We start from the raw sequence: 127,185 nt of genomic DNA, 5'->3' as shown, positions 1-127,185 counted from the left end.
TGCTTGGCATACAGTAGGTAATTGATAAATATCTGATGGATGGAGAATATGCACTCTGGGACCTTCCTTCAATAACCATGCCTCCATTTAGGACACAGCTCCTGAGCATCTCATATTGGACACCTTGGCGAAGGAATTCTGAACTGTCATCTCAGGACAGTTTCGCTTACAAGAGAATTTTATGAGAGTCTTAACCTGGCATAAAATCCTTGAGATTGGACTCATAGACCAAACTTCTGATGAAGTACTTCCAGTAATCAAGAGCTGATCCCCTCAGAAGACAGTGCTTACAATCACATCACAATTATATTATTCCCCGAGTGGACTCAAATAGGTCTCTTTGTGACTGACAACTATTGTCTTGTCTTTGAAACCCTGAACACCTGCATGCAAGCAGCTGAACCTGGCAGAAATGGAATTACCATATTTCAGTGACTCTAAGATGCTATTGATTGAAAGATGCGGTGACTTTATGGACAGCTCAGAAATAACACAGGTAACTAAACTCTAAATCAGTGCCGGGAAACCATGGAACAATACCAGAGGGTATTTCAATTTCAGAAGTGCATGTTAGAATTGGTAAAATACAAAATGTATTTATCACTTTAGAGTAATGTACACAGAATTCCGCAGCCCCTCCAGAGGTTGATCAATTTTTCTATGATTAATCCTGAAACTTAATGATATATATTTGTTCTCTTCAAACCATGGAGGTAACTTCCCCCGCCAGTCCTCACATTACCAACCTCATCTCACATTTTACAGAGAAAGTAAAACCAGGAGATGAGACTCCATCCACCTCTCACTTGCAAACCCTCAAACCCACCATCGCATACCCCCCAGCTGCTCTTCCTTGCCTCCTGTCTTGTTAGAAGAAGCCCCTGTCTTCCTGTCAACACTTGTCTCTTCCCAGGAGCTCTGTCCTGTCTCTTCAGCTCTTCTCCAGGGTGACATTCTGTTAGATTTCCTATTTCCTGCCTCATCAAGCTCTCCCTCTGTGATGGATCATCCCATTAACCTTCACATATAACAAGTCTCTTCTTTCCTAAAAAACCAAAAACTAGTTTCCCATTCTCCTACTCACTCTGCCCCACCACTTCCTTCTTAGCCAAGTTTCTCCTGTGAACTTTCCACAGCTAGCTGTGTCTCCTTCCTCGTACTCAGTTCTCTTTCAGTCCTGTTTGCTCCTTCAGGCCACTGCAGCCAGCTGTACACGGGCCACCAGTGCTTGCTCTCCACCTTCGTGAACCTGCGTGTTAACTCTCTGCTCTCTTCTCGCTTGCTCTCTCGATGCTGCTGCTGCTGCTGCTAAGTCGTTTCAGTTGTGTCCGACTCTGTGCAACCCCACAGACAGCAGCCTACCAGGCTCCTCCATCCCTGGGATTCTCCAGGCAAGAACACTGGAGTGGGTTGCCATTTACTTCTCCAATGCATGAAAGTGAAAAGTGAAAGTGAAGTCACTCAGTTGTGTCTGACTCTCCATGACCCCATGGACTGCAGCCTACCAGGCTCCTCCATCCATGGGAGTTTCCAGGCAAGAGTACTGGAGTGGGGTGCCACTGCCTTCTCCCACTTGCTCTCTTGGTAGCTCTCAACTCAGGGGACCACTTATCCCTTGATAGAAACATCATTTTTTTTTCCTCTTTCTTTTTTACTTTTTAAATTTTGAAAGTATGTTGATGCATTTACAAGAGACTTGGAAAAGACAGAACAGATTTACATAGTTCTACTATATTTTACCCCTTTTTAAGCAAATAAATGAAGATTTTTAGTTGGAGTTTCAATATCAAACTCTCAAAAACCAATAGAATGAATATCAGAAAAGTAGAAGGAAATAGTTGACCTGAACAGTATCATAAACCAATTCAACATAATTAAGATTTACAACTTTCACACAACAGTAGGGTACAAACTATATTCACGTTCCCATAGACTGTAAACTAGGAGACACTGGAAAATATCCAGGGACATAAAACCAGGTGCAAAACCTTCATGATCTAAAGGTATTGAAATCATACAGGGTCTGTTCTCTTATCACTATAGAATTGTTTAGAAATCAATCAAAAAATATTTGAAAATAAGCCACACATTTTTAAGTCCAATGAAACACCATTATTTTTGTTTTGTAGCTAATCTTTATTTTATTTTATTTCATTTGAGTATAGTTGGCGTAACATTGTGTTAGATTCTGGTACACAGCAAAGTGATTCAGTTATTCATTTCTTTGACCATTGTCTCCAAATAAGTCCCTTCATCCTTCCACCTACCAACCCTTTAATCTTAAATTGGTGCACCTTTCTTCTTTCTCTTGGTTCATTTGTTTCAGTGTATAATCATCTGCATGCGTGCCTGCTGTGTGCTCAGTCGTATCAGGTTCTTCGTGACCCCATAGACTGTAGCCTGCCAGGCTCCTCTGTCCGTGGAATTTTCCAGGCATGAATACCAGTCTGGGTAGCCATTGGCTACTCCAGGGGATCTTCCCGACCCAGGGATTGAACTCACATCTCTTGCATCTTCTCGATTGGCAGGCGGATTCTTTACCTGCGTCACCTAGGAAGTCGCATATTTATCTACATATTTATTTATTTGGAAGTTGTCTGTCTTTCCCTCCTCCTCAGGAAAACAAGAGCTGGGCACACACAGTAAGTGTTTGGTTTTGAATACATTTGATAGCCACAGTTACTGCAACCATCCTTGAAAGTACAGGGCTTCACATTCATATCAATCCCTGGGAACTTTCTTCTCCCTTTTGGGGCTGGAAGGAGAGGGAAGAGGGAAGGGGGATAAGAGTTGCCACAGGACTGATACTTGAAGCAAAGCTTCTGAGATTTTTAATTTTTCAAAATGAAAAGAACTTAAGCGTTACTAGATCCAAGATTCTTGGAAAGATAGAAATCTGAAACTCAGGTGGCAGCGGCGGGCCGGCACACTAAGCGCTGCCGAGAGCTACCCCACGTCCGAAGTCAGGGACAGCGGCCCAGAGTGCCAGGCTGTGATGGCACAGGAACGGCCGGAAGGAGCCACCCCGCATCCGAGGTCAGTGGTGCCTGGGAGGAGACACCCTGCGTCCGAGGTCAGGGGCAGCAGAGAGAAGCCACCTCGCGCCCGAGGCCAGGGGCGGTGACCCTGAGGAGCCACCCCGAGCCCGAGGCCAGGGCCTGTGGCCGGGAGGAGCAACCCAAGGAGCGGTGGCTGAGCAGGCACAGGAGGGCCTAGAGGAGCTCTCCCATGTTGAAGGTCAGGAATGGCGGCTGTAAGGAGATACCCCACGCCCAAGGTAAGAGAAACCCAAGTAAGATGGTAGGTGCTGCAAGAGGACATCAGAGGGCAGACACACTGAAACCATACTCACAGAAAACTAGTCAATCTAATCACACTAGGACCACAGCCTTGTCTAACTCAATGAAACCAAGCCATGCCTGCGCTGCAGGGCAACCCAAAACAGGTGGGTCATGGTGGAGAGGTCTGACAGAATGTGGTCCACTGCAGAAGGGAATGGCAAACCACTTCAGTATTCTTGCCTTGAGAACCCCATGAACAGCAGGAAAAGGCAAAATGATAGGATACCAAAAGAGGAACGCCCCAGGTCGTTAGGTGCCCAATATGCTACTGGAGCAAAAACAATACCCAGTTGTGGATGTGACTGGTGATAGAAGCAAGATCCGATGCTGTAAAGAGCAATATTGCATAGGAACCTGGAATGTCAGGTCCATGAATCAAGGCAAATTGGAAGTGGTCAAACAAGAGATGGCAAGGGTTAACGTCGACATTCTAGGAATCAGCTAACTAAAATGGACTGGAAGGGGTGAATTTAACTCAGATGACCATTATATCTACTACTGCGGGCAGGAATCCCTCAGAAGAAATGGAGTAGCCATCATGGTCAACGAAAGAGTCTGAAATGCAGTACTTGGATGCAGTCTCAAAAACGACAGAATGATCTCTGTTCGTCTCCAAGGCAAACCATTCAATATCACAGTAATCCAAGTCTGTGCCCCAGCCAGTAACGCTGAAGAAACTGAAGTTGAACAGTTTTATGAAAACCTACAAGACCTTTTAAAACTAACACCCAAAAAAGATATCCTTTTCATTATAGGGGACTGGAATGCAAAAATAGGAAGTCAAGAAACACCTGGAGTAACAGGGAAATTTGGCCTTGGAATGCAGAATGAAGCAGGGCAAAGACTAATAGAGTTTTGCCAAGAAAATCCACTGGTCATAGCAAACACCCTCTTCCAACAACACAAGACAAGACTCTACACATGGACATCACCAGATGGTCAACACTGAAATCAGATTGATTATATTCTTTGCAGCCAAAGATGGAGAAGCTCTATACAGTCAACAAAAACAAAGCCAGGAGCTGACTGTGGCTCAGATCATGAATTCCTTATTACCAGATTCAGACTCAAATTGAAGAAAATAGGGAAAACCGCTAGACCATTCAGGTATGACCTAAATCAAATCCCTTATGATTATACAGTGGAAGTGAGAAATAGATTTAAGGGCCTAGATCTGATAGATAGAGTGCCTGATGAACTATGGAATGAGGTTCGTGGCATTGTACAGGAGACAGGGATCAAGACCATCCCCATGGAAAAGAAATGCAAAATAGCAAAATGGCTATCTGGGGGAGGCCTTGCAAATAGCTGCGAAAAGAAGAGAGGCAAAAAAGCAAAGGAGACAAGGAAAGATATTCCCATCTGAACACAGAGTTCCAAAGAATAGCAAGAAGAGATAAGAAAGCCTTCTTCATCGATCAATGCAAAGAAATACAGGAAAAAAACAGAATGGGAAGGACTAGAGATCTCTTTAAGAAAATTAGAGATACCAAGGGAACATTTCATGCAAAGATGGGCTTGATATAGGACAGAAACGGTATGGACCTAACAGAAGCAGAAGATATAAGAAGAGGTGGCAAGAATACACAGAAGAACTATACAAAAAAGATCTTCACGACCCAGATAATCATGATGATGTGATCACCAATCTAGAGCCAGACATCTTGGAAAATGAAGTCAAGTGGGCCTTAGAAAGCATCACTACGAACAAAGCTAGTGGAGGTGATGGAATTCCAGTTGAACTATTTCAAATCCTGAAAGATGATGCTGTGAAAGTGCTGCACTCAATATGCCACCAATTTGGAAAACTCAGCAGTGGCCACAGGACTGGAAAAGGTCACTTTTCATTCCAGTTCCAAAGAAAGGCAATGCCAAAGAATGCTCAAACTACCGCACAATTGCACTCATCTCACATGCTAGTAAAGTAATGCTCAAAATTCCCCAAGCCAGGCTTCAGCAATACGTGAACCGTGAACTCCCTGATGTTCAAGCTGGTTTTAGAAAAGGCAGAGGAACCAGAGATCAAATTGCCAACATCCACTGGATCATGGAAAAGGCAAGAGAGTTCCAGAAAAACATCTATTTCTGCTTTATTGACTATGCCAAAGCCTTTGACTGTGTGGATCACAATAAACTGTGGAAAATTCTGAGAGAAATGGGAATACCAGACCACCTGACCTGCCTCTTGAGAAATCTGTATGCAGGTCAGGAAGCAACAGTCAGAACTGGACATGGAACAACAGACTGGTTCCAAATAGGAAAAGGAGTACGTCAAGGCTGCATATTGTCACCCTGCTTATTTAACTTATATGCAGAGTACATCATGAGAAACGCTGGACTGGAAGAAACACAAGCTGGAATCAAGATTGCTCATAACCTCAGATATGCAGATGTCACCACCCTTATGGCAAAAAATGAAGAGGAACTAAAAAGCCTCTTGATGAAAGTGAAAGAGGAGAGCGAAAAAGTTGGCTTAAAGCTCAACATTCAGAAAACTAAGATCATGGCATCCAGTTCCATCACTTCATGGGAAATAGATGGGGAAACAGTGGAAACAGTGTCAGGCTTTATTTTTCTGGGCTCCAAAATCACTGCAGATGGTGACTGCAGCCATGAAATTAAAAGATGCTTACTCCTTGGAAGAAAAGTGATGACCAACCTAGATAGTATATTGAAAAGCAGACTAAGGTCCTTCTAGTCAAGGCTATGGTTTTTCCAGTGGTCATGTATGGATGTGAGAGTTGGACTGTGAAGAAGGCTGAGCACCGAAGAACTGATGCTTTTGCACTGTGGTGTTGGAGAAGACTCTTGGGAGTCCCTCAGACTGCAAGGAGATCCAACCAGTCCATTCTGAAGGAGATCAGCCCTGGGATTTCTTTGGAAGGAATGATGCTAAAGCTGAAACTCCAGTACTTTGGCCACCTCATGCGAAGAGTTGACTCATTGGAAAAGACTCTGATGCTGGGAAGGATTGGGGGCAGGAGGAGAAAGGGACGACCAAGGATGAGATGGATGGCATCACGGACTCAGTGGACGTCAGTCTGAGTGAACTCCGGGAGATGGTGATGGACAGGAAGGCCTGGCGTGCTGCGATTCATGGGGTCACAAAGTGTCAGACACGACTGAGCAACTGAGCTGAACTGAACTGAACTGAACAAAATGTAAAGGTAAATTGGTATGGAAAAGTGGCCTCATTTCTGACATGTTATAATAACACTTTTGTTTCATAGCTTAGAGCAACATTTCACTTTTGACAACTGCTCAAAACACCACTAGAAAAATCCATTGGTCAAGCAACTCTATTACATCTTTTATACATAGTAAGAGTATACCACCGTGATGGCCTTCATAAGTTTCAAAAGAAGGAGTCAGGGGAGAATATGTAAAGGGTTGTTAGGTCTTTAAAAACACTGGGGAACTGGTGGGTTGGGCAGAGTTTGTGTCTCATGGCTTGGCTAGGCGTTTAAGACCAAGGTCTTCAGCAAGTCTCAAAGAGCAAGAGGTTACTGTTGATAATAAGCTCTTTTACATAGTCCAGAGCTTATCTTCCAGGAATTAACATTTCCTGGAGAGCAAGGTCTCAATCTATTTTTGCATATTTTCTGAGTTATTTCACACTGAGACAGGAAAGAATGCTCCTTTCCAGTATTGTTTTACACAGGAAAATACACTGAATTCTCAGCCATCACAAAATCTTACTTGTAAATTTCTAATACCCACCCTCCCACTTTTCACTTACAAGCCCTCTTCTTTGCCCACCCCTCATCTTTCCTCAACTCCATTATTTAAGTAGTCAATATTCTCATTTCCGATCTTAATCATTAAATAGGCTTTTAGGCTCAAATTTGATTGGCAGGCGACCTTGTAGTGCTCTTCCAGTGTTATTCTCTATCCCAGAATTAGCCAGCTGGCTAACCCTAAGAGTCTCGTTGCCGGAACAGACTGTGATGTTGAATGTCTCCCAGGGGCAAAGTGTTTCCTTTTCATTGTATTCATCTATTTACCTCACGCCACTTCCCTGCTTTCTTTTTTGAAGGACTGTCCTTTCAGCTGTGTTCCTGTCTTTGACGAAAATACCTAATAAACAATCTATAATAGGAATAGAAAAGAATTTTATTTGAGCCAAACTGAAGACTATAGTCCAGGAGACACAGATTCAAGAAACACTTGAATTGTGTCCCACTTGAATTGTGTTCCAAAAAAGGTGGCAATGGGGATAGGAGGTATGCATAGGCAAAAAACCCTCAAAGTTATATAAATAGTTTGTCAAGAATTATGATTGGAGCCAGCTAGGTGCTTGTGAATGGTTGCAAAAGACCTTGAGAACCATGAGGCTTCCCTGGTAACTCTGTTGGTAAAGAATCCACGTGCAGTGCAGGAGAGCTGGTTTGATTCCTGGGTTGGGAAGATCCACTGGAGAAGGGATAGGCTACCCACTCCAGTATTCTTGGGCTTCCCTGGTGGTTCAGCTGGTAAAGAATCCACCTGCAAAGGGTTCGATCCCTGGATTAGGAAGATCCCCCAGAGAAGGGAATGGCTACCCACTCCGGTATTCTAGCCTGGAGAATTCCATGGACTGTATAGTTTATGGGGTTGTAAAGAGTCAGACACAACTGAGCAGCTTTCACTTTCACTGCACCTTGAGACCACAAGTTTGCACTGACAGCTGCTAGCGGACATTGTTTTGAAAACGGCTGGTGGTGTCCTTGAGTCTGATACAGTTCAGAAAATTTAAGTTCTCAGTGATGCAGGAATGTGTCTGAAATCATATGTACAATGGCCATGTGGCTCCATTTTGCCTGAACCAGTTAGTCCATTTTGATTTCTCAGTGTGTTCTCTTCTTGACTGGTTAAAGTTGATGTACGATGCATATCTGACAGGCAGTGTGACAGGCTGTTCTACTTAACATAAAATTCAAGTCAAATCATGGCTGAGCCAGAATGACTTCCCCATACCTCAATATGTGAATATTTCTTTCTTCACGTGTGGCTTAATATTTACTGGTCACTCCAGTTCATTTCACTTACAGATGCAGACCCCAGCACTCTTATTCAGTGTGACGCTGTTGTTCTGCTGGGGTTCTGTGGGTTTTGGTCTCAGGTGGAAACTTCTAGACACACCTACTTCCCTGCTTTAAAGAGTTGGTGACCTTGCAGGTGGACACTATTGACTGTGGAAGTCTTCTCCTAGCTTAGACAACAGTAACCCTCTAAAGAGGAGAAATCACCATCTGTTCATGTACGTAGCACCAAGGACAGGAAGGGATAACACCAAATACACATTAGAACAGCTCTTAACATTCATGTTTTTAATTTTTTGTTAAAGAAATAGATCCAAAGATGTGATGACATCTACTTTAAGTTCCTTGAGATGGAGAATGCAAGCTCAGATTAGAATCCAAATTTCAACTCCTATCTCTTCATTCAAGAATGGGGGGCGGGGGGAGGGAGGAACTGGGGGGGGGGGAACTACTCAGTAGTGAATAAAAACACTGAAATGCAACCTTTCCTTTGCTTTTTGTATTGCCTGTAGATGCTTGCTTGCAAGAATTTTACAAGAAAAAGAAGACAGTTCTTACTAAATGTTGTGCCATCAAAGCCCTCAAAAAGCTGTTTTACTCATTCTTTAGGACCTTTGTTTCCATTAAGAATCATAATCGGTAGTTCTTACTTGCTCAAAATAAGCCCTGAGCCTTTCCCAGATGATACCAGCCCATGTGGAAGGCTTTGCTTCTCCCCAGAGTGCCCTGTAGGGCTTTCCTGGAGGCTCAGTGGTAAATAATCCGCTTGCCAGTTCAGGAGACGCAGGTTCGATCCCTGGGTGGGTAAATACCCTCAGTTCAGTTCAGTCACTCAGTCGTGTCCGATTCACTGCAACCCCATGAATTGCAGCATGCCAGGCCTCCCTGTCCATCACCAACCCCTGGAGTCTACTCAAACTCATCGAGTCGGTGATGACATCCAGCCACTTCATCCTCTGTCATCCCCTTCTCCTCCTGCCCCCAATCCCTCCCAGCATCAGAGTCTTTTCCAATGAGTCAACTCTTCGCATGAGGTGGCCAAAGTATTGGAGTTTCAGCTTTAGCTTCAGTCCTTCCAATGAACACCCAAGACTGATCTCCTTTAGAATGGACTGGTTGGATCTCCTTGCAGTCCGAGGGACTCCCAAGAGTCTTCTCCAACACCACAGTGCAAAAGCATCAGTTCTTCGGTGCTCAGCTTTCTTCACAGTCCAACTCTCACATCCATACATGACCACTGGAAAAACCATAGCCTTGCCTAGACGGACCCTTAGTCGGCAAAGTAATGTCTCTGCTTTTGAATATGCTATCTAGATTGGTCATAACTTTCCTTCCAAGGAGTAAGTGTCTTTTAATTTCATGGCTGCAGTCACCATCTGCAGTGATTTCGGAGCCCAAAAAAATAAAGTCTGACACTGTTTCTACTGTTTCCCCATCTATTTTCCATGAAATGATGGGACTGGATGCCATGATCTTCATTTTCTGAATGTTGAGCTTTAAGCCAACTTTTTCACTCTCCACTTTCACTTTCATCAAGAGGCTTTTAGTTCCTCTTCACTTTCTGCCATAAGGGTGGTGTCATCTGCCTCTCTAAGGTTATTGATATTTCTCCTGGCAATCTTGATTCCAGCTTGTGTTTCTTCCAGTCCAGCATTTCTCATGATGTACTCTGCATATAAGTTAAATCAGCAGGGTGACAATATACAGCCTTGACGTACTCCTTTCCTGTTTGGAACCAGTCTGTTGTTCCATGTCCAGTTCTAACTGTTGCTTCCTGACCTGCATACAGATTTCTGAAGAGGCAGGTCAGGTGGTCTGTATTCCCATCTCTCTCAGAATTTCCCACACTTTATTGTGATCCACACAGTCAAAGGCTTTGTCATAGTCAATAAAGCAGAAATAGATGTTTTTCTGGAACTCTCTTGCTTTTTCCATGATCCAGTGGATGTTGGCAATTTGATCTCTGGTTCCTCTGCCTTTTCTAACACCAGCTTGAACATCTGTATGTTCATGGTTCATGTATTGCTGAAGCCTGGCTTGGAGAATTTTGAGCATTACTTTACTAGCGTGGGAGACGAGTGCAATTGTGCAGTAGTTTGAGCATTCTTTGGCATTGCCCTTCTTTGGAACTGGAATGAAAAGTGACCTTTTCCAGTCCTGCGGCCACTGCTGAGTTTTCCAAATTTGCTGGCATATTGAGTGCAACACTTTCATAGCATCGTCTTTCAAGATTTGAAATAGCTCAGCTGGAATTCCATCACCTTGACTGAAGCGACTTAGCAGCAGCAGCAGCAGCCACTAGCTTTGTTCATAGTGATGATTCCTAAGGCCCACTTGACTTCACATTCCAGGATGTCTGGCACTAGGTATGTGATCACATCATCATGATTATCTTGGTCAAGAAGAACTTTTTTGTACAGTTCTTCCGTGTATTCTGCCACCTCTTCTTAATATCTTCTGCTTCGGTTAGGTCCGTACCATTTCTGTCCTTTATTGAGCCCATCTTTGCATGAAGAAATGGAAACCCACTCCAGTATTCTTGCCTGGAAAATCCCATGGACAGAGGAGCCTGGCAGGCTACAGTCTGTAGGATCACAAAGAGTTGGACACTAGTGAGCGTGCACACACACACAACATGCTCACACACAAAGTGTACACAGTGTACACACACAAAGTGCTCACACACAGTGCACACTCACAAAGTGCTCACACACAGTGCACACACAAAGAGCTCATACACAGTGCACACACACAAAGTGCACAAACACAAAGTGCACACACACAGTGCACACACACAAAGTGCTCACACACAAAGTGCACTGCAGGGAGCCTGCCATTGTGTGACTGGTTGGTGGGAAGAGCTGTGTGATCTCCAATTCCCTCCTCCTATAATGCGTGTTCCAAAGCTTCAAGTCCCTCAGATGATCATATTCTTTCTGGGGTAGCATGGTTCTCTGCTTTTGTGATCCTGTAGGCATGTCACCAATCACAAGATGGACATTTTACCCCCCTTGTGGAGAAAAGAGTCATTTTCTGCTTAGAATTTGAGCAGAGTCTGGATTTGTCTTTTCAGGCACGGTTATGGCACCAAGGACTCCCCACTGACCACCTGCTCTAGTGTCAGATCTCAGCTGTATGTGAATTGTACAAAACCCCTGCAGAGAAGACAGGTGGCAAAGTGAGAGATATTTATGAAGCCCACCACATAAGCTTACTATTGTGTGAGGGTGTTATTTACATACGTGACCATGGAAGGATTTGATCTGGTTGATATAGGTACACATTGCAAAGGGGGGAAAAATGGAGAAATGGAGCAGTTCCCAGAGAACCAAGGGCAGGAAATGGCAAATCAGCTTTGATGAAGGGCCGAGGACACTGCAGACACCTGGGGTCAAAGGAATGACCAACAGACCAGAATGGTTTTGTCGCTGCTGTTGCGATGTGATTATTCTGAGAGCAGTATGTGTAAGTATGAAGCACTCTTTTAGGAAGGGCCCTTTTCCTCGCTCTTCTTTGAGTAAATGATCACAGGGAAAGACTTTTATTTTATTGAGAATTTTTGATTAGTTTCAGGTGTACAACTTAGTGATTCAATATTTTTATAGATTACACTCCAGAGTTATAATACAGGCTTTATGCCCTATGCTGTACCATATATCCTCACAGCTTATTTTTTAATTTTTTTTTTAAATTTATTTAATTGAAGGATAATTACTTTACAATATTGTGTTGGTTTCTGCCATGTGTCAACATGAACCAGCCATATTTAAATGTACATCCCCTCCTTCTTTATGTTTTTAAATATTTATTTACTTATTTAATTACTGCATCAGGTCTTAGTTGTGGTATGTGGGCTTTTTTTTGTTGCAGCACCCAGACTCAATTGCTCTGTGGCGTGTGGGATCCTAACTGAACCCACATCCCCTGCATCGCAAGGCAGAGTCTTAACCACGGTACCACCAGGGAAGTCCCAAGGGAAAGGTTTTAAATTGTAGCAATGATTTTTCCCCCCCTAGATCTCTTTTGAATCTAGGGGAAAAGGTTTGAGCGACCTGCCAAGTTCACATGGCTACTACTTGTTAGAGCCAATTTTCAAAGCCAGACCGATAGGATTCCAAAACCTCAACTCTTTGCAGTTGTGTGTCATTTGGAACTTAGCAAGGAGGAGGGCAGGCTAGGAGACGGTAGTGGCTGTGTCCTAGTTCTGGGGGAATTCGGTTGGTTGGAGAAGTCTGTAATATTTACAGCTTCTAGCTGTATTTGTGGTTTTAAGCAAGGCGCCCTTGTGAAGCTGAGCTTTATTTGATTGCCATCTAGTGGTCATTTAATCTCTGTAGGGAAGCTAAGCACTGTAGTTTTTGTTTTTCATGTCTTTGCTGAAAAGCCAATAAAATCATTTAAGTTTACAAAAATGTATATCTAGAAACAAAGAATGTTTCCCCAAATCTTAACTTACACGGGAAATCTAAGCAGAATATGAGATCACTAAAAATGGACCCTGTAAATTATTTTCTCTCTCTTACTGATAGGCAAATTTGATAGAGAAATATAAAAGGTTACAAAGAATGTTCTTTACACATTATGTAGAGCGAGCATATCATCAGGAGCACAGGCTTCGAAATTGGCTTGCCTAGTTTTAGCTCTATCCTTCTATGCCTTGGCCAAGTTGCATAACCTCTCTGAGCCTGTTTCCTCAGATGTAAAAGTGTAACAGAAAACAACCACCTCATATGTGAAAGTGCAACAGAAGAGGTGGCAAGAATACACAGAAGAGCTATGTAAAAAAGATCTTAATGACCCGGATAACCATGATGGTGTGATAACTCACCTACAGCCAGACATCCTGGCGTGCAAAGTCAACTGGGCCTTAGGAAGCATCACAACGAACAAGGCTAGTGGAGGTGATGGAATTTCAGCTGAGCTACTTAAAATCCTAAAAGATGATGCTGTTAAAAGTGCCACACTCAATATGCCAGCAAATTTGGCCACAGGACTGGAAAAGGTCACTTTTCATTCTGATCCCAAAGAAGGGCAATGCCAAAGAATGCTCAAACTACGGCACAATTGCACTCATCTCACACGCCAGCAAAGTAATCATCAAAACCCCTCAAGCCAGGCTTCAACAGTATGTGAACTGAGAACTTCCAAATGTACAAGCTGGATTTAGAAAAAGCAGAGTAACTAGAGATTAAACTGCCAACATCCTGCGGATCATAGAAAAAGCAAAAGAGAATTCCAGAAAAAAACATTTTCTGCCTCATTGGCTATGCTAAAGCCTTTGACCATGTGGATCACAACAAACTGGGTAAATTCTTAAAGAAATGGGAATACCAGACCACCTTACCTGCCTCCTGAGAAACCTGTATGCAGGTCAAGAAGCAACAGTTAGAACCAGACATGGAACAACAGACTGGTTCCAAATTGGGAAAGGAGTATTTCAAGGCTGTATATTGTCACCCTGTTTATTTAACTTATATGCAGAGTACATCATGCGAAATGCCGGGCTGAATGAAGAAGCATAAGCTGGAACCAAAATTGCCAGAAGTATCAAATAACCTCAGATATGCAGATAACACTACCCTAATGGCAGAAAGCAAAGGGGAACTAAAGAGCCTCTTGATGAAAGTGAAAGAGGAGTGAAAAAGCTGGCTTAAAACTCAACATTCAAAAAACGAAGATCATGGCATCTGATCCCATCACTTCACAGCAAATAAAGGAAGAAGTGGAAGCAGTGTCAGACTTTATTTTCTTGGCTCCAAAATCACTGCAGATGGTGACTGCAGCCATGAAATTAAAAGACGTTGGCTCCTTGGAAGAAAAGCTTTGACAAACCTAGACAGCATATTAAAAAGCAGAGACATTATTTTGCTGACAAAGGTTCATATAGTTGAAGCTACGATTTTTCCATATCACATCCAGTTATGTATGGATGTGAGAGTTGGATCATGAAGAGGGCTGAGTGCTGAATTGATGCTTTTGAACTGTGGTGTTGGAGAAGACTCTTGAGAGTCCCTTGGACTGCAAGAGCAAGCCAGCCAATCCTAAAGGAAATCAACCCTGAATATTCATTGGAAGCACTGATGCTGAAGCTGAAGCTCCAATACTTTGGCCACCTGACGCAAAGAGCTGACTCATTGAAAAAGACCCTGATGCTGAGAAGAGTGAAGGCAGGAGGAGAAGGGGACGAGAGAATGAGATGGTTGGATGGAATCACTGGACTCAATGGACATGAGTATGAGCAAACTCCAGGGGATACCTGGTGTGTTGTAGTCCATGGGGCTGCAGAGTCAGAAACCCCTCTAGCTCTAACCTTTGAACTCTGTTGCCTGTGCTTAATCATGTTGGCTTTGCGCCTTTTCTAACAGCATATTGCCTACAGCCTGAATATACAGGATAGCCTATTCTCAAGGCTCTGACCTTTACACTTTTCCATTAAAAATTGTAGAACAGAGAATAACACTTGTCTCGGAGGTTTATAGGCTGATTGCTCACCTTTGAATCGGCCTGTTACTAGCCGATTAGCACAGAGCAGAGCAGCAGGAGATAACTGTACTTTCATACGTTTTCTCAAACACTCCATCAGCAAACCTGCTGTCTTTTCTGGGAGCCCCTAGGTTTCCTGCCTTCGGTTAGTGGGGCTCACAGTGGTTGGCTTTTCAGTTTCACAGCCACTGCCATTTGGCCATAGAGGATTCGCATCTAAGACCATCTGCTGGACATGTCTTTATTTTGTTCCAAATCTCAAAGCACTTGGGAGGTATTTTTACTATAAAATTGTTGTGGTTGTTTCTTTATTTGGGAAGGATGTTTTTACCTTAAGCCTCTTTCAACCTATTAAGTCAATTTTTCATTCTTTTATTGTTTTTGGTCGGTTTCAAGGAAGAGGATAAGAGTGAAAAATGTTATTATTCTATCATATCAGACTATATTTGCATCCTGTTAACATTTAGTAATATTTCTAAAAATACACATGAAATATTAACAAGTGATTTCCCTTATTAAAGAACTAAGTTACTCAATGCACTTAAAATATAGTTTTACTTTTCCTAGCTTATTCACACAATTTTCTAGGGATTGACATATAGCTATTAAAAACCACTTAGAAACAGATATGAAAGAATACCACGCAATAGCTGCAAAATGAAAAACCATACCTGTGATAAAAAATTATTAGCTCTATACAATATTGATACTTATTTCTAAATTTATTTTCCTTTTATGTAAGCATATTCACAATAAAGTTGTAAGTGGTAAAAATAAAGGCTATAATTGTCAGGGTTCAGAAAAAAATTTCACACTCCAACACCACCTAGACTCTTAAACCTTGATTGGGAAATAAAGTCAAATAGAGCCATTTGCGTTAAGCTGCTGCCAGCTTTTACTTCCTAAAATGGGGCTAAATTTGAAAACTTTCCCTTCAACCATCTGCACAGGTGTTAGACAATGCTTAACGTCCTTTCAAACGTTGTAACTCCATAATCCAAAATTTTACCATCATTTACACCTGCAGAGCTTAATTTATCCCATGTTTATAAAGCCCAACAAAAAGCACAAATTATCAAACTAAAAATTTTAAAATGACCTGCTACACTTATTTCCTATATTGCTTCATAGTAGTGTCTTAATCCTTTTCTGATTCAGATCTTTCGGATTTCCACCAAGTCTGGAGTCACAGACGTGCTCAGCAAGAGTAAACGGGTCTTCACGTCTCCTGGACAGTAGTGCCCCCTTATCTGTGGCTTTGCTCTGTGCAGTTTCAGTTACCTGCAGTCAACTGCAGTCCAAAAACCATAATTCCCAGAAAGAATTAATAACCTTTAAAGTGCATGTTGTTCGGAATAGCATGACTAATCTTGCACCATCCTGGTCTGGACATTAGTCACTTAGGAGACACAGGGATGCAGTGCTTACATTAACCAACTCTTTGCTTTATTTAATAATGTCCCCAGAGCACAAGAGTAGTGATGCTGGCAATTTAGAAATGACGAACAGTGCTTCCTTTAAGTAAAACAATGACAGCTCTTGAGAACAAGGGGGAAAAAAAAATCATCTGCTGATGCTGCTAAGATCTATGGCAAAAAGGAATCTTCTATCCACAAAACTGTGAAGCAAGCAAATTCCTGATAGTTTTGCTGTCCCACTTCAAGCTGCAAGTTAGGCCCAGCCACGATGCGTGGTAAGTTCTTAGTTAAGATGAAAAAGGCATTGTATTTGTAAAGTATCTTGAGAGAGAAAGCATATTCATGTGACTTTCATTAGAGTATATTGTTATAATTGTTCCATTATTAGTTCTTAATCTCTTAACTGTGCCTCATTTCTAAACTAAACTTTATCACAGGTGCATATGCATAGGAGAAAACATAGTATAATGTAAGGTCCAATAGAACGTACCTGCTATGTACAAGGACAAGACTGTATTTTGTCTTATTTACCAGGACATCCAGTTGTGAGTTCAGAAACCCAAAAAGTTTATGTTCAAGGTTACACTTAAGCAACCAAGCTATGGGTGGGTAGTTGGGGCTTGGGAAAACTGTAGTCAGTTTTAAAATCCTTCTGTATTCTATTCTCATATCTTTATACTCTACTTTGCTCTTTCAAATCAGCTTTTTCCAGATGACAGAAAAATGTAACTGTGGAGATCTTCCATGCTGAGACTAGCTCTTTGTTTCAAACGTTTAAAATCTCAATCTCTGAGTCAATAAAAGACTTCAATTGGGCAAAGCACTCTCAGCTCCATTTTGAATGGAAGACAAATGAAAGGAGTATTTCCTCCAAAGAAAGGGATGCTGCATTCAAAAACAAGGGGAGAGGATGTACTGTGCCTTTTTCATCTGCCTAATCCGTATCATCTCCATCACTGCAAGATGTTTCTGAGAAGAGGAAATTAACGTCTCCCATTTTTAAAAATCTACCCCATGGCAAACACTCCATAAGGTACTTCATATAAATCATTTCAAATTCTCCCAGTACTATGAGGTAGGAATTATCTCACAGTTCCAACTGAAATAAAAGACTCACAAAGGTTCAGGAAACATCATACAAGTCTAGAACTTTTAATGCCTTTATATCTTCCTGTTTGCACTGCTGTATTTGGATTGCAAAGAGTTGGACACAACTGAGCGACTAAAACGGTTTTATTTGGAAAACTCAAAGTAATATAAAATAATCTTCGTCATACTCTGCAGTAAGCATAAGCTGAAGTTAATGAAAAAATAATAAAGACCGACACAACTGGCAACACTATTCTTTATTTTCTTTTTGAAGGAGAAGCATGCTTTTTACAGCACCTGTAAACAAGTCAGTGAAGTCTACTGTTCTGAGTTTCCCCATAAATATATATTATTATTTTTTTGGAATGTTAGAATACCACAACACCAACTGCATTACATAATAGATACTGAAGGCGAGTTAGGCTATAACAAGGGTAAAATTTTATGGCTAAAAATATTCATAGCAGCAACTTTTAAAAAGATGATTTTATTAAATCAAGTCATTGCACCTGGTCATCTTATTGCTACAGCAATACAAGGCCATTAAATTTTAACACTTCTCATTGTTGATTTGAACTGATTGTCTCATTCTAGTCATACATTTCAAGTTTAAATGCAAGCATAAAATGTTTACCAATACATCTAGAGAGCACTTGGGTTCTTGTTGTTTTTCTCTGTGATCACAGTAAGAAGCATAAAAAGAGAATCCTCTGTTACACCAGGCCCATTCTCTCTTCCTATCTTCAGACTTAGACTTTGTAGAGAGGTAATAGCTTTACAGAATGACCGAAGCCTAGTGGTCGCATACATACACACTGTACATCTAATATTAAAATATAATTCCGAAAATTAGTAATATGACGTATTTCAAAGAACAGCAAACCTGAACAACACATTCACTAACAATTTGGCAATGACAGATGCCAAGCAGTTCACCTCTCCTCTGTCATTTATACTCACTCATTATTTTTAAAAAAGAGAAAAAGATTTATCCCCAAGTAAAAGCTATTATTATTACACAGCATCTTGTGATATGAACTTTACAGGAATTAATACAATTCCTATATCAAGAGCAAATACTGGTGAATTGCTAGATTAAAGTAATCATTTTTCCCTTTGAATTTGTTGGGTTTTCTTTACTATTTGGTCAAGGGCAGGAAAACAGATATGCTACTTTATTATTTTTCAATTCTAACTGAGGCAAACACTTTAAATGTCTTTCTGCATTCATGACCATCTTGATCTTATGCATTGGTGAGAAAATGATCAACAAAAACTTTAAGAACAGCCTCAAATCCTCTGGAAACTTCCCCTACCCTATTATTAGGGTGGGCAGGAGTCCCTTCATAAGACTTTACAGTCATCAAGCTGAAGGATGATTTCCAGGATACACTTTTTATTTCTACCTAAGAACTTTCATATTAAAAGAAAATTAGATGCAATTTATTTAAGAAGAAAGAAATCATTCATTTGACAAGTCATTTAAAAACATTAGATGAGGAATAAACAATTTTGTTCAGTAGTGGCCTCATCAGAAGAGCCCAAGGACTTTAAAAAGTTAAAATGTATTCACTCAATACACAATCAGATTTCCCCCAAAGACGAAAGTTGTGGATCTAACATCAAGTAATTATGTATTGGAGTTTCTATTATTTTCTATTTCACTCTTCTTTTATTGGAAACAACACGACAAAATTTCATTAACACAAGATTTCAGTACTGTAAGACTAAAACTTACAGCAAAAATATCGGTTTGGGGGTTTAAACAATACCAAATAGAAGCATGATAGATGGTACTTAAAATCTGAAAGTCATTTGCTATAATAAAGCTTAAAGTCTAATCTTTTTGCAAAAAAAAAAAATCAAATTTTTACTTTTAATATAAACTCACATATGTTGAGGCATATTATCTGTAGATAACATTTTAAAATGCTCAAGTGTTCGTAAGTGATTCTGAAGAATCTGCTCTTCATCCATTTTGTGAAAATGCATTTTGAAAATGGACAACTATATTTGGTTTTAAATAAGCTTTATAATCTACTAGATACTCTTTTTAAAGTTGGTACCTGAATGATAGCCCAAAACATCTCCACCAGTTAGATTAGTCTAGCAGGTAAATTACACAATGTAAAACCTGAGTATATACATAATGATAGCGCATCAAAGTATGAAAATGGACACTGACGTTCTGAAATTTTGTTTTCTACATTTCCATTATTAAAAATCAGAGGCAGGGGCACGAAGAATTAAATCACAAGAACATGAAATGAGTTAATATTTGAGCCCATAAAATAAGCAGAGAAGTACAGCAATAAGGCTGGTGTTTGCATATTATATGTGCTGTTGTTTGTAGGCACAACAAGTTTAAGGGTTAAATTGACATTTTTCGTTTCTTAGACCTCATGTAAGCTTAAAATATAGCTCACATTTTCCCCAATATATTTAACAATCTGATACATTTTAACTGAATTCCTTTTATGAATCCTATAGTGCAAGCAATATAAAATATTCCCAAAGTTGAAGAAGTTATTTTGATTATTTCATTAATTATTACTATATGCATGGGTGAGTAATCTGATTCATAGCTAGGAAACTCCTATTTCATCACCCAGAGTACAAACAGCACTGCAAACAAACAGGCACAACAGTGTAATCCTGGGTTAAGAAGCTAAACATAAAAAATATATATATACAAAGTTTATATCCCTTATGTTTTATGGGAAAAGTAGTGGCTACATTTACTATAAAGCTAAACTGTCCCTCTCAAATGATATATTTTACAGATTATTTGAAAAGATACCACCATATTTATAGTATAGATCTCTTTAAAAATAATACTACAATTTTGATTTAAAAAAAAACAACTATTGTGAACTTTCTTTCCTTATTATACAGATTCAGTAGTATTTTAAAGCAAACTAAACAAAAAAAGTTTGCAATCCCAGCACATAAGAAATAAGGCCTCTTTTTTTTCCATATTGGCAAAACAAAATATATAAAAAAAAAATTCACCCTCCCGCCTACAACTTTTCTATAGATATAATATACTATATTCATATAGTATATGAGTTCATATACTCATATTCTTTATCACAACATCAGCATTTGTTATTTCAGTTGAAGTTCATAGTGTTGCTTCTGAATCCCTGGAACATTGAGAACACTGGGTGCCCGTCACCTCAGGAAGACAGGAATGCTTTTTTCAGCTTCTCTATTTCCACCTAAAATACAAGACATAAATTGAGCAACAGATAAAAATCTTTACTTTAGTAAGGTGTGTTTATTTTCATCCTAAATCGAGAAGATCTGATCATAATTTCAAGCCTCTAGATTTTGGTTTCCAATCTAAAATCCAATTTCCAATGGTGTGATAAATACTTAAAAAGTTCAACAGAAGAAAATGTCACAATGCAAGTTCCTTAGTGGTAGGTAACAACAACAACAAAAGTACCTATAGCTGCTTTTATAGAGAACAATGTTAAGTAATGTATTTGAAGATCTGTAAGAAAATCTTTAGCCCTGCAAAGAACAAGAGCATCCTTGAAACCAAATTAAGAAATATACTCGTACCTGTACTTACACAAAGTGGGCAGTACAGAATTTTTTTTTTTTTTTTCCAAAAAGCAGGACCAGTTTAGTTCTATGTTTTTCACTTACTGCTTAAATATTGGTAAATCACTTAACCTCACTTGGTCTCAATTTCCTCAACTGTAAACAAGTATGTTCTAGATTAAGTTGCCTTTGAAGCCCAGGAATACATATAAATTTCAGTCAATGGGTTATAAATATTTCCACCATTAGGTAGAAGACATTCTTCACTAATAGAAATTCATAATTTAAGACACTGAAAAGAAAGTTAGAAAAATTCACACAATTTCCACAGTAACTCTAGAGTTGTTTTTAATTTTTACATAATACAAATAACTAAGTTGAGGCTAAAAGAGATTCAATACCACATTTGCGATTCCATGCAGAACTTGTACTGGTAAAGTCTAAGGCTTTAAAAGCCACAGCTTTTGTACTCTCTTCCCAATTGTATCCCCTTCATGGATCACAGCCTTGTCGTGGAGAAGGGACTTGTATAACTCAATGAAGCTATGAGCCATGCCATGCAGGGCCACCCAGGACAGACAGGTCACAGTGGAGATATTTTGATCATCTCTGACCATTCACTGCATGTAGAAACATTTAGGGCCTATCTTCTCCTTACAGCATCATCCTTCTCTCCCATCATCCCTTTCCCCCATAAGGCATAAAAATAATGCATGTTATGGCTAACTTCTGACAAACAGTTCATTACTAAACAATGAGCATTTTGCAACTGTCAGAAAGTATAAATTCAATAAGCTCACCATCTCCTAAGGGATCCTAACCATTCAAGAACGGTTTGTTTATTCCAGGATATTTCCTGGTATTATTCTTTGACTAAGATGATTATTAGCTAAACATGTTAGCAGCACTGGATTGAGACAAAATAGCCTCAATCTTCAGCTAGAGTTTCTCTTTTAGCATGTTTATGTTCATTACTAGATTTTTTTATAACTCCACAGTATCATTTAATACTATCTGATGTTAATGTTAGTGCTTCCCTGGTAGCTCAGTGGTAAAGAATCTGCCTGCCTATCTATGCAGGAGATGTGGGTTCAATCTTTGGGTCTGGAAGATCCCCTGGAGAAGGAAATGGCAACTCACTCCAGTATTCTTGCCTGGGAAATCCCACCAACAGAGGAGCCTGGCGGGCTACAGTCCATGGGGTCACAAAAGAATCAGACATAACTTAGCAACCGAACAACAACAAATGTTAATCCTATAGTAATTCAAAGTATTATTTTTAATTTGGAGGAAAACATAGTTTCTCCTTTAAAACTATGATCCTAAAACTCTATTGCCTTTATTAAAGTACACTTTTGCAAATATAAGGGTCAAATTTTTCCCATTTAAAAAAATTTATAACATGGGTCAGTAAGAAGCTAAGTGACAGCTGATTTTGCTGGGAAACAAAAATTAGATGAAATTCTTCAAAATAAGAAACAAATAATTCATTTGACTTTTCATAATTTTTATGACAAATTAAGTCATAGGTACAAATTTAGCATTATTAGTTCCTCTTGCTAACATTAATACCTTATCTCCATATACAAATATTGTTATGTATAAAAATATAGGAACAACATTCAAGAAACATTAAAAAAATTTTTTTCAATGTCTACCATGCTTTACACTGTAAGACTGTAAATTTAACAGTCTTAAATTTAACTGGGAATTTAACATACATTTAGAAGATATTATGTATCTCCTACCATTCATTAGTATGACAAAAATTTGTCAGCAATCTAATATGTATACAGCACTGTACTAAAAGCTATGGGCAAAGATGAAACAGAAAAAGATCCCATCTTCAACAGTACAGAAACGGGCAAAATAAGTATATAACATAAATAGCAACAAGATAGAAAATTATTACTTATTCATCTCCTATAAAACTAAACAACATGAATTTGAAATAAGAAAAACTGCTTTTAATCAGAGGACTGGTGGCCAACTCAATGAATGTCATTGTTTGAGCAGGGCCTTGAGAATTCTACAGAACTTGGGCATGAGAAGATGAGACAAAAGGGACACCCATGAAAATACAGCAGGAGCAAAAATTCAGACCAGGGAACTTCCTGGCAGTCCAGTGGTTAAGACTCTGCATTTCCACTGCACAGAAGCGAGGGTTCAATCCGTGGTCAGAGAACTAAGATCCCACACACCGCACAGCACAGCCAACAATGATAAATAATAATAATCCAGGCAAATCAACTGTAAGGGACAACTGGGGATAAGAAGCAAGTGAGCAAAGAAAGATAAACTAGGACTGGGACATAAAAGACTTCATGAGAGAAACAAACTAAACAGAAGGTAAGAGCATGAGAAATGGACAGAAATGGTGGGAATAAGGGAGAAGTTTCGGAAGTAAAGCCAGGAGACCTGAAAAGTCAGTGGGATGAGAAAAGACAGAAGTCCCACGTCTGCGTGATTAGAAGGGCAACAAACTTTCGACACAAACAGAAAATCAGAATCTGAATAGAAGGTATCATGGATAATAGGGGACATGCTAAGTGGAACATTCAAGAAGACTACTAGCTGGAAACACAAGAGAGAAGCTGGGAAAAGAAGAACTAGACTTCAGTGGAAGATGTACCACAGCTGATCGCCATACTCCTGGGCACAGGTGAGCACCGTGGATACAGAGAGGAGGGCTGAGGATAGCACTGCAGGAGCACCTCACTTAGGTGAGGGGGGGACGAGAAGTCAGACAGAAGAATGCAGGGTCACAGAACCCAGAACACACTTTGAACAGAAGAAACCTGAAGCGCTGGAGAAACTGAAGAGACACAGGAGCTGCCTTCAGAAACCCAAAATGCAAAGGGTTAAGGACTAAATTAAAAGCGAAGAATCACTGACTACAAATATATGCTTTTCTTGTGCTTTTGCAACAAATGAATCACGAATGAAAAGGGAAAACTACAGACCAAGAGGGTAGCAAGACCTAAAGGGGGCTTTTTATTTTTGGAATAAAGAGGAAAATTGAGTATTTTCAGGCAAAGAAATGAGAGTACCAATAAAGGGTACATGTCAGATAAAAAGAGCAAAAGCAGAGTTTTGATATTCTGCCAAATACCTTCACATATAGTATCTCAACAAGTAAAGCTAAACTAGGTAAGTGACTTCCTCATTCAAGCTGTGTAACTTAATACCTAAGAGCAAAGGTTCTGAAGTCTGGCTGCTTCTGTTAAAAAATGTTAGCTCCACTGCTGACTTAACCATTCTAAACCCTAGTTTCCTCACTCTTAAAATAGGAACAATGATGCTTACAAGTTGTTATGTGTCCAATGAGACAATGTTCAAGAAGTGCTAAGTCTGACATATACACAGTTCTGAACTGAAAGTCACAAGGCTACGTCAGAAGAGGAGCTCAAGTTTTTTTTTTTTTTTAACAAGTTCCATGTTTGCTGTTCCACAGTGAGAACAAAAAGAAACAGGCTAAATGAGAAGGTAAGGTAAAATAGGGAGGAGTATGCAAGACTTAAATACAAAATGGGAAGAGCCTCTTCAGAAAAGGAGGAAACACTGAGATATGCAGAAAAACACTCAAACACAAAAAAATACAAATGAAGACAGAAGTCAGTGAGGATGGAAAAAAGGGAAGATAAATAAGTGAAACTGTCAGTCATCAGCAGAGTGAAGATGATGACATTAGCTATAAAGTAAAATTAATTCAGTGAGAAAGCGAAGTCAGCAAATCTAAAACTGTTTCATTGCCATCACCACTATCCCTGCCCCCAAGCAAAAAAAGGGGAAAAAAGTATAACTGTGAAGAAAACTACAGGTCAAGAGAGAAACAGAGTGCAAAAGATCTAGAACCAGACACTTTCAAAGACAAGAACGGTGTCTGCTTCATTCAAGAGCGCATCCCGTGCGCCTCATGCCTGCAAGAGTGAATGCTCAAAAACATCTGCTGAACGAATGAATGGAATGCGGCAGGGAGTCAGCAAAAGGTTAATTAAATGGTGACCCATGGTAGGGAGTGTCCAACCAAAGCAAGACAGCATAATTTGTGGTGGAACCAATCGCCCAGTTGGGTTGGAAAAAACATGTCTAGTTTATGCTGACTACAATCTCAATGCTGGAAGAAATGAATTACCTCTAGATGACTTCTCATTTCCTTCTCTTCTTCCAAATCTTTTCGTAGTTTATCCAGTTCTTTCCTAAAAACAAAGTTATTTATTGCTGTTAAGTCTTTCAATTAATAAATGTATTTGACTAAGGCAAACAAATCTGTTGGCTGATATCCCAGAACATAGGAAAAATTTTGCAAAGGAAACAACCATGTTGATTAGAAAAACTTCAAATTCTCTAGCTGAAACAATTCGAAATGACAGTTAAAGCAAAAGCAGGGCAAATCTGAGAGAAGGAAATTTTTAAGTGACTACAGGTAATTTTCCATATTCAGTTATCATCCATTTTGAGGCAGGACACACAGCTCACATAAGGTGGTTAAAATGAATGTGAAAATATGTCACGGGGCAAAACAAGCTATAGTTTTTAATATAACAAACCTGAACTTTACATATGTCTTCCTCTCTCTTTTTTAAACTTAAATATTACATTAAACTCCAAAATCCAAACCAATAACAAAAAACTTCAGCCAGCAATTCCTCTCCCTGTAACTCGTGTTTTCATTTTTCTAGACTTCTATCCTTTTATATAGTCATTTTGCCTTCTATTTAATTTTCCAAGAGGAATTCAAGACTTTTAAAGTAGTCTTTGGAAAGACTTCTAAAAGATCTGATATATATGCTTTAAAATATAGGTCATTAATATTTTTATTCATTCTACAGTGTATTTAAGAGCATCTACGGGCAATCTGTACACGTATTTCTTAGTTCTTAACAGCACACGTGGCATCAAAAATGTAAGATGTTCCAACCCATTTATTTTATAAATGACCAACTCAACCCTAGGAAAAGTGATCCAAGTCCTCGGAGAAGAAAACCAAATATACATGCAGACATATCCCAGATCCAAAATGAGATGAATCTTATTTGCTAGCACTTTTAAGACTAATTAACCCTTATGTTTGACATTTCTAGCTTCAAATTATATTTTTCAGGCTTATCTGTGCTATAACATGCATTACCAGCTCACTTCTTCTTCTGGCTGTAGTCAGGCGCCCCACCATATGGATGGACCACACCCTGTTTCTTCATTCCTTAACTGATGGACATTTAGGTTGTTTGCACTTTGGGGCTATTATGAATAACACTATATATGGTTTTTGTTTGAACATTTGTCTTCAATTCTCTTGGACAGCATTATACCTTGGAGAGGAACTGCTGGATCATATGGGAACACGACAGTTAACTTTCTGAGTAACAGTCAGGCTGTTTTCCGGAGTGGCTGTACCATTTTACATGCCACTCGCAACGCATGAGGATTCCAATTTCTCACATCCTTGCAAACACTTGTTATCGCTCATAGTTTTTACTATAGCCATCTGAGTGGGCACGAAATAGTATCTCTCTATGATTTTGACTTGCGCGTGCTAATATGACCAATGGTGTTGAACATCTTTTCATGTGCCTACTGGCCATTTTTCTATAATCAAACTGCTGGAACCTAGTCTATAATCAAGCTACTACTTCCTGTTTTCACTGGTTTTCCTTTTTCATAATCAGGCTAGGTTTTCCTATTCAAGCTCTCCAATTCCTAATCAGAATAATTAGAATAACTGAGTTTCTAATTATTCTGTTTTCTAATTCCAGCTTTTTGCCAAGAGGAGAGAGACACTATCAAAAAATTTCTTTGAAAACAACCTTGCTCATACTACAAACGTCTTTACTTGATATAATTTGGAAGAACTCTTTACAAGTGTGTTAAGTAGTACTCAAAGAACACAAAGGCTACTCACCCATGGTCCTTTTTCAGTGCTTCCACAACATACAGCAATTCAACAATCTGAGCTTTAAGTTCATCCAAGGAATTTTCTGCTTCTACCTTCGCTTTCATTTCTAATGGAGTTAGAAAACTAGCTGTATTTGGTTTAGAGGTACTTGAAGGTGTTGGAAGGTGCACAGGCAGCTGAAAACATAATAAACAGAAATTTTTTATTTTATTTGTATTTATATTTAATAAGGGCAAAAGATATTTTTTACTACAAGGAGATAAATAACTGAAGTAATACTTCCAAGATAAATGATAAACCTGAAATCAAAAAAAGCAGCTTGATGTTCACAACTGGAAAAAACCACTAAATGACCAAAGAATAAACCTATAATTACTAAGGGTTTTTCTGAGAAATGTCAAAGGTTTCATTTAAGAAAAAAATCCATTAGATTTATCTTATGGTTGCCGAGTGGAACACCTAGAAGCAAGAATATAAAAGCATTATTAAGGTACTACTTTGATCTTTCATATTAGTTACTGTTTAGAATATCCAAAGAGCTCCAATGCAAAGCAACTATAAAGAATGCAGTAGTCCAAAGAGGCATTAAAATGAATCCATGGCCTGATACCCTTTTCCTATTTCACTTGCGTAACAGCAGGTATTGATAAAATTTCAACAGACTGCTGTCAGCTGAGAGAATCAGACTAAGTGTATCTGATAATCTGAATGGCAGTCAGATGCCTTGCAATGAATCTGAGGAGCAGGAATAATCTTCTCAAACATAAGTTTTTGCAATACTATCTTAAATTAAATGGCAAGGGTCTAGAAAAGGCCCTCAACACCATGTAACAGATGGAAGAATCCAGGTCATTCCCGTGTTCATTCGGTGTTTATTATGGTGTCAAGCTCACGATGATGTAAGGAGTAAAGAACTGTTGGCTTCTGCCGAATAGCATGGGTTTTAATGGCAAATGAAACAAATGTATAGATCCAAGCCTTAAAAATTATGAAACATGTAGCATTTGTGCTACTCATTTAAAATAATGTAACCCTCCTAAAAAGAGATCTGCAGAGAATAATGCAACATCAATTTAACAGTAATCATTTTATTTTTAGTAGGCATTATTTCTTGGCTTAAGAAATAATCCTTCCTGACAGACACTTTTAAAGCCAGTAATTCTGATGTTCACAAAGAACACTACAAATTATGCAAATCTTAGACCACAATGCACCTCACCTTTGGAGAGTAGCATGAATCCTTCTTGTGTTCAGATGGCTTTAGGTTGGCACTGTCATCTTCTTTTGGTAACTTCAAGGTTTTTTCTGGGCTGTGAGTTGGCTAAATGATTTTATTTTTTAAATCAAGAAACAGAAAACACCAAAGAAAGAAAAGGTAGTAAGCATCTGGCTAATAAAGTAAGCAACTTTTATCACTGGTTTCAGCAGCTACTGTTCCAGATATCCCGTTGTTGTTAATAGGATGTTACATAATTTCATGCTGAATAACATAGTTGCATAACGAAAGCATGGAAAAACAGCTTGTCTATTAGCAGCAAAAAATTTCTCTACTTACATTAACTTAAAAGCATAATAGTGCTTAAGAGGTAATATATGAATACTTAAAGTACTACCAGAATCCCAGGCGATGTACAGAAAGCATAAAAAGAAGTTATAGGGGGTGGGGAATGCTCTCGTTTTTTCCTGAAGTGAACATGTACCACTCAATTCTAATTACTGTTGCTGGACAAGCAGATTACACAGGTCCCCTGTCCCCTTTCTACACTGTGCTCTATGGTTATGGTCTTAGGACAACTCCATTTCTGATTCTGTAATCTTCCATTCCACATTCTGCGGAAATGAACAGGTCTCTTTCCCCATATCTCTTAAATACAACCCTTGGCCACTTATGTATAGCTGTCTTTCTGATTTTTTAAACTTCACTGGAACTATAAATCTCCCCTCTTTCTTATCTTCAGAAGGACTCTGGATTTGCTAAATGGTCTGTGCTTCACAACAGTAAATGTAACTCACAGAATGTCCACCATTGAAGCGGCCAGGCAGTCTTCTTCCAGGCATCTTCGGTCTATTTGCAGTGAGATGTAGTAAGTTCTCTGAGGAAGCTATGTCATCAAAATTTACAAGATCTGGAGAATAAAAGTAAACATATCTATTAAAAGATAACTGCACATTTCAAAAGGTAAAAAAGAATGTCTCTGTATTTTCAACAAACTATAAAATTAGAAAGAGTACCACTAAGACTCACAAGTTGACCTGTGCTTTTCATATGCATTTGGAAAACAACACTCACCCTCAAACACTAACATCCTCTTTACCTGATACATTTTATATATCAACAATATAAAGCTCATGTCTTCAGTAGAGACTTAGACCTCAACAAAGTTCTTACTGAAGGATATAGATCTGTATCATAAGCTGTGTGTGTGTTAGTCGCTCAGTCGTGTCCGACTCTTTGCGACCCTGTGGACTGCAGCCTGGCAGACTCCTCAGCCCACAGAATTTTCCAGGCAAGAATACTGGAGTGGATTGCCATTTCCTCCTCCATGGGATCTTCCTGACCCAGGGGCTGAATCCAGGTCTCCTGCATTGCCAGCAGGTTCTTTACCGTCTGAGCCACCAGGGAAGCCAGTAGTATGAAAAAGCCAATCTTCCCAAGTTCTCACTTACAGAAAAAAAAACCTACTTCAACGCAGAATTAACTACAACATATCAAAAAATTAACTCATGGAATGTGTATTAAAGTTCAAGTAATAGCCTAATATTAAAATTTTAAAAACTCAGTTTTATCTGGAATCCTGCTGCTTTCCAACTACATTTCTTAAGGTAAAGATAAAGTGTAATTTAATGTCTTTATACATGTATGTGCATAGTATACTGTAGCTGGGCCTTGACCTGTTTATACTTCACTGCACTTCTGTTCAGACAGCATCCATGTGTAGGAATCAGACGACAGTCATAAATCTAAGGCAGATTCAGACAGCAAGGGAAAATGCTATATACATCACCCATGTGCTTTCCCATCACCGAAGGCTGGTTGACCTTTCATTCAGTATCTTGAGTTTAAGGACAAATCTAGGTTAATTTGCATCTTTGAAACGATGGTATATAATACCTTCCCTTTTGCTAGATGGTCCAGAAAACCTTGCTTAAGGACCTGATCTTTAATTTCGAAGCCCAGATATCTATAAGTGGTATAAGAACCCTAAGGTTAATTCCCGACACTTCCACTATTATTAAAATCTCCCTCTGGCCCAGATTCCAAACAAAGAATATTAATCGCAGCCAATATGCCATCACTCATTTCGGCAGCAAGGCATCTTTCACCTTGTCTTCCAAGTATGGAATCATTTTTCACGCTGCCATTGCCTGGAAGTTTAAAATGCTTCCTGTCAAATATTTACATGCACAAATTCAAAGAACTGTTATTTCTTAAAAGAAGTCCAAAGACAGTTATCATTATTGCCCTTAAAACTTAATCAATTTTCATATTCTAAATAATTTAGAGAATTTTTTTTAAAAGGGATGGAAGACACAAAGGTAAAACAGGAAGAAGGTTACTACTACTTGGCAATATGCATTCTGTAACAATTGTATTTGTTGACCTCTGTTAACTCTTTTCCATCTTCATGTTCTGGGGTTGCTTTATATGTTCTATCTTGGATCTAGTCACTAGGCTAATATATCACAACAGGCAATCTAATATGCTTGGTTTGATTTCTGACTTGAATTTTTTGGTTTTAAGTGTCCACAAATAATTATAATATACACCAAAGCATAATAAGAAACACAGCGGCTTTAACGGAAAATGCATTATATAATGTGAGAGATCTTGAGTTTAAATATATATCTAAATAATTACTACATAAACGAAGAAAACAGTATTTTAAAAGGTGTTAAAAATATGCTATAGTTTGAAAGGTTAGAAATTGCTTTTTACACTGATACATACATACTGACAACCTACAAAAAAAAATCTTGAAAAGCACAATCCAGTAATTTTTGCCTATGGAGATTATTTTCAAATGCATATTTAAGCAACATGCAAAAAGAAAAAGAAATAAAACACAAGAAGAGATGAAGCTAAATGAAATTAAAAAGATAAATGAAAGGAAGATTTACAAAATTATAGATCATGCTCATGTAAAATGCCTTCTATATGTCCAGTTTTGGGCCACAACACCAAGACAAGTAATTTTACTATTCTAATACTCTCTCAGGTCCTCCATTTAAGTCACTGGGTTAGTAAAATGAAATAGTGCACATTTCTGATTCAGATATGTTTGAATGTTTCTAATTTTGCCTAAGAGTGGTATCAGTGAATCTATATTTTACACATGGCATAAAAGGCATGACAGTCACTTAACTCTTGCCATCACACGGCCACTCTGCAGTCCATGTACACTTCTACACACTGCCGAAGACATGGAATTTTTAAAAATCAAAATGAAATATAAAATTTGGGGAGAAAATAAACTGACTTTTATGGTTGTCAATTAAAAAAAAACTTTTATCGAAAGAATATTTTAAACTAACTAATCAAGAAAAAGTTTCCAATATGAATTTCATTTTATTTTAAAATGGAAAACCAAAAGGGTTAGAATAGACAGACAAACATGTACACTTTAGTAAAATCACAAAGAAAACTCAATGTGCACCACCTATTTATAGTGAATATATTATTTTGATTTCTTTTATAAATTGTCATCTTACCAAAATGGAGAAAGGTAGGATAATTTCCTGACACGTAAGAAGGGAAACATGGCAAACAGGCTAGGAAACAAAATCTGGAAAGAAAAGTCAAGGATAGGAATGTCTAGAAAAAAGACTAAACCAAAAAAATTATTTTACAAAGCAGGAAAAAGGAACAGTCGTAAACGAATAGAACCATTTCATGTTTGGCAGATATTGCAGTTTATCTAAACTTACATTAGGATGTGTATTAGATTTTAGATTTATTCTTTTGTGTTTCATAAAGAAAAACTATGATTAGTGTTAATTTCAACATACATTAAACTAGAAAGAAGCCTTTTTAAAAATTACTCACTTAACACCACGACAATTTCTAAAAGGATGCTTTAGTACTGAAACTAGAGGTCAGAGTAATAAAATCAACATAGTAACAACTCATTGATATATTTGCAACTGAAATTAAACCACCTTATAGTCAAGTTTTAGTCCTCAGCAGATGATAGTAGTTACAATAAGACAGGCAATTTTAATTCTGGTATAATAGGAAAAAAAAAAGCCAAATATTATTTTTAAATATCTCACCATAAAAATATAACTCAATATAACACTTATAATCTCCCACAGAAACAAAGGAAAATTCAATTGTGCCTTATGTGAAACTCTCTATAATGATATTATCAAGGAAATTATTATTAGAAAATAAAAAACTTTAATTACTGCCCTTATTTCGCAGGTAAATTCTACATTTTGGGGTACAGTGTTTTCTTTTGGCTTGAATCCTAGCTTAGATGCAAGTTCACTTTTTAAAGCATCTACCGCTCAATAGGCAGACATCATATTTGAAAAATCTCACCATAATTTGAATATTGAGAAATTAAACAAAATATATCAATTAGTAATTAGAAGTGAAGAACACCATTCTACTTAACAGTGATGACTTTCAGATCAAATAATGTATATATTTCTAATATTTCTTTTAATGCAAGAAGAATTTATCACAGAAAGATAATCAAACAGGATAAAATACTATACTCTAAGAATACTTCATCAATTGTCCTTTCTCAATGAAATAGCTGTTTCCACTAAATTTTCTATCTGGAAGCTTAAAACTATTTATAAACCAATTTTACTTTCTGGAAAACTTACTATTTTAGAAATATTTAGACTATGTGAACTTTATAATTAACCTGTAGAAGCAGTAAGGTTATCCTAAACCAATTTTTGATGAAGTGTTGGAAAAAGAGAAGAAAAAAAAATGAAAACATGCTTTGACAGCTCTGTAATATACAGTGCAATCTTTTATCATATGAGAATATTTACGAAGAAACTTTTTAACAAACTGAAACAAATTTAAGTATTCTAGGAATGTTTTTCTTACATGAATAAGTCAGACTCAATATTTATATACATGAATATATATGTTTATATATGGCTTTATATATAAGGAAATCAAATCAGAGAGTAGGGAAAGGAATTTACATCCTTAACAGACAAGAGTAGGTACATCAGAGATATAAGGGATCATTCAATTGTTAGATAAGTGAGAAAACTGAAGAAACATGTCAATTACCTACCAACTAATAATTTAAAACCCACATTTTTTAACAGCAAATTTTACTATATCATTTCACCTCAAATTATTACTTTACAAAATATCTAAATTCTAAGGAGACTTTCATGTATGTTTTATACTTTCTGGAACTTACACGTTAAAGGGCTAGTTTCATGTCTTTTAAAAAATTTAAAACCTTACACTGCCCCATGTATGTAAACTAAATCATACCTCAATGCAAGGCCAAATTTGAGACTGTATCTGGTAACAAGCACAGTTCTTTTTGTTTTTTAAGGTGCCAACATCTCGAAGAAGAGGTAAAACAAGTACCAGGTTCATTTTATACTACAACTACTAAGAACATAATATTCTAATTAAAAAAAAAAAAAAGGAAATAAGAAGCCTCTGATCTGAGGCTTGAAACACAAGCTACTGGCTGTCAGCAGCAATGCCTTTTATCTTAGCATCCTACTTGTGCCCAAAACACTACTGCAAATACACATCTGTTCAGTAAATATTTGCTACTTAATATGAACTCAATTTCCAAACTTTATATTTTCTGAACTTCACAGCGTGTAAGCGCAACACACCAAAGGCAGTGTGACAGTGGAAGACACAGACTGCAGCTTGGAAATTAACTGTTAGTTTTCTTGACCATGTATAGTCTTCAGTTCAGTTTAGTCGCTCAGTCATGTCTGACTCTTTGCGCCGCCATGAATCGCAGCACGCCAGGCCTCCCTGTCCACCACCAACTTTATTCATTTCAACAAAAAAGCTAACTAGAAATCAGAACATTTCAAACCGTGTTCCACAAAGCCTCTAATTTTTAATGAAGAATAAATAATCGTTATGGATATAAGACAAGAAATAGGACCAAGAAACAAAGGGAAAAAACAGAACTTTCCAATCACCAGTAGGCACATATGTCAAGGAAACAAAGCTTGCTAGTAACCATATATAGATAAGGTTTGGGGAAAAAAGTGAAAAATTTGTTTTAACTTACAAAAAAACTTTTTGGTAATTTCCAAGACTATGAGGAAACTAAATAGAGCAAATGTTAAAGAATGATACAAAGTAACAAAAAATACAGGCAGGAAAAAAAAAAGCTCTAAATATTACACTTTCAGCTACCAAAGAGACTTTCTAATCAAAATCCAGAACTTCTGTGATAAAAGACTGCAGAAAACTGCAGAAATTCAAAAGATGCCAATGGATTTTTTTATATCCAGAGTTTGTGTTAATTTTTTACTGTTGAAAACGTATTTCTAGCTACATTTAAAATCAAACAGAAAATAGTAAGAACTAATAGAATTATATTTTTTACTACTAACCTCAATTTTTAAAAAATTAAAGGATTTTTAAAAGAATATAAAGCTGATTTTTGTTTTTATTTAACTACCAGTAAATCAGAACAATTTTTTCACCAAAAACATACTGAATATACTTCAGTGAACGTCTCTAAAATACAATCAACGTCTCAGTTTCCGGAAATTATTGATAAATATGACTTCATCCAGATTAGGCAGGATCCAAATATATGATGAAAGATCTATAAAACATTCTAATTAAAAAACTACAGGAGGCTATGCTAAAGTGAGAGCTTTTGTACTCCTAAACTAAAGAGAAGGAAGAAAAATACAATCACCTTAAAAATAAGAAAGGAAGCACATTTTACAATACAGTGATAAAAAAAAGTTTAGTGTAACTGGCCTTCAAGTTTAAATGTAAAGAAATGTTAACTTGAAGCTAAAAAATACATTAAGACATTAAAAAAAAAAATTTAAGGAAATACCAGAGAACTTTAAGGGGGTTTAAAGAGTTCTCTTCTGTTTATATGATCTTGAACATTTGCTATAACTGAAACTTACTTTGTTTAGATGCAAAATAGGGGAAAATGCCATCTGCCTCTTAAAGACAGTGTTATAAGAAAATGTGTTTAAAGTGTGAAAAAACTAAAGAACAAATGCCAACTGCTACAAAACAACCATTACCACAAAGTGATGACTGTGTGATGCTTTTAACAGTGAGACCTTTATCTAGACTTTATCTAGACTTCTCTGATGCAAAAAGAAAAAGGAAAATGACCTCTCAGTATTTCATTTTATAACTGAGAAGTATAAAAGACCAGGAGACAAAGCGGATTAATAGGTTAAAAAATCAGTGCTAAAACTGAAGGAATAATATTTAGCTAAAGAAGTAAACCTTGCTGTATATATAGATAGAGAGAGAGTCATGAAAAGTCTATTTTTCAGAACTGGAAATAACAGTATTTGGAGATTTTAGTGGGAGAAGAAAAATATTCTTCTTAAATATAATCTAGCATGGCACTGAAACTCTAGTTCATTTATATCTGCCCAAGTTAGGTGGTACGGTCGTTCCACTATGAAGGGATAGAACAATAAACAGCTGATCTTTTAATATCCATCTCAGTTCTCTGACCAGTGACAAAGCTTATGTGAACCAGAAATATTTTGTCTGTTTATATTCTTTCAGTTTCATTTTCTATTTTGGCTTGAGAGATTTTAAACAAATTTTAATTAAATTCCACTATATCCATTCACAAATCTTATATTCAATAGTTTCTAAACTGTATTTGTACTTTTATTTCTTATGCACCATCTTTCCACATGTTAACTTACCTGTTTCTTTAGAGCTTCTAACTGTAAATGAATCTAGGTCTACTGATTTTGGTCTAAGTGGTAACTGTTCAGAATCTAGCTTTGGTTTTGATACTGGCTCAGCTTCAAATTTTGATGAGCTGGTAGAAACATCTCCATTAATCCTAAAGTGAGAAAAATCAAACACATGTAAAAATCATTTGTATCTGAAGCAAGACCATGTTTTTAACATTGTGATTTAACAATACTATAGATGTTATAGTGTAACACTGATTTTTCTTTTTCATCTATAAAATTATTTCCATAAACATAAACCTCTACCCTAAGACCTATCATAATAAAATAAGAAATGTAAATAAAACAGTTTAACATAAGTGTATCTGCCTACAGTGAACATAAGATTAATAACATTTAACACAGATTACAATCTATACGAAAAAGATGAAAAGCAAGGACTTTAAAAATAACTTTTGAGATTAAAAAGACAATAGAGCCAAAATTATGTCAAAAGCAAGTAAATCAAGAAACTAATTTAAAGATAGATAAAACCTACTTGGCTACAGGAGGAGGTGGAAGAACCGGTTTCTCAGGGCGCTTTGGGTACACTGCTCCAGATCTCAATAAATTACTGGCTTTGGTGGGTGGAACAGGCTTCTTGGGTGGGACTAGTGGAGCAGCTGGTTTAGAAGGTTTCTGTTCCAGCACTGATTTTTCATCCGACTTTTCTATTATTAAAAAATATTTAGAAAGTTACTAACAATCAGAACTATTTTTAAAGCTAATGTCAGACTAGAAAGGTGTGAAACACAAAGAGACACTATTCGTGCATGTGTACACTGTTTCATCTGTTTTAAAGTTATGATTTATTTATGAAGTGTTAGTCGCTCAGTCATGTAGGACTCTTTGCGACCCCATGGCCTGCAGTCCTCCAGGCTCTTCTGTCCATGGGATTCTCCAGGCAAGAACACGAGAGTGGGGAGCCATCCCCTTCCCTTCTCCAGGGCATCTTCCCAATTCAAGGATCGAACCTGGGTAGCCTGCACTGCAGGCAGATTCTTTACTGTCTGAGCCACTTTAAACTTAACTATCATTTTAAAAGACTCTACCCTGGTAGGAAGGGGGACCACTGATAATCTTCTGATTAATAAATAATGCCTGCTTCTTACTGTCTTCCCACCATCCTTTGCTCTTAGGGTTGGTATTCTACTCTAGTATAATCATGTATAATTTACGCTAAGCAGAAAACAACATTATCTGGCCTTAAATCCAGTCCACTTTCTAAAACTGAAGTATAGGGAACTAAAAATGAGTAGAAACTCTAGTGCCATTTATTTATAAATAATCATGATAACAAAAATTTTTTTTGAAAAACTGAGGCTAGATTGATTAGTTGCAGATAAGAAAATGACAGGCTTATATTTATAATTCTTATCATTATAGTAGGAATTTTATTAGTACCATTTCACTTAATAATTTTATGAGATAGTTATGAAAATATGCTGGGGAAAAAAATTAAGAGCAGTACCATGTCATGTTAATAAAAATTTTGTCACCAAAAAGGCATAGTTAATACATAATGACATACTTGTAAGTTCTTGTTCCATATTTTATCAGTGGTCACCTGGAAATGCTTTAGAGAGAAACACAGTACTCCGCAAAAAGTAGTAAGTATATCCTTAATTGATTCTACTTTCCTAACATTTTAGAAAAGTTTAGGACCAAAAAAAAAAAAAAAAACAAACTACCCTTATTTATCTCACTGAAGTGACTCGAACTGGAACGTGATGTATTTTCAGAAGTCTAAGTACAAAGTTCAAGGAGCTATCATCACAGGAACACATCTGAGTAACCACCACTCCACTCCAGCCAAGAACTAAGCCTCAGCCACATTAAGTTCCTTCTCTTCATGCCTCTTTCCAATCACCACCTCAATGCTCCAATCCAAAGGTGTCTTCTAACATGACAGATCACTTCTGAATATTTTAAATTTACACCAATGAGATCATAATATGCTGCTGTGTGAAACTCTATTGTATTCATTTGTTGCTATGCTATATACTCTTGCCTGAAGAATCCCATGGACAGAGGAGCCTGGCCGGATACAGCCCAAGGGGTCGCAGAGTCAGACACGACTGAGTGACTAACACACACACATGCTATACTGTATCCTGGCACCTGAATGTACTTCTATGTATTTATCCATTCAACTACTGATAGACATTTTGTGCTCTTTCCAACTGAGGGTCAATGTAAACGATGTTATGATAAACTTTTAGAGTCTTTTGGTGTACATATGGAACACACATTTCTTGTGAGTATATAATTGGAAATAAAAGTGCTGGGCAACAGGGTCAACTTTAGTTCTCAAGGGTAGACATAACGACTTACATTCCCACCTACAATGTATGAGTGTTTTGATAATCTGGATCCTCACCAACATTTAGTATTGCTGCTGCTGCTGCTGCTGCTGCTGCTAAATCTTTTGTAAAAAAATTCACTCATGTTGGTGAGAATCTTACTTTGGTTTAAATAAAATTACATTTCCTTGCTGAGTAATGAATTTCAGTACCTCTGTCCTACTCTGGTAAGAATGAAGCAGGCTACTGAAAGGTATGTCCAGGAAAGTCTTCCCCCAAAGCAGGAGAAAAGCATGTGCTCCTAAGTGTTGGGATCATTACTATCCTGAGGGACAACATGTATGATGAGCACAGTATCTCTGAGAAAACAGTGAGAATGATGCTGCAAAGCAGGTTTGAGACAACCCGTGTGGAGGCTTGGACAGGGAGGATTTAAACTCCACTCTTATGATCTGGAAAAGGGCCCCGTGAGATAATAGGGAGTCATCTAACAGTCAAAGGTAAGAAGTGATCTGTTTCATGTTTTCTGGGAGCTCCACTTCTATCCTCATCAATAAGGCAGGGTTTTTCACAGGACATGCTCTGTGAAAGGGAGATCAAGAAAGAGATAAAAGGAAGGAACACATGCTGGAGGCACACACTGTATCTCCTGTCAGAAGGCTAAGGTTCCTCCAAGTGGACCTAGCTATGGTTTGAAAAAGCTCTCTGTTGACTCTGGAACAAGAAAGAGAGATAAACTTATGTTTACTTTTTTAAAGAAATAATATAATCTATGTCTATAATGGGCTTCTCTGGTGGCTCAGAGGTTAAAGCATCTGCCTGCAATGCGGGAGACCTGGGTTCGATCCCTGGGTCGGGAAGATCCCCTGGAGAAGGAAATGGCAACCCACTCCAGCATTCTTGCCTGGAGAATCCCATGTCTATAATAGTCAGACCCTCTGAATTGATACTGGCTCTCCCTGAATGCTAGTTAATAGGCAAAGCACTGACATTCTTATTTCTTGCATCAGATTAAAGTCATGCCAGGTTAAGGAGAACATTTTCAAAATATTAAGAATTGCTTTCCTTGTTGTATTTGTCTTATTTCACTTATTTAAAAATTTCTTACATTTGTACACCTAAACTTTGAAATCAACACTTCATAGTAAGCTTTAAAATTTTTTCAATGAAGAGTTTTGGTGGTTTTGGTAACATTTACAGATAAGGGGGGAAAAGGTCTTTTTTATTCATTCACATAATTACCACTTCTGGCATTCATTACTCTGTGTACATCCAAATGCCAACACAGGATCATTTTCCTTCTGCCAAAAAGAACCTCTTTAAACCGTCTCTGTGTGGTACATACAGGTCTACTGGCAAAGCATTCTCTCAGATTTTATCTCCAAGTTTTAATTTTGCCTCCACTGCCTGAAAAGTAATTTTGCTAAGTAGAGAATTCAAGGTTGCCAGTTATTTTCTTTCAGGCCTTATGTTTTTCTCTTTATCACTGCTTTTCACAGAACTTATTATGATGTGCCTTCAGGTGATACGCTTTCTGTTTTTTCTGCGTGGAGTTCACTGAGCAGCTTGGATTTGTGGGCTTCAAGTTTCTCCCAAATCTGAAGATTTCTCAACCATTATTTCTTCACATATTTTTTTTCTGTCCCTTCTCTCTCCCATTTCCTCAGGGACTCCATTCACACATAAGCAAATCCATTTTCCTTCTGCTGCCTGAAAACTGCTTCTAGACAATAAGCTGGGGGTAACTTTAGGGTTTGCCTCATTGGTTTCAGTGATAACTTCTCTCAGTGATAACAGCCCTATGGTACCTGTTGTCCAATGTCTGAAACCACTGTTAAATATATTTTACCCTGCTTCCTAGTTGTCTAACTCAAGAGGGCAAATTCAGTCCTTGTCACTTCCTCATGACAAGGATTTTGAAAAAATAAATGTAATAAAAATGTGTTACCTCCCATTTTGTTTATAAGATCAACTGATTGATTCCAGGAAATACAGAAAGTCACTACCTTATTTTAACAAAACCCTTACCTACTTGATAAAGGGGACTACAAAAGAAATAACAATGAAAATAATTTAGTAACAAACTTCTTACATGTGTATGTATGTGTGTATATATGTATCTCTATGATGGTTCTATGTATCTTTGTATGGTTAGTTTTTCATGTAGGACAGATATGATAACCAAGTACCAAAATAAACTGATCCAAGATGTAGACCTAACAATAGCTATTCAGTTCAGTTCAGTTCAGTCGCTCAGTCGTGTCCGACTCTTTGCGACCCCATGAATCGCAGCACGCCAGGCCTCCCTGTCCATCACCAACTCCCGGAGTTCACTCAGATGCACATCCATCGAGTCAGTGATGCCATCCAGCCATCTCATCCTCTGTCGTCCCCTTCTCCTCCTGCCCCCAATCCCTCCCAACATCAAAGTCTTCTCCAATGAGTCAATTCGCATAAGGTGGCCAAAGTATTGGAGTTTCAGCTTTAGCATCATTCCTTCCAAAGAAATCCCAGGGCTGATCTATCACAAGACTAATCAAGAAATATCTTTGCATCTAAATTTTAAAATCTCAAATGTAAAAACAGGAGAGTTGAGGATATAAAAACTTTCCATGGTGAGCCCAGACAGGGAGAAAGAGATAAAGCTATGAAGGTGTATGACATTCAGAGTCATAGTGTGGTTGCTACATTTAGTGAATAAAGTAGAAGATAATACCAAAAACATAATCTGGGATCATTTCCTAACAACACTAAATGTGGACCAGGATGTGGAGCAACAGGAACTTTCATTCATTGCTGGGGGGAATGCAAAATGGTGCAGACACTACGAAAGACAATTTAACAATTTCTTACAAAACTAAGCATGCTCTTACCGTATTAACAAGCAATTACACCCTGTGGTATTTACCCAAGTGAACTGAAAACTTATGGACACACAAAAAGATTGCACAAGTTTTACAGCAGCATATAACTGCCAAAACCTGAAACCAACTTCAGTAGGTGAATGGATAAACTGTGCTACATCCAGACCCTGGAATATTAATCAACACTGAAAAGAAATGAGCTATTAAGCCATGAAAGGACATCGATAAACCTTAAATGAATAATACAAAGTGAAGACAATGTGAAAAAGCTACGTAGTGTATGAGTCCAATTATATGATATTCTGAAAACCACAAAACTAGGGAGAAAATTAACAGATGGGCAGCTTCAGGGGTTGAGGGAAGGGAGGGATGAAAAGCACAGAACACAGAGGAATTTTAAAGAGGTCAGACTGTCCTGTATGACAGCACAGTCATACATTTGTCCAAACTCATAAGATGCACAATGCCAGAGGTGACCCCCCAGTGTAAACCATGGACTTTGGACGATCCTGCGTCAGTGGAGGTGCACTGACTGTAACAAGGGAACCACTGTGGGGTGCACTGATGGAGGGGAAGGCCGTGCATGCCTAGGGCAGGGACGATACGGGGATGCTGTGCTTTCTGCTCAATTCTGCTGTGATTCTGAAACTTCTAAATAAATTAAAAAAAAAAAAAACTTTAAAAAATTAATCTGGTAACAATGTGAAATAGAAGCCAGACTAGGGACTGAAATAAGAGAAATCATTAAGTTAAGAGAATACATCAACACTTTAAGCAAGAGACAAGAACAGGAAGTAGAAGCAACACTGGCAGTAGACACAAAAGTACTCGGCAACAGTGACAAGTTTTTTGCAAGTGTACATAACCTACTCTGCTAGACACGACCACTGCAGATCTTGTGTACAAGAAGCAGGTACTAACAATAACAAAACATGTGATGTTTTCAAACAAAATACATATCTTGGAATACCTTTCCAAGTTTACATGATAAATATACACAGTGAAAATCAACAATACATGATAAATCACTTCCATGTTTTAGGTAAGACCTTACTCTTATACCTAAGAAAAAAAATTTTTTATATATTTCAACTGGGACACTATGAAAATAATAAGAGTATAACTGTTTAATGTTTGGTTTTCTCACACATTATTAGAAATAACTGATTAAATGCTACATCCTTACTGAAGTGATGGTATAACTTTCTCATGAATGTAAACTGGTATCAGTTTGAGTAAAATCTTAATTTCCTATTGATCTGGACAAACTCCCTCCCAGAAAACCCCAAGAATTTCATAATACATAATGAACACCTGTTAAAAATCAGTGTCAGTGACTCAATGTGGAGATACATTTTTCTCTACACTGATAAAGAATAATTATTTTTCTGATACTGGAAGAAATCACCTCACCTTTTTCCTCAGGCTTTGTAGGAAAATACTTCTTCTCGGTACCTACCAGCTCAGGCTTTGAAACTAAAAGGGGGAATAAAGTTAATACTTTTAAAAAAAGATAGTTTTAGAGCACAAAGATAATTATACTACTAAAAAGCAAAAGTTGAAAAAATAACGTAAGATGAAAACATGGTTTAACAGAATGAACAATAAACTGCAATCACTCTGTGTCTAACCCTGAGCCTGCCACTAACACCTTGAGTGAGGGACAGCACTGTGGACTGAGTTCCTACTCGTTCAAGTGAAGGACTTCACATCCTCTGCAACACCACTGCTCAGAACTTCCTGTAATGATGGAAATACTCTGTTTTTGTATGGTCCAATACTGACCACTGAGACCTGAAATGCTGCTACTACAACCAATTAACTTTTAAATTTTATTTAATTTTAATTAATTTTAAAAGCCCAGTATGACTAGCAGCTAAAAACTCTCCAATGCCAGCTTCTACAAAAATTACCTTTAAGGTATCCTTGCTCTGAGATAAGGTTAGCAAACACAAAGCTGAAACTATGGAGGAGGGAAGGACTTGTGTTACTCAAAAAAAAAAAAAAAGCAAATCTTTCAAGGAAAAAAACTGGATTGCACATTTAAAAATCAGAAATTATGGGTGAGAACTTAAAGAAATAGAGTCAGATTATAAAACATTAACTCTAGAAAATACTTCTAAGTACTCATCTTTTATGCAACTGTTTAAAAAGGAAAAACAAAAACTCTTCCAGTTTGCTTAAGCATTATCATACTCCTTGAAGAATATATAAATAAATCACTACTAGTTTGTGACACTGAAAAATGGATTACATCTGAAAACTTATCAGCTAGGTAAATATTTAAGATTTAAGCTTAGTCAATTTTCTTAACTCAAAATGTCATAAAATATCCAAATTATTTTCAAAATTCTAATTTTATATGGTTTATACTTTAAAAAAATACTGATAGATATTAATACACATGAACACTCAATTTTTATGTATTAAAAAAAAATTATATATAGTGTCATAGCATTTAATTTTTGCTAACAAAAATAAATGATTTACAGAAGACCCAATTTCATCATTTCAGAACTTAAAACTATAAAATACAGAAAACTGAATAATCTGTTTCTTACTTACTTGGACCCTTAGCAGGTGGTGGTGGTTTCTTTGGTTTCTATTAAAATAATAATTGTGAAAACAGTAAAACACTTACATATTAAATATTTATAGTTAAACTCTGATCATAAATAATCTAAGTTACATAAATACCTCTCCTTATCCCATCCCTGCTAGAAATTATAAAATGATAAGATCCAAACAAGATCAAAGACAAAAAATTTATCCTATTAGAACAAATGCCTCTTTGATCAAAATTAAAATATTTCAAAAATTATCACTGACTTAAACTTTAAAAAGCTTAATGATGAGCAGAAACATTCTTCCCTATCTCCCCTATTTTAAGATTTCTATGCACCATTTTTACCTCTCTTTACCTGGCAGGGAAAGAAAGATACTTTATTTTAAAAGAAGAAGAATACCTAATAAATATATAGAGCTTTCACTTTTGATTATTCAGGATTCTCAAAAAGAACATAAAGGCAAAGGTCTATTTTTTAATTTATTAAAATTCTCTTGGGTTTACAAGTATTCATTCATCTTTGCCTTAAAAAACTTGAAACACATTTCTAAGTTTGTGAATTTGGTTTTTCCAAATTAAAAATTATTGATAACCAATACTCCATGAACATCTAATAAAAGTCAAAAAAGAGAAAATGAGTACATTAACAAGGGTACAAAGTGTGTAAAAGTAAAAGTACACCTGAAGCCTGCTGAATTAATAATGAGCGAAATTTAGCAAAGGAAGACTCTCAGACAGTGTAAGCCTTCATGCATTATCCTTTTGTAATTTACTTTAAATGAAAGATTTCAAAGGTTAGAGATTGCTGTACTGGCTTAAATTAAATATGGCAGACTGCCTTGCTGGGGTTTGCCAGCTCTCTGTGTAAATCTTTTCCTCTTGTTTAAAAATTCATTAATCCCTCCATAGGCGGGAAAAAGGGGATCAAACTGTAGAAAAGCAAAAGATCACTGACTCAGTCTCACTTTATTCACTGTGAGAAGTGAGATCGATAAATTAAATCCTGTAAGGAGGCTAAATAAAGCCTTCTCACTGTCCCAAAAATGCAGCGACAGAGTAACAGTAACCAACAGTACCTTAAAATAAAAATTTTCAGCAAAATTAAATATAATGACTTACAGTCAAGTGCTAACTTGTCTGAATAGTACAGCCAGTCTTTTTTCTTTTAATCATAATAAAGTAATAAAGTCTAAGTTAATTTTTAGTCAAAGGAAAAGAAAAACAGGAAGTGATAAACACAGAAGTGATACACTGTTTTATTTTACCATAATTCAAATAATTTTTACCTGATTATATAAATCTGAAATTCCTGGAAAATTTACTCAGTAACTATGTAAAAAACTTGTTTCTTTAAGAAATATTAGCAAAAGGTTTTTTAACTTATCATCATCACTGAAAAAGAAAAGCTTACAGGAAAGTCCTTATCCAGTTCATTTATCTGAATAGCAAAATTGTCTGGAAATACTCCTTCTTTACCATTCAGTTCACCCTTCCACCAGCCAGTTTCTCCAGTCTCCTAAACCGCAAAATGAAGAATAAGGATAATAGTGGTTATATCTAAATAAGAAAAAAAGTTAGCAACAAAATAAGAAAACACTGAATTCCATTATTTTTATAAGGAAAAAATAAAGACCTTAAGCAGACTTTGAGATCCTACTAAAAAAATATATTTCTCCACAACATGAGGGTAAAAATAATTTCCAAAACATCAATTATAACAATAATAGACAATAAACATTTGCTTTAAAAAAATCTTTCTGATCACTTACTATACTCCAGGTTCTGAGGTCACAGCAATAAACATGGCAAAGCCCAGGTCTTTCATAGCTTACCTTCTAGCGTGAATGCAAGACTACTGAAAAAATACTTCTATGAATAAGTTAGGTTATTCACTGAAAAGCCGGAGAAGTATCTTACCTTGCTTATCAACTGTATTATCTCCCCCTCTTTAAAAGTCAGTTCATCTTCATTAGTACCTTCATAGGCAAAAAGCGTTCTACAGTATTCCTTAGCTAAAACGAAAAACATAAATAAAGTTTATATATAAATTACTTCTTTCAACAAATACTTATTAAGCCTCCATTTTGTCTAAAGAAATGAACACTAGCTTTCAGAGATGATTTCAATAATTTAAGCCAATTTACTTCATGCTGAATTAAATAACGAGTTTCATTGATCATTCATTCATTCAAATAGTTACTATGTGCCTACCTGTTCCAGGCACAGTTCTAATTGTACTGGATACATCAAGGAACAAAAAACATCCAAAAATCTATGACCTCATGGTGTTCACATCTAGGAGGATTTAATACTCTGATGAAGTAGTACAATGTAACAAGTGTCTTCAACAAATCTAATAATATATTTGAGCATGCTTCACTCAACATGAACATTTCATTAAAAAACTTACCTTTAATTTTACCTTCAGTGTCTGTTTTTGTTATCTCCACACTCTGAGTTTTGGATCCTAGTGACTGTGTGATTAAAGGCTAGAATAGAAAGGATAGTATCATCTATTTTAAGTCGTAACAAAGCTAATAATGTTAAACAAAATTTCCATTAACAATCATCTAGTTTTCCCTAACAGTACTTATAGCCAGGTTAGTAATATAACTGAAAACTCTGCCATGAAATGATAAATATCTGGAGAGCTATTTAAATGATAGCCTAGAACTTCTGGTTTTAAAACACTCTGTCTTAAGGATAACAAACATACTCTGATACCCAAAATGCTGTGATTTATTTTAGAACCTCCAAAACAAACAAAAATAGCATTTGAAAATGTACCATGTACTAATCTCTGAGCTAATAAGCACTTTGCTGCTGCTGCTAAGTCACTTTAGTCGTGTCTGACTCTGTGCGACCCCATAGACGGCAGCCCACCAGGCTCCCCCGTCCCTGGGATTCTCCAGGCAAGAACACTGGAGTGGGTTGCCATTTCCTTCTCCAACGCGTGAAAGTGAAAAGTGAAAGGGAAGTCGCTCAGTCGTGTCCGACTCTTAGCGACCCCATGGACTGCAGCCTACCAGGCTCCTCCGTCCATGGGATTTTCTAGGCAAGAGTACTGGAGTGGGATGCCATTGCCTTCTCCAATAAGCAGTTTACATGCCATGTAATTTAATCCTCAGAACAATCAGAATAAAGTAGGCACTATCAGTCACTCTTTTTATAAGTTAGAAAGCAGTTAAATAACTTGACCACAATAAAAATAATTTAGCAGTGCAGCCCAGATTTGAACCTTGAAAGTTCGACTCCAGAAGGTGGGCTCTTAAACGACAGAACTGAACTTCCTTACAATGAGACAGAGAAGAAAAGAAAGTTTTTATACTTACTTCAATGCTGCTACCAGAATGAAAGCATTTAGGTAATGCTACAACCCTTGTAACTATATAGTCTAGTGGACAGTTTTCCATTGTAATCAACTACAGTAAGCCTTTCATCATGTCTTAGTGTTTCCTTAAGTTCTCTTCTCTGAAGTAACACAACATTTGACCTTAGATTTCATTAGTTAAAAATCTGAGCATACTGCTAACTGGTAATATCACTGTGCATTCTATTCATCTTTTAAAATACTCACTTTAGTTTCTCCTAACTTTTCTCCACTATATCTTCCAATCTGGTGTTGCCTACAAACACAAGCAAATGTGCTCCCTACTTTATCAATTCCTAGGTCAGTGATCAAATCAAGTCTTGGAAGGCCATCTTACATGGTAATCCTGAGAGTGCTCTCACTTACAACAACTCTTTACTGAACATTATCAATGGCAAAGGAGGGGCTTCCTTGGTGGTTCAGTGTTGAAGAATCTGCCTTCCAATGCAGGGGATACAGGTTCAATCCCTGGTCCGGGAAGATCCCACGTGCCATGGAGCAACTAAGCCCGTGCTCCACAACTACTGAGCCCACGTGTTGTAACTTCTGAAGCCTGCACTCCTCAAGCCTGTGCTCCGCAACAAGAGAAGCCACTACAACGAGAAGCCTGTGCACCACAACTAGAGAGTAGCCCCTGTTCACCCCAAGTAGCGAAAAGCCCACATCAATGAAGGCCTAGCACAGCCAGCCAGAAATTTTTTAAAAAATGGCAAAGGAAAGATTACCAGTGTAATCAATAATCAGATAAAGTTATCAACATAACCATAAGCTTTAGAGTTAGAAAGGGACCCCAGATCCTCTAGCCTAATATCCCTCGTAATGCAGACACTGCTTCTAGACATTCCTAGCTGTTACAGGACTATATAGCACCATCCCAACAAGAATTCTGATCTGTACCTTTAAAACCAAGAACGAATTGGGCCCATAATCCTAATGTCAGATAGTCACACAGCTAGGAGAGGGCAGAAGAGAAAGTGTAAGCTCTCTTCCCCAAACCTAACTTATTATTATATAAGAAAATATGTGACAGGCTGGGAAAGGAAGGAAAAAAAAGTTGAAACTAACCATTTTAGGAGAAAATTTCAGAATATATTTCACCAACCAAAACAGTCTTAATAGTGAAATGTAACTAAAAAGACAAGTAAATACTAAAACATTTTCAAATGTTATGAGTTAAATAAGACATAACAAAGGAGAACCAGAAGGGAAACAATACTTTAAAAGTCAAGGGACAAGCCTCCACAAGTAAGTACTCAAACTAAACTCCAAGGTGTTAACACCAGAAACAAGACCTGAAATGAACATCCTAAAGACTGTAGCTATTTCCCCCCAAAGTAAACATTTAATGATTTATTTTAAAATCTCTTATTAGATGGTACATTCTCTTTATTTCACAATGCCAGTGAAATGCTAATAAAACATAAAGTGCTCCATACACCTAGGGCTAATGATTGGTAGAGTTCACCACTACTAACAATCCAGAGAAAAATTAAGCAAGGCCTAATTTAACTTAATATCCCACTGTGAATTCATTTTAAAATGGCCCATTTTAGCGCTACTTCAAACTGAGAGGCAAAACATAATTTTAGATTTAAAAGGAAGACAAAAATGTATTTGCCTTTTATATTTTCACACTATAATAAAACTTTAAAATTTCCACTAAGAAAAGTTGGTGTTAAATTTACTGGCTCCCCCATCCAATTTTATAAGAATCAAATGTAAACATTAACGGAAGTCACTTAAGCTTAAAAAGTTTCTCACAGTCTTCTCATTCATAACCCATCACCAGCAATCTCAAAAAAAAAAAAAAAAAGGTAGCAGAGTTGCAAACTAATTGTGACATTTTAAAAATTGTTTAATGAGAGAATGAAGGGGGTGAATCTAAGGAGAGCTCATCACTACTACCTTCTCTGGTTTTTTCTCCTCTGTTTCACTACTGGATGTTCTTGTCCTCAGTTTCACAGAGCCTTCTTTGAAAATATCTCCAAATCCAATTCCTCGGATTTTCTTTGGCTGGGTAACTGATCCAGGTGCATTTTCAGTCCCATTCCCCAGAGAGAGGGGTAAAGGTGAGGTAGGCCCAGTCAGAACAGCTTCTGAAAGGATAACTGGTTTTTAAAGAATGACACCTAAAATCACAAAAACCTTGACATTCCACTTCCACAGTATTTATATCCTATAACTCCAAATTAAAAAATGGTAGAAAAATAAAATTGCTGAGTAGTAAAATATCCTAAGCACTTTATACTGATTTTTTTCCCCAATATTTAGAAACAATTTTAGGTATTTCTAATTTGTAAAAGACCAATCAGAAATGCAGGAAATCATAGTATGTCAGTTTCTTAAGAAGAGTATGTCAAAATTTACAGCTCCTTTACAAAGGTGACACGGGACAGAAACAGCAAGCGTGCACAACATGCTCAATGAGCATTCAATGCACTGAGCGAACAAATATATAAATGTTGACTTAATTAAATAATAACATTTATATTTAGAATTTCCCTTTACTCACTTCAATGTTTAAATTTCAGATTTGGGAATATACTGGATCCATGGGAAATGCCATCAAACTCTCATATCACTGCTCATATTTCTCACAGGGGTGAAAGTACATGAAAAGACAGTTTTACAGGCAAGACAGAAGGACACTCTAAACAACAAAGGCTAAGAATATTTGACAAAATGAAAGGCCAGTCACTTCACTATAAAAACTGAAATATAACACTTCCCTAGAGAAGCAATGCTTTTCCTGAAATTGACTACTAAAAAGATATTAATCTTGAGATTTTTATATAGAAACCACTAAGTAATAGAACAGATTATAAATTTACCATATTCCTATTAAAAAATATAAAAAGGGGCTTTCTTATAGCTTTTATTCCACAGTTCTTCAATGAAAAAAGAGGGCATGAAAATAAATTACTCATAAAGGCTCAGGTAATACTGTCTACCTACTGTCTAGAGTCAGAATTATCTTCTTAGCAGTAATAGCCAGAGTTTAACTGGTCAAACCATGAACACATCCCATATATTTCATTCTATCTATTAAAAGAAGGAGCGTAAGAAGAAACTAAAATAAATGCAGTGGATATGGCATTCCAATACTATAAACAAAACAAAAAAAGAACACATTTTATGATGAACAGTTGGTAATTCCTGTAACAGTTATCTGAAATAGATGCTATTATACTGACTAAAGAAGACTGTCAAAACATTAGTTAACACAAAAGATGTTATATTTCATTCTCTAAGACCCAATGTATAAGATATCAAATGCTTAAATTAACACTCAAAGGACACCATGTCTTCACTAAAGTTCTAAAGACCTTATAAAGTGCTCACTTCTTGGCACTTACATCAATATGCAAAATCTTTCTGCCTGAAAATTCGAGTTTAAAAAAAAAGGGAAATTACAGTGTACTTCAACCACTGACTTCCCGCCCCATAATCACAAAGCTCCACATTTAGAATGCACTGTTATTGTAAAGGGGTTAAGCAAGCAAGGAAGTACATTTTTAACAGATTATAATTCTGCAAGGTTACTAAAATTCAAATAAGGCTGAACAGTGCAAGGAAATGCCCAAAGTATTATAATTATGAAGTAATGAAACACATCCAAATTTAAATTCGATTTCTTTTGCTACTGATCCCTTATGGACTTTGAATTTCATACAGTATTTTAAAGGCTCAGTTTATATGGCATCATAAAGACTATTTCACTCTACACTTTAATTCACACTAAATTTTAACGTTAAAAATAAACATCAATAGATTCAGTATCTATGACACAATACCAATATATGCCTGAAGTAATTCAGGGGACAGTGTGCAAAGTAGTAATTGTCCCTGCAACATTCCTATGTTGAAATCCTAGCTCCCCAAGTGAAGAGGTGGCCCTTCAGAGAGGTGATTAGGTCATGAGGGCAGAGCCCTCAGGAATGGGATTAGTGTTTTACAAAGAGGCTGCAGACAGCTCCCCTGCCTCTTCCAACTTGTGAGGACAAAGTGAGAAGTCAGCAACTATGCACCAGAAAGGAGCCTCGATCTTGGACTTCCCAGCCTGCAGAACTGTGAAAAATAAATCTCTGTTGTTTTTATGCTACCTAGATTGTGGTAGTTTGTTACAGCAGCTCTAATGGACTAAAACAATAGTCTTCGTATCTTGACTCTACACTGTCTTTGAAATAAAAAAGCAATATCAACAATCTTAAGGTTGTATGTCTATATCTCATTATCTATGAATCTATGCAACCATTATAAAACTGCCAAATAACACAAGTGTACATGTGTTAATCCCTGAACATTTTCACTACATACTTTTCCATAAAGAAAAATATCTACTTATCCCTATGCCACCACTTATAAATTTAATGTCTCTTAAAAAAAAGAAAAATCTCTCCTAAATCCCTCAGCAGTTCACAGATGTAATTCCAAGTTTTGGGATAAAGCTTTTTCAATTATACTTCTGAATGGTGAGCAAATTTAAGAATAATTTATAGATGAGTCTCTAAATGACAGAGATCACAAAATAGTTAAATTATATTCTGGCTACACACGGAAAACAAAATCTATTATGTGAATACAGAAACTCAGAGGAAGAGTCGTTTGAACTTCTAATATTTCTTAAGTAGTCAGGCCATTTGCAAACTCTGATCACAACTGTATATAAGCAGACCTTAAGTGGGAAGAAATCAGGTAATGTAAGCAGTATCATTTCATAATAAGGGTACTATAAGTTTACTTTGGGTTGAAGCAGACATATCAGAAGGGAAAACAGTAAATTACCTAGAAGGGAATAGCTACCCACTCCAGTATTCTTGCCTGGAGAACCCCATGGACAGAGGAGCCTGGCGGGTACAGTCCATGGGGTTGCAGAGTCAGACACAACTGAGCAACTAACATTTTCACTTTAAGTCCTTGTCATAAGTTGCTTTTTTTAAAAGTGGATAAACTAAAGCTCATAGTTCAAAAAGACGAGAGACTAAAAATATACAAAATGAACGATAGTCATATACAAAATTGGTTTAAATCTATTCAAATTTTTAAAACAGTCTACCTGAATCTTCCTGGGCTTCTTGAGTTTCAACATCATCTGTTACCTCTAATTCTTTCACAAAATTGGAGGGAAACAGTCCCAACTTGTTGTTCAGGGTTCCACTCCACCAGCCTTCTTCTACCTGAAAGAGTTCACAACTCAAAAATAATAGTTTGTCTTAAGTTTTCACTTCCCCAACAGAAAAAATGAGCTACAGAAATGAACAGGCACAAAGTTAGTGGTACAAAATAATCCCTTTAAATCTATAAGAAAAAACAAAGGGGGAAAAATTTTTAAGCAGATTAAATCTATGTGGATTGAATTAATCATACACGGATTAATCAATAGCACCTTGCAACCCTTCCACAATGAGATCTTATAATAAATCACCGAACAGAAATAAGCCATCCAATCTGAATTCTGGACACACGTAACTAACCTAATAAAACAGTGTTCTCTGCCACAAAATTTGGAATGCTGTGTCCTGCAACAACAGGAGATAAGCCAATCCCTTATCTGCTGTGATTCCACCTTGTTTGTAAAATGGGAATAAAAATTCCTATCTCCTTAGGTTGTTCAGAAACTTAAATGAAATAATAAGTTTGAAACACTCAGAATGGTGCGTCAGGCATAATGTGAGCTTGATGAACACTGCTATTATTGCCACCTGGTAGACATAAACCAGAACTGTCTTTTATATAAACACATTGGAATTTAACAAAAACTAATGATAAATTACATGTTATCAAACAAAATCAGTTACGGTGGCAATACTTGATATCAAAATACATACTCTGAAAATGGCATCTTTAGCTGCTAAATAACACTTTGATATTCCTTTAATGATAAAAGTAGATATATGAAAAGCTATTTTTGAAATATTTTAAAATCTTATTCTAAGATATTAAAATGAGGCCAAGTGTTTTGGGGTTAATATTTGAACGTGATAATTCAAACAAAACAAAGCTTTTACATTCTGCTTGCAAACATCTCTGCTGTGCAAAAGGTAAAAATCTTTCTATTTTTATGGCTTGTGTCTAAAGTGAATTCAGAATCAAAGAAAGGTTTATATGCTTAGCTACTTAGATTACATCAATTTTAGCTTAAAAAAAGAGCTTACTTTATTTTTAAAGTCAAAGATACAAATTCAGTACACAAATATTAGGCATTGCAAGGATGAATAAAGCTTTATTTCTACAATTAAAAAACCTTCCTTTAGGTCATTAAAGATCCACTTTAAAACACGTATCTTAAAATTAAAAAAAAACTGGCAAAATAAATTTTAAAAATTAATATTCTTACAAAGCATTTTTCTAACACCCAGAGCATTAATTTTAATTGCTGCTTTATCTCTAACATGTGTTTCTACTTACCTCTTCACTAATATCAATAATATCTCCCACTTTAAGCTCCAGTTCATCCTCATTTTGTGGAATGTATTCAAAGAGAACTTTACACTGACGCTTCTTGGTCTCTACAGGAAGTCACATAAAAAAATTAAGAAAGATCTTTAAAACAAACAGTAGCACATTTATTTACATAACGTGTTTACTGTCAAAGGATTTGTCTGTATGAATAAAAACAGAGTATGGAAGCACTCTGAATAGCTAACCATAATCTGTGCTGTCTGGCTTTCCACCTTGCCCCCCACCCTAGAAGCTCTTCCTTCACCCTAAAATAAATTCAAGCCGACTGCAAATAAGGTAGGCTCTCAGAAATGAAATCAGATCCAACTGATTATACAAAAGTAAAATTTCCACTGCCAATTTGGAAACTAGAAACACAGACTTAAGACACTATTGGCATAACAAATTTATAACAAATTTATCAGACAAGTCCTTCAAACTAGTGATTTTCAGACTGCTTCTTGATCAAAATCTAGGAATACTTTAAAGGCACTAAGTCAAGAGTATCTGTGCTTAAAAAAAAAGAGAAAATGCACAAATCTAAAATGTATTTTATCTTATTTAGTAATTTTTCTGACAGATAAAAACACAAGTGAAGACAAAAATAATTTCACTTTAGTGTTTTAAACAAGCCTCATTTATTCAGAAAAGTAATGATTATATAATGTAGGACTTCAAAAGATGTAACTTGATTCTTTTTAATGAATATCAGTATCTTTTTAAATAATTTAAAGTTAATAAAGAGTATTAATTAGCCCCTCTGCCCCTAAGCATATATGTCAATTAACTTCAAACAACCTAGTGATATTTTAATCAAATGCTTTGTTTTTATCTTGTCTTTCACACTAGCATAATTCTCCAATTTTTCTTCTAAGAGAGTATGCAAAATTATTTGCAAAGGAACTTCTCATTTTTAAAAGGAAAATCCACACACACTGGATAAAAATATCTAAATAGCCCCTACCATTGCCACAAAATGTGAGTCATTTATTTTAAAAAGAGAAATTTTTGTATGATTCCATATTTTTATACAGCTTACTCTTATGTTAGAATGACTGCCTATACTGAACTTTTCTATTAGTTGGCAGCACAAGTTAAGAAATTTGGAGATTCTTCACATTTCAAATGGCACATACAATGTCTACCCATACATACTGGTCAATAAATATTTACTGAGTTTCTAAAATGCATCAGAACCTTTGGTAAGCACAGAAGAAAATGAAATTAAAGAGTCAAACTGTCAATAAAAGGATGTGTAGCATTCAGTCGATTTTTTAACTGTAGTATTTTCTTAACATAAGTAACTTCCATACAGCTTTTCAGAACTACAAAGAAATTAATGATAAAGTACTTCTTTAAATCAGTATTTTATAAGTAAAGCTATTAATAAGAAACCAAATAAAGAAGTGTAACAACAAAGGCAGTGACAAATTTTTATTACTCCAAGTCCTTCATAAACACTTCCCACACAAAAGAGCATAAAAACTTGCTAGGACATATTTTATCCAGGAGAAACAGGAACTCCTTCCCACTGCATCAGGCTGCTTTCTTCACAGATTAGAGTGCTTTACCATAACTCATGTACCCTAGTCATGTTAGATCCTTACTCTCTGAAAATACCATAGACTTGCTTATCTTCATGGGTCTTTCAAAGGCTGCAATACTCTCCAATTTTTATGTGAATGATATGTCCTACTTAAAGAGCTTAATGACACTTTACTTGATGACTCTGGTATAGAACTGCCCTTTCATTTGAATCTCAACTGCACATTTTGTATGTTTCTAGTCATCAAGCAAAGAGCCAACTCATTGGAAAAGATCCTGATGCTGGGAAAGATTGAAAGCAAAAAGAGAAAAGGGCAGAGGAGGATGAGATGATTAGACAGCATCACCAACTCAATGGACATGAATCTAAGCAAACTGTGGGAAATAGTGAAAGACAGGGAAGCCTGGCGTGCTACAGTTCATGGGGTGGCAAAGAGTCAGACATGACTTAGTGACTGGACAAGAAGTATGGCTCTTAATAGGATTCTGCTGCTGCTAAGTCGCTTCAGTCATGTCCGACTCTGTGCGACCCCATAGACGGCAGCCCATCAGGCTCCCCCGTCCCTGGGATTCTCCAGACAAGAACACTGGAGTGGGTTGCCATTTCCTTCTCCAATGCATGAAAGTGAAAAGTGAAAGCTAAGTCGCTCAGTCGTGTCCGACTCTTAGCGACCCCATGGACTGCAGCCTACCCGGCTCCTCTGTTCATGGGATTTTCCAGGCAAGAGTACTGGACTGGGGTGCCATTGCCTTCTCCACTTAATAGTATAAAATACTGCAATAACAAGTACAGATTTTTACAGAGCATTTCTTATAATATTTACTTAACATGTTAATACTTTGAAAACCCTATAAGGTAATTATTACTATCATCCTTGTGTTAGAGTAACTTGGTATTTTCCTCTGTTAAACTGTGACTTTTGAATCATCCATATCCAGTTTTTATTTGGCAGATTTGACTGTCCACATTAACACTGCTCTTACGGTCTTCATACCCACAGGTGTTACAGTATTCATCACATAAATGTCAAATAATTTCAGAAAAACCTTTTAAAAATATTTTGCATTTTCAAATATAAGTCATCACAAATGGGAAGTATAGCATGGTTCTTAAAAAAAGATCTAAATATTCAGGTCAAACAGAGTTCTTAAGTACTTCTTATATTATTTCTCATTTAATAACACTGTTTTAATTTTTTCCATCAAATGCTAAAAGTAAGAGCATATCATACTCAGAAGTTAGGAGGCTGAATTCCAAAATTTCAGAGATAGCAACAAAAAGATTCCTGATCTACTTTTAGTTCCATTTAGTTCTGGAAAGTAAATCGTCAAACTTTATTACAGCATTTTCTAATGTAAAAAAATTTTTTTTTATCAATTTCTTTCTCTAGTAAGCAAAGGTAATCATCAAAAGTAAAGAAACATCAAGACTGAGCCATTTGCTACATGGCTGAATCTTTAAAAATTTTTTATCAGCAGCAATAAAAAAATCATATTAAGCCAGTAAGTGAAAAATTTAAGCTATTCAAGATTCTACCTGTACTGCTGAGATACACACTTAAGATCATCAAAATCTTAGAAAACATCATCATTACCACTATCATGAAGAAAAAAACTCATGTACTTAGGGATGAAGTATCACGTCTAACCACATATTTTCAACAGATATATAAAGCCAATACAACAAAGCAAGCTTAGGCGAAGAATATACCATGTTTAGCAGACAATTATTATTCCAACTTCTAAGACTAAATTTTTCAAAATAAAATAAAAAATCAAAAAACTTTACCCCATTCATATGAGAGATTGCAGCCAGGGAGCAGTCTTTGGAATAAGGTTTTATTCCCCTCCTTGGAGAAGGAAATGGCAACCCACTCCAGTATTCTTGCCTGGAGAATCCCATGGACGGAGAAGCCTGGTGGGCTACAGTCCACGGGGTCGCAAAGAGTCGGATACAACTGAGCGACTTCACTTTCACTTTATTCCCCTTCTAAGTCAGAATATTTCAGTGTCAAAGGGCAGAGCCTGCACTACTAATATGCCCCTTCTTTTTTACATGTATGCTGCAAAGATGTATAATCAGTGACCATACTTTGATGAGATTCAGAAATTTATCTTCTTCAGTACTGACTCAAAGTTGGGAGGCATGTTACCAAACGTTGTCTGAGAATGAAACACTATGTGGATTATATTCTAATCAACCAAATTTTAATGTATCATCATTTATTTCTGTACAACTACCAATGACATCAATATCAATCTCAATGCATCTTTTGTATTTCAAAATAACTAGATGGAAAATCACTTCTGTAGCATGAATTCCCACTAATAAGGAATACAATATGCCATGAGTGGATTCATACCTGGTATCACGGTTTTCCAAATACAAAGTGGAATATCCACTAATATGCCACACTGCACATTATATACAATTGTGATGCTGAAAGACGTCAATTCTTTACTCCAAGTAAAAACATTCTACACCATTATCTCTGTGCCCGATTTTACAAGGGTCTCAGCAGTCATGCCATTTGTACATGTTTTTGCTATAAAAGTGTAAATTGGTTCTATTCTATAATTTTAGCAACTTTTTACAATCAACTTTGTCCTGGAAAATTTTCTGTGCTCAATCTAAAAAATAACTGTCTGTCTTGCTTAATTTACATGCAATAGCAAAAGTTTCAATGGTTTCATGACCAGACTTTGCACACAGAAAAAAAAGCCAACGCTCTTTGGCTTTGGAGATAAAAATAGCTAACAATTCCAGTCTCCAGATATCTATCATATTAACTATGTGAACTTTTCCTTGAGGTTGCTTAGTCAAAATTCGGCACACATGCAGATTCGCTTGTCTTGGCAGAGATTTGAACTGAACCTTCACAATGCAGTGCTTACCATTATCAACCTTTACAATGGTTTGGGGTTTTTTTATATTAACAGTATTGATTAAAAGGGTATATACTACTATTTAACATTACAATGAACCACTTTTGAATAACTGATCTATTTCATTAACCAAGGAAATGATGCAAACTAACGGTAACAAAAAAAATCTGATTAAAAAAAAATTAGCTGCTTTTCCTGGAAAAGTAATCTGAAAGCAAAAACAACCTGCATCCTGTTTTAAATGTTACTTAGCACACCAAGTGACTAATTTAGTCTTTGCAGCACATTAAAAACAAGTGAAAAAGCCTAAGCTTCTTAGCAACAACTATATAATGGTTTCTCTTTCTTACAAGAAAAATGATGGACAGTGTTCTCAAAGAAGGTAAAGTTTAGTGTCCTTTCCTATTAGGAGACAAAATAACCTTGAAGCCCTTTGTCTAGCCTCTACTTAAGAAGAAGTGTGTTCCTTTATAGCTCACTAGAGCTAAAGAAAGTAGCACATGTATCTCACAACAGACAGAGATCATGAATAACTGTTTCATGGGTCTAAAACTCTCCTTGTGCACAGAAATTCTACGTAGATTCCCGTATAGGATGGGGAAATAACTCCGTTATCTTATTCCCCAATCTCCAAAACAAACAGTTTCAGAATCCGGGACAACTAGAACTACTAAACAGTCCACCTTCGGGCAGAAGACTGAAGGCAATGTGGGTGACATCTAAACACTGTCTGTACACCGCATCTACTGGGAGAAAAGAACAAGTAGTACCTTGTAACTGGTCTCTCTCTGTGTCATGAAACCTGTTCATTTTTATGAAAACCTGTTTTTATTTTATGAAAATAATCAAGAGTGATATAATCTAGAAAGTAGAGATTCCCCTAACTTCACAGACAGTAGCACAGAAAGTAACAGGTATGAGACTATAAAAATAAAAAATAATCTTGCATTTACGAAACGTATATAGACAAAATTTCTTTATATTATAGGCTACTTGGTACACAAGGTAGCAACCAGCATCAAACACAACAGACCCCAACATCAAAGAGACTGATGTGGGGAGTGGCGAGGGAGGGAGAGGAGGTGGGTTTAAAAAAAAGAATGATCGAAGATGATAGTGGATAAATACTCATTTATAACTTATCAAATCAAACTGAACATAGTATTCAATCTCTAATGGGGCCTCAGGTTTACTACGGTAAAACACTATCTGCTCCCAGACTTGAAGTACTTCTTTGAGTAGCAGTCTTTCCAAAGACTAAGTTTTTGACAACAGCAATATTATTTATTTTTTTAAACCACTTTTCCACCAGCAGTACAATAAAACTCAAGAGTCTAAATGATCTAAGGTCATAAGACAGATTCAAACTAATGTCTGATTTTAAATGTGGCACTCTCCCTCTATATTAAACTCTTCTCTTAACATATTTACACCAAATACTTCAAAGGCACTCTGCTAGGCCAACCACCTTGGAAAACTGAATATTCATGTTCAGATGGCTAACCAGTAAAGAAAATGCATTATCAAATGCTTGCATCTATTCTGCTTAAGGATGAGCAGACATTTTAGCATCCCATTTAACATTTAATAAAAAATATTCAAGTAAATTTAAGGCAAAGGATTAACTACCCAACAGAGCCTATAAGACTAACAAGAAAACAAAGTTTTCTATCTTAATTTACAATTCCTACAGACAGCTCATGCTGGATTACCAAATGAAGACTGATAACATGGGCCCGTAACTAGTAACTGAAGAATAAGCAGGAAGTTTCTGTAGTCTGCTACAAAAGGTTGATTTTTCTTAACACAACTTATGAACAGTTAGTTATAAAACAAACTTCTACTTTGATTTAAATGAAGAAGAAAAAATTATTTACATACTCTTCTTAATGTTTTTGGTTTGTGGAAGTGGCTGAATTCCTCCAGGCAGAAGTCCATAGGTGCTTATTCGTTGTACGAGATTTGCTACATTCCCGTGCCTTTCCCGCCTGATGGGCAAACTGTCATCCTTGGATTCTGTCTCTTTCTTAATTTCCTACAAAAGGGGAAATCAGCAGATAGGCAAACTAAGCTGTATTTCATTAAATTAAATCCTCAAATGCAAAATACCAAAACCAGGTACATTGATTATTATATAAAACAAAGTATCAACAGTTTGCAACCTTTTCTCTGCCCATACATATCTAAAGACTATCACACACTTTGGTTACAGCTCCAACAAAATTTTATTTATGGACACTAAAATTTCAATTTCATATAATTTTCACATGTCATGAAATACTGCTCCTCATTTCACTTTTTCCAACTATTTATATAACTCTTAGCTGGCATTCTCAGTTCAGTGACACTATAAATAAACAGGTGGTATTTAGATTTGGCCCATGGGCTGTTGTCTGATAAACCCTGTTCTAAGTTACAGGTCTAAGAGAAGATAGGTAAATCTTCACGAAAAGAAGTATGAAGTTTTACTGGAAGACATAAAAGAAGACACAGGAAAGAAAAGTCATGCCATGTTCAGATGTTGAAAACTCATTATCATAAAGATAGCATTTTTCCCCTAAAACTGATGTATCGCAATTGAATAGATATGTCACAGATTTGGGAGAGCAATTAAACTAGTTCTAAATTTGTAGAGAAGAACCAATGACCAAGAACAGCCAAAAGACTTCAATGAAAAGAAAGTGAGGGGATTTTTTTTAAAACTAAGAAATAAAGAAAAACCATACGATACTACGAATCAGTGTGTACTGGCACAAAAATCCATAAACAGAAAAATGATTTATAACAGGTAAAAAGGGAGGGGAAAATATTAATCTCAAAACATATGGTGCATGCAGTGTTTCACATTTAGGCAGTAGGGAATGAAACTGGATTCCTGCCTCACACATTTAATATTAAATTAACAGTTTCTGTTCATAAAAAGTAACCACAAGAAAACAGTAAATCCCTAACCAGAAGGTATTTTTCACATATAAAGTTAACAAAGAATCTATATCTCCAGGTGTTTATGTCTACTGCAATGTTAACTTGTTACTCTAGCTGGTAGGATTTCAGATTATTATGTTTGATGCTTGCTTTTTTGTGTTACTTTAACATGCCATATCATTTTGCAAACAGAAAATTTTTTCATTTTGGAATAACTGTTAAAATGATGAGAAACCATGAAAACTATTAAAGTATAAATCATAGAAGACACACAAAATATTTCACACTGTAGTGACTGCTTCATTTTTACTGGTAATGTATGTACGGAAAACTACTTCAATTGCTACTAATAATAAATGACACACCATATGAAAACTTCAGTTTTCAGACCACATTAAGTATTTTTCAAACTAATAAAAATATGAAATCTATGCAAAAACTAGTAGCTGCAACCTCAACATGCCAAAGAGTATTAATTTTGGATTCTCCTGAACGTCTCATGAGTTACCTACATTTTAAAAAGACAAACATCGTATGTCTGAAAACTATTGTTTCCTCTCTGGTACAAGAGACCAAGAACTTGGCTTGATATGCAAATCTTATTCCTCTAAGAAAATAATTCCAGGTTGACCCAATGTGAGACAGGAGACAGATTCAGGAGAATATATCCTGGGTATAAATTTTATATCCTGGGTATAAATTTTCATTCTATCCTGTTCAAAGGCTAAATAGATATTTGTGTTACCTTTTAATAAAAATTAACCTTATAAACAGGTATGATATACAAGACAATAACAATGTCTACCACTTCTAAAAATATAAATTTACAACATATTGCTCAAGATCTAGAAACATTCTGAGGACCTTCAATATTCACTGAGAAATCAAACCCATGAATATTAGATATAATACATCTTCTGAGAACAAAAGACACAAAAAGAGGAGGAAAACAATATATATATATATATACACAATCTACAGTGCCTAAGGAAAACTCAGGATTACAGCCTTACACATACACAGTGCCAACTAAGCCATTATCAAAAGTATCAGGTGAGTTTAGGGTCTAAGCAAAATTACAGATAAGGTAAAGTCCACTTTAGGCTCCACCCCACTCCATCTCTGGAACCTCTTCCTGCTACAGTTTACTACCACCAGATATACAATCTCTTTCTCTCTCTCGCTCTCGCTCGCTCTCTCTCTCACTCTCCAATCTCTCTCCCCCTTTACCTCCCCCTTCTCTCTCCCTCTCTCTCTCTACTCTAGTCCCCCATTCCTAGACACACAGTGCCTCCAAATTATTCTTCAGCTATCATCTTAAATATTGATTTTATTGAGCACCTATGAAGGGTTGTTAGTAAGGCTTCTACTGTTTCTTCCTTCTGCCCTTTATTTTGATGCTACAAAAGTGCTGCACTCAACGTGCCAGCAAATTTGGAAAACTCAGCAATGGCCACAAGACTGGAAAAGGTCAGTTTTCAGTTCAATCCCAAAGAAAGGCAATGCCAATGAATGCCCAAACTACCAATGAATGCCCAAACTACTGTACAACTGCACTCATCTCAGACACTAGCAAAGTAATGTTCAAAATTCTCCAAGCCAGGCTTCAACAGTACATGAACTGTGAACTTCCAGATGTTCAAGCTGGATTTAGAAAAGACAGAGGAACCAGAGATCAAATTGCCAACATCCACTGGATCATGGAAAAAGCAAGAGAGTTCCAGAAAAACATCTACTTCTGCTTCATTGACTATGCCAAAGCCTTTGACTGTGTGGATCACAATAAACTGTGGAAAATTCTGAAAGAGATGGGAATACCAGACCACCTGACCTGCCTTCTGAGAAATCTGTATGCAGGTCAAGAAGCAAGTTAGAATTGGACATGGAACAACATACTGGTTCCAAATCAGGAAAGGAGTATATCAAGGCTGTATATTGACACCCTGCTTATTTAACTTATATGCAGAGTACATCAGAGAAATGCTGGACTGGATGAAGCACAAGCTGGAATCAAGATTGCCAGGAGAAATATCAATAACGTCAGATATGCAGATGACACCATCCTTACGGCAGAAAGTGAAGAGGAGCTAAAGAGCCTCCTGATAAGCATGAAAGATGAGTGAAAAAGCTAACTTAAAACTCAACATTCAGAAAACTAAGATCATGGCCTCTGGTCCCATCACTTCATGGCAAATAGATGGGGAAGCAGTGGAAAGAGTGTCAGACTTTATTTTTGGGGGCTCCAAAATCACTGCAGATGGTGACTGCAGCCACGAAATTATAAGACACTTGCTCCTTGAAAGAAAAGCTATGACAAACCTAGACAGTATATTAAAAAGCAGAGACATTACTTTGCCAACAAAGGTCCATCTAGTCAAAGCTATGGTTTTTCCAGTAGTCATGTATGGATGTGAGAGTTGAGCTATATAGAAAACTGAGCGCTGAAGAATTGATGTTTTTGAACTGAGGTGTTGGAGAAGACTCTGGAGAGTCCCTTGGACTGCAAGGAGCTCCAACCAGTCAATCCTAAAGGAAATCAGTCCTGAATATTCACTGGAAGGACTGATGCTGAAGCTGAAACTCCCATACTTTGGCCACCTGATGTGAAGAACTGGCTCATTTGAAAAGACCCTGATGCTGGGAAAGACTGAAGGTGGGAGGAGAAGGGGATGACAGAGGATGAGATGGTTGGATGACATCACTGATTCAATGAACGTGAGTTTGAGTAAACTCCGGGAGTTGGTGATGGACAGGGAGGCCTGGTGTGCTGCAGTCCATGGGGGTCACAAAGAGTCGGACACAACTGAGCTACTGAACTGAGACTGAGAATCAGCCAGTAAATAAAATATTGACATATTAACACTGTAACATCTCTTTCCTACAAATTTGGCTGACTTTGAAAATGACTCCAGAGATGCAGTAAGAATGAGCCCTCACTTAAAACAGGATCATGTACTGACAAAGCAAAGTCAGAAAACTAAACCTCACTGTACAAATAAGGGAAGTCTTCTACACAACAGGTAATGTCAATACAGAACCAGTCAAGGAAAAAATACAGCGTGGATGATTGCCATATAGATAAGAATGTAGTACACATTGATTTGCTTGTTTTCATAAGGATAAGAAAGTAGGGTAAGGAGTAGGAAGTAATAAATTAAAGGAAAAGATAAAAAATATAAGCAAGTAAGAAGCAGCTTTAAAAAGGTGGAAAGGATAGTTACTCTTGATCTGAGGAAAAGAAGAATACTTAATTCCAATCACATTAATTAAAAAAAGATAGAAGGTTCATCAATAAAATTCATGAACCACTCCATCATGTTGAAATATACCTATTTTATAATTTGATTATCTAATCATGGTCAGTGAACGACCATGATCTGAAAATAGGAAGCAATTACCTCTAGAATATAGAAGCAAAGGTCACAAAGAATAATAAAAACCAGATCAGATGGCAGGAGCATTCTTTTACTTCTCAGATGAAAGAGGCAGATAACTTAACCAACAAATCTCTAAACAGAGTTACAGTTCTGCTTATGCTAATTAAAATCTGAGGAATACAGTAGTCCCTCCTCATTCATAGGGTCTCAAGACCCCCAGTGGATGCTTGAAAATGCAGCAAACTGAGTCTTACACATACTATATTTGTTTTCTCCTATGTATACATACCTAAGATAAAGTTTAATTTATAAATTCAACACAGTAAGAGATTAACAACTGATAATAAAACAATTATAACAATATACTCTAATAAAAAGTTACACGAATGTGGTTTCCATCTTTCAAAATAACTTACAGATATAATACCTTCTGCATCTTAACTATGCGCTTATCACACACTGTGGCAGTGACTTTTCCAGTCTCAGGTAAGACAGCAAAACTAGCAAGAATTCCTTCTCTCTTCTTCACAATTTCACAGACAGAAGATTCATTCCTACCGTAGATCTTAGCAACCTCAGCTGACAACTTTTTCTTGTTTATTAAGCGTTCACACCTTTTCACTCATATGCTTTCTACTGGCATATCCGAGTGGTCAGCATCACTACTCTTGCACTTTGGGGCCATTATTAAATAAAATAAGGGTTACTCGCCCACAAACACTGGGATACTGAGACAACTGATCTGATAATCAAGAGGGCTACACCTAAGCGACTAATGAGTAGGAGACGCTGGACAAAGGGATGATTCACATCCCAGGCAGAAGGGTGCACAGTTTAAAACATGACTTATTTCTGGAATTTTCTGCTTAAGTATTTTCAGACCACACTTGACTGTGGGTAACTAAGGCTTCAGAAAGCAAAACCAAGGATAAGGAGGGGACTACACTTAATTACTTTTAACATTCAGCATTTCCAAAAGTGTTACCTAAAACTAGTACCTTCAACTTTATAGAAGTATAAGTCAGAAGATATGAAGTGATATTACTAAAGAAAAGAAAAATAAGCAAGATTACATGTTTATTTGATACACATCCACTGCTAAAGGTCACATAAAATCAAACCATCATTTATTTCATTCAAATAATAATTCTTCCTATGGAAATACTGGAATAAGATTTTAAAACTAAATCAAAATGTGATATTTAAAAAACAAACAAAAAAATCACTGAAACTCTTTCAAAGCATCCATCTCATCATCATCTTATTTCCCATATTGCTACTTCACTTTTTTTAAAAGCAGTTTTAAAAAGATGTGAATAAAGATTTAATGTCCACTTAGCCATTTAACTTATGAAATCTAGAAATAAAATGAAAACAAACGTTTTTGAAGGCAAGATAAGTTGTCACACTACATAATATTTAAGAAAAAAGCAGGTGCAGTGATTTGAATATTTTTTTCTAAACCAGAAAAAAAAATTTGTTCAGAAATTTAGGTCTAAACAAGAGTAAACAGCTGAATGATTTTTACTTACTTACCGGCTAAAGTGTGAATAACTTCTGTTTCCTTGTTCCTTATTATACCAGAAAGTCTAAAACATTATTATCAAGCTCTGAGAACTCTTCAAAAGGGACAAAAATCCCACTTTATATAAAAAATATAAAGAACAGCAATTCACTTACCAGCTCTGAAACATCTTCTGTGGACATACTCATTTATTTTTTAAAGCACTAAGGTAAAAACCGTATTATTAACAGATCTTAGAATAACCTGTAGCACCACCACGGTATAAGTATAGTGCTCACAGGAAAGCTGCTTCAAAGCTCGAACATTATTAGCATCTCCTACCACAAATACTCTCGGGCTAATACTCGAGTCCAACTAATAAAAATAATTTCTTTTCACCTCCTTTATATCTTATTACATTGATATTTCTCTGGTTCCTCCGTACTGCCCCGTGTTTCAACACTGGTCAAACTTTCAAGTGTACCTTGAATAGTAATGCTCCTCCCACTCTCCTGCCCAACCTCCTCTGACTCACTCTCAGTGAATCAGACCATGGCCTCTACCATACCCGGCACTCCTCAGTGAACAGAGTCCACTAACGCTTAGTAAATGCATACAACTAGTCAGCTGCACTATTAGCTACTCTCATGGTTATCTTAACCTTCAGAAAAAGTGAAAATTGCTCAGTCATGTCCAACTCTTTGTGACCCCATGAACTATACAGTCCATGGAATTCTCCAGGCCAGAATCCTGGAGAGGGTAGCCACTGTTCCCTTCTCCAGGGGATCTTCCCAACCCAGGGATAGAACTCAGGTCTCCTGCATTGCAGGTGGATTCTTTACCAGCTGAGCACTAGGAAGCCCTAACCTTCAGAAGAAAGGTATAACTTAAAGGGTATCAAATATGCTTATTACCTTTTTACTGAACACTAATCTACTCTTATGTTAAAGGTAACTAATATTACATTTTTCTGAACACTAGCTTTATAACCACAGCTTAAGGGAAAAACAGCTATTCCAACACCACTTCTAAAAGGAGAAACACCTATATCGTGCGAGTTTTTAGACTGCTAAAAACATGCATTATAATCTCTATTAAAATGCATCACCATCTAGATTATCTTGTGGGAAGATGGAATACATACACTTTTCCCTACTTCTCTCACTAACCACAGTTTAAATTCGGAACATTACATAGACATAGAATACAGAATAAAGAAGAAAATTTGACAGCATCAAATGTTAATGAGAACATTAAAGAAAAACACTCATTACACCACTGGTAGGAGTTTAAATTAGCATATTTATTTAGTGAGAAACCTGACAGTTGATGCAGCAAATTCTTAGCTATGCACATAATCTACAAAGGGATGTTCATTGCAGCACTGTTTTTAATAGCTAAATTAGAATATAGCTAAATATTCATAAAATATGCTAAAGACATAAAATGGAACACTATATGGCTATTACAAATTGAATCCTAAAGGAAATGAACCCTGAATAATCACTGGAAGGACCGATGCTAAAGCTGAGGTTTCACTATTTTGACCACATGATGTGAAGAGCCAACTCATTGGAAAAGACCCTGATACTGGGAAAGACTGAAGGCAAAAGGAGGTGACAGAGAATGAGGTGGTTAGACAGCATCACCAATTCAATGGACATGCATCTGAGCAAACTCTAGCAGACGGTAACAGTGTGCTGTAATCCATGAGGTGGCAAAGAACTCGACACAACTTAGCAACTGAACAACAAAGGAACTTCTGGCATATGTGCTGCTGCTGCTGCTGCTGCTGCTGCTAAGTCGCTTCAGTCGTGTCTGACTCTGTGCGACCCCATAGACGGCAGCCCACCAGGCTCCGCGTCCCTGGGATTCTCCAGGCAAGAACACTGGAGTGGGTTGCCATTTCCTTCTCCAATGCATGAAAGTGAAAAGTGAAAGTGAAGTCACTGAGTCATGTCCAACTCTCAGCGACCCCATGGACTGCAGTCTACCAGGCTCCTCCGTCCATGGGATTTTCCAGGCAAGAGTGCTGGAGTAAGGTGCCATTGCCTTCTCCGTATTTATGCACAGGTAAATACATATAAAACTGTGTTAGAAGGATACACACAGCTTCAGAACACAGGCAACTGGGAGAAAGAGAAATGAGAAGAGGGTAATAAGAAAAAAACTCAGTGTTATATGCCATGTTCTCTTTATTATAAAGTCAACGCTCTGAAGCAGAAAATAACAAAGTGACAACACTCTTACATTAAGCTCACAGATTCTTGTCCTACAGTTTTTGTAAAATATTTTCTAAATCATATATACAGATGAACTAACATTGCAAAGAGACACTGAAAACAGACATGTTAGCCACACACAAAAAATTTACAGTATCTATCATGTTTCGTAACAGGCTACAAACATGATGTGACCTTTCTATCCATCTTCCAGCCCTATTTAAATGCTGCTTTTCAGTACAGTTATTCAAAACAGTAACAGCAGCATGAGTTTTCTGCAGGAAGCCTCACTGTACCGTCGACACCACAGTTCTGTGTTTACAAAGCACCATACTACTGTCCCACTGAAAGCTTATTTTCCAGTAGACAAAAAAATTACAATTTTTCCCTGAAACTTCTAATGCGCATCTGAAATGCTAAAGCCAACTACCTTACTAAACTGTGGACTCTACACTGTTGTTCATTACCTGTGGTTAACTTTTTGATAAAAATTCTGCTTTCAGCCTCTTCAATAAATGGGGCTGGGAAAACTGGACAAGTACATGTAACAAATGAAATCAGAACACTTCCTAACACCATACACAAGGATAAACTCAAAATGGATTAAAGACCTAGACGTAAGACCAGAAACTATAAAACTCAGAGGAAAACATGGGCAGAACGGTCGATGACATAAATTAAAGCAAGATCCTCTATGACCCACCTCCTAGAGTAATAGAAATAAAAACAAAAGTAAACAAGTGGGACCTGATTAAACTTAAAAGCTTTTGCACAGCAAAGGAAACTATAAGCAAGGTAAAAAGACAGCCCTCAGAATGGGAGAATATAATAGCAAATGAAACAACTGACAAAGGACTGGCTTCCAAAATATACAAGCAAATCATACAACTCAATACCAGAGAAACAAACAACACACCCAAAACATGGGGAAAAGACCTAAACAGACATTTCTCCAAAGAAGGCATACAGACGGCTAACACACACAGGAAAGGATGCTCTACACTGCTCATTATTAGAGAAACACAAATCAAAACTACTATGAGATATATCACCTCACACCAGTCAGAATGGCCATCATCAAAAAGTCTACAAACAATAAATGCTGGAGAGGGTGTGGAGAAAAAGGAATGCTCTTACACTGTTACCGGAAATGTAAACTGATACTGCCACTATGGAGGACAGTATAGACATTCCTTAAAAAATTAGGAATAAATTCATCATATGACCCAGCAATCCCACTCCTAGGCATATGCCCTGAGGAAACCAAAACTGAAAAAGACACAGGTACCCCACTACTGAATGAAGCACTACTTACAATAACTCTAACACAGAAGCAGCCTAGATGCCCATCAACAGACGAATGGATAGAGAAGTTACGGTACATATACACACTGGAATATTACTCAGCCATCAAAGGAGCACATTTGAGTCAGTTCTAATGAGGTGGATGAACCTAGAATCTATTATACAGAGTGAAGTGAGTCAGAAAGAGAAAGATAAATATTGTATTCTAATGTATATATATGGAATCTAGAAAAATGGTACTGAAGAATTTATTTACAGGGCAGTTAAGTGAAGAAGACCTAAAGAGCCTCTTGATGAAAGAGAAAGAGGAGAGTGAAAAAGTTGGCTTAAAGCTCAACATTCACAAAACTAAGATCATGGCATCCAGTCCCATCACCTCATGGCAAATAGATGGGGAAACAGTGGAAACAATGGCTGACTTTTATTTTCCTGAGCTCCAAAATCACTACAGATGGTGACTGCAGCCATGAAATTAAAAGATGCTTACTCCTTGGAAGAAAAGTTATGACCAACCTAAATAGCATATTAAAAAGCAAAGACATTACTTTGCAAACAAAGGTCCATCTAGTCAAGGCTATGGTTTTTCCAGTGGTCATGTATGGATGTGAGAGTTGGACTAAAAGCTGAGCGCCAAAGAATTGATGCTTTTGAACTGTGGTGTTGGAGAAGACTCTTGAGAGTCCCTTGGACTGCAAGGAGATCCAACCAGTTCTTCTAAAGGAGATCAGTCCTGGGTGTTCACTGGAAGGACTGATGTTGAAGCTGAAACTCCAATATTTTGGCCACCTGATGCGAAGAGTTGACTCATTTGAAAAGACCCTGATGCTGGGAAAAACTGAGGGCAGGAAGAGAAGGGGATGACAGAGGATGAGATGGTTGGATGGCATCAATGGACATGGGTTTGGGTGGACTCTAGGAGTTGGTGATGGACAGGGAGGCCTGGCGTGGTGTGGTTCATGGGGTCGCAAAGAGTTGGATATGACTGAGCAACTGAACTGAACTGAACTGAATGAAGAAACAGACATAGAGAACAGACTCATGGACATGGGGTGGGGGGAGAAGGTGAGATGTATGGAAAGAATAACATGGAAACTTACATTACCATATGTAAAATAGATAGTCAATGGGAATTTGCTGTATGGCTCAGGAAACTCAAACAGAGGCTCTGTATTAATCCAGAGGGGTGGGATGGGGAGGGAGATGTGAGGGAGGTTCAAACAGGAGGTGATATATGCTGCGTGGGTGCAGGAGGGACTAGAGGAGCTATTCCACGTTCAAGGTCAGGAGGGGCAGCGGTGAGGAGATACCTCTGGTCCAAGTTAAAGAGCAGCAGCTGCGCTTTGCTGGAGCAGCCATGAAGAGATACCCCACATCCAAGGTAAGAGAAACCCAAGTAAGACAGTAGGTGTTACAAGTGGGCATCAGAGGGCAGACACACTGAAACCATAATCACAGAAAACTAGTCAATCTAATCACAAAAAGACCACAGCCTTGTCTAACTCAAAGAAACTAAGCCATGCCCGAGGGACCACCCAAGATGGGCGGGTCATGGTGGAGAGGTCTGACAGAATGTGGTCCACTGGAGAAGGGAATGGCAAACCACTTCAGTATTCTTGCCTTGAGAAGCCCATGAACAGTATGAAAAGGCAAAATGATACTAAAAGAGGAACTCCCCAGGTCAGTAGGTGCCCAACATGCTACTGGAGATCAGTGGAGAAATAACTCCAGAAAGAAAGAAGGGATGGAGCCAAAGCAAAAACAATACCCAACTGTGGATGGGACTGGTGATAGAAGCAAGGTCCAATGCTGTAAAGAGCAATATTGCATAGGAACCTGGAATGTCAGGTCCATGAATCAAGGCAAATTGGAAGTGGTCAAACAAGAGATGGCAAGAGTGAATCAGCGAACTAAAATGGACTGGAATGGGTAAATTTAATTCAGAGGACCATTATATCTACTACTGCAGGCAGGAATCCCTTAGAAGAAATGAAGTAGCCATCATGGTCAACAAAGAGTCCGAAATGCAGTACCTGGATGCAGTCTCAAAAATGACAGAATGATCTCTCTTCGTCTCCAAGGCAAACCATTCAATATCACAGTAGTCCAAGTCTATGCCCCAACCAGTAACGCTGAAGAAACTGAAGTTGAACAGTTTTATGAAAACCTACAAGACCTTTTAAAACTAACACCCAAAAAAGATATCCTTTTCATTATAGGGGACTGGAATGCAAAAATAGGAAGTCAAGAAACACCTGGAGTAACAGGGAAATTTGGCCTTGGAATGCAGAATGAAGCAGGGCAAAGCCTAATAGAGTTTTGCCAAGAAAATCCACTGGTCATAGCAAACACCCTCTTCCAACAACACAAGAGAAGACTCTACACATGGACATCACCAGATGGTCAACACTGAAATCAGATTGATTATATTCTTTGCAGCCAAAGATGGAGAAGCTCTATACAGTCAACAAAAACAAGACCAGGAGCTGACTGTGGCTCAGATCAAGAACTCCTTATTGCCAAATTCAGACTGAAATACAAGAAAGTAGGGAAAACCGCTAGACCATTGAGGTATGACCTAAATCAAATCCCTTATGATTATACAGTGGAAGTGAGAAATAGATTTAAGGGCCTAGATCTGATAGATAGAGTGCCTGATGAACTATGGAATGAGGTTCGTGACATTGTACAGAAGACAGGGATCAAGACCATCCCCATGGAAAAGAAATGCAAAAAAGCAAAATGGCTGTCTGGGGAGGCCTTGCAAATAGCTGTGAAAAGAACAGAAGCAAAAAGCAAAGGAGAAAAGGAAAGATATTCCCATCCGAATGCAGAGTTCCAAAGAATACCAAGAAGACATAAGAAAGCCTTCCTCAGTGATCAATGCAAAGAAATAGAGGAAAAAAACAGAATGGGAAAGACTAGAGATCTCTTCAAGAAAATCAGAGATACCAAGGGAACATTTCATGCAAAGATGGGCTCGATAAAGGACAGAAATGGTCTGGACCTAACAGAAGCAGAAGATATTAAGAAGAGGTGGCAAGAATATACAGAAGAAAAAAGATCTGTACAAAAAGATCTTCAACCAAGATAATCACGATGGTATGATTGCTCACCTAGAGCCAGACATCCTGGAATGTGAAGTCAAGTGGGCCTTAGAAAACATCACTACAAACAAAGTTAGCAGAGATGATAGAATTCCAGTGGAGCTATTTCAAATCCTGAAAGATGATACTGTGAAAGTGCTGCACTCAATATGCCAGCAAATTTGGAAAACTAAGCAGTGGCCACAAGACTGGAAAAGGACAGTTTTCATTCCAATCCCAAAGAAAGGCAATGCCAAAGAATGCTCAAACTACCACACAATTGAACTCACATCACACGCTAGTAAAGTAATGCTCAAAATTCTCCAAGCTAGGCCTCAGCAATACATGAACCATGAACTTCCAGATGTTCAAGTTGGTTTTAGAACAGGCAGAGGACCCAGAGATCAAATTGCCAACATCCACTGGATCATGGAAAAAGCAACAGAGTTCTAGAAAAACATCTATTTCTGCTTTATTGACTATGACAAAGCCTTTGGGTGGAATAAACTGTGGAAAATTCTGAAAGAGATGGGAATACCCGACCACCTAACCTGCCTCTTCAGAAACCTATATGCAGGTCAGGAAGCAACAGTTAGAACTGGACATGGAACAACAGACTAGTTCCAAATAAGAAAAGGAGTATGTCAAAGCTGTATATTATCATCATGCTTATTTAACTTCTATGCAGAGTATATCTTGAGAAACGCTGGGCTGGAAGGAGCACAAGCTGGAATCAAGATTGCCGGGAGAAATATCAGTAACCTCAGATATGCAGATGACACCACCCTTATGGCAGAAAGTGAAGAGGAACTAAAAAGCCTCTTGATGAAAGTGAAAGAGGAGAGTGAAAAAGTTGGCTTAAAGCTCAACATTCAGAAAACGAAGATCATGGCATCCGGTCCCATCATTTCATGGGAAATAGATGGGGAAACAGTGGAAACAGTGTCAGACTTTATTTTTGGGGGCTCCAAAATCACTGCAGATGGTGACTGCAGCCATGAATTTAAAAGACACTTACTCCTTGGAAGAAGTTATGACCAACCTAGATAGCACACTGAAAAGCAGACATTACTTTGCCAACAAAGGTCCATCTAGTCAAGGCTATGGTTTTTCCTGTGGTCATGTATGGATGTGAGAGTTGGACTGTGAAGAAGGCTGAGCGCTGAAGAATTGATGCTTTTGAACTGTGGTGTTGGAGAAGACTCTTGAGAGTCCCTTGGACTGCAAGGAGATCCAACCAGTCCATTCTGAAGGAGATCAGCCCTGGGATTTCTTTGGAAGGAATGATGCTAAAGCTGAAACTCCAGTCCTTTGGCCACCTCATGCGAAGAGTTGACTCACTGGCAAAAGACTCTGATGCTGGGAGGGATTGGGGGCAGGAGGAGAAGGGGACGACAGAGGATGAGATGGCTGGATGGCATCACTGACTCGATGGACGTGAGTTTGAGTGAACTCTGGGAGTTAGTGATGGACAGGGAGGCCTGGCGTGCTGCAGTTCATGGGGCCGCAAAAAGTTAGACACGACTGAGCGACTGAACTGAACTGAACCGAACTGATGGCTGATCCATGTTGAGGTTTGCCAGAAAACAACAAAATTCTGTAAAGCAATTATCCTTTAATAAAAAATAAATTCATCATAAATAAATATACGGCTAAAAGAAAATTTTTAAAAATTCTGTTTTGTAATAATTTTATGCTTACAGTAAAGTTGCCAAGGTACTGCCCACAGTTCCCATATATCTCCCATATATATGCCACATTGATACCTGGCCTAACTTTATTACACTTGTCAAAACTAAGAAATTAACACTAGTACATGACTACTAGCAGAACCACTGGGACTTATACAGATTTCACAGGTTTCCCCTAACATCCTGTTTCTGCTCCAGCAGCCAATCCGGGACACCACAATGCATGTGTTACTATGGTCCTCAGTCTCTTTTCAACATCAGTCTCTCAGGCCTTCCTTGTTTTTGAATGACCTTTAAATTTTTGAAAAGTACTGATCAGATAGTTGTAAAATGTTCCTTAACTTGGGTCAGTCTGATTTTTTTTCTCACAAATGGACTGCAATGATAGGTTTGGGAGAAGAATAAATACCAGAGGCTGAGTAGATACATGGTATCAGCATAATTTATTTCTGATGATGTTAGCCTTGATCACTTGGTAAAGGCAGTATTTGCTGAATTTCTCCACTGTAAAGTTGCCATTTTTCTCTTTCATCTATTCTTTAGTCCAACCTACACTTGAAGGATACTTGGGGGTGGGGACAGTATTTACAAATATTATTTGGAATAATTCTGTAAGATTTATCCTTTCTATTCCATTACTTACATAACAATCTATTTATATCAGCATTCATTTATTTAGACTCGTGCATTATCTATCTGCTTTTCAAATACTAGGTTATTTTGATGTTCAACCAGCTTTCCAGTTGGCACCTATGTTGCCTTGACATGGCCCATCATTTTGTTTTTTTCCAAATTCTTACTCTTGGCACTACTAGCTGCTCCAGGCTCATCCTGTGAACACCGTGTTGCAGCCACAGGATCAGCCATAGGATCACTCCTCCCAGGAGCCTCCTTTTACTGGAAAATGATATTCTGAAACCAAGATCTGAGCACCAAGCGTACTCACTGGTACTGGTGTGTCACTGCTTCCAGGCCCTCAGTGGAAGAAATGAGGAATATATATATGCCTGTGTACTGACCGGCGTATAAACACACACATATAGAATTATTTCTGTATGTATCTGTATATATTTTAAATTAAACATGAGTTCATGCTAATGTCTCCCAACTCTAGTCCACCCTGTGGTTCATTTTAATCCCAGATTAAGCTTCCCTCCATCTCCAAGCAAACACAAACAGCATCCTCTACGAGCAGGCAGTTCATTAAATCCAAGTTCTACAATTAGCTGAACTGTAACAGGACAGGAAAATATATTTTAAGATGGGAGTCCCATGACAGGTCATCTCCACTACTGTGACCACATGTCAGCACAGGGACTACCTATCAGCACACAATTCAAAAGAGAACCATAGTAATACTTCAGACTAAGTTCCTTTTTTTTTTTAACCACTGTTGTATTACTTCAACATATTTTTCCTGAAAAGCCACTTTCCCCACTCACCCCAAAAAAAAGAGAGAGAGAGAGGAGAGGCCAATGTTGCAGCTTACTACAGACAGACTAGACTAAAGGCAGGCCACTTTAAAAGGAAGAAAACAAAACCATTATGTGATTTTCCTTATATCATTCTACCAACAAAGGCAGATTTAATTTGACTGTGTTTAAATGCAGTTATTCTACTTCAATTTTGACAGCATCTGCTTTACACTCCATTTTAGATTAGAAGAAAGTCAATTTGTAAAGTAAAAAATAAACAAAAGAGCTCAATTTCTACTACAGCTTTTCTCAGGTCTTTTGAGAGGTAAAATGTAGTTAGTTCACCTTCTCTAAAATCAATTAACAAAGTATGTGTTCATACTTAGTAAAACCGCAGCTGAGCAAATATTTATGAAGCATTCACACTGCACAGACATTCTAACAACTACTCTGTAAGTTGGACAAACCAAATGAGAGATAGACTCGAGCCTTCCCAGAAGAGCTCACAGCCACAAATTCATGAGAAGAGGGATGTAGCTGAATGTAAGAAAACTAATCTAGAAAATAAAGACAACTATAGCAGTGTTAGTTGCTCAGTCGTGTCCAACTCTTTGCAATCCTACGATCTGCCCATGGAATTCTCTAGGCAAGAATATGGCGTGGGTTGCCATTCCCTTCTCCAGGGGATCTTCCCAGCCCAGGAATTGAACCGGGATCTCCTGCATTGCAGGCAGATTCTTTACTGTCTGAGCTACCAAGGAAGCTCTGGGTTAAGACTATTATAAATGGCGTGTAAATACACAGATATCTTTTACTTCTTTTTTCCTCCTCTAAACTTCTGAGAACTTTTTTAGTTTGTAATATATTTAAAAATCTTGATTGTTTTCTGGCAGAAGTGACTAGAACATTATTTAAAAAGGAATGACTGCTACAATGCTAAAACTTAAAAATAAGAAGACAAGATTCTCAGAGGGGTTAGAAGAGCAGCGAAACCCAGGAAGTGTTTTTCCTCACACTTGAGTAAAGAGGCAACTATCTCAGATTTCAGTTCAGATTCTGTTTTATTAGCTAACCAACCCTGGGTAAACACCATTTAACCTCTCAACCTACATGTCATCGATTTAAGATGGGGCTATCATCTGCCCTACTTCCTCCACAGGACGTTTAGGATTAAATGGAAATGTAGACAGCAAAGCTCTTTGCAAATTACACAGTGCTAACACACACACACACACGCACACGCACACGCGCACACACACACACAGAGTTTTATAATTCCCCAGGACACCAGGCAACAATAACATTCATTACAATGATACCTGAGTCTCCAGTTATTTTAATTCCTCAGATGAAAAATTTATCTAAAACATTTTTGTGTTAAAAATATGTGTCTGCATTTCTTCAAGATTAAATCCTATGGAGCAACAGCAAGGAATTAACCGAGAACACTTACCTTAACAAAATTATCAGGAAACATTCCTCTCCTCCCGTTCAGTTCCCCTTCCAGCCATCCTTCCTCCTGCAGCTTCCTCACGTTCCTGATGACTTCCCCAACTCGGATCGTTAACTCATCATCATGGATAGCATCGTAGTCATACTCCACAATATAGTCAACTAAAAAAAAAAGAAACAAACATCTAAAAAACTTAACTCATGAAATACTACTAACCATATTAATAAACTTAAAACTAAGGAACCTATTTAGCAATGATTAATACAACAAAGATACCATCAAGGCTTACCTCAGTTTTTAATATTTGGCTACATCCACAAATTTCTTTTTTGCCTAACTATAATGCACAGTACCAGTGTTAAGGAGAAACTTCAACACAACGTACAATTTATCTCGTCAGTTATTCTGCCTATCAGCTATACATCCTTTGTGACAAACTCTAAGCAGGTCCCCACGATACCCATCTCTTGATATTCATGCCCTTGTGTAATCCTCTCTCCTTCAGTGTGAATGTGATCTATGACTGACTTCTAATCAACAGAATATGACAAAGATGACGGATTGTATGTGATGACATAAGGCTGTAATATCCCCTTGCTAGGAAACTCTGTAACTTCCTGGCTTTGAAGTCGCAAGTTGTTTTGTTGAGCTGGCCTATGGAGAGGGCCACGTGCAAGTAACTGAGGAAGTCTCTGGATGAGAGCCCACAAACAACTGAGGCCCTCAGTCCAACTGCCCACAGGGAGCTGAATAATGCCAGCAGCCTCATAAGCCTGGAAGCAGATCCTTCCCCAGCTGAGAAGCCGGCCATGAGCAATACACTGACTGCAGCCCTGCAGAGGACACAGCCATGCCCGGACTGAAGAAACCACAAAAACCGTGAGATAAAAAATGTGTATTATTTTTATCTGCTAAGTTTGTGGCGATATTTTTCACAGAAGCGTAGAAAATGAATACACCCTGAAATGAAAACTGTTAAGGATTTTAAGGTTATAGGACAGCATATAAGCATACTATTAACATTTTAACTAGTTATACCACCATTACCTTTTCTTCCTCCTATAAGAACGATTAAGAAAAAAGAACACATATACACAACTACACCAAAAAAGAAAAAAAAAAAGGAAAGGGAGTATAGGCAGACACTGTTGGCTACCAAACAAACAGCCATTCCCACACCGACTCCTCCTCCTTCTTCCTTTCTCGCTGAACCCTGATTTTGTTCAGGTATTCTGGAACCCTGTACTTTTACAAGTGAAGCTTCTCTCAGACTCAGAGGATTAAACCCAGAGGGTTACACTATTGTAGATCAGTACTTCTCAAATACTAACGTACAATCAGGTCATCTTGTTGACTCTGGGAATCTTGCTTAAGCGCAGACTGAGTAGGTCCCGGGACACCTAACACTTCTGGTCAAGGAGACAAAGGTCTGAAGAGAACTGATTTATAGCAGGTGCTCCCTAGGTGGCTCAGTGGTAAAGGATCCACCTGCCAATGCAGGAGATGCAGGGACACAAGGGATGCAGGTTCAATCCCTGGGTCAGGAAGATTCCCTGGAGAAGGAAACAGCAACCCACTCCAGTATTCTTCCCTGGGAAATCCCAATGACAGAGGAGCCTGGTGGGCTAAAGTCCACTGGGTTGCAAAGTATCAGACACGACTGAGCATGCACACAGATCACACACAGATTTATGGTAATCTCATTCATATTCTCTCTCTCTCTCTCTCTCTCTCTCTCTCTCACACACACACACACACACATACACACACACACACACACACACACACACACACACAAACTGGTTTTCAAATACAGGTATGATGGATTGATTCAGACCAATACAATGTAAGTAGGGGTTCTTGAAAGGTTTTATTTGACCTTATAAACAAAACACAAGGAAAGAGTGTTCTCCTACAGACTTTGGATATTCTTCATTGAAAATGTAATGGCCAAAACTGCTACAACTGGATTAGACAAGAAAAACAGCAGACAGGCTTAGAATACAAGAAAGGAAAGATGAAAATGGCTTGGATCTTTACTAGACTGATCCAACTGCTAAGCTAACCAGCCCTATAACTTTTAGATTTCTTGTTACAGAAGCAGTTTTTTTTCTTAACTTTTAAGTAAATTCTAGACGAGATTTGTATTTGCAGCTGAAAACATACCAATCTGAGAAGGGAATTAGCAAGAAATTTTAAATTCCTGAAAATGGATCTATAAATGATAAAGCCAGAGCTCAGAAAACTTAAGGAAACTATAACTGAGACATCAAACTGCTCTGCAGAACCCCAGAAAGGCCAGAAATTAAGAAAAGGAGCGCTCATGGGAAAAACAGAACTGAAAATAGGGAAATTAACATCTCATGGAAGAGCTGAGACCCATTATTAACCACAACAGTTCTGAGACAACAATGGTACATAGGCAGGTTATTTTTCTTCAAAGGTAAAATACTAACGGGTTAATCTCAGAAACACACACACACACACTAGTCTGGGGGAACTTGTAAAGCCACTATGGATGAGTGATGGTTTCCTAGAAAAATGACTTCTGATAACCCAGAATTTAGAGGTCTCCAGAGCAATGGGTGGTTTCCAACCTACTAACTCTAAAATAAAATTTAAAAGTCATATCCATATAAAGAGTTCCCAATCGGCTTTTTGCTTTTCATTTATTCATAAATATGAATAGTAGACAACAGTTAACCATGAAAGATGATGATAAATTGAAAAACTACTCCTGGATGAAGCACACACCAACCTCTCCCCTTCCAGAATGATTCAGTACTAAAGTCATTAGGTATAGAAAAGCACAGTAGGGGGAAGGGAGACCAAGGAGGCAAAGGAGTCTGAGAAGGTGTGAGAAGACAGGGACCAGCCAGAGTAGAGAAGGTATCCAAAGCTAGGGCAGGGGTGGCAGCAACGCCATCAGAGCCAAATAGGGTGAGAAGGGTGTCCGTCTGTGGTGGTTCCCCAAGTGCAGCCTATCACAACTCGAAGGTAGGGTGAGGAAGGCGTCCATGCAGAGGCGACATGATATGGTATGCAGGTCCCAATCACAGTGGTGAGGGCATCCAAGCTGATGGGCAGCTTGGTGAGGAATGTCAGAAGCCACACTGTATTGGGGGTAGGGCCAGATCACCATGCAGAGGAAAGGTAACCTAGACGGAGGGTGGAGGTCACCTAGAACGAGGTCGAACAGCCCATGCCAGAGAAGAGGGTGTCCATATAAGGGTGGGGAACGACTGGTTACCTCTAGGAGAGTTCATCAAATAAATTAAGGACAATGGAAGCCAAGTTTCTCTATGAAAGGAAGGGAGTTACAAACATAATGGGAAAAGACCTCACTTAATCCTATGATACTAAATGGAAATGAGAAGTATTACCATGAACTCATGGTTTTCAATACATAGACATTCACATACACATAAAACACAAATGTACCACACAGGCATACAAGCTCTATCCACTGAAAGGGCCTGAAACCACAACCTCTCAATAAGCAAACCTAATACTGAGATCTTATAAAAACCACTTTCTACTGAAACAAACCAGGAATCCTTGGGAAGATATGCAATTCTAGGGCTTAGGCAGGAAAAGTACAAGATAAACCTGGAACACAGTGTTATGCCAGAAAGCAAGGAAGTTCTCAAAGAAAGATAAGCTGATGTCCAAGGACACGGAGAAGTAGTATCAGAACAGATCCTACTGGCCAAGTCAAGACAATCTGAGCGTCAAAATAAATGATGAAAAAACTAAAATAAAATAAATGATAGTGTAACAATATACCCCACTGAATAAAGCAAAAAAAAAACCATGAGTCCACACATATACAAATAAATGTTTATTTCTTACATTTTATAATTGAACTGTGATTAAGTAAAAGATCCTGATCTGTAGAAAACACTAAAATATTCAGGAGAAAAGCATCAGTCAGGAAAAAACTCTTTGCATTGGACTTTAAACATTTCTACAACTTAATGTCTAAAAATTTTTAAAGATTTAAACTGAACAAATTTGTACCCTCAAGAGATATAATAAAGTTCCTAAAATCAGAAGAGAATGTTACTTAAAAAAAGAAATATGAAAAGAAAAAGCATTTGGCAATATATCTTCCAACAAGTCGTATTATTTTTTTTTTTGCAAAGGTAGAGACAAACCCAAGAAAATTTTATCAAAACGGGTAGAGAGACATAAAGAAAATATACAAGAACAGACAAGACACAGATAATCAATTCAACACCCAAATAACGGCTCTAGGGGAAAAAAGAGAAAACAGAGAATAGGTAATGAAATAATAGAAGAAAATATTCCAAAGCTATATGAAACAAATCTTCAAATAGAAAGGGGTCTGTGAGAGTCCAGTACAACAGAAAAATTAAAAAGTAACTTCTTGGGAGTGGGGGGCGGTGAACTCAGAGACTGGGACTGACATATACACACTACTGATACTATATACGAAATAGATAACTAACGAAAACCTACTGTGTAGCTCAGGGAACCCTACTCAGTGCTCTCTGCTATGTTGTGTTTAGTTGCTCAGTCATGTCCGACTCTCTGCAAACCCATGGACTGTAGCCCACCAGGTTCCTCTGTCCGTGGAATTCTCCAAGCAGGAATACTGCAGTGGGTTGCCATGCCCTCCTTCAGGGGATCTTCCCAACCCAGGGATCGACCCAATGCTCTATGGTAGCATAAACAGAAGGAAATCCAAAAGAAGAGGAGACGTGCATGCACACACACACAGCTGATTCATTCTGCTATATGGTAGACACTAACACAACGCTGTGAAGCAACTATATTCCAATTAAAAATTAATTTTAAAAACATATCCTAGAAATTTCTCTGAGAAGAAATAAAAGGTTCATATACAAAAGAATGAAATCATATTCATGAGGAGACTTCTCACTGGCAACACCAGATTCCAAAAAAGAAAATAAAAAGGCAAAGCTACCTAAGTACTGAAGAAAAATGTATTCCATATTCAAGATATAACATTTTCAGACAGACAAGGACAAAGAAAATTAATTCCTACATACGCAATTTGGCCACTTGATGCAAAGAGCCGCCAACTCAATGGAAAAGACCAATGTTGGAAAAGACTGAAGGCAAAAGGAGAACAGGGCAGCAGAGGATGAGATGGCTAGATAGCATCACTGACTCAATGGACATGAATCTGAGCAAACTCCAGGAGACAGTAGAGGAGAGAGAAAACTGGCGGGCTGTAGACCACAGGGTCGCAGAGTCAGACACAACTCAGCAACTGAACAACACAATACATAGGCAATTACATGTATTATCTGACAAAATAAGAACCAAAAGAGAGGGTACAAAATTCAAGAACCAGTGAAGCCAGTTTTAGAGTAAGAAAAGTTCTAAGACAGTAATTGTGCAACAGATCTAAGGAACAGTCTAGATTAAGCAGGAGACAGAAAGTTGAGGAAGTATTTGGGGGCAAAAAAGAAGCAACAGCCAGACTGTGAAATTGTATACCATCCTTAAGAATCTGGAATTCAAAGAGACAATAAAACTATAAGGAGAAGAAAAACTGAAGAGACTAGAAACTTCTGAAAAGGCAAAGAGCTATACACTGTTGAAAATATAACCATCATATACACTACTTGGCTGCAAAATTACAAGTATTTACATGGTCATAACAACAGACTAGTTATTAATTTTAACATTGAAAACCAACCTATAACAAAACAAGAAGACTATGTTATGGTTACAGAACAAAATGTAAATATTAACAAGACTCCACATTATAGGATAAAGTAAATATTGGGGAGGTTGATAAAGAGAAAGGTAAATCTTCATCATACAAACTTCTAAGTCCAGAAATAATGTGTTAGTTGCTGAAAAAGAAATAGAAGTATAACTATAAAACTCAGAATTCAGAAAGGTATCCAAGAGACAAATAAAACCGTATCGGGATAAACAAAGAACAGAAGTGAGATTACAAGTAAGCCAAATCTTTACCTATCATATCAGAAGGTTAAAAAACGCAAGTATCCAATCAGAGACAGCTACATAAACTTATTTAGAAATACAAAAGCCAAAAAAATCAAAACTGAAAGATTAGATAGTTCTAAGTTGTTTCCCTCCGGAGAATGAGAACAGAGGAAGAGAACACTAAGGCAAGGAAATACTGCTTTTCCATTGTTGTTGTTCAGTCGCTAAGTCATATCCAACTCTTGGTGACCCCATAAACTGTAGCATGCCAGGCTCCTCTGTTTTTATAGCATATGCAGGTATTACTTCTATAAGATTTTCTTTTTTAAGAAAGCACTAAGTATTAAAGGCGGCTTGTCCAATATTATTGTAAAGATGTTTATAACTCATGATTCTATGTTTCATAATTTAAAAGTTTATTGAGTCAAAGATAATTTATTTCTCCTAAAGAAAACACCATATGGTAAATAAGGTTAAATTCTTGCCCTTTTATTTTAACGTCTGGCCACACCACACAGCAGCACGTGGGATCTCAGTTCCCCAACTAGGGGCTGAACCCATGGGTTCATTGCGAGCACAGAGTCTTAACCACTGGACTACCAGGAAGTCCTTGCCGTTTTAAACATCTTTAATTAGGCTTGTAATATCATTCTAAATAATAAAGGTTATAAAACAAAGGTACTATAATAACTTATTTTTGTAAAAAGGGAAGAAACAAACATATGCACAGAGAAATATAAAGAGTTACATTCCAAAATGTTAACAGATGCCTGAAGGGATCTAAGATGCTGTTTGTTATCTCTTTTTAATATAATATTTCACCTTTAGTAAAGAATTAAGACTGGGGCGGCAGACTGGGATTTTGGGGTTGACACGTACTCATTGCTTTATTTAAAAGGGATAATCAATGAGGACCTACTATATAACAGCAGGAAGCTCTGCTTGGTATTTATTCCGTAACAACTAAATGGGAAAAGAATCTGAAAAAGAATAGATACATGTAGATGTATAACTGAATCATTTTGCTGTTCACCTGAAACTAAAACAACATTGTTAATCAACTATACTCCGATTTAAAAAAAAAAATTAATCTCATCCGAAAGAGAGGATAAGACTTGGCCTCATCCTGATCTCTAGGAAGAGTTTTTTTGTTTATTGAGGGATTCTGAAGTTCCTCAGGCACCTTTGTTGCCTGAAGACTTTATCATACAATGTCATTACGGTGGGGCTTCAAACCCTGTTGCAGCTGTTCTACCTCTGGAAGAGCTAGACACTAAAAAGGTCAGTTACCCGGGAGTCACCTGTATCTTTCCAATAAAACTCTGGACACTAAGACTCAAGTGAGCTCCCTAGTCGGCAATACTCTCCATGCTATCACACATCCTCGCCAGGACGTAACGCCACCCAAGACTTTAGAGAGACAGACCGACACGCCAGGTACCTTCCTGAAATCTGCCCCAGGCTTCCGTCCCCTTGGCCAACCTTAATCTGTGTCCTTTTACAAAAGAATACCATCCCCAAGAGCATAACAGCTTTCAATGAGTTCTGCAAACCCAACCAACCAACTGTCAGATGTGAAGGCAGCTGTGGGAATCCCCAAAGTCTGCAGCTGTCCTAAGTGAGAGCATTCTTAGAAACAGTAACCCACTGAAATACTGAAAAATCCTGAAATGATTTTTCTACAATAAACATACACTAGTTAGGTAAAAACAAGTTACTAGGAACACTGATGCTCACTAGACAGTGTGTAACAATGATACGTGCAGAAAAGCTCAAACAGTTTAAATAAAACTTCACTTAATTCACAAGTCTGCTATACCAAGAATCAGTATCCTCCATGTTGTGGAAACTCAAAAAATTCATTATTTTAAATTTCAAATTAAACAAAACTCTTTCACCACTTAGAACAACTGTATTTGACTGACTAAATTTATTTCTTCACTTTAAATGGTTGCTTAAAGTGAAGAAATACATGTTGACTAAAAACATTTGGAAGGAAAAAAATAAAAAGAAGAGAACATGGACATCCTGAAAAACACTCCAGGATTACAAAAGGTATACAGACCCTATCTGTCACTGATGCTCTTTCCCCTGACCTACTCTCCCACAAAACCAATCATTTAAGATGACACTTTCTGGTTGTGGATTATTCATTGTTCATTTCAATTGTGACTGCTTCTGAAAGAGAATGTACAATTTAAATTTGGCTATGTAACAGTTTCTTTTTAAACTGTGAAGAAAGCTATCCAATTTAAGCAGATATGACATTTTAGCATTTATCTGATCAGTAGGGTAATAAAGATTTTAAAACACAGCAACAAAAGACTCAATATAAAAGAACACTAGATAATCTGCACCAAATCTCACAGGATGAAATATAAAAACCCTGGATGAAATATAAAAATCACCTTCTTAGGAAGATTAAATGACTAAAAATGTAGCAATTTTATCAGATGAAACTGAAGTGAGCACTGGAAATCTACACACACAGTTTGAGATAGGACCCAAATAAATGCACCCAAGCACTGTACCCCAGTTTAACGTTATGTGGGTGACTCAGGAAACCTCACACCAAGACAAAAGAGAAGAAACCAGAACCCTCTACAACATCCAGAGACAAGGAAATATAAGCTGGCATGTAAAGCGAAAAAAAAAAAAAAGACTAAAGTAAGTACCTAGGGAAACAAGAAATAACAAACATTTCAATGAATTCCAAATACTGAACGCATCACATACAGACTTTAAAATGATGGCATTTACCATGTTCAGAGATATAAATTACAGCTTGGAAAAACTGTCACAAAGCTCAATAGCACAGATGGTGAGAAAATCAACTTGAACCACAAAAGTATTCTAGAATTGAGAAAGACAATAACCAAAACTAGGAACTCAATGGATAAATTTTAAAGTATATTAGACAAGGCTGCAGAAAACTAGCTGAAAGGCAGACAGGTAAATAGAAACTAACCAAAATTAAGCCAAAGACAAAAATATAGAAAATAGAGATGAGAATGTAACAGAAACAGAAGATATAGTAAACCAGTCTAACATATTTAATTGGCGTCCCAGAGGAAGAAAAAAAAAAAAAACTATCTGAAAAGTTAATAGCTATGAACTCACCAAACTGATAAAAGATATCAAACCACAGAGTCAAGAAGTCTAAGCAATTCCAAATGGAATAAACAAAAAGAAACCTGCAACTCAACACAGTAAATCTGCCAAATAGCACAGAGGAAAAAGAAAAAAATTCTCAGGAGACAAATTTTAAAAGGTTACCAAGGAAGCAACACTTAAAATGGGCTCCTCAGGAGCAACAGTGGAAGCCAGAAAGCAGCAGTTTCATATTTCCAAAATGCAGAAAGAAAATAGCCGCAAATCGTAAAATCTGAACCAGAGGGGAAAACTCCTTCAAAACACAAGAACAGACAAGCAAAATCGGAGTTTGTCACTCTGAAAGAAACTCTGAAGGTGTTCTCTGAGCACATCAGGAAAAGAGGAACACAGCCAATATCCAGAGAGATTCACTAAGTGAAGGGAGAGTGGTGAACACATAGGCAGATAAACACCGAGTAAAATAAAAACCTGACTCAGAATGGACTGAAGACTTACAACCTGAAACCATGAAACTCCTCACAGAAAACACAGGCTGTAGGCTCCTTGTCCTCAGTCCTGGGGAAGATTTTCTGGATATGACATCAGAAAGCAAAGGCAACGAGAGGAGAACCAAACAAGTGGAGCTGTATCAACCTAAAAGCTCCAGCACAGAAAGGAACTCGTCAACAAAGTGAAAAGACAACCTACAGAATGGGAGAAAGTATCTGTAAATCATATGTATTGAAAGGGATTAATAAGCACTCATACAACTTAAAAGCAAAGACACAAAAAGAAAAGGCTAACCAAAAAAAATCTGATTTAAAAATGGACAGAGAATTGGAAGAAACATTTTTCCAAAGAAGCCATACATACAGTCAACAGATCCAAGAAAAGGTACTCAACATCAGTAATCATCAGAGAAATTAAAATAAAAACTTCCAACTATAAAATAAGTCCTGGGAATGTAATGCATAGTGACTTTAATAAAACTATACTGCATATTTCAAAGTTGCTAAGAGAGTAAACCTTTTACAAGTTCCCATCACAAGAAAAAAAACTTTGTAACTATGTATGGTGACAGATCTTAGCTAGACTTACTCTGATGATCATTTCTCAAAACATATAAATATCAAATCATTATGTTGTACACCTGAAATACACTGTTATATGACAGTTATACCCCAACAAAAAGCCTAAAGAAGAAGCAGAAAACGGAGGAGGGAGGCTGATGAGGAAATTTAAAATATAGGAAGATTAAAATAATAACAGCTGTATAAATCAGGAGTTAAAGTAGCCTAAGACTCTTGCATGATACAAATGGAGAGTAAAAGCAATAATTAACATTAGATATTTAAAAGATAAACATGCATGTGTTAATCACTAAAATAATACAGTATAAAATGCCAGATCCCCACCCCACCAAAGTGAAAAAACAAAAAAACTCGGCTTGCGATTTCAGTTCCAACATGAAAGAAGCTCGGAGACTGTCACACTCACCCTTATGAGAAAAAATTTAAACAAGCTAAACAATCAATGACTTTCCGTGGGCCCATCAGAGAAGTGAGGACAGGGGGCAAACCACCATCTCAAGATACAGAGACACAGGCACCTCCAGAGTCACAGTTAAGATCTGCTAGATCATTCCAAGCAGAAAACACTGGCGTCATCAGCTGGTATGAATACTGTATTAGTTTCCCAGGGCTAACATAGAAACTATCACAAACTAGGGTGACTTCAAACAATAAAACTTTTAAAATTCTTTCACGGTTACATTTTTGATGGCTGGAATACAAAATCAAGGTATCATCAGGGTTGGATCTTTCTGAAGACTGATGAAGAATTGCTCCATGCTCCTCTCTTGGCTTTTAGGGGCTGCCAGCAATCTCTGGCATTTCTTGGCTGGCATAATTCCAATCTCCATTTCCATGGCCCTCCCCTTCTGTGTCTCTGTCTCAAATCTGCTTCTCCTTACTCTTAATAAGGATTCCAGTCACTGGATTTATGGCCAACCCTAAATCTAGGATATCATCTTAAGATCCATAGTTACCAGGGCAGGACTTAGACATAACATTTCGGGGCCAAAAAGTCAATCTACTACAAAAATTTAAAACACAAACTCCGATGAATTTCTGGAGGCCAAGTGTGAAACAGCCTAAGAGCAGAAAACTCCTAGGGACCACAGTATCAGCAGGCCCCCACCTTTTGTGGGTTTTACCTCCAGGAACCCCATCGGGTTCTCACAGTGAAGAATCTATAAAGATCTCCTTGTGGTTCTGGCAAGGAGGAAAGGAAAAGCAGTCACTGTGAAATAACCACTAACCCAAACAAAGACCTGCTCTCCAGGAAAAAGACTTCACCAGGTCCTGAGTCCACCACTGGAAAGGGTATAACAGCATTTCTCTGATTCCAGTCCCCTCTTTCCTTTCTGTCTCACACGGAGAAGCGGGGAGATAGACATCACAGACCCAGGACAAAGACCCACCAAAAGTTTCATTTTAAGATTATAGGATGCTTCCTCTCCCCAGCACCTTACAACTACACTGGTGGGGCTCCATTAATACAACAGTTAATCTCCACTGAAAGCGTTTACGTGATGCAGAGTCTACCTGAGAAGGAGTGCTTAGGGAAACCCAAGAGCGGGGCAAAAACAAGGCCACGAAAGGAATCTGATGCCTCTGGCACCCACCAGGTGGAACGACATTAAAGAGTACACTCCTTGACAGACTACTATAAAACCTCACACAAAAGACCTATTAACCTCAGCTCCTTTTATCTAATACAGCATGTCCAACTTTCAACAAAAAACTACACATCATTCACTCAGAAGGCAAGAAAAACACAAAGACAAAGCAAGAGTTAAAGCCAGACTCAAGTATAACAAATTTTTTGAAATCAGATAATTTTAAATATGTTAAGGGTGATAATGGAAAAAAAAAAAAAGGAGGTAAGCAAAGATGAGTAAGGTAAGCAGATAAAGACCCTAAGATAAGCAATCAAAAGGAAATGATAGAAATCAAAAAACACTGTAATAGAAATAAAGGATGCCACTGGTGGGTTCATCTACCAATTAGACACCACCAAGAACAGAATCAAGATGTTTGAAGACAGATCAACAGAAACTTCTTGAACTAAAACATAAAAATAATATTCTTTTATAAAACAGAATATCCAAGTTCTGTTTCACCCAACAATTTCAAAAGATATAACATATGCATAACTGGAATATAAGAAAAGGAAAAAAGAAGAAACAAGTCAAAAGAAATAAATGAAGTAATAATGGTGGAGAAGTTTCCAAAATTAGTAACCTATACCAGTGCCAAACCATACATCCAGGAAACTCAAAGGACAAAAAGAAAAAGGAAAAGCCTACACTTAAGTGTACCATATTCAAATCAAAGACCCAGAAAATCTTGAAAAAAGCCATAAGAAAAAAACACCTGAACGACAGAGGAACAGAGGAAAGCGTCACAGCAGGCTTCTCTCAGCAACGCTCAAGCAAGAAAGGAGTGGAGCAAACTATTTAAACTGTTGAAAGAAAAAAACTGCCATCTTAGAATTCTATATTCAGTGAAATTATCTTTCAAAAGAAAAGGATAAAGACTTTCTCACACAAACAAAAATAACAGACCTGCCATGAAAATGTTAACAGAAGTTCTTCAAATAGAAGGAAAATTATACAGGTCAAAAACTTGAATCATAAATAAAGAGTAAAGGCAAAGGAATAAGTGAAGTAAAATAAAACCTTTTACTTTTCTTATTCTTAATTTATCTAAAAGATTAGTTTAAATTGGTAACAGTAACAATGTACTGGGTGATTTTTAGCATATGGATAAATGAATGATGGCAATATCATAAAGGACACAGGAGTGGGGAATACTCTGGGATCTGCATTTGACATGAAGTGGGACAGTGCTATTCAAAGGTGAACTTAGATTAGTAATCAACATATACTGTAAACTCTAGAGCAACTACACTAAAAAAAAATTTTAAGTATAAAAGGACATAAATTTGAATAATATAAAATGTTCAACTGAAACCAGAGAAACAGAAAAATAGGGAAAAAACAATGAAATCAAAATTGGTTATTTAAAAAGGTCAATAAAAGTGATAAATCTCTAAGAAGAATGATCAAGGGAAAAAAAGAGAGAGAAGACCCAGACTACCAATATTAAGAATTAAAAGGAGTATCACCAGAGACTTCACATTAATTTTTTAAATAATAAAACTATAAACAAGACACTGCCGTCTATGGGGTCACACAGAGTCGGACACGACTGAAGTGACTTAGCAGCAACATAAGCAAGACACACATGAATCCGCAAAGCTTTAGTAGTTTGAGAGAGTCTGAATAACTATTTTTAAATTGAGTCTGTAGTTAAAAGCCTTCTAAAAAAAGAAATCCCGAGAGCCAGAAGGCTTCCCCGGCAAAATTTAAAGAAGAAATCTCCCAATTCTACACCATGAGATACTGCTACACACCTATCAGAATGGCTAACATTAAAAAAAAAAAAAAAACACACACACAAAGACATGAAGCAATTGATACTCTAATACACTGCTGGTGCCAATACACACACACACACACACACACACAAAGGAATATACGCTCAGGAATTTGGAAGTTTCACATAAATAGACACTTACCATATGACTCCAAACTATACATACTGAAGAAGTAAAACTTACGTTGACATAAAAATCTATACACAAATGTTTATAACAGCTCTGTTCTTAACTGCCACAAACTAGAAAAATCCCAAATGCTCTTCAATAGACAAATGGACTGAAAAAAAACTGGTACAGTCATCCAGTGAAATACCACTGTGATACAAAGTGCCTCTACTGATGCTGGAAATGATCCCAAGAAACAGAAAAGTTGTGACACAAAAAAAAGTTGAATTATTTGATATGCGTCAGATTGAGATCTATAGCTACAACTGACCACTATTTCAAGATAAACAAATTCAGGGTAAGGACTATTATTAAATTAAAAAAATAAAAGACAGGAAATTTGTGAAGCTGTCACTCACTGCAGCTGTCCCAGACTGTGAAAACTTTGCACTTTTTACTAAATGCGACTTTTAATTCAGGATTGCTATAAGAAAGGCATACCGACAGACTCTAGTATGATTCAAGAAAAACAGCAAAATCATTGCCTGAAAACTTAAAGCAAGAGGAAGATGAAGAATGTGAAGCTGGGAGAATTTAATGCCAGCAAAGGATAGTTTGATAATTTTAGAAAGAGGTTTGGCTTTAAAAATGTCAAGATAATTGGAGAAACAGCTTCTGCTGACCAAGAGACAGCAGCAGAGTTCTCACATGCCATTAAGAAAATCACTGAGGAGAAATGATATCTGTCTGAAAAGGTTTTTACTGCAGACAAAGGTGCCCTATTTGGGGGCGGGGGCGGAGGGCAGTCAAAAGAATAATTAGTGTAAAAAAAAAGAGAGAGAGGGAGGGAGGAAGAGAAAGAAGCAAACACCAGGATTTAAGAGAGGAAGAGACTGGCTAACACCGTTTTGTGCAAATGCAGTTGGGTTTATGGTCCGGACTGCCCTCCTCTATAAAGCTACTAATTCTTGAGCCTTGAGGGAAAAGATAAACATCAGTTGTCAATCTTCTGGTTATAAAACAAGAAGGTCTGGATGAGAATCCAATCCAGAAAAAAGGACTGGTTCCACTGACATATTCTCTAAGTCAGGAAGTATTTGGCCAGTGAAGAACTACTTTTTAAAGTTCTTCTGTTATTGGACAATGTCCCCTGGCCATTGTTATTGAACAACGACCCCATGAGTTCAATAATGAAGGCGTTAGTTACCTATTTGCCCTCATACACAATGTCTCTAATTCAGCCTCTAGATCAGGGGGTCAAAGGACCTTTAAGGCTCATCGTACATTAGGCTACAGAATAGGTTGGCAATACTTACAGAAGAGGACCCTGACAGAGAGATCATGAAGGTCTAGAAGGATTATACCACTCAAGACGCCACTGTTATAACTTTTTTAAAGGCCATGAAAGCCATCAATCCTGAAACAAAAAATTCCCAGTGGGGAAAACTATGTCCAGATGTTGTACATGACTTAACAGCATTTACAACAGAGCCAGTCAAGGAAACCATGAGAGAGTATAGATATGGCAAAAAAAAAAGTGGAGGATGAAGGGTTTCAAGACAGGGATCTTGCAGAAATTCAAGAGCTAACAGACAATATGCAACAGGAATTAATAGCAATGCTTCCATAGATGACATAGAAACAGCAGTGCCAGATACAGACTGACAGGAGATAATCTCGCAGAAGGGTGCTGATTATTCAAGACAGCTTTTGACTTCTTTTACGAGGTGGATCCTTCTATAATACAGGCAGTGAAACTAAACCAAGCTGTTAAAGAAGGATTGGTAACTACAGAAATGCTTTCAGAAAATGAAAAAGCAAGAAGAGTCAGACAAAAATTTTATCTCTGTAATGTTACACCAAGCAGGTCTGCCTCTCAGTACAATGAATTTCTCATTAAATTACTCTTTATTTTTGTCATCTTGCAGAAAAAGAGTTGACTTTCCTATATTTTAGCCACTTAAAACCTTTATTCAAAAGTCCAACTTGCAACAATCCATGTTTTCTCCAGTAAAATTAACTTAATTCATTAAAAATCAGCTTGTCATATACATGTTAAAGTAGCATTCTATTTTTAATTTTTCTCAGATAATCAAACTATATTAAAAAAAAAAAAACACTAGCATCTCACTTATTAGAGCTAAGTGAACCAGATCTTTCTGAAGTCAGTAAACTTCAAAATAAATTCATCCTAGATATCTGGGTATATTTTTTTGCCAATATACGAATAGCCCTTCTAACATCTAATATCGAAAATATGTATATTTAACTGGTGCATTCCACCAAGTGATCTCAAACAGCACTAGCACTGTTCTGGTTAACCCATCCAGCAATCCATTTCCAAAGCATCTCAAAAGATTGAATACCTCAAAGAAGCCTATCAGGATGAGCAATGAAAAATAAACCGGAGCCACAAGAGATTACAGAACACACAAAGAGATCTGCCAATTCAACACTCTAAAAAGAGCTGCTGCAGAGCTGGGCCAGACTCAGCAGTCCAGTGGGATGTGAGAACTTAACCAAACTAGGCTTGTTCTTGGATATGCTATAAAAGTTCCAAGCCTAAAAATCTCAATAAAATGGATAAATTTCTATTTTAAAGAAAAACTAGTTACTCAAGAAATTTTTAGAAATCAACAGATCAATCCAGGAATAAAATCAGAAAGTGGTCTTAAAAAATGACTTCAGAAAAAGTTACTAAAGAAAGAAAAAAAACTTGTTTTAAAGGCTTTTGCAAAACTTCTATAGAACACAAAGTACATCTACAAATCTTCATTATTTAAAAATAATCAGTATTTGAAATAATTTGAATGTTATTCAGACCACAGATTGCACCCAGAAATGTACTCTCTCAAATAGAAATGGTTCTAAATAAAATATCAACAAAGGGAATTCAAATGCATAATTAGATAATTGGCTATTACAACTAAGCAAGGTCTATCATGGGATAGGTTTAATCCTGGAAAAATCTAATTTGTCATATAAATAGATGTAATATGAAAAACCACATGATCTACAGATTCTAAAATAAGCATTAAATAAAAATTAGCCTTTGTGTATTAGTCTATGTGAACCTGATCCCCCTGGCCGCGTAAAAAGTCCACTGTGTGAGGTCTTAAACCTCAAGCTTTGCCCCAGAAAACGTAAGTTTGGGGCTAAAACAGCAAGTCAGTGTCTCTCAGGACAACTAGATTTAGAACATATAAATTCAGAACTAATTTATATTAGGGCAATGGTTCTCAACCAAGATAATTCTGCCCCATAGGGGACACTCTGGAATGTCTGGAGACATTTTTGGTGGTTAAAACTCAGGGAATTCTACTGGCATCTACTGGGTAGAGGTTAGGGATGCTGCTAAGCACCCATCAAAACACAGGATAGCCTCTCACCAAGTAGTTTCTGGCCCCAAATGTCAACACAAAACCGCCACAAAACTGTGTATAAGGGTAACACACTACATACAGATTTTCATCTCATACCATATCCCACAGTTCTAACTGAGTAAAAGAGAACTCTTCACACACACACACTCAAACAAAAGGAAGTAGACAGGCGGGAGAGAAGGAAATGGAAGCAAATATCAAAATTATAGAGAAAGGAGAAATTTCTAAACTAAAGCAAACAAACTGAAAACTGGGAAGACTAATAATTGAAAGTATTTATAAGAACAAAAAAGACAACTATGAAAACCCAGAATGAAAATGAAGTAAAAGAAAGTGAAGTATTTAAAAAGTACACTAAACCACTCTAAGAATTTAATCCTCAAAAAACATTTTTTAGATAACAACTTGGTTGCAAGAAGAAATGAGGTGGGGGGTAGTTCTGGTGGAATATGTTTTAAACACTTAAGTTAAAAATATTGATATTTTTAAAACGAAAATATCTGAAAACTAAGCTTAAAACTCTTAAAAAGCCCTAATTTTTTAAAAGATCATGCACAGAAATATTTAAGATAATAACACTATAAAAGTTGTGACTGTTCTGCACTAATAATTCCATATTTTTTTGATAATGAAATACCATCTAATGAATAAATAATGTAACAATTCACACAAATTCCAAATAAGTTTGAGTAGTACGAGCATTCACTAGGGAATGTTTACTTTGGTTTGGATTAATAAAATACAGATAAATAGCACAACAGCATCATCTAACTGGGTATGTCAAATTAACCTTATTTACATTATAACACCTATATAATTATAGGACCTAACTTTGTTTATATTATAGCAACTATTATAGTAATAACCTTTATTATAGAAAAGTCAAGATATAGAAAGTTACACAAAAATGAACAGAAACATACTTCCCTATAAGCTTTATTGCCAAAGAAGTAGCTGTATGATAAAAAAATACTTAAACAGTTCCAACTCTTATTTCCTACTCATTTTTAGTATTTTCAGTTATTTTCAGGGTTAATTTTTTTTTAACCATAAACCAAACATCTTTACCAGAAATTTATTTCCAGGACTATATTCACCATAAATGGAGAAATGAAAAAACTACTGTCCTACTCTATGTGACATTATGAACTGCAGCGTAACAGGCTTCCCTGTCCTTCACTATCTCCCGGAGTTTGTTCCAACTCAAGTCCTTTGAATCAGTGATGCCATCCAACATCTCATCCTCTGTCGTCCCCTTCCCCTGTTGCCCTCAATCTTTCCCAGCATTAGAGTTTTATCCAGTGAGTCAGCTCTTTGCATCAGGTGGCCAAAGTATTGGAGCTTCAGCATTAGTCCTTCCAATGAATATTCAGCGTTCATTTCCTTTAGGATTGACTGGTTTGATCTCCTTGCTATCCAAGGGACTCTCAAGAGTCTTCTCATTATCACAATTCAAAAGCATCAATTCCTCAGCATTCAGCCTTCTTTATGATCCAACTCTCACATCTGTACATGACTACTGGAAAAACCATAGATTTGACTATATGGACATTTGTCAGCAAAGTGATGTCTCTGCTTAATATGCTGTCTAGGTTTGTCTTAGCTTTTCTTCCAAGGAGCAAATGTCTTTTAATTTCATGGCTGCAATCACTGTCCACAGTGATTCTGGAGCCCAAGAAAGTAAAGTTTGTCACTGTTTCCATTGTTTCCCCATCTATTTGCCATGAAGTGATGGGATTGGATGCCATGATCTTAGTTTTCTGAAAGCTGAGTTTTAAGCCAGCTTTTTCACTCTCCTCTTTCACCCTCATCAAGAGGCTCTTAGTTCCTCTTCACTTTCCACCATCAGAGTGGCATCATCTGCATATCTGAGGTTGTTGATATTTCTCCTGGCAATCTACATTCCACCTTGTGATTCATCTAGTCTGGCATTTTGCAACCTTTTAGCTATATGCATAATATTAGAATTTCTATAATTTACTTCCTCAAGCTTGTTAAACACAGAACTGATAATCAGCATTTCTTAGAGCAGATAAATAAATGCAGTCGTTCTTCAGATATCACACACAAAACCCATCTCTCCTTTCTGTATTTCACATAGAGTGTGAAAAGTATGCAAAGTATCATATACTTTTACCATACAGTAAAAGAGAAGAAAAGAAAATGTGGTATAAAGAAGCTTTTACATAGCGCTGCATTCCTTTAAACAGTACTAAATCAGATCAATAGGTGACAGACACCCAAAAAACAACCTTAAGCAAAGTTTAAAAACAAAAAAGGATTTCACTCTCACAAAAATTAAGAATTAGCCCAAAACAAAGTATCATGTGCATGTGATGTCTCCTCCCAAAATAATAAATCCTAAAAACAACAAATCTACAAAATCTATCTAAAAAGCAAATAAGTTGGAAAATTCAATTAAATATTCTTCAGACTTTTAATCCACTATTAACTCTGAAAAAACACTAGAAATTAATTTTAAGCACATTTGAAGCCAGATTTTTAAAAATACCAATAAATTTTTGTCAAGAAATTTTGTAGAACTCACCCCCTCAAAAAAAAAAATAAATAAATCCTATGATTCCCCTATTATTGACGGATAAATGAGTAAAAGACCAAGGTGTAACACAGTTAAAATGTAAGTCTTTTGAGAGAAAATATTAACCCAAATACATGAACAATGTGTAAATTAATTCACAATTTTTTGGCAATAATATTTAAATTTGTTCATTTTTAAACCACATTGGGGGTTTCCATGAGAATATATACTTGTTATTTAATCAAAAATAATTAAATATCTAATAAAAAACTAATTGGTAAAGGCCAAAAATGGTTTATTTACATAAACCCTACAATAGTTCAATTCCTTACGTAACTATTTATAACTGCATAGTACTTATAAAATGTTTTCACATACACTCTCCCTAGATTCACAAAAGCCTTTAAGAGTTACATTCTAAAACTGCATCATCTAGTCAGTAACCACTAGCCACAGGTAATATGAAGCACTTGAATCATGGCTAGTCCAAACTGAGATAAATGTGTGATACATAATAGATTACAAAGACAAAGAAAAGTATACAAATTAACGACTTTTATATTGAACATGTAGAAAAAAACATATCCAAAACATTTAATTTCACCTTTCCTGTATCTTCTAACACAGCGACTAGAAAAATTTTAATTATATATGTAATGTATCTATTTAGTATGCTTCAAAGAATGTATGTATAGCTGCTTCATAATACCCATTTAGGATGATATAATTTTATAGTTCAACAACATTGTTCAAGTTATTTTACACAAACTTTTTGAAGCAAATTAAGCCTTTATACCTAAATTTATTTAACAGGATAAATTGGAGAATCATAAAGAAATATCTCTCAACTGAAAAATAAGCAATTTCCCCTTTATTTAGTAGAAATATGTTACCTCATTGTAACATTCATGGAGTAGGCAAGCTGCAGACCCACCTGACAAGATGTTCAATATCCTTGATTACTGATTCTCTACTAAAGGGACTCAAAGAGTCTCAGTGAGTCATACAGGAAAGATTAAAGAGTTCACAGCTGACCCCTAAACAACACAGCGGTTAGGAGTGCCAATCTTCCTCACAGTTGAAAATTTAAATATAATTTTTAGTCAGCTCTTTGGACCAGCAGTTCTGCATTCACAAATTCAACCAACCGCAGATCCTATAGTACTGAGACATTTACCACTGAAAAATCTATATATAAGTGGACCTGGGAAGCTCAAACCAACGGTCAACTGTTCTTTAAAAACAAAGTGAGACCTCATCCACTCCAATTACTCCAAATTAAAACACTACTGAATCACAAACTTGGTGAACACACAGCAAGCTCCCAATTTTCTGCGAGTTACTAAGAGTATTACGGTTTTTTTAATAGTATAAAATAAGTTATGGGGTCTCTGGCATACATAAGCTCCAGGCAAGTAAGATTATTACATATAAAAGAGAGTAATAATATAGGAATTTTTATTTAGGCTTTAAACTGTGAGGTTCTAATCATAAGTTCAGCTGGGTTGCATAGCTGTGAGGTTCTAATAGTAAATTCAGTTGGGTTGCATAGAATATAAGAAATTTAGGCAATTTTTGCGGGAAAGAGGTTACCTAGAAATTTAAAATATAGCCTTTACATTTCCATGACATTCATTCTGAAAATTCATCGACAGATTTGTTTTCATCATGTAAGGTAATTTTTTTAACTGCTTCAAAAAAGTGTGCTTGATAAAAAATGATCTAATTAAGAGGTAAGGAAAAAATGGAGTCTTCATCTTAAATACCTCAAACACATGCACACGCGCACACACATGCCCACTCCAAAGCAGCAAGGCGCAATACTCATCAGGCTACATTCTGCTGCAGCAGAGCTGGCGCTTTAATTAAAGTCTAATTAAAAAAAAAAAATTCTATTTAGTCTAACAACAATTAGGAAAAAAACGTAGAAGAGTATACATTTGAAAGTGTGTTAGTTGCTCAGTTGTGACCGACTCTTTGAGATCCCATGGACTGTAGTCTGCCAGGCTCCTCTGCCCATGGAATTCTCCAGCCAAGAATACTGGAGTGGGCTGCCACGCCCTCCTCCAGGGGATCTTCCTGACCCAGGGATTGAATCTGGGTCTCCTACATTGCAGGCAGATACTTTACCATCTGAGCCACTAGGGAAGCCCATACATTTGAAAGACCAACTTTAAGTATGTTTCCTAAAATCATTACACGCTGCTACAAATATATGAAATTCGATACTTATAAACCAACTTCGCATTTGATTATTTTAACAATCATGATAAATACATATACTGTAGAATAGAACTCTGATAATTAACAAAGTCAGCCTAGATGTTAAGGAAATTCTGACCTTCTCAGTACCGGGGGCACTGATAGACACCAAGGTTAGTACAGTTTTAGTGCTTCAGGTAAAAGGATCTTGAAGAAAACAGTTCGAATGAAGGTGTGCTTCACTCTAAAGGTTCAGTACCAGGAGGAGAGAAAAAAATATCCTGGCTACTGTCAAGGACTCATGACGTCATTGGTCAAATGAGGAGAAATTAACAAATCCTATTTGCCTTCCAATGCGGGAATCTATATCCTGATTTTCCTTATACTTCTATTATATTTTGACATTTCTGACACTGATACTTTCTTAATGTACTAAATTCCCTTTCTAAATGGATTTCTGGTGATCTGTGAGCTAAGTTTTATTCCTATTATGATAAGTCTTATTCCTTTCACAACACTCAGCCATCCCAACCCACTGATAACACTCATCCTATCACAACACTCAGGTATCCCAACCCACTGATGACACTCATCAACAACTGGAGGGAAGGAGACATGGGAGCATTTACATCAGAATTTCCTGTGTGAAATTTTTTAAATCCAAACGACTTCAATAATATGCCCAACCTCTAACACTGCTGTAAACCACTAGATGTGTACGTGTCCCAATATTCCTAGCATCGAACATGCCATTAATCACATTCCTCTCATTAAGACAGATACTTCTGGATTTATCTCTCATTGGCAGCTCTTTTCTTTGACAAAATGTGGCCTTGAGACAGAACCTTTTTCTTAATGTTGGTGGTAACTGTTACTGTTACCACACTTAAAGTATTTTTCCACTGGGAACTCCTAGTGATTAGATGTCACAGTCACTCCCTAAGAATTACCTGGACACTGCATCATCAAAAAGAACCAGAGCTACGTGGCACTAAAATAGTCACTGGAATTCAGGATCCTATATTAGTCATCTCTGCTTTGAAACTTAGTTGAGAAATAAAATGTGATCATGAAAGCATGTGGAGTAAGTAAACAAAATTTTAAAGTTTAAAAACACAAGTCTACTGGAGGCAATGGAAAAGAATGATGTGGTATAACGAGATTCCACGAAAGAGTCCATAAAACTGCCATGTCTGACACTAGATCAACATTTTAAGCTAGATATCATTTTAGAATAATGAATACTTAAACAGTAGAGTTACTTGTAAGAGTAAGAGCTCCTTTAAATACAAACAACCAGTAAACATGCTTTCAGTTGAAATAAAAGAATCAAAAGAATAGAACATTCAGACAACTGAGGTCTTCAGAAACTATCAAACAAAACCCAAGAAACAGAAAAGAGGTAATGTCATTTAGTCCAAAAGAAGAAACATTTAGACCCTAGAAAGAAAATACCTAACTCACCTGGGGCTAAAACCAAGTAATTATAACTAAAAACTGAAAGTATAGCACAGTCTTGGGTCAGAGAAGCCCTAGTAGGATTATGAAGGGAACTCTATACGCTTACTAGTAGTGATAAAAGACTGTCAACTATTATGAGCATCTATCCAGCATAAACAAACCTAAAAGAAAGCTGTGGATAACATGGAGTGGGGCAGTATGAGGGAGGGCTGAAAAGGGTAGATATACCCTACTAAAAAACAAAGCAAAACCAAGAAAGGTCGTTCTAATAACTAACCTAATACCACTTCAGTGAAATTGTTCAGGAATAAACAATTAATAGTACTTTCAAGTTTCTTATGGCTTACTCTATTATTTATTATATTGGCAGCTAAAACTACTTAAAACTGTTAAGCGCTATGCACTTGTTTCTCAAACAGAAGGGTATGCTGAAATTTTGTAATCTGCTTTGTCTTGGGTGAGAAAGGAGAGGAACAGGTGAAAAAAGCAGCCAAAAAAAATCAGATGTATCAAATCCCTGAGACCAAGTAAACAGAGGAAGTGCTAAACTGTGGGCAAGAAATACCCTCAAGCACTGAGACAGAAAACCTCCTTTCATCCCAGTTACCCAGAACAACTTGTAACACACACAGATTCAGCTACTGATGCAGTGCCAAGCAGAAAATAAGTAAGATCAACAGTTTAAGAGTTCAGTTACCTTGTCAATATTACTGCCTGGCTCATCCTAAACAATCCAATAACCAAGCTCCTACTTTTGTTCCCAGGAACAAACAGCTTTTCTTGTATCTCTCATAAGAAATCTGGACCTTGACTGGTTTTGTTTCTCCCGTGCTAGCTCTCTAAAGCCTACTGCTAAAACCCATTTCCTCCCTTTTCCAGGACACCAGTCTGAACCTCTCCAGGGTGCCTGCTGCTCGCGACCATGCCAAGCCGGCCACCTCCACCTGTCTGTGCACTGGCTTTTGCTGCACTGTATCCCCCGTGCTGAGAGGCTAACTATAGGCATACATGGACCTTCACCCAGATTTCCGAGGCCAGTGTTCTGGCCTCTCCATTGAGAAAGAACTAATTCCGCTTGAGGTAAACCTGCCTAATAGTTGGGTATCAAATTTTACAGTTAATGAAGTCACAGACCCATCATAATGATTACCAATTTACCTAAATTTCAATCACATCATATTAGGTTTTATTCTTCTTTTTTGAACACAAACTCCAAAAGCTTTCAGATCTTTCACAACTTGCACCAGTTTACAGCTTCTGCAGCTGTCCTGTTCCCACCCAAATCAAGAATCTTCACCTCTTTCTTTGCCTCTCTTCAACCTCTTGACATGACACCACTTTTAAAACACACTAAAAATGGTATCATACTTAAAAGGTATCTCACAGAGGATATTCCAAGACACAGAAGAGGAGGGGGGAAAAAAATCACAGATTGGATTACTTACAAATAAAAATTTGAAGGTATTTTCGATTGACAATATGGAATGAACCAAAAGCACTTCACGTTTTATCTTTATCTTAAATGTCCTAAAATTTAGATCATCTTATTAAGTTAATAAGACATCATCTTACTTGTCCAACCCCTCATTTAGAGAGATACATGGCAAACTTCAAGCTGGTTTTTATGGAAAAACATATTATGAATGTGTATTTTCATCCTAAATGTGATTTTATGGAATTATATCCAAATTGGAAGCACTTAAGACAAATCTGATTACAAGTACTTACTAATTAAAGAATACAACTGATTATTTACTAGGATTCAAGTTTGAAACAAAATTTCCTAATATTCCACTTTCGTGTTCTGGATTAGTTTAATTGAAGTAAATCCTGAAATTAAAAGGTGAGCTACTAGCAGGCAATTTCTAGTTGCCCTTACTTATCTGGGTGAATCAAGGTTTTCTTCAAACACTGAGCCAAAGAAATACATCACTGTATTATAGAAATGCACATATTATCTCTAAACCAACTGTGTATTTCTGTCCATTAACTGCCTCATAATTTAAACATATTGACTTGTTATATGTCATATGTGAAAAGTTCATAAATTTATTTAAAATTAAGAAATATCACGTCCTTAAAATCCACTTATTTTTTCAAAAATAAGAAGTTACATATAGTAACACTTTGTGCCAATTGCTGTCTTATTCCACTCCAAAATGCAGATCTGTACTTTTCCAATAAGAAATGTAAGTATTGTCTTTCCATCTTGCTAACACTCTCCCCAAATTCTTTCCCATAGAATGCCTCAAATTTCCTTATAAGCTTTCTTCCACATTTAACCAAATGCAGAAACTAAAAACAGTGCTTAAGTTTAAGATAAAATTCAAGTAAGTCTCTATGAGCACTCATCCCACTTAAGTTTTCCCTACTCTACTAACCTTACTACCAACACTGGACTTTCTCGAAGTATATACTGAATGTTGAAGGTTACCTATTTCTGCACTGGTACAAAATCATTTCATCCCACTGATCTTTAAAGATAATAATATGCTTCAAAAAAGGTCAAACATTGAGCATTATTTTTTTCAAGGTGGTGCAAGAATTGGGAAAACTTATTTGAAAATTTTTATTTTATTCATTTATTTCATTATTTGAAAATGAAAATCACAGCAACCAACACTGGCACTGTTCTAAGCATTTTACAAGTATTAACTCACTCAATCCTCCTAGTAACCTGAGGTTGATAGTTTTATCGCATTTATAGATTAAGAAACTAAAGCTCAGTCACAACAGCTCGTAGACAGAAAAGCCAAGATTTGACTTTAAACCGTCCCAGTTCAGAGCCCATGCTTTTAACTCTAGCTGTACCACCTAAATGTCAAGAACCATCACTTAACAGGTGTCCAAGTTACTTCAAAGTGAAGAAATTACAGATTTTTCATTTCGTGATAAATCAGATAAAATACCATGTAAATATTTTAAGCTATCATCTTTTTTTTTTTTCCTGGCCATGCTGCAGGGCTTGTGGGATTTTTATTCCCTGACCAGGGACTGAACCAGGGCCCTTGGCAGTGAGGCTCAGATCCCTAACCATTGGACCACCAGGGAATCCCTTAAACTGTCATCTTAAAGAAATTAAGACTTATGACAGCAAAATCAAGCACCTTAGACTTATATTAAAGAAAAAACTCCTTAAATGATTTTGATAGTTTTATTATGAATATATGACCAATAAATTTAAAGTATACATTCATCTGACAATATCTGACAAATACCTTTCAAAAATTAACTGCACATGCCCCCAAGTAACCAAACTTTAAAACACATTCTGGACAGTCCAGTTGAGTATGCAAACATCACACTGTACTAAGATAATATGGCAGAACTCACCTAAGCAGAACACAGCAAAGTCACTGAGTGAAGGCCTCTGGACAACCAAAATAGACACTCCAAAGTGCAAGGATGGACACTCACTATTCTCAAAAGATCTCACACACTAAACAAGGGTCAACTCATTTTTTCCCTTCGCAGAATTACAAATTTGATTTCCGTAGGAAAAAAATGGTGTAGAAAAACTGGTGGAGATGGTGAAGGGGGACAATGATCACAGTAATAAGCACAGCCAACAGCAAAGCACGAAAAATACTTACTAACTCCAAAATGCAAAGAAATCTGATCAGGAGTCCTATATACAATCCAACAGATAGATACTCAACAAACCACAGTAACTGAAGGTCACAAATGATGACCTTAGGTCATCAAAAGATTTAATTATATTCACATCCTACTTAAAACAGAAAAGAATTACACATTTAATTTTAGTATGATCTGCACTCAAAGTGGTTTTATAATTTGAAGCTTAAAGGATAAACCCTTAATTACCCAGTAAGCGCAACTAATCAATTAGAAATTCACTGGAAAGTCCCAAGTAACAAAGGTTTTACTGTTTCTAAGTTTAACAGCCCTTTGTGCACAAAAGTTACCTGAAAGCAAAAGGGAGGCATTATAAAAGTATAAAGTCTAGGAAAACACATAAGAGCTACTGCAACTGTCTATAAACACTATGCTTAAAGCATTTCCCACAAGACAATGTGTGGGCAGTAGGTGCCACATCAGCAGTCCTGTGTTTGTCCTGCTTCTAAATCATTTGTTAGTCTCATGAATTATTAATTTCAGTTAATAGTTTGTTGAGATGAAGCAGTACCAACTCCTTCCTGAACTGCAAAAAGTGAGAGCGTCCTTCTGACTACAGAACCAACGCTGGGATCACTCTTACAGAGCATGCATATGCCTTATGGTGACACAGCTTGATTTTTTTTAAAGTTCTCTTTTAAACTGCTATTTCATTTTCAAAGGATTGCGGGAGATAGCGCCTAGCCCACATCGAACTTTTGTTATCAAAATAATTGTTACACTACTCAACAAAACTCCCTTTCACACCAGACTGCAACACATTCCTTCTCTAGCTCCAAACAAAACTTTAAAGCACACTGTAAATAACATATAAGGCCTTGTACTTTTCTCCCCTTCTAGCGAGGAAGTCTAACTCCAAACAGGAAACTGCTTCTCAAAGGGTTCAACGCAGAAATCCTACTAAACTCCAATCCAGTTCTCAGGAAGAGATTTAATATTTAAGTACCAACACACTTGCCTGGGTAGAAACGGAGCAAATACTCAAGCTTTCCTGCCCTTGAGATACCCCTTGAAAGTTTCAGGCTTGGGGGGGGGGGGGGGGGGACGGGGGTAGAATGCCTTTTCTAACTAACCAAAAAAGTGCTTTAAAAGGCCAATCTCTAAAAAGGTTCGCAGAAGATAGAGAAGTTGAAAGTGCTACGCGATCAAGTTTTTCGATCATCCTTCCCCCATCCCACCAGGATCTGGGACCAAAGGGGCTGGGTAAGGAGGGAAGTTCGGTGCTGAGTGGAGCTGGGCGGGGGGCGAAGTGATCGGACCGCCCCCCACCCATCCCCTCACCTTTCCCGAGACCAGGAAAAGAGGTGGCAGAAAAGCACGAGCCGGGAAAAGCACCCTGGGGCCCCGCAACCAGCTCCTCCGCGAGATGAGCCAGGTGGAAGGCAGAGCGAGAGGGGACACAGGGAGCGGGCCGTCTGGCAGCGCAGGGACCGACCCCCACCCCCACTCCCGACCCCTCCCCGCCGAAATCGAGAAAGGGAGCCGCCTCCCCGAATCCGGAAGGTCGGAGCGGATGGCGAGGAGCGCACTCGAGTCCCTTACCCATGCTGGGGGCTCCGGCGGGGAGCAGCCCGGCGCCCGCTGCTCCTCCTCCTCCCGCTGCTCGCGCGGCCGCTCCGGCGGCAGGAGGCGGGCCCTCCCCTCGGCTCTAGCCCGGCTGAGCTCAGGCGGGACAAGCAGGAGCCGCCATCCGCCCGCGGCGCGCCCCGGCCAGTGCGGTCCCCACGGCCCGCAAGGAACAGGCGGAGGCTGCGGCTCCTCACTCGTGGCGGCCGGAGGGCCCTCCCCCGCCCGCCCAGCCGGCGGTTTTCCCACCCCCGGTCACTCCTGCCACGGGGCGGGACCTGCTGGTTCGTCCTGGCCGTCGGCTACAACGCAGAGCGCCAGCCCAGCCCCGGAGCCCGCCCCTGGCAGCTCCGTCGGCGCCCGTCGTCCTCGAACGCGACGCCAAAAAGTGAGGTGGAGACCGGGACAGAGGCCGGGAAGGTGCCGGGAGCAGGGCCGGGAGGAGGAAAATCTCGCGAGAATCCCCAGGCCGCCCTGCCCCGCCCCCGTGCGTTCAGACTCACCGCCGGGCTGGGGCTGCTGCCAGGTGCGGTGACGTCACGGCCGGGGCTCTCACGCCGCCCGCGTCCAGGTGCGCAGAGCGGATGAGGGAGACAGGCGGCGGAGCTGCGGTCACTTCTCTGCCTTGAGGTTCGAAGCAGCTGGGACGGGAGTTTTGTGTGGTTTGTCGCCTCCGATGGATTCAAAAAGGTTTTGCTGATTGGCAAAGTGAGCCTGGGCTGCCCCACTTTGCACTGTATTTTTCTTTTTTTTTTTTGCAGTACGGCAGGCTTCGGGGGACCTGAAAGAGACCGCGAAAGAGACGTGCAAAAGTACAGAGAAAGAGAGAACCCACTTTCTTTCGACCTTTAGAGACCCAGCTGCAAACAGGACCTGCGGTTTGCCTTGCAAAGTTCTGTATGAATTAGAAGCATTTCTTCATCGAAAAAAAAAAATAGTAGGCACAGAATAAATTCTTTTACAGGATTCAATTAGTGGGTTCCTTTAGTTTCTGTTTGCTGAAGGCAACTTTCTAAATACACTTTTCTGTTTTGAAAATATAAATTGCTACCTGATGGGGAGCAGGGCGGGATAGTCATAATTTGAAATATTGGCTGGTTTTTTTTTTTTCTAGCCGCAATATGAAGAAGAGCATAGGACTTATTGTAATCAGACGTTAAAACGGAGTACAACCCTATGGCCCTTGCCCCCCACCCCGAACCCCGGAAACCATGTCCTCTGCCTACCTTTTGTCTGGGGAAAACTTTAGTCAAAGAATAAGTTTAATCAGAGAAGTGAGAAACCCAGAAACAAAACCGCCAAAGGAGACTGAATAATGTAGTTATTAGGCATAGTCAAGGACCTTTAATTCTTCCTCAAGAGCTATAGATAATATTTTGAGCTATATTCTGTGAGCCATGTTATAGATACTAGAACGTCAGGCGGAGAAGTGAATTGCATGATAACCAGAATATGTATATATATATATACACAATCAGCCAACTTTTTTCTCCTACTATTGAAGCAAACCCAATCCTCAGACAGCAACATTTGTTGAATGCCAACTCTTGTCTAGTGACTTTTAAAACAGTTGTGTTATTTTAAGTCTCACAATCATCCGGGCAAACCTGGTTTTCTGAAACTCAGCACAGCCATTCATTTTGTATGGGACTTTGGTTAAATTAACCTTACTGGGTTTCAGTTTCTTGAGTCTGTTGAAGGAAATCTTTACAGTGCAAAGCACAGTGTCTGGCTGATAGTGGCAACCTTGTAAATATCCATTTCCACTTATCTCCTATATGCCTGCATTTGACATCCTTTAATCTTTTACTTCTAAAAAGATTGCACAGCATGCCTTTAGAACAAAAAGTGTCAGTTACGGCCAGAGACCAATAAGGAAATAAGGAAAAAAGAAAAAAAATTAATAAGCATGCCTAAAAAAGATGTACATATTGGTTGTATAGTATTGAAACCGTGAAACAGTGTGACTTTCTTCAATCAACAAATATTTATTGAGTATTATGTTCACCCTCCCCTTGCAAGCAAACAAATAAATAAACCAAAAAACCTGAAGTCCAGCCCTTATCCTCAAAGATTTGCAGTGTAACCAGGAAGAGACATGAACAAATAGTTGACAGTATGAGGTGTGTGTGTGTAGCTATGGGCAAGGCAAGCTTCCCAGGTGGCTCAGGGGTAAAGAATCTGCCTGCAATGCGGGAGAGGTGGATTCAGTTCCTGGGTTGGGAAGATCCCCTGGAGAAGGAAATGGTAACCCAATACAGTATTCTTGCCTGGGAAATCCCATTGACAAAGGAGCCTAGCAGGTTACAGATCATGGGGTCTCAAAAGAATCTAACACTAAGTAACAATAAAGGCGAGCTTCAGGAGGAGGGTGTAAATTGAGCTAAGGCTTGGAGGATGGCAGTAATTACAACCTGAAGGAGTCCTAGAAGTAAGAGGTGAAAGTGGAAATGCAAGGGAAATATCCTGAAATCTGTCTGATTCCTTCAAGCCATAAGAAGTTCGGTTCAGTTCTGTTGCTCAGTCATGTCCGACTCTGCGACCCCACAGACTGTAGCACACCAGGCCTCCCTGTCCATCACCAACTCCCTGAGTATAGTCAGACTCATGTCCATTGAGTCAGTGATGCCATCCAACCATCTCATCCTCTGTCGTCCCCTTCTCCTCCTGCCTTCAATCTTTCACAGCATCAAGGACTTTTCCAGTGAGTCAGTTCTTCGCATCAGGAGGCCAGAGTATTGGAGTTTCAGTTTCAGCATCAGTCCATCCAATGAATATTCAGGACTGATTTCCTTTAGAATGGACTGGTTGGACCTCCTTGCAGTGCAAGGGACTCTCAAGAGTCTTCTCCAACACCACAGTTCAAAAGCATCAATTCTTCGGCGTTCAGCTTTCTTTATAGTACAACTCTCACATCCATACATGACTACTGGAAAAACCATAGCTTTGACAAGATGGAACTTTTTTGGCAAAGCAATGTTTTGGTTTTTTAATATGCTATCTAGGTTGATCATAACTTTTCTTCCAAGGAGTAAGCGTCTTTTAATTTCATGGCTGCAATCACCATCTGCAGTGATTTTGGAGCCCAAAAAAATATAGTCTGTCACTGTTTCCACTGTTTCCCCATCTATTTGCCATGAAGTGATGAGACCAGATGCCATGATCTTAGTTTTCTGAATTTTGAGTGTTATGCAACCTATAAGAAAGCAAACCATTTAAACTTTGAATGAAGGAGGCTGATGAGAGGCAAAAGAGGACTCATACAAGGAAACAAAGAAAAATATATTATAGGAAGAGAACTAAATACCTTAGTCTCCAGGATCCTAGATATTTTAAGAAGAAAGACCAATGAATAGAAATGAAGAGAGGGTCAGGAAAACAGAAGGAGCGGAAAAAAGAACACTGGATTTGACAATAAGTTTACCTTTGAAACTGTAACTTAAGAATATACGTAACAGAATACGTAATATATATAGCTGCATATATTCAGCACATATAGAACAGAAAAGCTAGAAGTCAGTTGAAGGTTTCAGTGACTAAAGAAGTGAGGCCATAAGATGAACATATTTTCTTAACCAGAAGTCAGGTCGCATAATCTGATAAGGTAAAAAATCTGCGATCATTTCTACCCTAGAAATCTCAAGATCTGTAGTGTTTTCATCGGAAACCACATATTTTAGAAGTTTGAAAATTGAAATAGGCAAAATCACTCTATCAATTCAGAAGGCAAAATCTGGTTGAGGTGATATTGACATACTGGATCATAAAAGAAATTGGAAGGATCAGGGAGTAGGACCATAAGGATGAGAAAACTGAAGTAAAGCAAAGAACCATCCCAGAGTTAATGCTATCTTTTTTCTTTTTTGATAATATCTTGTTTTTCTCTGTTTGGCAGCTCTGGGTCTTTGCTGTGGCATACAGGATCTTTAGTTGCAGCATGTGGGATCTAGTTTCCTGACCAGGGATTGAACCTGAGGCCCCTGCATTGGGAGCTCAGGGTCTTAGCCACTGGACCACCAGGGAAGTCCCAATGCTGTCTTCAAGAGGAGAAGAAGCCAATGGAAATCCCAATAGAAGAACAAAATTAGAAATATATTTTTTAAACTTAGAAAATGGTATGTGAAACTATGTTCTTAAGTTGTGAGTACTAATAAGCAAATGTTTTCAGCTATTAATTACTACCTGGAGCTCTTTTCATCTTATAAGTCTTATCACCACCCCCCAGGAGACTTTCAACCTGTGGTACTTTATTTTATACATTTTTATACAGCTAGCACATTGCTCAGCTCAAAACAATGCTTTCCTCAACAGTAACTATTAGCTGGATGATAGAAAATATGATGAGATGATAATCTTATCATATATTTAGATTTAACCTCAAGAAGGAAATGGCAACCCACTCCAGTATTCTTGCCTGGAAAATCCCATAGATGGAAGAGCCTGGTAGGCTACAGTCCTTGGATCACAGAGTCAGACACGACTGAATGACTTTACTTTCACCTTTCAGCTAAGAACAAATTACCTTTTCTTTTTGCCCGTATGTCCTTTAGCTTATTATGAGTTAGGTTTTGTCTGACCTTACCCTTTTTTGTATTCCCAGACAAATGAACTAATACCACTCTAGTTATTCCCCCCCTTTTTTTTTCTGCTGAATATTGACCTGGTATGAAAGAGAATATTACAGTTTCTGTGAGAATGACAATTTCAACCAGTCTAATTCATGCCAAACTGCTATCATTTTTCCCCAATGTTTTCTTAGGAATTTATCAGCAGATGTCTGTATTGAAAAACCCATCTATTTCCTTTCCTTCTGGTGTAAACTATTCTAACCAGGAAGATTATTCTGAAAAAAATTAAATTCTAACTCAATTGTGTTATTTTAAAAACACTCATTTAGCTCAGATCTTAAAGGCAACAAATTTTTGTTTCTTTATTCTTAGTTCCAAAGGACTAGATTTCCTGGCCAGCTTTCTTATTGTTATCTTGTTTTGCCTGAGCTAGTTTGTTGTATACTTGAGCACAAATTGCATCAGTGTATAACCTCAATTTAAAAAAAATCATTCTTTAGAAAATAATTGTAGGAAATAATAATCTCAAACACAATACCTATACTGTGAAGTCAGTGAAGCTGAAAAATGTCCCTGCCCAAACTGGTGACCCATCAGCTTCTGACAAATCCTGCTACTCTGTCGGTACTTTGGGGGATGTACTCAAATATATGATGGCTCTAAGCACTTTTCATTATTGCACATTAAGAAAAAGTTTAATTAAAAATATGATGAACCCATCCAAATGAATTATCACTTTGCAAGCTGAAAAGGGCCTTTTTAGTAATGTTATTTGAACTTTATTCAGATGGCGAAAGTGAAAGTGTGAAAGTGTTAATCCCTCAGCCCTGTCCGACTCTTTGCAACCCCATGGGCTGTAGCCCACCAGGCTCCTCTGTCCATTGGATTTCCCAGGCAAGAATACTGGAGTGGGTTGCCATGCCCTTCTCCAGGGGATCTTCCTGACCCAGGGATCAAAGCTGCGTCTCTTTCCTTGGGTCTCTTGCATTGTAGGCAAATTTTTCAACTGTCTGAGCCACAAGGAAAGAAACTCAAAATAGGCCCTTTTATCTCCTGACTGGGGAATTGAACCCCAGTCTTCTGTGTGACAGTCGGGGATACTCACCACTATACTAATGAGGAGAGCCTTGTCATAGATCCCCAATAATAGTCTCTTTCAAGAAGCATTACTTTTTCAAAATGTTAAAGCTAGTCTCTTTTGAAGGATCAGATATTTTAAACAATCCCAAATAACAAATATTATACATTTCCATTTTTCAAATATCAGGCAATTCAATTATACACACAATATCCCATGAAGAATTTCTGGCTATGAGTACAGATTCATTCAACTCAACAGACATTTTTAGGGATCACCCGTTATAGATCAGCACCTGCTCTGTCTTACATATAGAGGTAGAAAATATAGTTTCTGCTCTTAAAAGTGCAAATGCTGGGGAGCTTTGGGGGATATACTGGAGTTGCCCAATAAGGACAAGAAAGTGTATTTGGACAGCTAGGACAAGAAGTAGGTATATTATTGAAAGTCCAGGATAGCTTTTAGGGGAGCCAGGCCGGGAGAAGGCAATGGCACCCCGCTCCAGTACTCTTGCCTGGAGAATCCCATGGACGGAGGAGCCTGGTGGGCTACAGTCAATGGGGTTGCAAAGAGTCGGACACAACTGAGTGACTTCACTTTCACTTTTCACGTTCAGGCACTAGAGAAGGAAATGGCAACCCACTCCAGTATTCTTGCCTGGAGAATCCCCGGGACAGAGGAGCCTGGCGGGCTGCCCTCTATGGCGTCACACAGAGTCAGACATGACTGACGCGACTTAGCAGCAGCAGCAGCAGCAGGCTGGGGGAACCATAGTCAAACACAGAGAGTTCATGTGTTATGGAGATGATCCTGAGGTCTTATCCTAGAAGTTACAGGTAGTTAATGATGAAGTAGGTAATTGCTTTGCTCTTTCAGCCACAGAAAAAAATTTTCACATTTTAAAAAATCAAGTATAAAATATTTGGTTCTATAAGCATTGATTACGCCCTACTACCCTTGATCAGTTAATAAATATGTTTTTCACTTATACTAAAAAAACTAAATGAATTAAACTAACAAAATATACAAGGCACTGTGGATGCTGGGCACCGTGAAAGGTGCAGTGTAGCAAACATCAACTCTGCCTTTAAGGATTATGATTTCTGTCAGACAGAGAAAGACAAATATCATCTGATATCACTTATATGTGGAATCTACAAAAAGCATACAAATGAACTTATCTATAACTTACAAATGTAGAAAATAAACTTATGGTTACCCGGGGGTAAGGAGAGGTAGGGAGGGATAAACTGGAAGACTGAAATTGACATATATACACTACTATATATAAAATAAATAACTAATAAGGACCCACTGTATAGCAAAGGGAACGCTACTCAGTACTCTGTAATGGCCTATCTGGGGAAAGAATATAAAAAAGAATGGGGATGTATGAATATGTATAACAGATTCACTGTGCTGTACACCTGAAGCTAATGCGACATTGTAAATCAACTATACCCCAATAAAAACTTTAAAAAATGGAACATTGTAAATCAACTATACCCCAATAAAAACTTTAAAAAATGGAACATTGTAAATCAACTATACCCCAATAAAAACTTTAAAAAATGGAACATTGTAAATCAACTATACCCCAATAAAAACTTTAAAAAATGGAACATTGTAAAACAACTATACTCCAATAAAAAGTAAAAAACAAACAAACAAAGGAATGTGATTTCCAGCTCAGACATCTATAAGATATGCTTAACTGCTGTGAACTTTACCTCTTTTCAGAGAATCTACGTTTAGAATTATCACGGCAAAAACCAATAGACTGGGTACCTTCTCGTTTTAGTCATGAATTTAGTAATGAATTAGTATTCTTATTTAGATCTCTTTGCAAATTCTAAGCAATAAATACAAGTGACCTGTTGACCCCCAACTCAGAAAATATCTATACATATCACGTTACTGTATCACAAGTTTCAAAAAAGAGTAGATTTTTTGAAAACAAAAATATGAGTGATCTGTGCTTTCTTGGCTTGTGAGCTTTTATAAATGACAAAGAAGGGATTTTTTTTTTTTTTTTTAAATAACCTAAGAGAATTCTCAGCAGAGGATTCCATCTATAATCATCATCCCCTGGTCAATACCATTTCTGTGTCTGCCTAAAAGGCACTCATCAAATTATCAAAGTGTTATATTTCTATGCTTCTGCTCATCTAGCCATGAATGTTTTCTAAAACAAGAAGTAGAAACCTTATTTCAAATCTCTACTTAACCTCCTTAATGGCATAGATGACAACAAGGTTATGTCCCATCTGAGACTGGAGCATTTAAACTGCTTGCTCTGACATTATTCTGATGTCTGGGGTTAAATGCCTGCCAAAGCAAAAGAAGCTCATGAACCAAGACATTCCTCTCTGCCTGTTCCTGAGAATTCATATGCTGCTCTGCCGGTTTCTGAACCACTCCCTCAACTCTGGCAGATTCTATACGTGGCTCCTAAGCCGATCTCCATCTCCTGCGGTCAGCCCACATCACCTCGCCCAGCGTTTGCCTTTCCTCACATCACATCAATCCCTCCAGTTTATAACCAGGGAACCTGAGTCATTCTAAACGATCTCCTGCACATCCTGCCCACCTCCTTCACTCTAGAACTGATGCCTTAACAGGACCCTGTCCCCCTCTTTTCTCTCAACAGTCATATCACTGCTGGGCACTCTCATAATTTTATATTTGAGCTACTTTTTCTTCACCCTTAATTTCCTAGACTAAATACCCCTCCTTTTTTTCATTGTTCCTTCCCCCCTCTTTCTGTCTTACAACATATCTCTTCTAATTCCTTTTCCTCTGATTGCCAATCCAGTCTGTCCGGTCTAGTCAACTTTACATAGGAAGCCTCCCTGATCTCCTAACCCTCTCTGGTCACCAAATATCTTTTCACAGAGCAATCTTAGACCTTACTGAGACTTACTGTTGCGGTTTTAAGGTAACAAAGTTTTTATGCATTAATAGCATGTAATCTCAATGTATTCCTTAAAATAAATCAGTGAAATAATTTCTTGTTTTGCAATATTAGTAACGAAGGCAACATTAATAACAACTGAGAGCGTCTCAGTTCAGTTCAGTCGCTCAGTCGTGTCCGACTCTTTGTGACCCCATGAACCGCAGCACGCCAGGCCTCCCTGTCCATCACCAATTCCCCCAGTCCACCCAAACCCATATCCATTTAGTCGGTGATGCCATCCAACCATCTCATCCTCTGTCGTCCCATTCTCCTCCTGCCCTCAATCTTTCCCAGCAACAGGGTCTTTTCCAATCAGTCAGCTCTTCATATCAGGTGGCCAAAGTATTGAAGTTTCAGCTTCAACATCAGTCCTTCCAATGAACACCCAGGACTGATCTCCTTTAGGATGGACTGGTTGGATCTCCTTGCAGTCCAAGGGACTCTCAAGAGTCTTCTCCAACACCACAGTTCAAAAGCATCAATTCTTCGGTGCTCAGCTTTCTTTATAGTCCAACTCTCACATCCATACATGACCACTGGAAAAACCACAGCCTTGACTAGACGGACCTTTGTTGACAAAGAATGTCTAACCATTTTTAAGTCTCGGGCACTGACCCATACACCTTATACCCCTCATCTGATACAGTTCTTATTATAATGCTATGAATTATTGTATAATCATCCCCATTTTAACGAGCTGGAAACTGAGACCAGTAATTCTGTTGCATAAGATCACGTAACTATTAATAGCAGTGCCAGTGCTTGCACACAGAGCTAATTTCACAGCTAATGTTTCAGTTGATCTCAATTTGACCCCAAGTCGTGATTTCTTTGTTTGTTTGTTTAAAGAGAAGGAGAATAGATAAATAAATAAATAGGAGGAAGAAGAGAGAGAGAAAGGAATAGGACGAAGATCTTAAAGGAATCCTCCTTCCATACTTTTTTCTTTTAAATTGTAGTATAATTGCTTTACAATGTTGCATTAGTTTTTGCTGTACAAAAACATGAATCAGCTATATGCATACATATATTAGGGCTTCCCTCATAGATCAGTTGGTAAAGAATCCTCCTGCGATGCAGGTGACCTGGGTTCGGTCCCTGAGTCGGGAAGATCCCCTGGAGAAGGGGAAGGCCACCCACTCCAGTATTCTGAGCTGGAGAATTACATGGACTGTATAGTCCATGGGGGTCATAAAGAGTCGGACATGACTGAACCAATTCCACTTTCAGTTCACTTTCATACCTACATTGCCTCGCTTTTGAGCCTCTCTCCCACCCACCCCCGATCCCACTGCCCTAAGTTGTCAGGGAACTCAGAGCTGAGCCCTGTGCTGTGTAGCAGCTTCCCACTAGCTACCTAATTTATGCATGGCAGTGAGCTGCAGTCCATGGGGTCGCTAAGAGTCGGAACCGACTGAGCGACTTCCCTATCACTTTTCACTTGCATGCATTGGAGAAGGACATGGCAACCCACTCCAGTGTTCTTGCCTGGAGAATCCCAGGGACTGGGGAGCCTGGTGGGCTGCCGTCTATGGGGTCGCACAGAGTCGGACACGACTGAAGTGACTTAGCAGCAGCAGCAGCAGTGTATGTATGTCAACGCTTCCCTCTCAACTCGTCGTACCCTCTCCTTCCCTTGCTGTGTCCACAAGTCCATTCGGCACGTCTGCCTCTCTGTTCTTGCCCCAGAAACAGAAAGGGTTCCTCCTTCAGGAGTCTGTTATACAGATCAACCAAGAAAGGGCCTGGGACAGAGTAGGCACTTAATGCTAATTTCTCTTCCTACTTTTACACATTCTTTGAGGACCTACTCAGTGCCGGGAGGTGCACAAGGTGCTTGAAAGATGGATGTAGAGAAGTGATAACGGAGATGTGGACCCAACCCTCAAGGAGCTTGCGGTCTAGGGGAAGAAGCTGCGGTGCCCAAGTGCACGTATAAATCATCTACCCTATTTCTCACGTGCCACCTCCAACACCACCCCTGCTTTCTCAAAGTATTCTCTCCTTCCTCAGAAACAGTCTGCTTATGCCTCTCCTAGAACACTTGGCGTATTTTCTTTTGTATACAGCTACTATCCTTCAATTTGCATTTCCTGTTTGAGGGTACTGGTCTTGAGACTGGGTCTTTTTTCTATCTTTGCATTCTTGCCAGCCATTAAAAAAAAAAAAAAGGCTTTGCTGTGTGGCATGTGGGCATGTGGGATCTTTGTTCTCCCCAACCAGGGCTTGAACCCGTTCCCCAGCATTGGAAGTGTGGGGTCTTAACCACTGGATGGCCAACAAAGTACCCTTGCCTGCCATTAATGCAAAGAGGCCTAAATTCAACAACAGAAAGATACTGGAAAATTATGTCTCTACCTCCTGAATGTTTCAAATCAAGGCAGTATGACTTCACTGATTCAGTCATATTCTTCTTACAAATGCTATCTTATCAGTGATTTATCTGCCACTCTGTGGCAAACTTTCCCTGGACATGATTAGTCAAGATGTCATTACTTAGGCACATTCGTGACTAAGTGATCCTTTATCTTTTGCAGTAAAGACAGTTCCTTTTAAACAATTGTCATAAATTTCAGTTAATTTTTACATACTAGAATTTTGGTAGAAATGATACTTTAAAAAAAACTGAAGAAATATATTCAGAATATAATGCATTCTACTTATTACAAAGTCATAGTTCTTTTTTCCTAAGAGTTATGGGGAGGGAGGAAGGAGTGAAATAAACGCTGGCTGTGTGAGATACATGCTAGAAAAATCTTAACTACCCTGTGGCATGCATCAGAGCAGCCACTCCTGAAGGTGAAGTCTCATTAGACTCACCTTTTCACAGAAGTATATTTGTGTTTACATGCATGCGGTATTCACTTTTCAGCAGGGGACCATCACTTTCCTCTTCAAAGCTTACCTCTAACCTCAAAAAAGCATACAAAGAATGAAGAAATCCGAGCTATGACGTCGCTACAAGATTGTGCTCAAACGTTAGTCATGCCCTGCTGATTAAGAAATTAGTCACCTCCCCAGTGCAGTGTCCTTTCAGATCTGGAGGAAACGAGAGCCCAGGAGTGGGAGATGTGCTCAGTGTTTCTGAATCTGATTAAACAATTCAGTAGACATTTTACAAAACAGAAAGATGTTGCGAGCACCACACAGTAGAGTTTTGTTAAAAGACCATCAGCTCTCAAGGACCCAGGAAAATGATATTTTATGCCATGAGAAAGAGCTTTAGAGGAATTCCCATTTCTGGTTAAGTTCACCTAAGGATCTCTCTTCCCAAATGAAAGTGTTAGAGGCTCTATTTGAATATTACTTAAACTAAAATGAAACGGAAAGGAAATTCATGACAGACACCTTGTAGAGATAGGAATTGAAAGCCCAAGAGGACATTTTCATTTGTAGGAAAAGGACCCTGAGAAAGAGGAACTCTCTAAACAAATTTATTTAGAGAGACAGACAGAGACAGAAATATCGGGCAAAAAAAGCCTGAAGAGAAAATCTCTCTTAATTACTCATTCCTTCATTCATCTGTTCAGTTTTAGAGGAGAATGCTTCAATCATGATTCACGATTTCTTAATGTGATAAATTTAACGTGACAAAGTAAAGTCAAATTTATCCAGTGTAAATAAAAACTTGGCCTGTTCTTAAATCCATATATTAATTGCTTCCACATTTTTATGCTTCTCTTCTGTTATGTAAAGAATGCTTGTTGTACAAAATTCAGAAATGAAAAGAAATATGTACTGTATTCTTGGTTATCAAAATACTCATAGCTTTAGGACTTTGAAATGGTAAATATTCATGATGTGTGAAACAGCATGATACATAACTGTATGGTCTTAATTACATAAAAATGAATGCTTAGTTATGAAAATACACAAATGAGACCTAGAAGGACATGTCAAATGGTAAACTGCTTGTGATTATGAATGGCTTCGTTTTTCGCTTCTTGTGCTTTTTGGTTTCCTATTATGCACATGTTAACTTTTAAGAAATAAATGTTATTTTAAAGCCTTGAAAAAAAAAAGAAATATGTAAAGTAAAGGGTGAGGCCTGGCGTGCTGCTATTCATGGGGTCGCAAAGAGTCAGACACAACTGAGCAACTGAACTGAAAAGGTAAAAGTCCCCCAAAATCCCATGTTTCAGAACAACCACTCTTAACAGTTTATATTAACCAGATTTGTATTCATGGTCTAACATGCAAATTGCTTATAATTCTTACATGTAATTGCTTATAATTTACTACAGTGTAGTATAGTATAATACATAGAGTAGTGCACTATACTGCACTATACTATAGTGTAGTGTGGTATAATACACTTCATACGTTGCTTGCAACTGTAAGTTTTCCACCTAATTTCACTGTATTTATTTCCAAACCAAGTCATCACTTCAAATGGTACATTCTATTGTTTTATTGAATCATGACCAATCTTACATTAATGATCATTTGAAGTGCTTCCAGAATTTTGTATTTTGGGATGCCATAAATCTGCCTCAGTGAACTTCTTTGCATGTAAATTTTTGCACATTAGTGTGAAATTTTTCATAGAAGTGCAGTTGCTAGATCAAAACTCATCCAAAAATATTGTGCCATTGACATTTCGTCAACAATTTATATGGTCACCAATTTATATGGTCACCAAAGCTGAGTATTTAATGATCTTTTGAGTTTAGTCCATATGGTAGGAGAAATGTTAAAGCTCATTGTTTGAATTTGCATTAAGGAGGCTGAGAATCTTTGTAGATTGACTACTTTTATTTCTTTGTTTAAAATTGCCCACCTCCAGCCCATATCTTTGACTCATTTCTTATTTTTGTTTATTATTTTCTCATGGCTCTCTAAGAACTCTTTATTCTAGAGATCTTCGTCACTTTTCTCGGTATCCAGGTATCCATTTGCCCTTAGATCTAGTTATCTTTCTCCCCTATGGGTGTGTGGGGGACGGGGAGGGTGCTGATCTCTGCATACCACTTCCCCAGTCAGCTGTTTTCCAGCTGAGGATAGAAGGTTGGAAGGTGTGGAAGGAAGAATAATACCTTTCAAAGATGTCTTAGTTCCCAAGTCTTCCTTGGTACAATGTCTAAGATTCTGCACACTCAATGGCAGGGGCCTGGATTTGATCCCTGGTCAGGGAGCTAGGGGTTTCCCTGGTGGCTCAGATGGTAAAGAATCTCTACAATACAGGAGACTGGGTTCCAACCCTGGGTTGGGGAGATCCCCTGAAGAGGGCATGGCAACCCACTCCGGTATTCTGGCCTGGAGAATCCCCACGGACAGAGGAACGTGGTGGGGCTAGAGTCCATGGTGTCACTAAGAGTCAGACACAATTGAGTGACTAAGCATGCACAGTACAAGGAACTAGATCCACAGACCGCAACTTAACCAAGACCCAGTACTGCCAAATAAATACGTTTTTTTTCTAAAAAATAATTTGAAAAAAATGCCTAGGTCCTAACCCCTGGAAACTGTGAACATGTTATGTTACTTCAATTCAGTTCAGTTGCTCAGTCATGTCCAACTCTTTGCGACCCCATGGACTGCAGCACACTAGGCTTCCCTACCCATCGCTAACTCCTGGAGCTTTCTCAAACTCAAGTCCATCGAGTCGGTGATGCTATCATCTTCTGTCATCCCCTTCTCCCACATTCACTCTTTCCCAGCATCAGGGTCTTTTCCAATCAGTCAGTTCTTCGCATCAGGTGGCCAAAGTATTGGCGCTTCAGCTTCAGTATCAGTCCTTCCAATCAACACCCAGGACTGATCTCCTTTAGGATGGACTGGTTGGATCTCCTTGCAGTCCAAGGGACTCTCAAGAGTCTTCTCCAACACCACAGTTCAAAAGCATCAATTCTTTGGTGCTCAGATTTGTTTATAGTCCAACTCTCACATCCATACATGACTACTGGAAAAAACCATAGCCTTGACTAGACAGACCTTTGTTGACAAAGTAATGTCTCTGCTTTTTAATATGCTGCCTAAGTTGGTCATAACTTTTCTTCCAAGGAGAAAGCATCTCTTAATTTCATGGCTGCAGTCACCATGTGATTTTGGAGCCCAAGAAAGTAAAGTCTGTCACTGTTTCCATTGATTCCCCATCTATTTGCCGTGAAGTGATAGGACCAACTGGATGCCATAATCTTAGTTTTCTGAATGTTGAGTTTTAAGCCTACTTTTTCACTCTCCTCTTTTCACTTTCATCAAGAGGCTCTTCAGTTTTTCTTCACTTTCTGCCATAAGGGTGGTGTCATCTGCATATCTGAGGTTGTTGATATTTCTCCCAGCAATCTTGATCCCAGGTTGTGCTCCAAGTTATGTTACTTGGCAAAAGGTAATTGAGTTACAGCATTATGTTTGGGAAATCAGTTGACCTTAAAAGAAGGAGAGCATGCCGCATCAATCCAGGTGGGTTTAAGGATCCTGAAAAGTGGAAGAGTGAGTCAGGAGACCTGGAGAGATGGTCATATCAAGAGGACATGAGCAGTCATTGCTGGCTTCAAAGATAGGGACAGGGCCATGACCCGAGGCTGGTAGCCTCTAGGAGCTGGAAAAGCCAAGAGGTCTCCTCGAGAGCCTCCAGAAAAAGATGCAGCTCTGCTGAATCTTGTTTTTAGCTCACTGAGGCCTGTTTCAGACTTCTGAACACCAGAACTGTAAAATTAAGAGTGCATGAAAAGCACTCAGTTGTGTCCGACTCTTTGTGACCCCAAGGACTGTAGCCTGCCAAGCTCATCTGTCCATGGAATTCTCCAGGCCAGAATACTGGAGTGGGTAGCTATTCCTTTCTCCAGAAGATCTTCCCAATCCAGGGATTGAACCCAGGTCTCCACATCACAGGCCAATTCTTTACCGTCTGAGTCAACAGGGAAGCCCTGTAAAAGCTTGTGTAATTTTAAAAAACATTTTTACTTAAATTATTTAGACTGTGCTGGGTCTTCGTTGTGGTGTATAGGCTTCTCTAGTTGCAGTGTGAGGGCGGCATGTGGGATCTAGTTCCCTGACCAGGGACCGAATCTGGATCCCCTGCATTGGGAGCACAGAGTCTTAGCCAATAGACCACCAGGGAAGCCCCTAAGTTTGTGTAATTCTAAGCCACATAATTTGCAGTGATGTGTTACAGTGGCAATAGGAAACTAATACAGAGGGCCAGGGAAAGAGATAAACCACCCCTATCCCCTACTTCAAACAGCATCTCCAGCACCCACTACTGTCCTCTGGAATGATTTTGGCTTCAACTAGCTTCAAGAACTCTGATTATAACAGAGTCTGGAAGCTTGTATTTTTAGCTTTCTAGCCTCTGTAACACAGGAAGGATTTCTAGTAGGAGGCTGAGCATGGATATTAAAGAAATTAAGCAATCTATTTGCTAGAAACACTGACAGTATGTTTCTGGAAGGAAATAAAAGAAACTAGTGTGGTGGTTGCAACTGGGGAGCTGAACTGAACAGCTGAAGGCTGCGAAGGGAAGGACAGTTTATTGTCGTTGCATAATGCTTTGTAACTGTTGTCTGTTTTGTTTGTTTGTTGTTGTTGTTTTGGCTACATTGAGCAGCATGTGGGCTCTTGGTTCTCCAGTTATAGTGGAGGCATGGAGTCTTAACAAATGGACCACCTGCAAAGGCCCAGTTTGTAACTATTTAAATTGATACTTTGCACATGTAAAACTAAATGTTTTTTTTTAATAGAATAAGGCAAAACGAAACCAAGTAAACTAAAATCAATATTGAAAAGATCTCCAATGATTCTGATAGAGCTGATCCACAGACCAAGATAACCACATCAATTCATACTCTTTGAAATAAATGTGTTTTCTATTTGGTCTAGCTGAGGAAGAACATAGGTGAAACGGTAGTTGATAACTGTTGGAATTCAGTTCTATACTACTTTTATTATTTTTGATATCACTTATGTGTTAAAAAATATTTCCTGTTACTTAGATATTGTCTTAATATGGCATTTTGCACTCATTTGCTACTTTCCCATTTCCCAGTGTGACTAGTTGTATCTAATATACACACAGAATCGGAGAAGGCAATGGCACCCCACTCCAGTACTCTTGCCTAGAAAATCCCATGGGCGGAGGAGCCTGGTAGGCTGCAGTCCACGGGGTTGCTAAGAGTCGAACATGACTGAGCGACTTCCCTTTCACTTTTCGCTTTCACGCATTGGAGAAGGAAATGGCACCCCACTCCAGTGTTCTTGCCTGGAGAATCCCAGGGACAGGGGAGCCTGGTGGGCTGCCGTCTATGGGGTCGCACAGAGTCGGACACGACTGAAGTGACTTAGCAGCAGCAGCAGTAGCAGCATACACAGAAGACTGACTTTCAATTACCCATCACTTGGGTCAGGCTGATCAGTTAGCCCCAATTCCATAGCCGGAACCACAATTCCCTGTTGGCACCGGCAAATTGCAAGCATGATTCCAAAAAAAGAATAGTTCTGTAGGGTTCAGTTCAGTTCAGTCACTCAGTTGTATCCAACTCTTTGCGATCCCATGGACTGCAGCACGCTAGGCCTCCCTGTCCATCACCAACTCCCAGAGTTTACTCAAACTCATGTCCATTGAGTTGGTGATGCCATCCAGCCATCTCATCCTCCGTCATTCCCACCTTCAATCTTTCCCAGCATCAGGGTCTTTTCCAATGAGCCAGTTGTTCGAATCAGGTGGCCAAAGTATTGAAGTTTCAGCTTCAGCATCAGTCCTTCCAATCAATACCCAGGACTGATCTCCTTTAGGATGGACTGGTTGGATCTCCTTGCAGTCCAAGGGACTCTCAAGAGTCTTCTCCAACACCACAGTTCAAAAGCATCAATTCTTCAGCACTCAGCTTTGTTTATAGTCCAACTCTCACAACCATACATGTCTCCTGGAAAAACCATAGCCTTGACTAGACAGACCTTTGTTGGCAAAGTAATGTCTCTGCTTTTTAATATGCTGTCTAGGTTGGTCATCAATTGATGCTTTTGAACTGTGGTGTTGGAGAAGACTCTTGGGAGTCCCTTGGACTGCAAGGAGATCCAACCAGTCCATTCTGAAGGAGATCAGCCCTGGGATTTCTTTGGAAGGAATGATGCTAAAGCTGAAACTCCAGTACTTTGGCCACCTCATGCGAAGAATTGACTCACTGGAAAAGACTCTGATGCTGGGAGGGATTGGGGGCAGGAGGAGAAAGGGACAACACAGGATGAGATGGCTGGATGGCATCACTGACTCAATGGACGTGAGTCTGAGTGAACTCCAGGGGTTGATGATGGACAGGGAGGCCTGGCATGTTGTGATTCATGGGATCCCAAAGAGTCGGACACAACTGAGCAACTGAACTGAACTGAACTGAACTGAGGTTGGTCATAACTTTTCTTCCAAGGAGTAAGCATCTTTTAATTTCATGGCTGCAGTTATCATCTGGCAGTGATTCTGAAGCCCCTCAAAATAAAGTCACTGTTTCCATTGTTTCTATAAGGTAGTCTTTCAAAAATCAAACCTATTAAGCTATGAAAATATTTTGATGAGTAAATTAAATATAATGCTGAGCTCGAGAGACCAGAAAAAGGAATTGTATAAAGAAACGGGGACATAAATGGGGAATCCAGAGGAAGTGGTATTTGACTGGGGAAGATAAGTCGGTTTACAAAGCATGTGGGTCATTAGTTGGACAAGTCCTTTCAAACAGCAGAAACTGAGCAATTAGTCGAAATGAGGAACCAAAATTTATGAGGAGGCAAGTCTGCTGAATATATGCATTTAAAAATCATCAAACATATAAAACCTTGATTATAAATACAGGTCTTGACAAAACCTGCTTTCGTTGGTTGGTTGGTTAGTCACTGAGTCGTGTCTGACTCTTCTGTGACCCCATGGACTGTAGCCCGCCAGTCTCCTCTGCCCAAGGGATTCTCTAGGCAAGAATACAGGAGTGGGATGCCATTTCTTTTACCACAGGCTTAAACCATAAGGTTTCCAATGTACATAGTGAATGAGTCTTAATCTTAGAAATATAAAAAGAAACATACTAGCAGGAATTGAATAGAAGTGGTAATCCAAGGCTTTCTCACTGAGAAATGTGTATACAGCTCTCAGTACAATCAGGCTGCTGATTTCTCTGGGCATGTCACTGAACTGGCCTGTGGATTCCCAGAGGTTAAAGAACTTAAGTGGAAACGGTTTAGTCAGCCACGAAGAAGTGAAGTGAAAGCTGCTCAGTCGTGTCTGACACTTTGTGACCCCCTGGACTATATAATCCACGGACTTCTCCAGGCCAGAATTCTAGAGTGGGTAGCCATTCCCTTCTCCAGGGGATCTTCCCAACCCAGGGATCGAACCCAGGTCTCCCGCTTTGCAGGCTGATTCTTTACCAGCTGAGCCACAAGGGAAGCCCCTAGTCAACCATAGGGGACCACAGTAGTGATCTGGGAGAAACCAAGCTGATTCCCCTTCTATAGCAATTGAGAAATTTCTGAGAGAAAAGGGCTTTATTCCCTACCCCTACCCCCCGCACCGCCCCCCCCCCCCAACAAACACACACAAGTTTACGGAGATATAATTAGTGTACAAAAAACTGGACCATAACCTGTGAATAATATTTGGTGATTTGGGGACTTATGTATAAAACCTTGTTACCATCTCTGTAGCTCAGGTAATAAAGATACCGATCACCTCCCAAAGCTTCTTTACATACCCTCCAACCCTTTTTCTCCTGTGGTCACATGAGATTTACCTTCTCAACAGTTTTTTTAATTTAATTTTTAAATTAATTTTTATTGAAGTATAGTTGCTTTATAATGTTGTGTCCGTTTCCGCTGTACAGCAAAGCAAATCAGCTATGTGTTTACAGATCTCCCCTCTTTCTTGGATTTTCCTCTCATTTAGGTCACTATCAACCAATTTTTAAGTATATAACCCACCTGCAATGCAAGGTTCGATCCTTGGGTTGGGAAGATCCCCTGGAAATGGAAGTGGAAACCCACTCCAGTGTTCTTGCCTGAAGAATCCTATGGTCGGGGGAGCCTGATGGACTACAGGTCCTGGAGTCGCAAAGAGTTGGACACAACTGAAGCAACTGAGCAAATCTCCCGAACATAGTCATAGCAATCACAACAGACTCAACAAACATCACAACACTTTGGAATTGGGCCAGGGCTTGATCACGAAAAGCGGCATGTAACTTGGTGTGGAATCACTTTCAACAGGTGCTCCATGTCACTCACACACACTAGAAGAATTGCCTTCAAAAGTTAATCACTAACTAGAACCAAGAAGAGCATTCCCGGCTGCTCTCAGTACTAACAGGGGCCTGCAGAAATCGCCGTAAACCCGCATAATTCCCTGGGGAATTCACTGGGTGTGGAGGAAGTAACTGCTTCAAGCAGTGATCTGATCCATGACCGGAAATCTGATTTCATCGAAGGATAACATTGACCGGCACTTGGTTAGATGCAATCTCTGCCATTTAGCAGGAAGAACTGAGGGAGGCTGAAAAGCCAACTGCCTGGGGCCAAGGGAGGCGTCCAGACCCCCAGAGGTTTCAGGCCTTTGCTGAGGGGAACTGTAAGAAAGCTGCATGGCTGGTCACTTTCCTGTTCTGGTCATGCCCAGCAGAAATGGTCATGCCCATTCTTTGTCAAGAATGTTTGAGGCCAAGATACCGAGAAATGTGGCTGCTGGCACCAGGTATCTGGCACAGTGGTAAAGAATCCGCCGGCCAATGCAGGAAACGCAGGAGATGCGCGGGTTGGATCCCTGGATTGGGAAGATCCCTGGATTGGGAAGATCCCTTGGAGGAGGAAATGGCAACCTGCTCCAGTATTCTTGCTTGGAGCATTCCATGGACAGAGGAGCCTGGCGGGCTACAGTCCATGAGATCGCAAAGAGTCAGACACGACTGAGCCTGCTCACACACATCAAATAGAATAATTCTGGGAATGCCCTGGTGGTCCAGTGGTTAGGCCTTGGTGCTCTCACTACTGGGACTGAGTTCAGGCCCTGGTTGGGGGCACTAAGATCCTGCTTGCTGTGTGGTGTGGCAATTTAAAACAAATAAAAGAATAATCCTGTTGTCAAGACGTTCACCTCTGCAGTGTAATTTCACCTTGTTGAGAGGCTCAAAGTATCTGCTCAAAATTACTATCTGGATCTCCTCTGGAAGTTCTTTGATCACAGAGGTTTTCTGCCCATTTTGTGAATCCCTAAGTGCTTTCTTATCCAGAAACAGGTGGATGGGATGTGTCCCATGGTGGGCCAGGGAGGGAAGGAAAGCCAGAAAGTGACTAGAGCAATGGGTCCATTTATTATTATTTTAAGCAACAGACTCTCCTTTATTTTCCCAAATGAAGTTTTATGCACAACCCTGACCTAGAAAAGGAGACTTTTGGGATTTGAGGCTAGATGGTTGGGATTTAGGTCCTTCCTGCTGGACACCACCACCCCCCCAACCACCACCATTTGACTCTTCTCAATTTTGAAAATTATTACAACTGAGATAAATTCCTGTAACATAGTGAGTGTTCTCTTTGGAGCTGTCAAAACCCATGCAGTGATGACTAGGTTAAGCCATAATCTGATTTAATAATCCTTGGTATGAGTTAGTTTAAATCAGATTTCTGTTTTTTTTTCCTAGAAACTGGCTAAAACAAATACACCAGAGAATGCTAATTTTAATAAAACAGAGGGAAAATGAGTTTTCAAGCATTTGGCTAATATGAGGTGGGGTAGACATGATGGAATCCCTCAAGAGGGACTCGGCACTGGATTTGGTTAGAAGAGACAAAAGGTAGGATATGGTGACTGGGAGGTGACTGCCGCCTTATGTGTTACTTAAGCCATTTACTGACTGTATGACCCCGGGCAAGTTACTTGACCTCTCCATGCCCTGGGCTCTTCATTATAACATAGCCCTGATAGTAGCACATATCTTACAGTGTTGTTTTGAGATCAAACGAGTTGATATTTTCTAAGCCTTAGAACACTGTCTGAAGCACGGAGAGCCCTCTTCCTATTTTTTTGGCCACACCACGTGACTTGTGGGATCTTAGTTTCCTGACTGGGGTACTATGCCAGTGATTGAGAAATTGGTCAAAGATTTAGAGATACTGTGTAAACTCACTACTTCGGATTAGCATGATTATGTTGGCTACTACTCTCGTTTTAACTCTCCCTGTGATTCTGTAGGGGAAATGTAGAAGTACAGCGTCATACTGCGAAATGAGGCTAGAAAAGGCATTGAGTCAGTCCAACCACTTGTTTGGTCCTGAGGGTATCCTTGCCAAACAGAATTCAGTCTATGATTCAACCCTACATTTTTTTTTTTTTTTGGTGGGGGGGGCAATCTTTTTAAATTGAGGGATAATATGACATGAATCAGCCATAAGCATACAGTGAAATGACAAAAAGATATGTTACAGAAGAAGGAACAAGGTAAAAACCTACAAGACCAAATAAATGAAGAGGAAATAGGCAACCTATCTGAAAAAGAATATAAAGTAATGA

The 127,185-nt window shown here is 38.1% G+C and overlaps 1 protein-coding gene across 6 annotated transcripts; it reads right to left on the bottom strand.

The window, feature by feature from the left end:
- Positions 1–17,590: 17,590 nt before the first annotated feature.
- On the bottom strand, positions 17,591–105,493 carry CD2AP (CD2 associated protein). Of its 6 annotated transcripts, none has more exons than XM_060403680.1 (18): positions 104,819–105,493; positions 76,664–76,824; positions 59,570–59,723; positions 53,225–53,325; positions 51,873–51,993; positions 48,722–48,912; positions 45,857–45,935; positions 45,364–45,458; positions 44,858–44,962; positions 43,446–43,482; positions 42,294–42,356; positions 36,213–36,384; positions 35,681–35,823; positions 28,814–28,926; positions 28,020–28,121; positions 26,807–26,976; positions 25,040–25,103; positions 17,591–20,573 (listed from the first exon to the last, which is right to left on the bottom strand). In XM_060403680.1, the coding sequence occupies exons 1-18, from the start codon at positions 105,081–105,083 to the stop codon at positions 20,532–20,534; spliced, it is 2,178 nt and encodes a 725-aa protein (XP_060259663.1). In that variant the 5' UTR covers positions 105,084–105,493; the 3' UTR covers positions 17,591–20,531. The 6 variants fall into 6 exon arrangements, with proteins under 6 accessions (XP_060259663.1, XP_060259664.1, XP_014958226.2 ...); XM_060403681.1 differs by having other exon boundaries at positions 48,722–48,909; XM_015102740.4 differs by having other exon boundaries at positions 105,080–105,493.
- Between the last annotated feature and the right edge of the window lie 21,692 nt (positions 105,494–127,185).

Source organism: Ovis aries, chromosome 20, assembly GCF_016772045.2.
Source record: "Ovis aries strain OAR_USU_Benz2616 breed Rambouillet chromosome 20, ARS-UI_Ramb_v3.0, whole genome shotgun sequence".
NCBI lineage: Eukaryota > Metazoa > Chordata > Mammalia > Artiodactyla > Bovidae > Ovis > Ovis aries.
Note: the sequence above shows the minus strand (reverse complement) of the source record. Positions and strands in the feature narration are given on the sequence as shown.

What these genes read in the sequence shown, in the direction of transcription:
- CD2AP (XM_060403680.1), bottom strand. Translation starts at nt 105,083, where the DNA reads ATGGGTAAGGGACTCGAGTGCGCTCCTCGCCATCCGCTCCGACCTTCC. An exon ending in AACTGGATAAGGACTTTCCT is followed by an intron (nt 43,483 to 44,857) that starts GTAAGCTTTTCT and finishes TTATTTTAATAG; the next exon opens with AAACCAAAGAAACCACCACC. An exon ending in GCTTCAATGGTGGACATTCT is followed by an intron (nt 28,122 to 28,813) that starts GTGAGTTACATT and finishes AAAATCATTTAG; the next exon opens with CCAACTCACAGCCCAGAAAA.